Source organism: Vanessa cardui, chromosome 6 (assembly GCF_905220365.1).
Source record: "Vanessa cardui chromosome 6, ilVanCard2.1, whole genome shotgun sequence".
Taxonomy (NCBI): domain Eukaryota; kingdom Metazoa; phylum Arthropoda; class Insecta; order Lepidoptera; family Nymphalidae; genus Vanessa; species Vanessa cardui.
The window spans coordinates 1148939-1293117 of NC_061128.1; the positions used below are offsets into that span (position 1 = coordinate 1148939).

Genomic DNA, 144179 nt, shown 5'->3' on the forward strand with positions numbered 1-144179 from the left:
AAATATGCAGAACATTTTATTATTGTCAGGAGTTAAAACATTTCAGTGTAAGACGGTCCAATTATAGTCACATGGAAAATCTGTATTCCTAGTCGGATATGAAACCGCTATGGAGAGTTTTATCCAATAAGCTCTGTCAACTCGACCAAACCTTGTATGGCCTCAGCATTATAGAAAACAACAATAGCGATCTTTTCTGCATCTCATCATTTGTGTGATAAATCTTTTCTTATTTTTGAGTGTATGATACATAGTACATCTACATTTTTGTTTTGAGTTTGTTTTAACGTCTTTTATAACAACAATTAAAAATTAATTTGGTCAAAATTCATCCAATATAAATGAATACTCTACAATGATAGTACACTGAATTACATTCAGCAACCACGTTAACTTGGACCAATGTTTGATCCAATCAAAATTATTGATATTCAACAATTATGGTATAGATAGCAAAAAAAAGTTGTTTAAAAACATTTAGGATGATCATTGAATTATTTATTTATAAAAAACTCTAAAATCTTCTTTAAAACTTGTATTATTCATGGCGGAAATAATACAGAGTACTTTTTTATAATTATTCATGGAGTTATAAATTTAATAGGTGCTTAATTTTTAAACCAAAGAAAGTAAGGGTCAATTCGCCATGAGGTATTGAAAGTTATTGTAACAATTGCATTTATAAACCCGAGTTGAAGGAAACAAAAAATACCACAAAGTATTCCCATTAATATTTAGGAATGATTGGATCAAACATTGTCACCAACTATTGAATAAAACTTTTGCTCAAAATATTGTTTAAACATTTTCATACTTTCGGTACAGCGTCTCTGTTCTGTTTCTCCCACAATCTATAATACAATGAAGATTTATTGCTTATGAGGTCAGCGTGTTTTCCTCTCTCTGATATTGAACCATTTTCTAGAACAAATATTTCGTCAGCGTCTGCAACGGTCGACAGCCGGTGGGCGATACATATCGATGTTCTGCCGACTGTGGCCGCTTTCAGGGCTTGGAGAATTGCCTGAAATTTATAATATATTTTTTATTTAAAAATCGATGAGGTGATTCCAATTTGGAAATGACTTTAAAAGGCTACGAAGGTCTGTTTACAGAACACATGAAAATACCATTTAGATACGGTTTGATACTTTAGGCGATTGAAAATAAAATGAGACAACATCACAACATCACATACATTACTCTGATCCTAATGTAAGTAGCTAAAGCACTTGTTATGGAAAATCAGAAGTAACGACGGTACCACAAACACCCAGACCCAAGACAACATAGAAAACTAATGATAATCTACATCGACTCGGCCGGGAATCGAACCCGGGACCTCGGAGTGGCGTACCCATGAAAACCGGTGTACACACCATTCGACCACGGAGGTCGTCAAAATCATCTTTTACTTTGTTTTACACTACTTCGGTTGTTTCTGTGCCCGCGTTTTAAGAGTTAGTCGTCAGGTTCCACATAGAAAAGCCAGTGAAAACCTCACGTCGGACACGCTCAATACGACAGTGTACGCACGTGCTCGGTGAGCGAGTCGAGGCTGGAGGTGGCCTCGTCGAACACGACGACGGGCGCGTCCTTGAGGATGGCGCGCGCGATGGCCACGCGCTGCTTCCCGCCGCCCGACAGTACTGACAGACAGTGTACGCACGTGCTCGGTGAGCGAGTCGAGGCTGGAGGTGGCCTCGTCGAACACGACGACGGGCGCGTCCTTGAGGATGGCGCGCGCGATGGCCACGCGCTGCTTCCCGCCGCCCGACAGTACTGACAGACAGTGTACGCACGTGCTCGGTGAGCGAGTCGAGGCTGGAGGTGGCCTCGTCGAACACGACGACGGGCGCGTCCTTGAGGATGGCGCGCGCGATGGCCACGCGCTGCTTCCCGCCGCCCGACAGTACTGACAGACAGTGTACGCACGTGCTCGGTGAGCGAGTCGAGGCTGGAGGTGGCCTCGTCGAACACGACGACGGGCGCGTCCTTGAGGATGGCGCGCGCGATGGCCACGCGCTGCTTCCCGCCGCCCGACAGTACTGACAGACAGTGTACGCACGTGCTCGGTGAGCGAGTCGAGGCTGGAGGTGGCCTCGTCGAACACGACGACGGGCGCGTCCTTGAGGATGGCGCGCGCGATGGCCACGCGCTGCTTCCCGCCGCCCGACAGTACTGACAGACAGTGTACGCACGTGCTCGGTGAGCGAGTCGAGGCTGGAGGTGGCCTCGTCGAACACGACGACGGGCGCGTCCTTGAGGATGGCGCGCGCGATGGCCACGCGCTGCTTCCCGCCGCCCGACAGTACTGACAGACAGTGTACGCACGTGCTCGGTGAGCGAGTCGAGGCTGGAGGTGGCCTCGTCGAACACGACGACGGGCGCGTCCTTGAGGATGGCGCGCGCGATGGCCACGCGCTGCTTCCCGCCGCCCGACAGTACTGACAGACAGTGTACGCACGTGCTCGGTGAGCGAGTCGAGGCTGGAGGTGGCCTCGTCGAACACGACGACGGGCGCGTCCTTGAGGATGGCGCGCGCGATGGCCACGCGCTGCTTCCCGCCGCCCGACAGTACTGACAGACAGTGTACGCACGTGCTCGGTGAGCGAGTCGAGGCTGGAGGTGGCCTCGTCGAACACGACGACGGGCGCGTCCTTGAGGATGGCGCGCGCGATGGCCACGCGCTGCTTCCCGCCGCCCGACAGTACTGACAGACAGTGTACGCACGTGCTCGGTGAGCGAGTCGAGGCTGGAGGTGGCCTCGTCGAACACGACGACGGGCGCGTCCTTGAGGATGGCGCGCGCGATGGCCACGCGCTGCTTCCCGCCGCCCGACAGTACTGACAGACAGTGTACGCACGTGCTCGGTGAGCGAGTCGAGGCTGGAGGTGGCCTCGTCGAACACGACGACGGGCGCGTCCTTGAGGATGGCGCGCGCGATGGCCACGCGCTGCTTCCCGCCGCCCGACAGTACTGACAGACAGTGTACGCACGTGCTCGGTGAGCGAGTCGAGGCTGGAGGTGGCCTCGTCGAACACGACGACGGGCGCGTCCTTGAGGATGGCGCGCGCGATGGCCACGCGCTGCTTCCCGCCGCCCGACAGTACTGACAGACAGTGTACGCACGTGCTCGGTGAGCGAGTCGAGGCTGGAGGTGGCCTCGTCGAACACGACGACGGGCGCGTCCTTGAGGATGGCGCGCGCGATGGCCACGCGCTGCTTCCCGCCGCCCGACAGTACTGACAGACAGTGTACGCACGTGCTCGGTGAGCGAGTCGAGGCTGGAGGTGGCCTCGTCGAACACGACGACGGGCGCGTCCTTGAGGATGGCGCGCGCGATGGCCACGCGCTGCTTCCCGCCGCCCGACAGTACTGACAGACAGTGTACGCACGTGCTCGGTGAGCGAGTCGAGGCTGGAGGTGGCCTCGTCGAACACGACGACGGGCGCGTCCTTGAGGATGGCGCGCGCGATGGCCACGCGCTGCTTCCCGCCGCCCGACAGTACTGACAGACAGTGTACGCACGTGCTCGGTGAGCGAGTCGAGGCTGGAGGTGGCCTCGTCGAACACGACGACGGGCGCGTCCTTGAGGATGGCGCGCGCGATGGCCACGCGCTGCTTCTCGCCGCCCGACAGCTTGAGGCCGCGCTCGCCCACCTGCGTCGCGTAGCCCTGCGCACACACATGCACATATTTTATCATTATATCGTCGAAGTCGAATCTTAGGTGCAATAAAATCGATTAAACTCGTACCTTCGGCCATGTAACGACGGATTCGTGTAGTTCGGCCATCTTGCTCGCCTTGTACACCTCATCCTCGCTCTTGGAAAGGTCTCCGTAGTGCAGATTGTGGAGAATTGTGTCGTGGAATAAAACACAGTCCTGAAATTTTATAGCGATTAATTTTATAAATCGATAAATTAATAACGTCACTGCAATAGACTATCACAGGCATTACAACATCTCAGTATGACTCTGCCGTCACTCTATGTAGTAGTTGTGTGGCGTGTAGTAGAGTTTTACATAATATTAACGAAGGTCTACATACTTGTGGCACAATAGCGATGGCCTTTCTCAAACTAGCGAGATCTACATCTTTGATATCTTGTCCCCCGATCTTGATATATCCGGATTGAGGCTCGAAGAATCTGAAGAGAAGTCGGACCATCGTCGATTTGCTGAAAAATATATTATTTAAAGCGCCTCATATTGATCAACAGTATCATTCGTAAAGTTGATTAATTAGAAAGTGTTACATTTCAAAGAATGATTAACGACTGCTTCTTTATATATAGTATGTATATAATCTGTAATTTGGCCGCTCCCCATCGACAGATAACAACATAGCGAAAAATAATTCGTTAAATTGCAATCATGTTTCACATATATAATATATAAATATTTTATTGATTACAAAAATTTATATATGTCACAGTAACATTAAAGAATTCGTTAGATTACAATCTGACGAGACAGATTATAAACTGTCCAAATATTGTGAACTGTGAAACATGATTGCAATTTAACGAATTATTTTTCGCTATGTTGTTATCTGTCGATGGGGGGCGGCCAAATTATAATATATAATATAAATATATACATTTTTTAGTAATGAAAGACTTCCGTCTCGTCGGATTATGACATTATTTTAATTTCTCGAGTGATCACTAATAAGATTTTCAACTCACCCACTTCCCGATCCCCCAACGATCCCAATCTTCTTACCCGCTGGTATACTGAAAGTCAGATTGTTCAAAATCGGCTTCCCATTTATATATTTGAAGCTGACATCTTTGAACTCAATGGACGCAGTTTTCGTGTCCACGTTAAGCTTTGGTGCTCTCTCTTTTTCCTGCAAAGTAATTAAATAATTATATGATTTAGAAAAAAATAACTGATTAAATTATTTTATATTATAGTATGTCAAAACTGCATGTTCCATAAACCTATGTTCATACCTAGTATCTATTTTTTATAATGATAACAACAACACAACAAAACAACAGCCTGTAAATTTTCCCATTGCTGGACAAAAGACTCCTCTCCCTCAGAGAAGGATTGGAACATATTTCATCTTGCTGTTCTAATGTGGGTTGGGGTTATAATTAGATACAAGGCATATAAAATTAATAAAATACTGGAGGAGATGTCGATTCGATTTCAATTAGCATTTGAAGCATGGTATGTATCACAAACTTCATACAACAACAACAACAACAGCCTGTAAATTCCCACTGCTGGGCTAAAGGCCTCCTCATCCTTTGGAACACATTCCACCACGCTGTTTCAATGGGGGTTGGTGGAATACACATGTGGCAGAATTTCTATGAAATTTGTCACATACAGGTTTCCTCACGATGTTTTCCTTCACCGCTGAGCAAGAGATGAATTATAAAGACAAATTAAGCACATGAATCAGCGGTGCTTGCCTGGGTTTGAACCCGTAATCATCGGTTAAGATGCACGCGTTCTAACCACTGGGCCATCTCAACTCCCATACATACAAGGATACAAGGCATATAAAATTAATAAAATACTGGAGGAGATGTCGATTCGATTTCAATTAGCATTTGAAGCTTGGTATGTATCACAGACTTCATATGAATATTTTCTAATTTTAATATATTGAGAGCCCCCTCAGAGAAGGTTTGGAACATATTCCAACTCGCTGTTCCAATGCAGGTTGGGGTTATAATTAGATACTAGGCATATAAAATTTATAAAGTACTGGAGGGGATGTTGACTCATTTTCAATTAGCATTTCACGTAGACAAAAGGTATGTATGGCAAACTTCATATCGATATAATATTTTCTTATTTTAATATATTGTGAGCCGTACCGCGACGGAGGATGTGAGCGTCATGAGCGTGAACATGGTGTGCATGTCCTGCAGCGCCTGCCTGACCTCGCGGTACACGGAGCCCAGGAAGCCCAGAGGGACCGACAGCTGGAACACTAGCGCGTTGACCATCACCAGGTCGCCCACCGACATGCCGCCTGCCGACCCGACACATACTTACATTCAAAACTAATGTATGTACTTAAATAAAACTAATTATAACTGCTGTCGAAACGCTTGGCCCTTATTATAATAAATAAATAAATTTGAGACAACATCACATACATTACTCTGATCCCAATGTAAGTAGCTAAAGCACTTGTGTTATGGAAAATCAGAAGTAACGAAGGTACCACAAACACCCAGACCCAAGACAACATAGAAAACTAATGATAATCTATATCGACTCGGCCGGGAATCGAACCCGGGACCTCGGAGTGGCGTACCCTTGAAAACCGGTGTACACACCACTCGACCACGGAGGTCGTCGGACTTGGAGTAGTGGTGCAAAAAGCTTCATCAATAGTATAACACCTCGCCTCATTGCCTCCACTGGTGACAGGAGGGCTGGTTCGTTTTTTGCCCAGAGGATCGTAATTGCGATTCAACGGGGAAATGCTGCTAGCATTCTTGCCACCATTCCACGCGGTCAAGATTTATACAGTAACTAGTTTTAGTTCATATTTGTATATATATATTTAAGCATTTAATGTTGTTAATTCTTATGCTAATAAAGTTATAACATATTATAACGGATGAATCGCGTATATTAGTTATTTTTAAACATCCCGACGTTTCGAGCACTTTGCAGTGTTCGTGGTCACGGGTCTACCCGTTAACGTCTACCGTCTACCCGTAATTAATATACGCGATTCATCCGTTATAATTAGTTTTATTTAAATGTGTAATAATCGCGAAAATTTAAGACAACATTAATGTAGGTACTTGCTGGTAGGGCGCTGCTATGGGGTCGGTGACGTCACTTTGCTGTATTTTAATCTGTGGTACATATAGTAGAAAAGCAAGGTTAACAAGAAAGTGACTTCATCATAAGCCCGACCAATCAGGAGCGTTTTGTATCACGTGACAAACGTTTGAGAACATGCATTTTTATTTAGTGACTTTTGAATAAGTTAAGTATTATTTTTAAACTTCGTTATTAAATAACTATTTTTAAAATCATAATATACACTGATTACAATAATTCACAATTTATTTTTCGCATTGTCAAATAGCCTATTAAGTTAAAACGGTGTTTCTGTTACCTTGAGCTATTTTATTGGCCGCCATTATCATTATAAAGCTGAGCCCTGTGCTGAATATGGCGTGCTGGCCGAAGTTCAGCAGGGCCAAACTTGACGCCGTTTTCAAAGAAGCATCCTCGTACTTTTTCAAGCTCTCGTCGTATTTCTTTAGTTCGTAAGCTTCGTTATTAAAATACTGAAAATATATCACAGCTATAAAAAAAAATTAACTAACTTCAATTTACTAGGTGGTAGGGCTTTCTGGGCCGGTCTGGGTGGGTACCACCCACTTATCAGTTACTCTGTTCTACAGGCACAAGGAACACAACATCTTAGTTCTCAAGATTGGTGGCGCATTTACGATGTAAGGAATAGTTAATATTTCTTATAGCGTCATTGTCTACGGGTGATGGTGACCACTTACCATCAGATGGCCCTTATGCTCGTCCGCCTACCTATTCCATAAAAGACTTTAAAAAATTTTCAAGGTCATTTAAAATAGACCTACGAAGCCAACACACTCGAGCGAAATTAAATTTCCATGTACTCAATTTGCGTTTCTAATTAATCTTATGCTCATGAAAAGGCGAAAAATCCATTATGTAATGAAATTCTTTCACATGTGTTTTCACCAAGATTACATTGGGCCAGCGTGATGGAAAGCTCCAAGTCTTCTTCCCAAAGGTAGAGTACCTTGACGGTCTCGTAGTTGATGAGCGAGTCGACGGCCTTGTTGCCGGCCTCGTTCTCGGCGCGGTTCATGTGCACGCGGAACTGCGTGCGCCACTGCGTCACGGCCAGCGTGAACGCCGCGTACACGCCCACGCAGCCCACCGCCACGCCTGCCACACACACACATGCACATACATTACTTACTTACTTGGTGGTAGGGCTTTGTGCAAGCGCGTCTGGGTAGGTACCACCCACTCATCAGTTATTCTACCGCCAAATAACAGTAGTCAGTATTGTTGTGTTCCGGTTTGAAGGGTGAGTGAGCCAGTGTAACTTCAGGCACAAGGGACATAACATCTTAGTTCCCAAGGTTAGTGGCGCAGTGACGATGTAAGGAATAGTTAATATTTCTCACAGCGTCATTGTCTATGGGTGATGGTGACCACTTACCATCAGGTGGCCCATATGCTCGTCCGCCAACCTATACCATAAAAAAAAACAAAAAAATAATACACATATACACATACACATACCATACACACTCCACCCACTGGGTATTGGGTGATGTCCGATCGGACAGAAATCATGCCCAATTTTAAGTCATGAATTTGCATGGGTGACTGGCCTGTACTCATATTATGAAATCCCTAATACAGCAGTTACAGAGCAGGGTAGATACCACATGTTTATTAGATAGTATAAAAACCGAGTGTATGTATCATCTTTTTTTACACAGACACAGCAAACTAACATTCGTGATGATCAAGCAGCTGCCATATTTGTAAATATGCAGCCGTCCACCCCGTGGGTATGACCGATGGTGATCTCCGATCGGAAAAAATTTACCCAATTTGAAGGGATTAATTAGCATGGACATTGTAGCATCCAGCCTATACTCCTTATATATGAAATCCTTAACACGAGATACAGAGTAGGATAGATACCACAAGTTTATTAGACAGTATGAAAACTGATAGTATCATCTTTTATCTAAAATTTCGCCATTATATCCGTGACCATCATAATATACAATTTTAAATTTAATAACAAATATTGGAGCACAATTACTTACCAATGGTAGGTCATACCTTCAAATGTCTTCCAAAATACATATAGGTCATATAATACATCTAACGCACCTGCGAAAGCGAGTCCTCCCTTGAGACCCAGGATCATTGACACCAGAGTCAGTTCGAATATAGTAGGCACGATATTGAACACCATAGCTGATAACACGAAGTTTATGGCTCTAGAACCTCGGTCTATAGTCTGAAATATTATTTAAAAAAAAAACTGTCAAACTGATTAGGAACATTATGTTTTTTAAATAACATGTATCATTTATTACCCAGACCTATCAAATTATCGTTAATGATTTATTGCTGATAATGTTATACAAAATTTGTACACTAAACGAATTTTAGTGTACTGATCGACATGCTATCCTTTTCAACTTTACAGATACAAAAGAATGAACAAATATGTGACTTAAGTGTAAAAAAGTGTAAAAAAACATTTTTTTTATTGGTCATGTAACTCATTTCGTAGGTTTTGCTGGTTTCAAACAATCAGCATGCTTGTACATAAGATCAATTTGACACATTTGTGACAATAGTTGCCGTGTACTGGCCATCTATTATACGAAAAGGTTCTCAGCTTCTATTGTCAACGTGATTTTTTTGGAAGAAGGTATTTAACGCGGCTTAGGTCACCCGAAGTAGTAATATAAATGGTAACGAAAAGAAAAATCGTAATCGTTGTCAAAGAAACAACTTGGTAGTCGTACAACAACTATAGAATTACCTTAGATAAAGCACCAGTCTGCCTGCCTAAGTGAAAACTGAGATCCAAGTTGTGTAGATGTGTGAATACATTGCAAGCTAACTTCCTTATCGAATGTTGAGCGACTTTTGCAAACACTGCATTCCTCAATTCATTGAAACCTGCAGCTGAAGCTCGGGCTATACCATCTAAAAAAAAAAACAATTTTAATTAACAGTCGCTTTTTATTGTTAAAGTTTACTATTTATTTTTATTGTATTGATAAATTTGGACACAATTAACTATTAAACTACTATGGTAATTTTGATGTGGCAATATTCTTCAATTCTATTAAACAACCAATAAAAAAAAATTAATGGCAATATTCTATACTTACAGCCCACTAATAAGCTGAAGGCAGAGGTACCCAAAGCCTGAGGTACAGTTGCCATCCCTAATAAAGCATCACCAGTTGGTGTAGTTGTCAACAGATTTACTTCATCCACGGCATATTTGAATAAAAATGGAACTGTTACATTCATCACTTTTGCACCAAACAGGAGTGAAAGGGACAGCATGACTCTTTTTCTTATCATTTCATTGTCCTGAAATAACACAAATATTTGAATTACTAGTCTGTATGTGGTTCCCTGGGTTGCATTGCAATATATCACTGAGAAATTATTTCTTTAATTAATGAGGAAATACTTTGTCAAATGTGTTTTACATAAACAAAGCATTATTGCTCAATTACCCTATAAGCTATTTGAAGTGTCAACTCGGCAGATTCAACCTTTTTTTACTTTTTATGTTAAATATTTATTACCTTAGGCCAGACATAAGCCAGCATGCCCCTAATCATGTCCGTCCCAGTAACCGGCTTCGCACCACCCAGGCTAATATCTTCTCGATCCAAAACAGATGCGCCTGGATGAAAGCAGTCTCTCTTTTGGATCCCTAGGAGGGGAAACCATATCAGGATATTTTCAGGATAAGGGTTAATAAATGAATGGAAAAGGTGCAAGCGGATAAATCATTGCAGGAGAGACTGCATCAACCAGGCATAAATAAAAACAAAACAGGTAACAAATTAATTACAAATAATATGCAATTCACATTCACAGATTAAGGAGAAAATGGTTATTTATTTATTACTAAAAATATGCAAATAAAATATTACAGTGCACTTGTACAATATTAAAGTTTTTATTATTATAGATTACTTAACTGAGCATTCATTTAACTATGAATAATAATTATTACAATATAATGAACAAACTTGTCATCAAAAATACTATAAGTGAACTATTGAAACAAGATAATGATATAGATTTAAAGATAAGCATAATATGTACAATTTTCTTTTATGTATATTGTTAAGGGTGATTAAGTGGAAAAATGTGTCTTCTTTTCAATAGCAAATCATAAATGGCAGAAAGCAGAACAAAGTGTTTAACCAAACAACAATTAAACAATGTTTATAAACACAGACATAAGACTGCATGTCAATACAATGATTTTAATCAACAGGGAGTAAGAAATTATATTATTTTGACTACTAAAAAGATGAAGCAATAGTAGGATTTCAAAATTATGATGATATTAAGAAAACACACACTATACATGATTACATTGAAAATAAACGAGAGTTACACCAATTCATAACTTTAACGCTAAATCATCTATGTTTTTGGTTTAGTGATTTTATTTACATTTATTAGCATTCTTGAAATTTTAAATCTAATATTGATAAACAGTAATTCAAGGTCAAGAATTAATTACGCAACGCTATTTAAACGAATCATGGGTATTTTTTTTATAACTTACAAATTGATATACAAGGATCTTTTATATTTACTAAATTACTTACCAACTGGAATTTTTCCAGTCTTCGGCTTATTAGACAAAACTGCCGCTAAAACATTTTTTGCGGAATCTGGACCACCAGGGTTGCTTGGTGGGGAAGAAGAGTAACACTAGAGAAAAATAAATATTTAATATGATAATGAGAGAAAAATTGGTTCGATCATAAAAAATATCTTGGCTCCAGAACATTATCATACCCTGAAATAGCTCGTAGCCGCACATTGTTTACATGTTATATTAAAATGAGGCTTATTGAGAATCACTGATTTTTTATTCGAAAATGTTTTTCCAAATTTAACATGATTTTTTAATATTTGATTAAATTTACTATGAGTCAATAGCGCTGCGGCCATTGTCACTCAACCTCCGACGGATGACAAATGTCAAAATTTGTGTGTTTAAATTTTGACTGCACTGACTTCTGAGACAAAACAAATGTCAAAATAAAGCCAATGTTACCTGTTTTGTTCAACTTAATTATTGATTTCATCGCAATCGTTTCCAAAATATAAAATAAATATATTTCATTATTCTTATAAAATACTTTAAAGAAAACTTAAAATAAAAGCATGTTTTATTTTAAACTTGCTGGTACGATTTATAAATTGTTTTAAAATAACTTTAAGAATATTCGTAATTTAAAGGAACTAAACATTGTCTTTTTAAATAATTGTTTATATTTTAATATGTTTTCAAGAATATGTATTAGATAAAAAAAATCATAGTGAAACATAGTTACATGTTTTACTTCTCTAAGTAAAGCATATGGAATATGGATTATAGACTATGGATGGATACTTATAGGAACGCGTGTACCAACTATCTTAGTGGATAATACAGCAAGGGTAAAAAAAAACTAAACTGATTGTAAGAAATATTCTAACATTTAATAAACTTCTCTAATATTTTAACATACTGACACATAAGATTTGTACAATTTTCTAAAATAAAAGATTTACTAAAATTGCTTAATTTACTAAGAGCTGCTTGAATATTTACAAGTCTATCATTGACCATTGGCTTTATAAATTCTATTAGGACTCTATCATCAGAACAAATAGCAGCGGAATATATTAATCTACTTATATCTACATTTTTGTCATAATAATATTTAATCACCATTAATAATCCATAAAAATTAAAACTTAGGCCTCTTAAATCAATATACAATTCTTTATCCAGTCCATGGTTAATGATAAATGCTAATTGATCATTAGAAAGTTTTATACCTAATGCATTCAAAAATATATTAACTTTATCAAATTGAAATGATACAAAATCTATATCATTTGAAGGTAAATAAAATCCATACTCTGTGATCAATTTTAAGTTATGACTGTCTCCATAACATATAAAAACTTGTGTATATGGATCAAAATTATTTTTTGTGTATATAGAAAATCTTACATCAGAAAATATACTCTCATCTATTTTAGTAACGGGCATTACTCCTACCTCTTTGTTTATCAAGAGTTTTGTTTCGTTTCTTGCATTTGGACTATGGTTTATCATATCTAAATAAGGACATAAAGATATTTTAGTATTATCATTAATCAGAGATAAAATGGAATTATTGATATTTTGTAAGTCAATCACTTTTGTCAAATCCATATAGACACATCTTGTATTAACAGTAAAATAGGCCCATTCATAATGGGATATTGAATAATAAGATTTAAAATTTTGAACTGTATCACATAGGGTATTTTTTAAAATTTCATCGAAAATATGAAATGAATGTTCAATTACATTTGTTTGCTTTGTAATCACAGATAATATTTCATCATCAATATGTTCTTTTATTTCTATTGGCAGAAAGTATGGTACTGTGTACACTTTTGGCAAACTCTCTAAATAAATGTACCATTTACATTCATTTCCTTGAGATTTTAAATACACGAGATAAAATGCCATAAGTGATTGAAATGACACTTTAAAATTATATTTAAGTAAACAGGGAATTTTGTTTTCTAAAAAAATCCTACAAAATACAACATCCATTAATAAGCTAGTTACGTTAATAGTTAAATTAAGCGGCAGGTTCATTAGTTCTTCTCCCGCCATTACTTTCTTTTTGGTTAGAACTCCCCGCCCGGTGTCTGTGAAAACGGCCAATACAAGTTTCTTATTGTACCGAACTCCATGTTTCTTTAGCCAAGAATTCAATAATATTAAATCCTTTTCGTTATTGCAGGAGTAAAAGTTGAGCAAATTCTTGTTGCGTCTCTTCCTCTGTGTTCTTCCCATCTTGTTTTAAATAAGACGACTTTAATTGTATTCTAATTGACTTTTACTTGTTTTCGTAAATACTGCTGATTCAGTCATTATTAAACAATGAGCGTAAGATGCAGTTAAATATGTTATTTTCCATTTTACTTTGAATTATGCCTTGATGTGTAAAATTCAAAATATTAATAGTCTTATTCTAATAGTAACGAATTTTAAAAACGTTTAGGAAATATAATTCAAGTGACAGTGACAATAACAAACATGGTATTTGACACATGGCTATTAATCAATATTCAATAATAGATTATAAATAGTAATACAATACTATTAGGTCACGTGTACATTTTAGAAAAAAGTAAAATCAATTGATAAGTTAATTAGACGACAATGTGAATTCAAAAATCTTAACAAAAAAAACATTGGGTTATATCGTTAATAATTTTCATAAAGAAGTATAATATGTAATCATACGATTTAAAATAATTTGACTTACAACCAAATTTTTCCCGTTTAGTAGATTTCTTGTTTCACTTTTATTGCTCTCATAATGAGAGTAAGGAATAGGATGTGTGCATTATAATAATTTATTCTGCGCACGTAGCTAGTTCTCATTGATCATATGACTTAGAACCTTTATATTTTTTCCTCTACATGAATAATTATGTTTAACAAAGCGTTTTATACAAATATGTATAGAAACATATTAACTGGTTAACTTAATGTACAAATCTGTCTGATTAGGTACCACCCACTCATCACAACCACCACAAAGCAGTAATACTCAGTATTTTTATGTTTTGATTTGAAGAATGAGTAGGCCAGTCAAGACAGCGGCATGCGAGACATAACAACCCATCTCTAAAGGTTCTTATTTCTATTTCAACGTCTGTCTGTAATCGGTTGGCCAATTTGCTAGTAGTCTGTCTTTCTGTATCAATAAAAATGCATTGAAACGTTGATTTTAAATATTAAATGAAGTATGAAATTTTAACTACTTACTTTCTACTTTAATTCCCTCTTCCGAGTATTAGTTTGATCTTCAAATATTTTTTACCACCTGCAGCGCCATCTTAATTTAAAAAAAATTAGGGACATTTTTTTATACACAAGTACTTACTTAGTACTTCTTACACTCAATTTAAAGTTTTAACAGCTAACCTAACTGAACTGTCAATAGTGTCAGTTCAAAAGTTAACGGCTTTGTTTAGTTTTCGAAGCTTATTATTCAACTGTTTTTTTGTTTATTTAATCGAACTTAAGTGTTCTAAATTTAAAATATTATATAATCATTTGTTAAAAATAATGTCTCAACAGCAGACGAAAAATTGTATAACGCTTCGGGGTTCAGCACAAATATTGTGTGAATATTTAAGTACGTTATGTTTTGCATTATTTGAACAATAACTGAACAATCTGTGTGATTTGAAATTTGTTATTTAATTAATACGTAATTATTATGCATACATATTTTTACAGATTTTGCCATAAATTCAGTACTATTTCAACGAGGTTTATATCCACCGGAAACGTTTAAGGCGGCTCAACAGTATGGAATTACTTTACTCCTTTCTGAAGATCCACAAATCAAGAATTTCCTTACTAATCTATTAACTCAAAGTGAAGGTAAATTCTTTAATATTTTATTATGTATATTAGCAACTTATGTTAACCATTATTAATTGATACTTTAGATTATTATTTATTTATCGTATTTTTTTTAAATTGAAATACTCTACTTACAAATATTACACTAATTATACATTGCTTAAATGTTACTATCAACTAAATTTATTTTTAACATAATATATACCAAATATTGGTTTGGATAAAATTTATAAAATACCTATTTATAGTATTTTGAACTACTTTAGTAAATATTGAATTTTTATTGCTTCCAGAATGGATATTAAACAAAAAAGTAAGTAAACTCTCTCTAGTAATATTAAATGTAGCCAATAAAGAAATATTGGAATGTTGGGATTTCAACGTCCAATATGAAGAAGGTGATGTAGCATTATCTAAGGAAAAAAATGAGACCGTCGGTAGTAAAGATTTGAAGAAAATTCAACAGGAAATAAGAGATGTTATGTTGCAAGTTGCGGCTACAATATCTTATTTACCGTTTCTAGATTGTAGATGTTCATTTGATGTTCTAGTACATGCTAAGACAGACTGTGACATACCAGAGAAATGGGCAGAAGCCGAGCCCGTCGCTATAGTTAATGCTCAAAATGTACAATTAAAAACATTTTCAACGAGTCTACATAAAATGGAAACAGTTGTTAGTTATAAACTTGTTGATTAGAATGTAGTCTGTGTATAGTACATAAGGTTTTGTAATTTTATTTTGGTAGTTTTCTTTAATATGGTTTTAAATAAAGGTCAAAGATTGAAACTAACTTCTTTAAGTGTGGCATAATTCGTCCTTTGTGCGTGATGAATTTAATAATTCAACAAATAGCCAAAACAACAGTTGGAAACAGCTGTCATAAATATTGTAATTATGGATATATTTTGATTACTGTTTTAAATATTCCATTTCAACTTTCAGATAGTTGATATTGAAGTAAAGATTTTCACTTGTAATAGTTTGGATAGTGTTAAGGGAATATATTATAATGTATAATGTGCAGCTACCATTTTTGTAGAGGTCTGCATTCAGTAAACTAGAATGGTTCATTGAAAGATTTGTTAGTCTGTAAATAAAACTGCTTGCAATTGTTTAGCAACCTATAGATATGTATGTAATATTTTATAAATGTATGTTGAAAATAATTTTAATTATATACTTTTTTAGGATTGCATGTTAATGATGCAAATGTTGCCAATTTATGGCACATTTGATTTAAGGCACAGTTCAATAGTGTTCATTCTAGATAACTTTTTACATAGTTAGTTATTTTTTGTTGGTCTATATCTATAACAGTAAAATAAACATGGTAGTCTAAATAGATGAGGCAAACGCATGCAAAAATGTTTACAAACTTAAGTCTCACAGTCAATAGGACTCAAGAACTATAGGTTTGATTTAAAAATTATTATTATCATGTTTGAAAAAGATGGCTTCTTTTTCTTGATTGATCAAACTGCTCAAATAATTTCCTGTATGTTATAACATACTAAACTTCATATAAAATGATATATTATAAGGTAAGACTCTCGTCTAAATGGGCTAAAAGATATAAAACAGTATCTACGAGGTTACATTTTGGAAGCATAATATATGACAGAAATGTTAGTATTCTTCTCTTGTCTTGGTTCTTTGGGGGTATTTTTTTTATGTTCAAGTTTTGTACAAAAGGTTTTCAATTATTCGGTATTATTATTAATTGTGCCTTTGTTTTAAATGCTATATTATCTAAACGCATTTGCAAAGTAAAATTTGATATGGTTACCAATTTAATTTTTATTTTATTTTTTCAGTATTTTAATGAATCATGTTCTTAAATTTTAATCTTTAACAATGTAGTTTGTGTTCAATGCAATCATAGTTCTCCAACTGTTGGGGAACCGAATGCTTATAAATGTAAAATCCCTCTTACATTATTCAATATGATTCACGTTTTGGAAAGGGTTGCTTCGTCAATGGTTTTAAATAGAAACATAAGATTCTAGTTTAATTATTATTTATGAACTGTGATAGTACAATAAGCGTAGATTTTGTATTTCAATTTGTAGTAGTAATTTAATCTAACTTAGTATTGATTGCATGGTAATATCGATTGCAAATATAGTTTGGAATGAAAACATCTTATTATTTACAAATTACTGCCCTCTTCTATAATATAATTAACAGAATAGTAATGACATTAATTCTAAGTAATTTCTACCAGGAATTCTGGGATTAAAATGCAACTTTACACGAAGTTCTGTGGTGTAAGGTTGGTGTATGGTGTAAATTTGTATCTAACTCGTGAAATGTTTAAAACCGACTTATGTATATTAATACACTATTTTAATATTTATGTATTTTGAGTGCTATAATAGAGGATCGTTTTCCACGGTGAGTTAAAAGTTTATCCTTACAGAAAAGCTGACTGGGAGTGTGGCTAGAAGAAATTGTTACTTATGTTACATAAAAATTCATAACTTTCTATAGCTGTTGTTAGAACTGTATTTATACAGTACTTACATATTTTACTAGTATATATTTTACTATATAGTACTTACATGTTTTTTGATGTATCGACTTATTATTCTTTACTGAAATTCTGAATGCAAAAATTTGATCTGCTATTTAATAATACTATGCTGCGTCGTTGGTCTTTAAGGTATCTTACAAAGTCTCAGATCCCGTGTACTTTATTTCTAACCGATCAGGTTAATCAGTTAATAGGCATTTCTGTTGAGAGATTCTGCAGCAGCCCATGGTCTGGAAGAGAAGCAGTATTTACGTTCCTTTTGTCTCGTAAAGAATGCAAGGTCGTTGGTTCTGCGCCTGGATTCTCTACATGTCTCATCAGATTTTGAGAGGGGTATAATAAGCTCCGCTCAGTTATTATGGTATCCGTTCATGTCGGCTTGGGATAAGAATACAGAAAACTTTTATGCTTGTAGACGAAGGCAAAGTATCTCAAGAAGATGGCTACCCACTTTTTTTTGCTTAAAAGTGGAATCAAAAGTTGATATTATTTTTCATTCATATTTATTATAACAAAGCACTTACGAAATAGCCTTTAAGAGTACAATAAATAATGTTTATTCAGCAAATAATACTGTACAAAAATTGTTAATACAACTTAACATTTTAGTAATGTGATAAGCCTTAATTATAAAGGAGGTCTTACTTTACTGTTTTTGTTAATAAGCCTCTGTAAAAAAATAAATTATGAAAAACTACTTGTGAAAAATCATATATAATCATGATCACGTATATTTGAAAAATCACAATTTTCTTTTGTAGTGTACCAAAATGTTGCATAAAATATAGTGTTAAGAATTCTTTGCTAAACTGCCAAAGCGTTTTGCTTTATCAATAATGTCGTTACAGACTTCATTCCAAAAGACCTAACTCCGATATATGTAGGTTACACTTTATTACATTGTTATTATATTACACAAAGAGCTAGAGCTAGCTACTTAAAGTGTTAAGTAAAATAATACAACCTTTTTTCTACATGTTTTGTAACGATCTGATTATAAAAAATGCCCATAATTATTCACTATAACCATAATTTTGAGTTTAATTTCGACAGATATATTTTTCAGATACTGATCTGTTAGTATATAATTTTTCCTTCCATGTCAGAAATATATGTGATTACGATTTCATTTTAATTCATTTTGTATAATATAAGTTAGGATATAATTTAAAAAGCCGATTATGTAATATTATTTCCTGTACATACGCAACTACAAACTAAAGTATATTTATATACAGACATCTATTAAAGGTTTATTTCCAATTAATTTGTATAAAATTAAAATCATAGTTAAAAGAATTCCAAAAATAATATCTACTATTTTAATGAAAAAAATATTCGAAAATGTTAGACAAAAAAAAATTCAACTATGATTTTATTTATACAAATTAATTTTAAATGAAATAAATGTACTGTCTTTTGCAATATTTCCCTAAATAAAAAAAATAAGTTTAAGCAGATCTCCCGTCTTCACCTAAAGGCCACGATCAAGGCACTATCAGCCTAATTTTCTTTCATAGATTCTTTCACACATTATAAATTATTTTTTAAATTTATTTACTCCAAATATTTTTGTGTTATATTGAGTTTTGAATGAAATGAACTTGTATTTTCAGCCTCAAAAAGTTGTATGTATTGACAAAGACTCATTACCATATTAAAGTTATGTGTCAATTAAGAAAATCTATCTAAAACAAAATAAAATCACGTATAGAACAACAACTTAGATGTAACATCGGCAAATTCAATTAAATCGATTACTGTCGATTTACACAACCAATAGAAATAGCTTCCTATCGCGCGACGGTACTCGTCGCTATAGATTCTCCCGTCACTTCAATGTGTCAAATCGACGAATATACTAGGTCACATGATATTGCAAGTTATTACGTTTATTTAACGATCATACTGGCATTAGAAATAAATAAATATTATATATAATATTTTGCGATGCGTACTTAATTTTGATGTGATCCGTTTTATGAACTTTACCGATGCTACATCTAAGTTGTGTCGTACCGTAAGTACTTAATTACAAGATTTCATCGTGACACGCCACAGATGCACAATTTTGATAAATTTTATTGTATCGGGAGCAGTACATTGTAATATGTGCGAACTGGCTCGATATTGATTTCTTGTTTGGGAAAAAATATAATAACTTCTTGAGGCTTACTGTACTATAAAGATGACGTATCAAAATTCTAATCGTTTTTTGTTGTCAAAACATTCAATGTTACTTCAAATTATATATACAATAAGTTTAAGAATCGTATACATTTAACTTTTACTAATTTCTCTGAATATTAAGCTAAACATATTTTAAATGCGGGAATGCTTTACAGTATAACTACTATATATTATCAACCAGATCGTTCCATTTCATCGTTTCGCTTTCTGACATTTACCAAAGTCGCTCTCCTAAACCTGGAAATAATAAGAAAAATATTTATGTAAATGAACTAAAATAACATCAACAAAAACGTAATATGGCACCAGGATTCCAATTTGTATTTTGTTAATATGTACATTTAACCAAAAACGGACTTTAAAAGCCATTTTATTAAAAAAAATAAGATTTCAGTAGTCAAGTAACATTTACAATGAATTTAAAATCTAAAATCACGAGTGATATTGAAGTATGACAATACTTTCTTAAATATACATACTTTGTGGCCATCATTTAAAAATAAAAATATGAGAATTGGCGCCAAAAAATAATTTACCCACTAAAATCTTATCCTTGTTTTAAATGATGAAATGCATAAAAATAATATTTTTTCATGCATGGTTATTTGCTAGTTATCTCACAACAAATACTTAGTAAGTTTTATTGATTGCAAACCCATAGACAATCCAAGCATGCTTCCCAAAACATTAGTGAAAGTGATGAAGCATTAGTATTATGATGTTAGAGAAATGAAAAAATGTAACTTCAACAAAAATATGTAAAAATGGAAAAGTGGTTACATTTTTCCACGTGATGAAATGAGTGCGGACAGCGAAGATTTAGGTGAATAACAAGAATAAAATTTTGAATAAAAATACATACCATTTTCCGTTTATTCCACAGTATTTTCAATTTCTAAGGATTAAGGAGAGTGCAAATGAAAAAAAAAAAACAAAATAAATTATCGCCTCTCTGTTAATTCCAACACTCATTCTTTTATTGTGATTTTGGTATATTTATTACATTAAATAACACTGCGTCTTAGTATTTGTTGTGAGACTACAAATTCATTAGGAGAAATGACGTCAAACACTGCAATAATGCTCCTGTCGCAACTAGGCTTTGTTTTAAAATTTGATAGAATTTTCTAGAACAATATAACGTCACTTAACCTCAATGTAATGCCCTATAATCCTCAAACTGAATTAAAATAAATAGTCCCTTTTCTAGTTTAATAACATAATATAAATAATGAACTTAAACAAGAACTTTATACAAAAATGAATTATTTAACTATAAAAATCGTGTAATGAATAAATAGGTTCGGTCCCACATAGCGAGTTGATTTGACGTAAGTACATTTAATATCTGAAAGTTAACAGAAAATTACATTTCGCTATATCCACAACCATCCTTCCAACATTCCACACTCGTATTAAAATTATACATACATTTATTTATATAGTCCTATCTAGGTTTTATGTATTAAAACTGCTATTTGACTAGGTGGAGTATAACGATTTTCTGTGTGTTTTAAATGGCTCTACTTTTGTTTTTACCTCGCTATATCAAAAACATAAAATAAATAGTTTTTGATGAGGCCGATACGCTCTGAAAACTTTTTATCACGTTAATATTGAGGCAATTCTTTTCTTCATAGATATCTTGGCATTATTTTATTTTTCGGATATTAATACTGTGACAAAAAGGTAACAAGTTCGTAATCTGATTTACTAGTCTATGGTTTCAGTTAAATTTTAAATGATAAACGAGTGGATATTTTCTTCATTAAAGGGTAATTAAAAATCTTATCCTAATAGATATGTACAAAACTTGCAAGTCTCTTTATCAGAATAATATTACCTACTATAATGAGTTATCAAACCTTAGAGTTAATAACAATATAAAAATCGCAAAATTACAAATATGTGTAAAATATTTACAACTTTGAATATAAAACGAAACAGTTTTTTTTTATTAATATAATGGGGTCATTAATTATGTTTGCGAGTTTTTCCTTAATAAATAAAAATCATTATAAAGGCTATTTCAATTGCCTATTTTCATAGTGTTTAGTAATAATTTAGTATTTGTGCTAGTAAAAATACTTAAAAATATAATCTCACTGGGCCAGCTATTTATATACAACATTTAAAAATTTCTAATGTAATTTAAAGCTTTCGCTAAAAAGTTTATTAATCAGTGGCAAAATAATGTTGAACGCATTAGTAATGGAACCTGCATGTCTTCTCGTCATAGGTGCGAGACACATGAGCTTCTAAAAAAAAAAAAAACAAAAATGGCCATGCAAACAGCTGGCCCTATTAACAAACGTTGCAATTTTAAAAACGCTCTAATATATTGAAGCATTTCGCTATTTTAGCTACAAAAATCTGTGGACTAAGAAAATATTATACTAATGCAATAAATAAAATTACTTTTTAATAGAAATAGGAATAAACGTGACTGGAAATAATTGCGTGACAGGAATATATTCTAAGTCCAACAGTGAGCAGTCATAGACATATATCACGGAATGTACAATGCGTATACTATTTTCGGACCAAAAAGGAGTGAATCAATTAGTTGTCTAGGATCTCTCTTTCGCGCGATTTTCTAACATTATTTATCTATCACATGCTATATGTCTATGACGCGGCGTGTCCGAACGGTGCTAAAATTTAAAATTGGAACGAGGTGGGTAATGCGCCGGCGCTACGCTGGCTAACAGTAGTAGGACGTTGAGAGGCCCAGTTTGCATGTGTAGGAATGATACATACTGCTCCTGTTCGACACGTCCTTGTTTTCGCACCGTTGCCCATTGAAGCCTTCCGGACATCTGGAATTAAGAAATCATTTATTAATATATAAATTACTTCAAATTTAACTGAAATATGCGTGGGACCTATTTTATTTATAATAATGTTTTCTTTGAAAATGTATATCTGTACTTACTTGCAAGCTTGTTCCTGAACAACTTCAAAAAATAAACAAGTGCCTCCGTTGAGACAATATGAGGCTGGGTCGGGCATTGGACATGGGGCACCAGGTGCTGTAAATAAAATATTAATTTTATTCAAGGCATGAAACATTTAGGATATTTAAGCTTTACATATTTTATCTAAACGCAAAACATAATATTTATACAATTCGCAGAGCAACTACTCTGCAAAGTTTATTCGGAGTTAAATATTAATACTCTGCCATGAATCCTAGTGTGATAATAATACAGGCAATTACCTTGCTCAATAGTTGGGACTACTATTTTATTTTTATTAAAAATTTAAGATCAGACGAACGGACAATTGTAGCTGTAAAATATAAGTTTATATAAATATTGCTCTCTAACGTCACATTTTGTTACACTTCATCGATTGTTGGTGTAAAGTTCCATTGACAAAAAACGAATAATGCCGATATTTATTAGAATACTCATATAATGTATATTCATCATGGGTAAGTCATTCTATCGGCCTTTATATCATTGTTTATTAACATTCTTGGAATATTCTGTGAACTGTTCCCGTATGTCAGTAAACTGAACCGGTATTTAGAGTTGGTAACAATAGCACATGATACCTTCTGGTTTCCAGTTACTACTAAAAGCTGTTAATCGACAGCTACTTTAGTTTTTATAGTTCGTTAGCATTTTAATTAATTATTTTATTTTATGCTACCGAATAAATAATTTATGCTCGTCCAAGTAATACAATATGACATAAATTATGGTAGTTACAATTTTTTATTTTTCAAAATTTTATAATAAAATTTAAAGAACCTATTTCCCACGTATATTCTAGAACAATTGTCCGATTACAAACTAACTAATTTTTAACCTTATAAGAATAAATAAATTAAAATATTTTTGCTCATGATATATTACGACCTATAAATTTGACTTACGTGTATCTGGAGCTGCTGTGACTTGTGGTAAGACGCTAACATTAGCACTGGCTATCGCTGGCGGTCCTACTGCACCTTGGGCCCTACACTCGTACGTCGCGGCGTCATCACGACGCGCATGCCTTATCACTAGTACCGAGCGCCTCCTGAAACATAAATCTTTACATAAAATTGACTGTTTACTTATGAAGCCCCAAAAAGTTTTATTAGATATTTCCACATTTACTTCCAAATTATTTGGACAAGCTCTAGTAATATTATAATATCATTTTGATTTTCAAACCAAAACTAAGAAGCTAATGAGTAATTGTTACTTCATTCTGAAATGATTATCAAACAAACACAGTCTGTTATTTGTTTCTGTTAAATTACTAATCAGAAGTCAGACATCTGGTGATGTTGTTTAATATGCTTCATCAGCAAACGACCCGTGAAATAGCTGTTCGTATCACTTCATTATAATTATCCCATACAATTATCGTTTCGCTCTACCCCTTTATGAATAAGGACCATTTTGGATCCAGAAAGATCTATATCACCTTAGGTCAATGACAGTCTGTGTCTGCTATTAATGCAACGTAATCTGTTTGCTGTAATTGACCGTTGCACATTCCTAATATAAGCACCATGTGAACATTGTCTCATTGTTAGTATTGCACCACGACAATTTCGTTTTAGATCAAGATCAACGGCTTATTATAGACAAATGAATTAGGTCATTACAATAGATATGACGGAATTTTGTGCAGTTTTTCCTAGAAAACAGCTTGCTCTAGATTGTTTTATGAACTCAAAAAATAAAACGTGATTCATTCTCCGATGAGTAAACAGTTTTAGATGGAAATTCGATGATATTGGTAAATTAAGAGGATAACGATGTGTTTAGTAGTGAAAATTTTCTGGTAAGAATAATTGCTTGAAGGTCTAGTACTTTTAAACTACACATGTGTATATATATTATTTATGCATGTGGATCATTATAAGAGCTTTCGAATAAACTTATTATAAACAAAGTGAATGTAATCTACCACGGTAAGTAAAAGATTTTCTAATATCAGACTCCAGAATTAATTATATTTCCTCGATCATTTTAACGTCATCATCTTTTTTATAGCATACCGCTTCATTATTACATTTTGATACTTTATTATCTGAATTAAATTCTATTCATTTTGGATTCGGGTAGATTAAAACAGGACTTTGATATCGATGTATTCTATCGACTTAATTGTGTTGTTGAGTTAGTTGCGTACCTGTAATTTTGCACCCGGAATCTTCTTAAAGCGATATCGGCAACGGGCTTGCCATCCTTGTACCAAGATATATGCGGTGGTGGACGGGCGCTTGCTCGACACTCGAGCCGCACCCGTTTTCCCTGCATTGCCAGCACCGACTGCATTGGTTCTATTCTTGCTGGACTACCTGTTAAGAGTGAATTTTTACTTAGTTAATGACTTAGAAGATGTATCAATAATTTCTTAGATTTTTTTCTATTTAGACCAAAGGACGATGCATATCAAGTCTTGTACAATATTCAAGTTGGGTGTAACAGCATTTCTGTTTAAAATTATAAAAAAGTGTGAATTATTTGTTGTAATAGTATATGATCCGATTACGTCGACTTCATTTCATTAAATCTCAGTTTTAGGTGCTTTGTATATTTAGCCTTGTAAATTAGTTAGTCTTAAGCGTCACGTTTTATACGATTATTTATCCGAATTCTCAGAAAACATTTCAGAAGAAAAAGTACGTTTATTTATCACTTTCAGTATGTACCCATTGTTTACCTTCACTTGCCAAAACCAAAATGCCGTCACTAAATCTAAAGAAAATATACTACCGTGCGTAGTACGAGAAAATTTCCACTTTCGTTTCTCACCTCGCACTTAAAAGTCGCCTTCAAAAGCCCCGAACTAAAAATAATTCCCTGTCATTAGGCCAATGGCCTTATTATTTCATCTGACGAGTAACATATGTAAGAACCGAAATAACCTGTATTATCTAAGCAGGAGTCATTGGACATGCCATCCTGGGCGACAAAAATTTTGGCTTCGTTTCAGTGTATGAAAACGAAGAAAATTAAGGGTTTTATTTAATTGTCAATTTATTAAAAATTTTAATAGTGCCTAGGTGTCTAGTATTTTATATTAAATGTGTCATTTATTTCAATTTATATGCCATTTATTTTAATAATTTAATCATCGAATTTATAGTTCCATTAAGCACTGACGGCAATACTAGTTTTTATTTCGTTATATATTACTTTATCGTTATAAGGGTTTATCTCCTAGATAAACCCTTATAACGATTAAGTTCTTAATAAATGAAATTAATTCCCAGTACATAATATAAATACATAATATTTACAGTAAGCGAAATACATTTTGGCTATAATTTGTTTGAGTAGAGGTGCTTAAAAAAGCAATATAAATGTATATTTCAATTAAAAATAAAAAAGATTAAACGGAAAGTTTCCATTTCAATATTTTTTCTACAATATACCAAAATGCCTATTTTATATGGAATAAATGAAGCTTGGAATGATATTTCCCACACATTTCAATTCATGAAAAGTTTGCTAACTCATAGATAACGCCTACATAAAGAGAGTTAAAGGTCAAAATAGTTAGTTCAATGCCAATTATATGACGTAAGCCCATTGAGGCTGTACTACGATACGTCCATTCATAACTACCTCTAAAACAGAATTTCTTCCCTTGCCAATACTATCGCCTACGTATGACGTAGATAAAAATATGAATGAAATTCCGTAATCGTTTTGGTATACGAAATACTGAGGCGATGAAAGTTTGCGTGTTTTATGTGCTCCGGAAACAACGTATACAAATAATAATATATAGTATGTCGGTATATACGATTTCAGATAAGGTGTTTTAAAAAGTTTCTTCATCTTCAAATAACAATGTGAGGACAAAAGAATGAATATGTTGTATTGTAAGACAAAAAATGAAATCTTAAACATTCGAAAATCTCTAACATAAATTTGACTGAAATATTATCCAATTGTCCAATAAATTATGCCAGAAAAATAAGCTTATTAGTCAATCGAAGTTGACATTTTCATTTGTAACATTTAAGTACTCCTTCATTACGCATGGGCGATCTGTTTCATCATGCGGTGAAAAATTTACTCAAGATTTTTGGAAGCCAATTATCTCGCAGTTGTCATCAGGCAACTCGTCACGCCATTATAAATAGATGCTACATCCTGAGCGGAAACCAAATTGGTACGAGCAGGTAACCTGGACGACGTCCAAGATCATTCGTAACACGATTAAGGACTGGCGACTGTCATTCAGAGATTCGATATTTTCGGTGAAGTTTTAGAATAATTGCCGTGAGTACGTTCACTAATTACGTACATCAATTTATGTGGCGACGAACTCTTGGTAATGTATGATGTCACTTGAGTTGGCACATAAGATTTGTTTTCGTATATAACGAAATTCAAAAAACTTGACTTTCACGACTATCTAGCTATAATGACACAAATGTTAGATGGTCAAGAAAAATCCTATAACGGGTGTTTTCACAAATGTGTCTCCCCCAAACTGAATTGGAGCATCGTTTTAGAGTTATAATCCTCTCTAACAGCAATCCACATATCCCAAGTGTATAATAATTTTGAACAAATGGTTTTTTTCCTTTGAGTAGATTATCTACTACAAAGCATTCTAAAGTATTTGTTGTAACTGACTTCAAAGTCGGAATAAATATTCGTTTTAAATATAAAAAGGTGATTATTATTTTCAAGCAAAAACTTGGTATAATATATTAATTTAAATAATTATAATTCCCTACGTTTTCATGCTACTAGCCTAAATTACATTTACACCAGACGTAATCTTTATTGTTATGCAAATAACAGTGATAAAATTTACTCGAAATAACTTAATGTTTCTAAAGCAGTCAATGGATCTTGATTGCGCAGACGTTTTATATTAAAGAATCATAACTTTAATTCTAAAATGTATTATGTACAGAAGATATACCAAAATGAACAAAGTCCAAGACTTAATTCATTTTGGTTCTCTAACATCACGTGTTAGATATTTAAGTTTTAAGGAAAATAATGGGCAAGAAGTTAGTGTTTACTATTAGATACACATTATAGTATGAGATTATGCTTTCATGAAAAATTTAAATATCTGTGGAGTGTTAAATTCGAATACTTTTTAAGTATACAAAATCATATCAAATAAACTATTCTTAAAATTTAAAAATCTGATCAATTATGTCTACAACCTTAACTCATTGGAGTATTTGAATTACCAATATATTTGAAATACACTAGCCCAAAAAATACTTTATTGGAAATTGTTCTATCGCCAAAGTTTAACAGTCATGGACAGACAAGGAAATAGAGGCCTCCTAATTTTTTCACCTACACTCTTACTAAATGTCTGTAAGGCACTGCAAGAAGTACATTGAAAAACTCCTACTGGCTGTTCTTAAGTCGTCGATGCGCTAACCATTCGACTTAAGATCGAATACACTTGTGCTCGTAATTACATAATAACACTCAGTCACCCTTCAAACTGGACTACGGCAGTACAGAGCATTGATATTTGGCTGTTGATTAATTGAGTGGGTGGTACCCAATTCGACAGGCCTGCAAATGTATCGACATTTATTGTAAAAATTGTCAATTTTGAGTATTTTGAAAATTCCATGTGTTACATATACGACATGTTTCTATATTGTATTAATAGGAGATATATTATAAAATATATAAAGGGTAATCGTGGTTGAAAACGTAGATGGCGCTAGTGAGTTGAAATATAAATATCCCAGTAGCAATTAAAGACAGACGGTCGGGAAGATTGAAAATAAACTAACGTTACTCGGTTCGTTTGAACATTTGTTGCTATAAGAAGTGTCTATTGTTTACGATCTTTAAATGAAAATAAATTGTATCGAATAAGTGGATTTCTTTTTAGATCTTTTATACAATCTGTTTATAATGCTCTCTTAGCATAGACAAAGTCTTCTAAATATATGATTTAAGCCGCTATACTTCATTTTTAAAAGTGTTACATTGAAATGTCAAAATTATTTGAACTTATTTCGATAGCATGTCTGTTGATGGTCTTAAATGTTCCTTTTAAGCATTTCATACAGACGAAATAAATGAATGAAGGTACTGAAGATTATGGAATAGTGTAAAATTATTACATAATCAAATATGTAGACAAATCAACAACCAGATTTTTAACGAGTAACTTTATTTAAATCAACAGTCATTTGATTTTTAATTATTTTGGTGGTATTTAACATCTTGTACTATATTGTTCATATACAATATATTATACGATCTTCATATTATTACATAAATCCCCTAATTTATTACTCCGCGAATGATGATTCAGAGAATCTTGCAAGCAATATATTTTACAAATTAGTGTAACAGAATTTTCCTTCAGTTTTCTTGCGCTATGATTAAACCTCAGCTAAATCATTTATTAGTATCTTAGATTCCATATAAGTAATTTACCACAAGTTTAGACTTAAGTCATAATTGAAAATAGACATTTTTGATACTTTTTAAACTTGAAACAGCGGAATTAGCTTCAAGTTCTTATTAAATCACCATACACCGACCAATAAATCATTGCCAAAACCATAATAAAGACAGTCGGTCCGAAATCGCGGATCGCGTACAAAGACCGATTAAAAGCCGTACGCCGGTCGAGGCTGAGCGCTATACCAGTTTGTTTACGCTACGTAGTAGCGGGTCGCGGGGGCAGGGGGGAATTCTACTACTACGCCCGATGGTTTCGTTTTTTTACCGCATTCGGGTTACCTTTTGATTCGCTCACTTTTTTCGTTATCGCCCAGTTTGGTGCTGGCGACTCCATAAACAGTTATACTTGAGAGGCAACCCCGCTGAATTGTTTTTAAACGACGTTGGCTGCGCGGTGTGCGTGCACAGACGTGTATAATGCGTTCGGGGAAATCAGGTGCGGTTTACTTAATCCGATATTTGTGTCTGTATTGATACACAATTTTGGGATAACTTTTAGGGTACTGCATTCGGAAACCCATACACGTGCGGGTCTTTATGCAATTTAATTTTCTTTAATAAAGTAAAAAATATGACAATAAATATAGATGTCAATATCGCATTACCAAAAAAATTACAGTTAAGTTTGTAATTTTTTATCAAATTAAATCTTTTGAATATATTTTTATCTCGTAATTTTTTCCTATGTTATAAACATATTTTTGCTACAAAATCTTTTTTCATTTCCAAATTTTATATTTAAAACATTTGGTCGGTTCACACGAATACGTTACAAAAACAAAAACTCTTTTATATCAATACTAAAATTCTTTTACTCTTTTACCATTACACACATAATTTTTGCAACAATTATTATACTTAATACTAAATTAAATCCATAGTAAATGTAATTTTTAATTTTACTTTATAATAAATATAATGACTTCTAAGATTACCATTATATTATAAACACAATTAAAGAATGAAATAAATATTTAACGCGAGTCTTTTGAAGTCTACAGAACTACATAACAATATTCAATCAATCTAAAAGGAATTCGATTTTGAATTTCACCGCACGTTAATCATGCGAGCGGTCTGCAGTCGGCAAAATCAATACGATCTTTTGTTCGTCCCCACATGGCTCGCTACGATAAGCGCATCGCAATATCCCATTCCGTCTGAAGACAGTAAAAGTAACCATTTATTTGTTTTTCTCTTTTCTGTTATGTCTAAATTCAGACTTTCCTTATTCCACGTAGTCATGACGATAAAAACGTTCACGTTTGCTGGATTAACTCGACTTCGCAGGTATTCGTGAAAATTTTAGATTTATTTGACGTTTTGGTGCAATTTTAAAAACAAATGCACTAAAGCACCGTTTAAGTGACTTCATAGACTTATTATTTTAATTTTCGGAATAGGTTTTGTTTAAACATAATAATGAATTGATCTGTAATAATTTCAATCGTTACAAGTGTAATACATCCCTTTTTTAAGACAGTTACCTAAATTATATATAAAATAATTTCTTGAGCTAAGCGTCAAGAAATATTCGAGTGGACAGATGAATTTAAAATAAGCAGGTATAACACCAATAATAACTTATTTTCCGTTTGCAATTATTGTTACTACTCAAGTGCAATAAAGCTTCTAACTTTTTCATTAAATTAAAAACATATTTAAACGGCTTTTGCATGTAAATGTGAATTCTTCGCATGGTCTTGCGAATTCAAAGAGACAATTATGACCTATCAAATTTAGTATGAAACGTGAAACATTCAATGTTAACTACTCGCTTCGGGCTGTGTTTAAATATTTATAGGGCATGCGTGGTAGCGATGTTTGAAATAATTCGATTATTCGATGAAAAAAAATATATTAAAAAGTTCAAGCACCTAAATGCGAAAGAAGAATAAATTAGCTTCAAATACTCCTAGTCTTATTTATTTTTTATATTATAATTTCTTTGAAATGGTGGAGAAATAATTGTTTTACAAACCGAAAAATGTCTGGCAGATGTTAATACATATTTTTTTTATTTATACGGGATTAGATCGTGATTCAGGTGGCATTATGCACAGAAATTGGATTCCAGTAATTTTTCGCAAAAGTTGCGTGATAGACGGGACGTTAGCCGTTTTAGGAAATATTTTAAGAGTTCGATGACTTTTGTTTAGAGGTCGTGGCCGTTGCTATGCCCAATTTTGCAGGATGAAAGTTATTTAAAAAATTACATATAATACCATCGCTCAGTCGTTATGCCAAAAAAAATAAGTGTCAAAATTGGGCGGAGGTAACACGTGGTTTATTAACATAGGTGTTGATTACCAACTGTAATAAAATATTTCAATAAAATAGTAGGTACATATTCGATCATCCGTGGCGTTATTGAAAAGAAAGACATGTTGTCACCTGGACTTTTTTAATGAAATACAACCCACGACGCTGGTAAGTGTAATTAATGTTTATTTATATATGTGCAAAACGTACGAACAGATGTCAATGATTTTCGTCAGGGTTTACGGAAAGTCCCAGCAAATATAAGCAGTGTGTTTGAATCAGGTAAAATGTAATACTATTTTCCTCCCTAAAAGTAACTGTCTATCGTACAAAAGATTTGGAGAATTACAACCCTTGTAACACACATATCATTATTGTAAGTAACAATTGTATGTCGTATTAAAACAAATTTAAAATGGAGCTATTCAAATTATGTCATCTGTAAACAAACATAAGGCGGCGAAGAAATCAAAAGGACCGAAGTATTTTCAAAGCATACAGCAACAATTGTTACTGAAAGACAATTTTATACACAACTTACGCCTATTTGCACAGCGATTGATCACAAAACGAAAGCTACCGTTTGTTTAATTTCCCGATACTAAAATGGATTGGGCATATTATAATAAGCGAGATGATGATATAGATGAAGCAAAAGAAAGAGAGGGATAGAATATAGAAACACTTGAGACCACAGCGGTCCGTGATGAAAGAACGAGCGGAATACCAATGAGGTGGTGTGACAATGCTAAGGAATCCACACAACAAGTGGGTTAAAAGGTGACTCTTACATGTATTACTGTAATTAGAGGTATGTTGGCATAATGCAAATGGAGATGGCGATTCCATTATGCGGAGAGGAATTTTCGAATAAATATCGACAATGGAATGCAATCCAATTCATTGTACTGTTAGATGCACTCATGATCACTAGCCTGTGGCATTGTACTATTTTGTGATACTAGTATTTAGTAAACATCATAGGAGTAATAATGTTTTTAAATCATTTTAATTATATATTAAAACTATAAAAAATTTAAGTGTCCAAAATTATATTATATGTTAATTTTGAAGCCTATTTGAATAAATATGATTGTACTTAATAACAATTTTGAGAGTTAAAAGCAAGTGTTAATAAATAAATTATTAGAAAGAACAGTTGTTTTTTTTTTTTTTAAATAAAAAAGTCTACTGTAAATTCAAATGAAAGCATATCCCTTAATCACATTTAAATGTAGACGGTTCCTTTAAATTCGGCCCACATGCAGTGGCGGTATTTGTCGCTGGTCTTAAATCGATACGATCGCTTTAATTGTGGTCCGATTAACGTCGATTATGGTCATCGCAAAAACAAACGAAAACTGTGTAATTAGACCCCTCCGTCTGTTACCGTTCGGAAATATTTTAATTACTAAGTCAATGTGACTGCAAGAAGTATCTGATGGTAAAAGTTTAGCTGAATGTGCTATTTGCTGAATTGAAATGATGGTGATGGCTCGCAATTTGGTGTTTATTATATTTAAATACTAAAAGCAACATCCAAGTCACGCTTTTATAGTATGATTACTAAAACTTTAAGACTGCCTACTAATTAGTAGTTTCAGCATTCAAATTTTCTAGAGAGGGTTTTATGATTAGAAAATATTACTAGATTTAGGCAGGTCGTATAGCTTTTTTGCCGCAGATAGTACGTAAATCCGTTTGTTTTGCTCTTGATCACTTTCCGGTGATATTGTCCTATCTGATCAGGAAATGTAAGATCGGATTGCCGTAGCCAATATTTGACCAGGTAGATGATATAAATGAATTTGATAGATCCTTATGATTATATTTTTTTATAATTATTAATGTCTTCATAAACGAACTACTAAAACACAGTGTAAGATTCTTAATTACATTCGAGTCCAGCCAAATTTAATGTAATCGTTTTGATGGATGAAAACAAATGCATATTACAAAACGATCTTCAATTAATGGTAGTCGTTGTCTTCCCTCAACATTTTATCAAAGTTCGCGCCGACGGAATGACGTTGATGATCTTAGGTGCATAGCTTCATGCATACAAGGGAATTTATCCACGACACCGAGGCGTTGCGAATCGAATACAAAGTCTGATGAAAACGAAAGCCTAATACGAATTGCATACAAACATCGACTACTGTAATTTATGGTGTCAACTGCACCTGCTTGGTAATGACTGAGAAGGTCATTTATACGATTTAAATCTTAATTACTTCATTGTCATTTTAGACTTCTAGTGTAGTTGTTTCTGATGTTTGATTTGTGTGACTTTTTGTTATGTTAGTTCAATTTATATAGAATTTCATTTATTTTGATATGTTGTACAATATTTTATAACGTCATTATTTATCGTAAAATTATGTTATATTTACTTTTAAAATTTAACTCTATTGAACATTATTTTGTCATAAATCAGTCTTCAGTTCCGATTTCAAGTGGTTAAAAGGAGGTTAATCGTAATTTATATAACCTCTTTTACTTTCAGTGTCTAACCGATCTAGGTTGTTTTCTAAATTCAAATGATTGTGTTCTCATTATCTTAAAATCATTTTTCTTCTGTAAAATTACTGTGAGATATTTCGCGCTATAAGGCACTAAACAAAATAAGGATCATTGCGCATTTTAAATACGATCATATGCATGTATTAATGGTAGTTTTAACGTACCTACTAACACAAACAAAACGTTTTATCCTAAACATGTTATCTCCGAACTCTTAAATCAAAGATTAGGATCTTTGGGAGCAGACAAAACAAAACATGCAAAAAGCAATGGACAATAAAATTAAGATACTGTTAACGCAAAAAGAAATCAGCTAGCCTTGTCGGCAGCGCCGCCGTCCGAAAACTTGGGAATTCTTTGGGTTATAAATTATAGTTTTCATTAAAACTGTTTGTTTAATTAAGCGTATCACCATATACTAATTGACGTATTATCTCATTAAAATAAATATTAAGAATATTAAAATTTTTAATACATTTCACAATTTTTGATCTTACTTATTATTATATTATATAGAAATATTTGAAATGATTATTTAAAACAGTTTTAATGAGCAAAGAATAAACTTTCAGTGTGGGTGTGTAATTTAATAAAAATAATAGGGTCGCGCAAATCGACCGAATGCAAATTTTTCCAACCCGAAAAATTTAAACTTTCGCCGGCTTTTTTCGACATCTCATTGTTTTTGCGGAGCATTTACGGAATTCAACCATTTACATAAATACCGAGGTCTTTGTACAGCGTCGCAGGCGCCGACGACCGATGGGTCGCATTCACACGGTGCCTTGGAAATGGTGATCACGTTTACTTTTAGGGTTCTCTCAGGCATCCCATCTTGTCACTCGTTAACTTAGTCAACGAGGGCCTACCGGAACATTAGTTGAACTCGTTCTTATCTAAGTTATAGCATTTAATATTTATTTATAATTGATAATCTCCTAATGGTCATTCCAAGTAGAAAAATAATCGAAAGTATACAAAATGTATACGCACTTTTAAATCGCAATATAAATATAGGATTAAATTAATGAAAAGCTTAAATCAGGGTCAAAATTGATACCAAGCAGTATTAATAATAAAATCAGTAAGATAACCCTGTTTTACTCATTACATTATAAATGTTAGTATGACAATTGATTTCAGTGAAATCATTATTTATACTACATGATCAAAGAACTATAACTTCAGCTTTTTATCAGATATAATATATAATTTTATTGTTTTATAATTGTCAGCTCTTAATACAGAAGCAAAGAAGAGTAGGTTCGCTATAATAGTTATTGGTATTTTTTTTGTATCAAATCAGAAAATCGAAGGTGCAAATTACGTGCTAGGGTTTATTAAACTCTTTATGTGTATTTGCATAGATTAGAAATTATATAAATAAATGTAATTTGTATATTTATAACTTTTATAGCTACTCTAAACAAAAATCTAATTGGATGTGTTTCTGTAATCTCAATACAATCGATACCGATCTCTGGAAGGAGCCCGTATGGGTCATTAATCTTGCCAGCCATGGCGCCATTTTTTCACTGACCCTAACACCCCGATCTCTAATACAAAAATGATACATTAATTCTGTCTGTTCATAAACCGTCGCAAATCGGACAATATTTTTTCCGTGTGATAAAATAATTACAAAATTACTTTTTATTTTAGTCATTAGTTTTTAATTTTGTTCTCTTATTCACGAGTATATATTAACACCACTTATAACACTATGGCTAAGTAATTAACTTGTAATCATCGGTATCTAATACCTGTACTATTTAAATATTCAGAAGAGCTTTAACAGTTAAGTCGTATTGCGAGTGCCTTCCCTCGACCCAATTGTAACTATTATTAGCTGTTTGTTAGTTTTGTTTCGTTACTATTTTTCGGAAATTTAATTGCATTGCAATGTTAATTCAATTCAATTTTATCTAAAATAGCTTTTAAATGATACAAAATTTTAAAGAATATTTAATAATAATTCTCTAAGCAAACGCCACGAAACAAGCAAATGTCTTAGACGTAAAAAATAAATGCCTCCAGAAAGCGATGCTACTATAAAGAATGAGCCGCAAAAACCATTGCAAATTCCTTAATAAATCTGAACACGTAAACTATGCCTTCGGTCCTTGCGTTAAAGGCTTTAGTGCCAGAAAATAGGATTTTAAATTTGGTAATTAGATTCTGACAGGTTGAAAACTGTAAAGGAGCCGACTGTCAAAAACTCGGCGCCAGAGCAAACGCGTCGTAAATAAAACATAACGTATAACAATAAAAATGTGATATTTTTGATTTAGCACAGTTTGGCTTATACCCTTTCTAGACTTTGAAATGTTTTGAAGTTCGAAAGGAACATGGGTGTCGGAGATAAAGGGATTATTTGAACCTCTCAAGTAATAAACTAGCGATCCTCCCCGGCTTCGCATGGGTACAATGCTAATACCAAATATACTACAGAATTTACGACATTACATTACAAACTTCGAATAACATTAAAAAAAAACCGCAACAAAATCTATTGCGTAATTTTAAAGATCTTCTATAAGATCTTCTTTAAGATTCTTTTATACTATGCAATGAAAATTGATAATTCTTGTTGACAATATTATTATCAAATAAACAATGTTGCATCATAATATCGTTAACAGAAAGTCCCAATGCGAGAAAAGCCTTCGTTCTCTTTAAGAGGCACTTTTCTAAGTGTTGATCGCCTGTGTATTTCAACTTTTTCAAATCCGTAACCTTAGCTAAGTCATATATCGTATCAAATATTCCGACTCGTATCGTTTTATTTTTTGTTTTTATAAACATTTTTACGTATTTTATTTTTAAAAGATTTACACATTCTGGCGCGTCTAGACGGCTGTTAATTCTCTAGTATTTTTTTATACTATGGATTATATTTCCTACTACTTTGACATAATTTTAGTGCTCCTGTTTAAGAACTCATAAATATTAGAAAACATGAAATGTTAAGACGGTCACATATAAGATGTGATTATTGTTGGTTATTCGGATTTTATTTATAATTTTATCTATCAGTATCATCGCGTTAATGACATTCAAACACACTTTTCTAAGAGCTATGTAATGTATGAAACAATTAAAAACAGGTGTGACCGTTAAACCTAATAAATTTATTAGTTTTCTGCTCGTCGTATAAATTTCAGATTTTACACTCGTAATAATTATTTAAAATTAGTATAGAGTACGTCGCTTATTATTTAAATGCCTGTGTTTTTTCGTTTGTCTGTCTGAGTCAGCGTTATGTATTTAAAGGCTAGAATATCAGTAAAAAGCCAAAAACCAGTGGTGTTACGAAACCTATTATCCAATTCACACTTCCCTTTTTTTGTTGTGACCTAAACCTATTTTTTTAAATACTTCGATGTTTGCAATTAAAAATCCGAAATCAATTTAGTTGCTTACAAAATCTGATCTGAACATTTCGACTTTTATTCTAATCTTTTTTTTTAATGAACACTTATTCCTAATATACGAGAGTATGCACTCACTCTTACGTTTGGCACAGTTGCAGCTTCATATCGTTTTATTGAAGCGTAAATTTTGAATACGTTTTATCATTACGTGCAGTATGATTCACGTAAATGAAAGATTTAAACTGAACGCCGGCGATTATTGAAAACTTTCGTCATGTTTACATACGAAGGAAAGAATGCAACCATTGGATTAAAATAATTCATAAGAATTGCGAATTTTTATGTCAAGTCAGTGATATAATAATTTTGAATATTCCACATGCTAGGTATTGGTAATTAGCAGAGGACATCTTTGTAGCCATAATAGCGAATTGAGCTATGCTACTTGAGCTATAAATCTGTTGAGTTTGAAAACTATTAACGTAGGTATACCATATCTATTGCACGTGCAAGACTCGACTATGACACATAGGAGCTCAGTCTGACAATATTTTGGCTAAGAAATATGTCTGCAATATAATCCTGGACATTTTATCCTAAAAAATATTATTACACGCAGAGTTTCATGAGTAATATCATATATAATAAGAAAATATGACGTTCACATGTGTCCTAATATATTAATATTAGGACACATGTATTATAATAAATTACTAATCTTCCAAAAATTATATTTTTACGTAAAAATGTAAACAGTCATAATTAAGCATTAAACTAATCTTACTCGAGAAGATATAAAATTTCAATATCACTGCAAGGAGAGAAAAGGTGTTAATTACATTTAATTCGTGTTACGCATATATTCTTTTTAAAATAAAACTATTTCGGCGGAGTCAATGCGTCATGGTATGACAATATCAATTTAAATGTTCCAAACCCTCCTTAATGGATGAGGTGGCCTTAGCTCAGCAGTGGGAAATTTACAGGCTGTTACTGTTGCTAATATCCTTTATTTCATAGAGAGGACCTTTTAGACGTTGAACTAGGTATGATCTATTCCTCAGGTATTATATTTCAAAGCAGCACTATGTATTGTGGAACGATTAAACCAGTGTACTAATAGCACAAGAGTTTCCTAGTTTCCATGTACAACACACAACATGAACCATTTACCTGATTGTCTCATAAAAAAATAAATTACCTTTAAGAAAAATAAAGCGCAAATTTTTATTTTTCAGTAACGTTTTGCTTATTCCTTCAATCTTCAAAACTAAAAACGGATTAAACTAAGAGAAAAATTGCAGTGAGCCTTTGCAATCGTTAATGGCTTGGCTTGGTTCAATAGTGGCTGAAAATTTTACTGAATAATTACCTATTCAAATGTATATTATGATCAACGTTCGGTACGACGGGGAACTATAACAATAATAAATATCTTTAACAAGAACTATTTTATTTTTATTTGTTATTAGTCAAACAATTTGGCCCAATGTTGGGAAGTGGTGAACTCCTTGGCAACGTTAGAGAAATTAATCACTAAAAACGTTGGCAATGCGTTGCCAATTCTTACATTTAAGTTGCTATGGCTCTGAAGGAATTACATCTATTAGACAAAATGTGATCACCATTCAGTGTTCACCTTTCATATCCAAACTAAACATTTTTGCGGATTAGTTTTCGTGGAACTGGTGATTGGATATATATATTTATATAACTGACGGGGTTGCACTTCAGTCTTACCAAGAGTGAATACCTATAATGATCGATCGATCGTGCTACAACTAAATAAAGGTTCCTTTAGCTTTAATAATCTATACATATAATAAAATTGGAATGTCTGTTTCTAATATTAAAATAGCCCTTTTTGACTCAATGCATATGTATGTACACACGGCACATATACTAAAATAACATTTTTTAATTTTTGTGTGTCTGTCTATCTGTCTGTTTGTTCCAGGTAATATCTGGAACAGCTGGACCGATTTTGACGGGACTTCACTGGCGGATAACTGATATAATATATATGAGGAGTAACTTAGGCTACAGTAATATATTTTTTTGTTAAATTTAAACGCGTAAAAAATCGCGGCCACAGCTAATAACAAATAAATCAATGGCAATAGTTGTGATAAGAACTATGTACAACTTGAGATTTCAAAACTAATTTCTCATTTCTCAAAATATTGATTATATGATATATTTTTACAAGCATTACCATTAATACACTGTGTGTTTTCAAATCTCATTCACAATTTTCTGTTCCGAGTCACTCATATCCGTCGAATAGCTTAAGTCGCGTAGAAAATATATTTTTAGACATTGCTTCTTTTTACGTCTCGACGAGGTATTTTCGTTGCAAAGTTTCGAGACAAATGGAGAAAATACGGAATTCAGCGGTGCGTTCTCAGATTAATTTCTATATTGTTCAAATAATAAAATCCAACGGTATTTAATTTTATTTTGTGTTCCTAATTTGAACATAACTATATAAAATAGATCGTGTAATACATGATATGATATCAAATTTCAAGTTATGAGGGAATAATTGCTTTTGACTTGCAATATTATCGAACATTTGTGTAATTGATATTAATTTAAGCGCCTAAAAAATTGCTTAAAATATTCCTTCAATTTAAATTTATCGCAAAATTACTATAGCTAGGATTTTTTTTTAATTTTTTGGTACAACAATTTTTTCTGCTAAAATTATCGTTTACAACTTGTATTGCTAATGTTACATACATAAATAATTTTATTCATTATTTTGTTAGCTAGCCTAATGTACAAATTCAAGTAATCACTAATCAAAGTAGTAAAATTCTAACCAGTACTCATCAGGACGATAATATAATACAAATGGGAAACAGCGTGTTGTTACTGTACTTTTTTTCTATGCCTATAAAATATGATTATATAGGTACATATGTATTATATTAAAAACAATTGTTGACAAAGTTCAGTTTTAATAGCATCTATTTAATAGCGTCACATATTATCCTCATTTCGATTCCGCTGAGAGTATTTATTTTTACGCAATCCGAGAAATTGGGATAAATGTGCCGACAACGTAAAAAGCTTATAATTTGTCGTGTAAGTTGTATAACCGTGACATATACAGCTGGCAAGAGCCTCTTGACCCGAAATTTTATACGATTCGAAGAATCACTACTGAAAAAGATTAAAATTTTTATTCGAAAAGACTAAAATGGGATGATTTGATAGTGCATTAAATGTGCATACATGTCGCATACTTAATTATGTAGTTTAATTATATTTAATGTTGAATTACGAGTGTTGACTCGTTCAATTAATTTTGATCTTACGACTTGTCAATGAAATTAAGATGAATTTGCGTGTAAATGTAAATTCTTTTTGACCGATGCTGACATTTAAATGAAAGAGTATTTTAATATTTTGTTACGTTAAAAAATTAATTTGTATGATAACAATTCATCTCAAATATCGTCTAAGGGTTAACATAAATTGGTTAATATACTCAAAGGTTTCCGGCGTAATAAAATTTGAATTCATAAAACATAGCACAGATTAACATAGATTCGTGTGTGTCGTAAGAGCTGGTTATAATATTTTCCTTACGATCTTGGTTAAAGTCAACCAAACAGTTTATTGCAGTGATTCTAATAAGAGTTTTTACGGCAATAAGACTTTCTAATCAAGTTGAATTATAATTACAAGAACATTGGCATATATTGTACAATTCGTAAAATATTCTAGAAAGTGCTTATCATTTCGAATGAATAAATAAAGCAATTTCTGCTCAAAAAAAGTCCTATGTCACAAAATAAATTTCAAATTAAATTAAGAAAACAATTACTGTCACACATATGTATTAAACTATTAACCGTAGTATTAACTATATGCATAGATCTGAAGATCAGGTCTTCAATCAATGGAATAAGATAAGTATATAATATAACTAAAAGCAGAATTACGTGAAATAAAATAACTGTATATACAAAATGCGAGCATATAACACCTGAATCCGGCTCTGAAATCTAGACAGATGTTAATGTCTGACGCATTATCGAACAAACACGTAATACTTAAGTGGTGTTCCTGAAAAGCGTCTGTAAGAGGACACCCACTCGTCCCCATTTGTATGAAAGCATGTAATGTCTCAATCCGAATACGTGCTATGGGAAAAAAGAAAGAAATGAGGTACAGTCGACACAACAATTGATTATCGATTTTTATTTTGCTATTTGCTTATTCAAATTCATGACAACTGTGATTATAGAACTGGCTCAAATTTAGATGTATTTTTCCTTTGTCAACGGTGAAATTGTCAATAAAATAAAGGTGCAAAAAATATTTTTTTATACATAATTCTTTAGCTAAAGTAATTGATTGTTAAGAATTTTTTGAAAGTTTCATTATAGTTGTGTGGGAATCGTTTGAAATATTCACTAATTGTGTAAAAATATGCTAGGAATCTGCCAAAAGTATTTATATTGATAATAAACTAAATATACTTTAAAGAATTGTTTAGTTTAGTTTTTAATAATGAACGAGATCATTATAATACTAGATTAAAAAAGCTTTACAAACACATTTTTGTTAATTACATGAACTAAAAATGCTAAACAAAAACTATTCAATAAATATTTAACTACTACAAATTGATTTATGAAATTATATAGTACCGTCAAAAGTTTTACTTACGACGAGTTTTCTTTTCAAAATCTTTTATATTTTAAAACCTAGCGTTGTAACAGTTATATCGTTTGTGGTCAACTGTTGTTCAAATGAAAATATAGCAAAGGAAACATCGTTAACGTTACGAAATGATGTTACACATCCTCTTTGATATAATGTGGTGTCGAAACGTTCAAATCTTGAAAGATAAAAATATAAATCCTTCGGTTTTGTTTATCGCCTTATTAACGCGTTAATGTAACGACCTGACATTATATTGTATTAATGTATTGATAACGAATTTTCATAAATATATAATACTAGTAGTGGCCAGTGGCTTTGTTCACGTTTTAGAGTGTTAGTTGTCATGTGTCTTTCGCCGGCGGTTTTTCCGAACCGATACGACTTGGGAACCTTCAAGAAAAGAGCGTACTCCTTTTTGAAAGGCCGGCAACGCACCTACAAGTCCCCTGGTGTTGCAGATGTCCATGGGCGGTGGTAGTCACTTTCCATCAGGTGAGCCTCCTGCTCGTTTGCCACCTATGCCATAAAAAAAAGGCAAACAAAATAGCTTATGTCCATTCTTGGAGTTCAAGTTTGCTACATACCAAATTTCATCAAATTCGGTTCAGTGGTTTGGTCGTGAAACAGCGACAGACAGACAAACAGAGTTACTTTCACATTTAATATAGATTGTCTATTAACTTAAGCGAATTAATAGTCAACTTGGGGGAGATTCTATAGAACACTTAGTTGCCAAATTTAAGATTGTACATGTTGTTTTTGTTGCAATACAAATATCTCTATCCGTGTGTTCAACGGGATTAACTGTCTGAAACATATTTAAAACGTTAATTTATTCTTTATAAAGATGGATTTTCTTAGTATTAGTACTTGTAATAGCAGACAATTATATATTGAGATCATAAAAAAGCATATTTTGTTAGTGATGTAATGTTAGTATCGAATTAAATGTTGCTTAGAGTTAGTAAAACTTTTTTAATCGAGAAGAGAGTATATTGTCCTTTTGTCATCATAATTTATGCATTAAATATTATACAAGAATATTAATTATAATAGTTGTTTATTAGCAACATCGCTATCGAGTTAGGAATATGAAAACACTATGATGACAATTCTAACATTAAATCTAGTTCAGCTGCTGACGGTACACGGCGCGCCGTCTCGCCTCGCTATTTCTAGCGCGCCCGCCCAACCAAGTTTATTGACTCGAGTCGACTCCTCTACCCGGATTTACCACATACTTCAGTTTCATATCGATACTTTGAATGAAAAGCGATGATGAATGATTCTTTGCCGACCGTCATGTGTCAAAATCGTTTGTATTTCAATTGTATACCATTACCCGGGTAAAGATTGTAAAACTGTGAGACACGTGTTTCGTTTGTTAATTTTGACATTTACGTTCATCTGATATGACTGTGGTTAGTTAAATTGGTGTTGTGTCGATGTTGAATTGAAATGTTGATATATGTTTTTTATAGATGCAATTACTTTTTAATTTCAAGACTTACGAGAATATCACATTAGCTATATTTTCCTTTACTACTTGGAACTTAATGTTGAAATTTTTAAGGATAATAATAATTACTTCAGGCACATGTTATCTTATTGATAATGATTAGAATCTTTTTCATAACGAGGGAGTTTATATGTGCGATGATGATCTATTGCTATTAAGTAGCTCATTTCAAAGTACAGCGAACTTTTTCATATATTATGAAAAAGTTATATATGTGTTATGTATATATTATATAGTTTATAAGTAAGCTTTTGTTTTTGACTAAAATTTCAGATTCAATTACAATTTCTACTGAAGAACAATCGCGTTAGTTGCAAACTTTCACTTTTGACGTTGAAATATTAGATTATTCACTAAATCTAGTGTCTTAGTGTCATTGTGGAAATAATATACATTCGATTTTTGAATAAGCAACACGTAAATTGTTTTATTTGTGGTCCTGGTCAGTTGAGTTACAACTTTAACTTCGTAGAAAAAGAGTTGCTTTTGTTATATAAAGTTTCATATACTCTTCATTAGTATAGTAGCTTATGCGTCGATGATTGAGACAGCTACTTATTAGGAGAACAAACTATAGACACTGAAACGTCATCATGAGTATATACAAAATCGGTAAGGATTTTTAACGAAGTATTTTCAAGAAATAGTAAAGTACATATTGTTAGGTTTTATTTTTTTTCTTAGTCAATATAGTATTTCTTGATGCAATTCCTATTATATAAAAAATATGAAAATGAATGATCATCATCATTAGCCTGATCTTGCCCACTGCTGGACATATGCCTCTCCAAGTGCACGCCACTGTGGTCTTTCTCCGGCCAAATGATATTTGTTATTATTTTTTAAAATTATATTTGACTGTCAACATAATTTTAACTAGCTCTTGTGAATCGCTAAGTTACAAATAATTTCAAATGAGATATTAGGTGTTAACATCAACAAGTGATTGCGGAATGTGGTTCCTGATTAGAAAAAAAACAGCCAAGAAAGAGGCTACTCTTTCAAAATCGATTTACTTCAAATGACGTTGATGTTAAGTTTTATTATCCCGCCAGCGAAATTAACTGCTAACTTCACAATTTCTCAGTATCCCTATATACCTATATAGCTAATATTCTAAACTCGATACTATAACCCATAATAATATTCAATAATATATATCAGATATATAAGGGATTATATCGTAACTATCAATAAAATAAACAAAGCTAGGCCGGTCTAAAAGTCCAATTAAGTACCGTTTACACCGCGTCGGTTGCGCACGCGCCGGCAGATGCGCGCGCCATCTGCCGCGGCCCGCGAGATCCCGTTTTTACCTTTAATTCGTTTGTTTTGCCCTTGGAAATAATTATGTACGGACAGCGGGTTTGACTGTGAACTTTATAAATGAAATGTACAAGATTAAATTGTATTTTCATTTGTTAAATACAAAACTATTATTTATATCCTTTAGCCCTAGTATTTTGTATATAAATTTATGATCATTTTCGATAAGTAATAGATTTCTCGCGACTCCATTTTTAATTTGTTTCTATAAATCATTTATTATTCAAATAACATAGCCACAAAGTTATTTTTGCAGTTTTGTTTATTACTCTTGTAAATTACCTCTAAAATGTTACTTTTACAATATATTACATTTATTATTATTATTATAAATAAATTCAATACAAAATAAATATAATAACACAACGTTCGTTGGTTATGCCGTTGTCTGTACGTACAGCAAGGTGTCTGCCGGCGCGTCTAGCAATGGATGAAATTATAGTCTGAACTACTCACATACAGAGCTGATATTATACAAAGTAAATTATAATTGTCATTGAAGTTTTATTGGGTTATTAATATCATTATTACTTTTTAATTTTTTTGTTACGTTACATAATATTTCGCTACTATTCTGCCTAAAAATAATGCTTATGAATTTACGTATTGGGAATTTTTATGGTGGCATTAAACGTGACAAATGAAGAGTGTTTTTAGTACCTTATATAGAGTATATACTTTCTGCTATGTATTACTTCTTGCTTTTATTACATTTTAGCGAATACACAATGTTCCGTCAAAAGTTTGTTGGTAGGTTAAAATTTAATAAGGTGGTACAATTACGACCCCAAGAAGTTCTAACAGGCTATAAAAAAGTTAAAAATGTGATTGTTTTACAAATTCACCGCAATTTATTACATTTTATAGCTAACTATTAGTAGCGAAGAAATATTTATTTTTTATCAATTATATACAGACATTGAGTATAAGGTACATTAAAGTTCTAATTAAGAGAATATCTTTAAATAGTTTATATCGACGTTATTAAATACGAGCGAATGTTACAGTTCGCTATCAGTAGCGATATCTGTACGCGCAGAGCAAGGTGTCTCCGCCGCGTCTAGTTCAAAGAAATAATGTTAACTAGATTAAAATCATTAACACGGATACTTGCGTCTTTTATATCTGCGGTTTTTAATTAATGTTTATATTGAGTCGTATTCACGCGATTTATAAAGGCCATGATATACAAGGCAAAATACCTACTGGGTAGCTACTTTAAACAATTGTTATGGATATTTAAAAAACCTTATAAATAGATAAATTAAACCCTTTAATTTTTCTAACATTGAAACATCACTATGCTATTTTAACTCGTTTTTGTTTCGGGATAAATCGTGTTAGCATATAAATTCTATGTTATATAATTTTGTTTTTTAAATGCGTTATCGCTGAGAAATTTATATCAGATTTTATCAGGGAGAGGCGATAGATAGGGCTGTGTTTGCATATCTCCTGCGCAGTTCGCTAATTTTCTTTAGCGGCTAACTTTCGAATCTTTTCCAAATTTCTGACAATATGATCGATAAATATTGAGTAATAATAACAGCAAACATTATTTTCAATTTAACTAAATATGTCTCATAATTGTCCAAAATTATAATTCTCTTATAGTGTTTTGATATTTCTGACAATTGTTATGAATTGGAAAAACAATACCACTGTTATTAAGATGAGAAAATTATCAATCATTACATGTAACTCAATGTTCAATCCAAAAAGTGATTTCGCGTAAAATATATTGGACTTTACAGAGTAAAAATTAAGCTTCACAATAACATTTAAAAGCTATTTATTAGTAAGTTATTTATTTCTTCATTAATAATTGAGTATTTTATCCAAAGCCAATATCTTTTATATATTATGTTATTTGAAGAGCAATAAAAACATATAAGTAAATAAATAAAGTCCCTTCAGAAGAGCTTAACTGGCGTAATAGTATAAACTTATAAATAATATTAAAAGTGCTGTTAAAACTTGAGTGTGCTCATGAGTTTATACTTTAGGTAAGTTTATATTATACATGCGAGCGATTGCGGAAGCGTTTTATATTTAAAATATTATAAATCGTTATAATGAAGTTATAGCAAACAGGATTTCCAATAGTCAAAAAATATTAAATAAATACTGCTCAAATAAAGGAAAGGCTTTACAAGGCAATGAGAGGGTATGGCAATTAATAATATAAAGATAAATTAAGTCTAGTCTGGCGAATATATAAGTAGTATATTGAAAACATATAAGTTTAAAAATATAATGATAAATGGAACATACTTATTAATTGCTTTTTTTTTTGCAAAGATAAGAAATATGTTTTGAGACAGTCAGAATGTTCTACAGGCCTCCTTGGTGTTGTTAGGTCTATCCATATGACACGTCTAGTTACATCTTATTCGAGATTCACTAACACATAAACAATGGTCGGTTTGTGAGCACTTTTAGGATCTTTAGTATTATATTTCTGTCAGCCAGGCCAAGGCCCGCCAACGCCGTCACCATGAAAAGGCATTAACTGAGTTAATTAGTGTTAACAACCGGTGCAAGCGGTTTTTGTCCGCCATTGTTTCAGCCTGTCTCGCTCGGTTCCCACGTCCCGTGCGACGTTACACATTAAATATTTTTTATGTTAATCTCATTTTTTGTTTATCTATTTTTTTTCTCGTTTGAGAAGGCCGCGAGGAAAATGCGATGCTGATGATGTATCGACTTGTACGACATTTTCATTTGAAGTAGCAATTCCATTATATTTCTAACTTGTATTTGCCCGCGGTTAAACTCGCGTTTTAGGGTGTTGCTTGTCATGTGTCAAGCAAAAAAGTATCATATATCCTTTCTTGGAGTATCAAGTTTGCTTCACACCAAATTTCATGAAATTCGGTTCAGAGGTTTGGTCGTGAAAGAACGACAGATAGACACATTTATAATATTAATATAGATAAACAATTTTATTTATTTATCATCAAAACTTGTATTCAGTTGTTTCATTCTATATTTCAAATATGTCATTTAGTGTGTCCTTGTAACTAATAATTTTATTACTTAATTCCACAGTATTCTATTATACATTTTATGATTCAATTTATTAAACGGCCATCACTAAACTTCACTTCCAAAGAAAAATATAGATCGTATAGCGATGAAATACAAAAACCTGGGTTCTTATTGATAAAAATTATTGCATCACCATTAATTATTATCACTAACTTATTCATATTAGTCTCCTTTTTTTCCTAAAAGTATCACCTTGCAGAATAACAAAATTTGAATTATCAGATCTTTTGCACAAGCGAGATGATCCGTCTCGTTCTTTTTGCCTATTTCCCTTCTCACTCTTGAGGTGTAGAATTATTTTCTAGTTCGCGTATTTAGGTGCGGACGCCACTAGATTAGCTTGGAGGTAGGTCAAGGGCGAAGCTTGTATGTTGTTGCCAACAAATACTTATCACTATGATGTGTTCGGCTGTTACAAAATATTAATATTTTAAGATATGATTTTTTTTAATTGAGTAAAAGAATTTCCTGTGTTCAATTTGTTCCAAATAGTTTATGTCGAAAAAGTATTTACTTCTTTGAAAGCACGACACACACAAGCTTTAATTACTTTAATTTAATTAGAGATAATCTGTGTAGATCAACACATGATAGTATATTAAATTTGAGAAAGTTTAAAAAAAGAACAATCACACAAATATTATAAAAGCGACAGATTATATGGATATTTCATTCAATGATGCCAGAAGGTCTGAACAGCTATTTCGATGAAATTTGGCACATATATTACAGGCTGAAACAATCTTAAAATTGCTTCAGTTCAATTAAAAAAAATCGTGGATAAAATATAAATCATCATCATCGATCATAAAAAAATGGTTATTTTTTAATGGAACTTATATAATATGTCATAATCTTTAATAAGAGTGGACAATTCAAATCTTTCTGTTTCTCAAGTAATATTATCTCGACTAATGTTCGGTTATTATCAGTAACAAATCGGAATGAGTTATTTGTGATTTATGAATGTACGATGCATGTACGACTATTTTTTACACCGTGTCTTAGACTTGGAAACATTTATTCCACAATTAATTTGACTTTATTTTATTTTGTTTATCAAACGAGAAACAGTATTGATTAGTATCAGTAGTTTTTTTAGACTTTTTTCTTGGGACTGTTCGATTCAATGTATAGCATTCTTAGTGTACTTTAATATGTAATTTATATAAAATATTAAATAGATCATTATATTCCTATATTACTGTTCGACATAAACTGTAATAAAATGGTCGTTTAGAGACTATGCAAATTTTATTCGAATGAAGTAATCATACTCATACAGCTAAATTACTCGGAATAGTTTTTTTGCAATTAAAAAGTAATTGAATTTGTTTTATTGTTACAACATAATATCGACTTAAGTACTACGATACCATTAACGACCAATGCGTATCGTTTAATATTAAATATTTATGTATCTGATGTTTATTTCCAAGTAAGTATAAGTTAAAGTACCAGACCGTTGATAGCGTTCTATGTACCAAGGCTGTTTATAAGAAACAGGCTTCAACATGCTTCTCCTAGGGTTAATAGTTTTGAAGGTTGCGTTTGATTACCAAGTTTGGGTAGGTAAATTTTAAATGTTGAAAAAGAGTATCTACTGAGTTTCTCGCCGGTTCTTCTCGGTAGAATCTACCTTCTGAACCGGTGGTGGCTTAACTTAATTGTAAAATGACAATTCAAAAGTGCTTGTGCCTACTTGAATAAAGTTTATTTTGATTTTGATTTCTGCCAGTATAACTGCAGACGTAATGGACATAACATCTTACAACACCAACGTCTAAGGGCGGTGATGAATACCATGAGGTGGCTTATTCGCCAGTTCGCCTACCTACTATTTAAAAAGTGACATAATATTTTTCGACGCATAGACATCTAAATAAAGAATATAAAGTCCATGAAAATTCAGTGGTTCCACATTTTAACTCGGAAGTCTCCGTTCATAATCCACTGGGCCATATTAACTCTCTTATATCATATTATCTATCATATCAAGTTTCCGAGTCACAGATGCTAATGAAGTAATTAGTGCATACTTATATCTTTGTCTCTGTAACTTAATTCTTATTGTTTCATGTTACGGGTACTCTGTATCTGGCTTAGCTTGATTTTAAATTGTATGTACAAAGTATATGTGTTATGTAAGTGTTATGTAAATTTATAAGGATTTCAGAAAACAGAAAGTGAATATGGATTTACAAATTGGTTAAAGATCGTAGTCTTCAGTCGTAGTACTCCAGTCAATACTTCACGTACGTTTTACGTATACATGGATTTACTGTCTGATTCATGTACAAAACTCCTGTCTTCTAGCGACGCAAACTGAAGAATGATCTAATTCAAGTAGAGATTACTCCGGATTACTCATTCTGTCACCAAATAGTAATACGAAACAGCAATAGACCGTATCAAAAAGTGATAGCGTTCTGACTACACCCTGGTCCACAGAAGATAGGATTACTAATAATCGAAACATCTAAATATATAATATCGGATTAAACTGATAATATATGACTTGAACTGTAATTTCAATTCGACGTAGCATAGTGGAAAAGTATAATTAATTTGGTTTTCCATCAAAGTTCAGCGACCTACCGCTTACAATTTTAATGCCTATCATAAAACGTCCTCGGCGAGACTGATTAAAGACGCAATACGCGTTTAACGGCCTCAGTGGAGACGACCGATATATTTTCGTTTATTTTGCCTCACTTGCGTAAATTTCAACACAAATCCGTCTATAATGGCCTGCCCGTTTGATGGTTAAATGAACACACCCCAAAATAAAACTTCATGGCGCTATTATAGAACGATCGTTTTGGACTTTGGATATATAGTTCCCTCCGTGTAAACATAATCTATGCCTCAGTCATTGTCATACAAAAAAACGCTGTGTTTGTCCCAAGTTTATTCGGAGTTATCTTAAGTTATGTCCTCATACGAAATCATAATGTTATCCAAATCAGCAACAATGGGCTTACTCCTGTTAAATCGAACTTTCAGAATGTACTATAATTCTATACTGTTATACTATTATCTGGATATTATCAAAACAAGTGTAAAAAGATATGTAGGCAAGTGAGCCTCAATCTAAACTTCATCAATACTTCAGTCTAATCATCACTTACCAGGTCAGGGAATTGATTGATCACTGACCTAATATACTTTCCACCGACCTTTAAATTTTTGGTAGTTGTTTTCTATTATACAAGAAAAAAATTGAGGTTATAATTAATATCCATTGTTGACAATCTACTAAATTAAAGATCTACAAAAAATTTGATCAGATTTTATGTGAAGAAGTTTCATTAATAAAATAATTGGATAAATTTGAAGTATATAAATGTGACTGACATTAAAAATATTTAAGGCATCATTATATACAAGGATCTAGCTAATGCCTGATACATGTAATAAATGATAATTAACATATATATGTTGCAATGTATCTTGTATTGTGAAATAGGATTTCGTCTAAAAAGATATCTGTAGATAGATGTAGACTTTGTTGTTTATCCAATTGCGAGCATTAGTGTTAATAGTAGAAAAAAATTCTATCCAATACATATTATACTTGCCGACATCGACGAAGTCTATTAATCTCAAAAATATATATATACAAACATCCATATATAAGATAGTAAAGTAACATATTCTCTAGGGGAAAATTTTCTGACATTCTAAATATACTCAAGCTCATAATGAAAATCAAAATTATTACAGACATTAAAGTAACATAAATTATGTAATATTCCTTTAAGAACGTTCTTAAATAAAGACGCCTGGTCCCAAATGGGGTTTTAAAGATGGTTTGATTGATCGTAATATTTTATTATGTAATGAAAGTAATAATATTTTAATATGTTACTCGTATATGGTCGTGTTGATTTATAGTTTATCGATATGACAGCATTTGGTTGGTATTGAAATCTCAAATTTATAATAAAAGTTATAAATTTACTAGAAAATTTTATATACTAATTTTGATACTGTCAAATAATTGAATGACAAAACGTTGCAATCATTATTTTGAATATCATTATTCGCAATATCCTTTTAATTTCACATATTTTGGGCATTTTTAGACGGTAAAATCACCATCACCATATAATCACCATAGAATATAGGTGTTATTCTAGGTGATCCCGTCTTCGACACACATAGCATTATGGTTTATGAACCTGAGGGTTTGATATAAGAGTCTAACGTATGCATACAATTACCTAATAAATTCTTTTTCGGAAAATTTATGATTCGATTCGTATGATTAAGAATCATATGCATTAAAATATTCTTAACAACAACGATGAATGAAAATTTACACAATATATTATTGATAAGTCCGTAATAATTGAGTCCTAAGTGCGCCTGTTTCAGCCGCCTCTTAAATGTAATCGGTTCGTTAGTGATGTGCGTAAACACTCGATAATTTCAAGTGGAGCTACGAATTGATGACAGTTATCGATAACTTTTAACGATGTACTTGAAAGCGTTTCGAATGAAGGTCAATATTATTTAGTGGGTACTGCTTTTAATGTCGATGTTAAGTCTGAAAGTTACTGTAAGATATATGTTTTAGTTTAATTTGGATTTTTTACATTACTACGAAAATAAAGACATATTCAGGACACTTAATTGGTTTGTAGTTATAATAAGGGTATTTTTAAACAATATCAGGCAATTATTTACATTTTAATAAGCATTTAAATCTTGATCAAAGTCGTTAAAACATTCGCACGAAAGGAAATTATAAATAAACCGAAATCTTTTCCGCTTCAACGTATAAATATATTGACACGTGATTTTGTGAAAATATACATTTTATCAACAGTATCATATTGTCACATATTAATTTATGAAAAACGATTAGGTTTTTGACCTATATCAAGACAGTTTGTCGTGCGATTCTGCTAGAACCTTAAAATGTTAATAATATTACTATTATTATTGATACACTCGTGTTAGGTATGAATGATGGTAGTACGGGGCGAGTTCCCATTTTATTCTTGAAGATTGTTCTGCTGTATATTTTTCTCCTCCGCTTGTTTTCTTTTTTTTTGGTTTGCAATAGTGATGAACTTTAGTGAAAGGAAATGAAAAATGGAAATAATCAAATTCAAATGCGGACGAGCATATGAGCCACCTGATGGGAAGTGGTCACCATCATAGACAATAACTCTATAAGAAATATTAACTATTCGTTACATCGTCAATGCGCCACCAACCTTGGGAACTAAGATGCTATGTCCCTTGTGCATGTAGTTACACTGGATCAGTCACCCTTCAAACCGGAACACAACAATACTGCGTACTGTTGTTTAGCGGTAGAATATCTGATGAGTGGGTGGTACATACACAGGCGGGCATGCACAAAGCCCTACCACCAAGTAAATAACAAATTTTAATAACAATAATAATGGTCGAATTGTATCTTTTTAATGAATATACAATTTTTTTTTGTATCAACAATAAACTTAACAATGAAAATAATTAGTATTACGTACATCGCTTGGTAGCCCTAAAGCATTCCGATAATTGTAGCCGTTTTATGTAATCGACAAATAAACAAGCTGAACGCTATTAATTTTAATCATCCCACACAGATGGGTTCCTGCGTTGGTCTTCGAGTAATCCCATAAAATGTGGACCAAAGCCACAAACGAGAAACAATAATTAACCTATATTTAGCAAATCAATTTACCTTTCATTCTGGAAATAGTAAAGATGGGGTTTGAGGTAATTTTTATACTCGAGTAAATGTACACAAAAGCTATCGGAATATGAATGAGGGAATAGAGATTTCACCTGTTTCACTCTTATACTTGTTTATTGTAAATTTTCCTGCTCGTTTAACGCTGAGAATATCCGTTGTGTTCAATATCGGTCAGGAGATATCATGTCATTGTAAATAAATCTTTTCTTTGTCATTATTTAAAATGTAATTAATACTTTTAATAATAGCGAAATTAAATTATAACAATAAGTTAAATCAAGAGAAAGGCTCATTGAAGCTAGACGGAGTTTAATTCGTCAAAAATAAAAAGAATTATTTGACTTTTAGTATTTTGCAATACAATTCTGATACCCAAGGTAATGATATATTTTCGTCATAATCTTATAGCATATTAATATACCATTAACGATAAAACTTAGTACAAGCCTATCAGGGTACCACCCTCTTATCGTATATTCTAATGAATATATTTCTACTACCACAAAGAAATACTTAATGTTGTTGTGCTTATAATTTACTTCGTGCTCGTCAGTGAAGGAAAAAATCGTGAGAAACCTGCATGTGTCTAATTCAATTGAAATTCTACCTCATGTGCATCCCACCAACCCGCGTTGGAACAGTGGATTATGTTCCAAAACCTCTCTTTAATGAGAGAGGAGGCCTTATCCCAGCAGTGGAAGATTTATATGCTTTTATTGTACTGTAAATAAGTACAAGGAAAACGAAACATATTAACTTAGTTTCGAAGGTTTGTGAAACATTTTATTCGCGAAGAAGACCATGATCATGATCACGACCACGATTACGATGACGGCAACTTTACGAAGCTATTAAATAACCTGTCTACCGATTTTAAATACACTATAAAAGTAATTTAAACTCTATATAAAGAACTATGTTTATGAATTCTCTAAGACGATATATTTAGAACATATTAACAATCTTGTATTACGTATAAAATGTATATTTAGGATCTAAGGTAAATATTAATTCTAACCATACTTTTATTGCAGTGCAAATTGATTTCCACTTCTTTATCGGAAACGTATAAATTTAAATCCGCAATCAAGCGATATTTTGCAACTGGAAAACTTTGGAAACTTTCCAATACTATCCGATAAAAAGATTGTCCGTTCTTTCAAAAACATACTTTTTGTTTCAACTGTGATATATCAAATACTTATTTTTCTATTTAATCTAATATATGAGCATACAAAACTAAACTTTGATTTTTTTAAATATAAACATTTAATATGAATTATATTCCATAGGTATTTAAATTTTAGGTGTAACACAACTTACACAGGTGTTTGTTTGGTAAACTTTAATGTTGTTATAATTAATAAATGCGGTTTATTTAAGTCGTAAAATTAATCGATTTATCGATAGCGTTTTGACATCTCTAGCAGGTGCCATGTAACTGCGATATCTGTAGCGCCGTTTTATTAAAGGCGCAGTAGGCAGATGGTCGACGGATGATCACGTTTGCATGTAAACATTGTAATTGGTAAAAACGTATCAAGCGATCGAGAAACGGACGTTACTATTTTAATAATTGACATATTTGGTCATTCGACTTTTAATGTAAGATATCTTTCGTGAAATTCGTTATTACAAGCAACGTAGCATATCTGATATTTCACGATCGTATTCTGAGGTGAGTTCGAGTTTCTTATCACAGAATAGTTCTATTGGATTTTCAAACACAAAATCAAGTAAAATTAAAGTGTTTTTTTTTTGTTTTTTTTTTGAAGCGTAAGTACTCTTCCTTATTGATAATCAACACTTGAAGTTGCTCGCTAATCTGCTAATTAAGTGTTAAAACACTCGAAATAAACAACTTCACACCTTATCTTAATTTACAAATGTTTATATTTTTACAGATTTAAATTTTAGTTTTTAGTTAGAAGGAGTTTTATAGTAGTAAAAAATATGAAATTTCTTTTATCCTAACAATAATAATTGTAATTATTACTAAGTGATTATTTCATTGTAAGTATTTGCATGCGATTAAAAACTATTTTTAACTATGACGAAAAAGCAGCCTTTTTGACGCCGGTTAATAAGCACACGCAACTTTCCTCAAATCTTTAATTATGAGGTTTATTTCTATAACGTATCCTTAACACTTAAGATGCCCAGATACGTTATCAGTATAGACGTAGAGCCCTACACGTATTAGCGTCATGTTGTGACTGCTTGCTTGTTTGTGTGTTTTTTTTAATTTTTTACTACAGACCGGAAATGTGGCGAGTCAGTCGGCCGTTACTAATGACTATGGCGCTTGCCGTCGATTCGTTAACGCCTTGTATTATTATTCAAGTTTAAATTAAGTGTATCGTTTTGCTATGACTATTATTTATTTATTTTATATTTATTTCATAATCAATGCTTGAGTCATATCGTCCCAATTATATTATTTATTAGAAGTATAAAATCGATTCGAAAATGTATAAAACTTAAAATACTTTATTTATTTAGCTTAATTTTCTTGAATTTTCTAGATGTTTTAGTTTTATAGCGCCACTGAATCTATTCAAACGACTTATTGACTATTACAAACGGTTTCAAAGGGTGTTATTATTTTATTATCGATTGCAGGCGGTTAAAAATTACATAATTTTGAAAATATTTTTAAATATATATTTATGTCTAAAGACAATTCATAGATTATTTTATAGGCATATAATACTTTATATTCGCATTTATTTATCTCATAAATAAGTCTCACATCTTTTTCGATATACAATTGTCTCAGGTCACACTTGAGTTCTCAAGATGTCGGCGGGTCGATTAATTAATTTCTAATCCTATCCACAGTCGGCAGTAACGAAATCGATAGTCGATGCGGTGGACCGTGGCGCATCACTTTTTGTAAGCTATGAAATAGCAATAGAGCTAGCTTTCGCCTTTCGTTGTAAGTTATTACATTACATGAAATTTTATTAACTTATTGCAGAAAAGAGGTTTTATTTCATTCGGAGACAGTGAATTATTGTTATATAAAATTTATTATACGACAAAAATTGATGCACCACTCAAGATGGTCTCTATCCTACTAAAATCATTAGTCCTATGTCTCATCTCATTCCGGTAGTATTATGTGCGTGAGGAAATAGAGAATGAAGGAATTTTGGCAGCTGCACCGTGACTGGGTAAGGACCATATGTATTATCTTTCAATCCAATTGATTTCTAATACAAATATTTTATCAACTGGAAAGCATCTTTTTCCCGGAAGAATCATCCGTATATGAAGACAACTGAGTTGATAAATTCCTTTTTTAATAGCCAGCCAGTTATAGTATTAAATAATACGTTTGTGTACTTGGGAAGTTCTTGGAAATCTATTAAGGAAAATATATTTAAATAATTTGTAGAAGACGGCTTTATGTACAAGTTTTATATCTAGTTCACGATCTATTTTATTTATTTCAATAAATTTTATTGACTTATCTTAAAGTAACGTGTTATTTTATTCAAGTTTTAATTGATTTAAAAAAATTAACTTTACAACTAACATGTTTATAACAGTTAATGTACAGCACTGTATATATAATAATGTAGAAGTTGCTTTGAGAGAAATCAAAACGTAAGAAATACTATGGAAAATACTTAATTAGTTATAATTTTTTATAAAATGTGAAGGTGCAAATTTAACCCTCCTATAAAGAAAATTAATAAAAATAAATATTGAACAACATAACATACATTACTCTGATCAATTCAAGTAGCTAAAGCACTTGTGTTATGGAAAATCAGAAGTAACGACGGCACTACAATGCATCTCAGACCCAAAACAATATAGAAAACTAATGAACTTTCTCTATATCGACTCAGACGGGAATCGAACCTAGGAGCTCGGAGTGGCGTATCCATGAAAACCGGTGTACACATTATTCAACCACGGAGGTCGTCCTATAAATTAAAACGTATAATAATTTATTTTGTGAATTAGTAGATTGAAAATCAATTCTAATAGTCGGTGAAGCAAAATTGACGATTCGAGTAGAATTTATATTCTTCTCGAAAACGCGAAGTAAATTTCAAATAATCGTACCATAAAGTATCACCTCATTATCCTTGTAACCCTATACACTGGTACAAAGTAAACAACAACCTCTCCAAATCTCCAAGGCGACTTCAACTAGCCCTGAGTACGTAGGTGATGAGTTACGCCTGTCTATAAATACAGACATACACGTATCCAGTCTATAATTAACCCTCACTCATTGGAATGAGTAACCGAGCTATTGTTAACTCACTTGTCAAATGAAATCGCCAAGAGTTTTTGTTAGCTTTGAACAATTATATGAAGTTGCTTACTTTCAACTAAATTTTGGTAAAGAAATATATCATATCGGTAAAGTTTTCATGGTCACGTGAACCCATATGGTGAAAAATATAGTTACATATGCTTATTAAAGTTCTTTATGCTGGATTTGAGGAACTATAACAGAGAGTTGGAATTCTTCTATATACATCATGTTATATTAGTATATATTTGGCAGTTCCTTCTCCCTAGATTTTTGGTCGATCAGAGGAATATCTACAGACTTTACTTGGTGGTAGGGCTTTTTGCAAGCCGGTCTGGGTAGGTACCACCCACTTATCAGTTATTCTACTGCCCAACAACATTACTCAATATTGTTGTGTTCCGATTTGAAGGGTGAGTGAGTCAGTGTAATTACTATCTACTAGCATCTTAGTTCCCAAGGTTGATGGCATATTGACGATGTAAGGAGTAGTTAATATTTCTTTCAGCGTCATTGTCTATGGGTGATGGTGACCACTTACCATCAGGTGCTCACCCGCCAATCTATTCCATAAAAAAGACTTTTAATATTTCAGAATCAATACCTTACATTTAATAATCTCGGCTACATAAAACAAAACTGATGATACAAATTTAAGAGAACCTTATGAAAGTATGTATTATCATATGAAATGGTTAGGCGCTATACTAATTGTATAATAAATTCGCTTGTGTTATTAAAAATACTCTGTGATATACTTATTCCTACTGTATGATAGAGTTTACCAATTGACTTGAACAATAAGTTAAAAAAAGAGTTCTTAAAATAATTAGCAAAAAATATTCTTTTATTTATAAGATGTGTAAAACAGGATTTTTATTGTTCTGCTATTGATCGGCGAGCTAGTTATCATTAAACGTCATCGTCAGCGAAATATTATTTATCTCGAACTCGTAAAACCCGAAGCGGTAGTCAATCGGTAAGAAATGGGTGCACCAATAACCAATCAACAATTACACGATATCTATACAGAAAATTATTGACACAGAGCGAATAGTCTGTACGTTTAACTTGTGAAAACTTTTATTAGTTTATTATGGGAATAAAATAATCGTAATTTATTTTCTCTTTATCTTTTTTCAATTATACCCTGTATGCGTTTTTCTGATCCTCATCTATACATATTAATAAAATAGGAGTGTCTGTTTGTAATATTCAGTACATATGTCAAAATATTTGTTTTTTACAATTTTTGTCTCTCTGTTCGTCTGTTTGTTCCGGCTTATCTCTGGAACGTCTGGACCGATTTTGACGGAGCTTTCACTGGTAGGTAACTGATATGACGAGGAGTAACTTAGGCTACATTTTTTTTTGGTTAACTCAAACGCGTACAAGGTCGCTGGCACAGCTACGAGTAGTAGTCAATAATTTTGCAGCATAGAAAGTCACTTGTACATCGCCATATATTGTGACTTAGGGTTCAATTCTCCTAAGAATCTACAAATAATCGAATTTTAAGTCGTTCAGCTATTTGCGAATACTTACAGATGCAAAGATTCAGTTGCGCTTCTGTCATCGGAATCGAATCTTAATCTATATAAAAGATCCTCTATAATGATAAAGCTAAGGTTAATCTTAACAATGTTCGAATTTTGGTCACAATAAAATCGGGAATATATCATTACTGCTATGAGTTAATAGAATCGCTTAAAACCCCTTCTATAAGATGGACTTTGATATCCTAAATATACAAGCGATCCGTTAAATTAAATAATTGGCCTGACCGAACGGTATCACAAAGTACATAGATTCAATTCGAGACTAACAATTTCATTAGATGACCCACCACGTAACATTTGAAATCTTTTTTTTTTATGGTGTAAGTTGGCGGACGAGCATATGGGCCACCTGATTGTAAGGGGTCACCATCACCCATAGACAATGACGCTGTAAGAAATATTAACTATTGCTTACATCATCAATGTACCACCAACTTTGGGAACTAAGATGTTATCTCGTTTGTTATTATATGTCGCTTGTGCCTGTAGTTACACTGGCTCACTCACCCTTCAAACCGGAACACAACAATACTAAGTACTGTTATTTGGCGGTAGAATAACTGATGAGTGGGTGGTACCTACCTTGCACAAAGCCCGGTGGTAGCACCAAGAAAAAAAAATTATTTGAGTTTCGGATAGACGATACTGCGTGTTAAACTAAGTCCATAAAATATAGGATAATAAACCGTTTAACACGAAAGGTGTTGAAAACGGCTAGGTTAACAAGGTAATGGGGTAATTTACAAATTGATGTATTTTATCGGTCGTCGAATAGTTCAAGGATATTTAAGTTGAGTGGCTTAGAAGGGCCTTTGAGTGGACTGGTCAATTTTTTCGTGCTGAATTTAAGAATGACATATTTACCTCCTAATTCTACTGGTTTGATCGATTCATAATACATTTTCCTGTAACGTTAATGATATTAGTCAAATAAAGTAAACGTAACTGGATAATACAAAAGAAATCTCTCAACCAAATTTTTATATTGATCTAAAAAAATGCCTAAATGCGATATTGGTGTTTCACTATCCTATTTAAATGATGTTTTCATTGAAACGACAGAAGCGCAATAAGACGTCATTATTTATTCTATGCGGCTTCTTTGTTATGATTGCAATAACTATTATAATTGATATGTTCTTATGATGTATACTTGTAACAAAAATAATATAAATTCAATTCAATTTTATATTAGAAGTAGTTGTTGTTGTAGTTGGTTATCATATTTTAGGCAAAAAATGTCCTTTCTTGGAGCTCAAGTTTGCTTCACACCAAATGTCATTAAATTCAGTTCATTGGTTGGGTCGTGAAACAGCGACAGACAGACAGAAATACTTTCGCATTTATAATATTAATATAGATAACGTAACATAATTATCAGATTTAGTTAGTAAATTATTATTTTTTAAGCTTTATCTCAAAATACTCTCAATCAAATATGCTTTCAATGTTATAACTTTTGAGTCGTCATAAAACTACTAGTGTAAATTCTATCGATAGAAATCAGCAAGAATTTCAGTATTTAGTATATATATTTAATTTCTCTAATGGACAACAAAAATTTCATGTCAATTGTTTTTATTTGAAAATAAATATATAAAGATGATTGGCGTTCATGGAAATTAATTTAACTTCATAATGTAAATGTATGTTAATTGTAAGAAAAATAATTATGAATGGAGTCGATTATTGAGTATAAAAAAAAAACAAATACCAATTTCAAATTTTGAATATATTCTTATATTGATTCCCATAATATAATACTTTCAATGAATGACTAACTAAAACTAACCAAGGACAAAGTGTTCATTATAAATCTAAGAATTCCTCATACTATTACTTCAAGTATTTAGTATTTCAAAAGGAAAAATGTAATTTTCGAATATTTTTCGAAATATTTTTTTAAGTCATACGCAGTCGTGAGATTATATTAGTATCGAGTGAACGAGGCTGTGCAGGTCTGTCGCAAATGGCTATCAGTGATCGTTCTCACGTTGCTGAATCATAAAGTGATCAGCTCATATTGAGTATGACTGTCTTCTGATTTATCGTTATGTTGTATGATTTGAATGCCGTTTATATTCAGATGATCTAGAGTAAGTTCGTATATTTAGAATTAGAATATTCTTGCAGTTACTGCGCATGCTCATTGGCGTTTTGTTAGAGAATATACTGTTTTTGAATGTTGATTACGAACACATATAGATGTTTTTTCTGTTAAGATACTCTTGATATTTTGATTTATTATGATATTTTATCGTCACAAGTAATTGAATTAAAGAAACGACATACTGTTTTTGTACACTAGCTGTACCCGCGACTTCGTAGGCCTTAAAACGTTGTGTTGTCTTAAAACGTTATTATTGTAGCCTATGTTACTCTTTGTAACATCAGCCTTCTGCCGGTGAAAGTCAGTCCTATTCTAGAGATTAGACGGAACAAACAAAAAACTATATATCTTTATTTTGGTATATGAGCCGTATACACATACATATGCATTTGGTAAAAAGCAGCTATTTTAAAATTACAAACAGACACTCCTATATTATTAAATGTAAAGATGTATTTTAAAATTGATATTTTTTTATTTAATTCGTATTCAAGTTCAATTAAGAGTTTCTCAGGCGTTAAAACTTTGAAGGGAGGTTATGAAATATATTACAGTTTTCGTTGTGAAATGGTAAGCGGACATATACAGCCTTCAAACTTCTATATCAAAATCAGTACTTGTTTTTCTTTCGTATACTATAAGCTAGCGTACAGCTCGAGTTAGTTGAAAGTAACAGTTGTTTTTGGCACTGGCGTGAAGGTATTTGCAATGTTATTATTACTAAATATATATCGATCATAACGTCAAACAAGAAGAAAAGTTAAAGCGTCAAAATTGTTCATTTGGAAAATGAGGTTGATGAGTCAAGTCAGTACTTGACTTTAAATCTCATTTACCGTTTACAATTTTGGTACTTCAGCTTTTTTTCTACTAACGATTTGATATTCTTTTGGTAATTCTCAAGGGAGATTGCCCATCTCCTCATATACATACATATACCTATTGCGCAAATGTTTTTGCCATCTAAAGTGCACTCTCTACTTCCTCTGGTTTGAAACCGGGATATCCAGCTCTTCTTTTACAGATTAGCCTCTATATACTGGATATTATAAAAGTAAAGTAAAGTAACAGCCTGTAAATTTCCCACTGCTGGGCTAATGGCCTCCTCTCCCATTAAGGAGAGGACTTGGAACATATTCCACGACGCTCCAATGCGGGTTGGCGGAATGCACTTGTGGCCGAATTTCAATGAAATAAGACACATGCAGGTTTACTCACGATGTTTTCCTTCACCGCCGAGCACGATATGAATTAACACAAATTAAGCACATATTTATAGTGGTGGTTGCCTGGTTTGAACCCGAAATCATCGGTTAAGAAGCACGTGTTCTGACCACTGGGCCATTTCGGCTATATAATTATGGGTAAATAGATCACTCAACTACAATCATCACCAAAAACTTGGCGCTGTAAGAAATATTAACCGTCCTTTACATCTCCAATGAGCCAGTGAGTTAGGAAACTAAAATGTTTCTCCTTGTGCTTGCTCATTTACCCTTTAAACTGGAATCTTAATCTAGAAAATCTGCTGATTGGGTGGTACCAGGTATCAAGTCATATTTTTAACAAAAGCAATTGATTTTGTCATACATCACTTTTAATGATACGTGTCACAAATCTGTAATCAGTATGAAATACATCATTTCTATGTACTTAGTATACTTATATGATTTTGAATTCTCAGAATACGGCGCACGGCGTCGTGGCGCCAACATTCCGAGTATTAGTCAAATAAACAAATGACAGAACTATTATCTACGATATCATAGTATAGAAGTTCCATTAGTGGGACAACCTATGACGTCATCATCGCATCTAGTTTGTAATCATTTAAAATAACATAACAAGGTGACTATCATCAACCACTACGACTTTTGATTCAGCATAAAAAACAACGATTTGTTTTAAAATAGCTTATGATTTAAAATATTATGTAACATCCTGTATGTGTATCCTTGTACTGTTCTAAGACCTCTTATTTTGGGGGTTAGGATCGGAGCTCATTCCCTCAGTCATTGCACATGTGTGCATAGTATGTATGCAAGTGTACATATATATGTGTTAGTGCATTTACGTCCAAATAGTACGTCTCAATATTTTCCTTCAATTTGCAGCGTAATGGAGAACAAGCCTTATTCTAGTTGTGTGACATTTGCAGACTGTTAATTAACTGCCAGTTTAGATACTAGTATTAATTAAGATGCGTGAGAAGAAACGTGTTAGGTGTAAACGTAACACCGTCTTGACCTTGGTTGACTCGAAAACAAATCTGAAATGTATAGATTTACGTGAGCTTCGTGGAATCCACCCGCTCACAATACGTTGACCTACGTTGTTTACATTATGTAAATAAAAATTGCATATAAACTAAATTTTTCACAGCTCTCTAGAAAATTTACAACCGTCTACATAGATTTACATGTCTATTTTATTTTTCTAGGTGTTTTCTTTGTAGACGGAAAACTTCTTTGATAATTAATACGTTGCTCAGGAAATTACTATTTAGTTTTATTAAACATCTAGGATTATTTTCTTCTATTTTTAAAGTAATAAACAAAATCTTATGAAACTCTTCAAACTTTTATATTTATATCTGGTAAGTGCTTTTAGAAACATCGTAACTAATTTCACTAACGTAAAATTATGTAGCCTTGTAATAAGAAGTGGTTTTCGTTATGTTTTTTTTTGTATATTAGCAACACAGAAGACAGCGTTATTATCATAATTATTAACTTTTTTATGGTATAGGTTGGTGGACGAGCATATGGGCCACTGGATGGTAAGTGGTCACCATCACCCAAAGACAATGACGCTGTAAGAAATATTAACGATTCTTTACATCGTTAATGTGCCACCAACCTTGGGAACTAAGATGTTATGTCCCTTGTGCCTGTAGTTACACTGGCTCACTCACCCTTCAAACCGGAACACAACAATACTGAGTACCGTTATTTGGCGGAAGAATAACTGATGAGTGGGTCCCAAAGCCCTACCACCAAGTAACTTTTAGACTAATGGAAAGCTTGATATTGAGGGTGTGTTGTTGTTGCAAAAATACATTTCTAGATTAACATAATTTATTTACTTTCTAAATTAAAAAAAAAAAATTAGATAACTAGCAACAGTGATTTTAATCGAAGATTGGCAGTACAAAATTAAGTTCAGTAAAATGCTCACTTTCATTATTTTGTTCATTAGAAGAAATACGCGAGTTTTATATATAACGTTTAATTTTTTTTTTGGCAGTGGCTGATCCACGTAGGATAGAAAAGAAATGAAGGAGGTCGATTGGTGTTCAAACTTTTTAGTAGCCCTTTATCGATGACATTGACATTGGACGTTTATGTACGAATAACTCGGAACTAATTAATTCGTATTGAGTTATCTATGTAAAGTAACCATAAACCTTAATTAAAGTCATAAAATAGCCATTAGTAGCTTAATGTGTGACATGCTTTGATTGAAATTGTGAAAAAAATGAATGATTTATGAATATAAAGTCATTTTAAGTTTTAAATGAACAAATGCTAGCAAAATACTATATCGGTTTTTGGTTGTAGTTCAAAATGGCTAATCCTAGTATTACAGAGTTTATTTTAACAAACTTCAAAAAAAGGTAATCGATTATATTATAAAATATAAGTAGAAATTAATTATATTTGAGTATGATGATTCAAGGTCTTGTTGAGACGATTATTTTATATGAACATAAATTTAGTATATTATTGTTGAAAGTCGTCGAAATTAAATGAAAATTATTTCTGAAAATTTTGGAACGGTACGGAACATAGTCCTCCTAATATTATATCAAGGATAAACATTTTTCATCTCAAAACGGAAATCCGTCTAGATTTACGTGCAAAAGTCTTTTTGCACATAGTTCTCGGTATGGATGAAAGGTTGTCAGTTTGTTTACTACACCGGAGTCTAGACAAGGGCGTTGTTTAGTCTAGACTCGAAAGATACACAGGAAGCGATGAAATTAAATATCAACGCTGGCCATCTCACATGACAAAGGTATCAAAATTAGTGCATCCGGTACGACTTAATTATTTTTTTTAACGCTATCAAAGAGGTTTTATATATAGTACATGTGTTTTATATATTCTATTAAATAATTATCCACTTGGAAGTCATTTTAATGGCTTTTTAAACTCAGTATAGTATTGCTGTGTTCTGATATAAAGATCGAGTAAATTTACAAGGGACATAATATCTCCCAAGGAAGGTGGCTTACGGTGACAATGTCTATAGGTAGTGGTGATTGCTTACCACCAGTATTGCCAGACTGCCTACAAATGCTATAAAAATATATTGTAGTATTTTAAATTCCCTTTATTTGATTTCCGTATTTACGACTCAATCTGTTTTGGAGTTACACTCTTTTTTTTAATCATCTATGAAATAATGAATTGTTGTAATTGATTTTGACTACAGTAAAAGAAAAGTTTGAGTCGGATCTTGCCATGAAACATTTTTAAAGATTTCTTTAAAATTTGTCACTTACTAAATGATGAAAACGCTAAAAAGGTTAATGCGTTTTCCTTACTTTTATATTTGTGCGTAGGAAGCATTAAATTCGTAGAAGTGAAATCGAATCTCTGTGTTATAGAATACACTCACTCAGTATATGATGTGATAAATAAAATTTGATATCTGCTTGATTTTTATATAAATTGAATATTGACTTAAATTGTTAAGAAAAATATGTTGTAAAATATATTTTTTTAGAACCATATTTAGCAGTGTTATGAAAGTAAATGTTATAAAATGTATATTTGAACTTTGATAAAGCTTTTGGTTTATAGATAATTTATAAGCAAATTAACAAAAAAAGTATATACCCTTTCATATATTTCGTAACGTCCTATAGTTGTATATATTTAATAGTTATGATGTTACAATTTATAATTATTTTAATAACATGTTCCTTATCTTAAGTTAAAGACTATAGCGGTGGATATCGTAAACAAAAAACATTAATATATTGTGATTTATCTGTGGGCACTAGTAGTACTTGTAGCCTATAAAGTAGCAAAGCTTTGAAATTATTCCTTCTGGATTTTAAGACTTTGCGTACGTTTGTTAGGACGTTGTCTGTCAATCTATAACAATTATTCAGTGTGGCTTTTAATGATTATATTCGCATCATTAGCTAAATTGAATTATTGCTTTCATAACCTGGTATAATATTAATATAATTAGTCAATTTTGTAATTATGTGAGAAATTGATTTTTATTAATTGATATTTCACGTTTGAAAAATTATATGGGTACATATACATGTAAATGACATATGTATTTAAATTACTAGATCGAGCAACACCAAAAATAATCGAACTTTTAAGTATGTTCGATTGTTGATTGTTGTTTAGTTGTATAGATATATATCTTTGTATGACAGTCTTGATACTTGCCAAATGTCATACTATTTGTTAGTGTGCGTGTACTAAGTGGACAATTGGTCACATTTTTTTTGATGTGTTCTTCATTTTGACATATAAATAATAATCAAAGTATGAAGTGTATCTTTATTTAAATGTCTCATTGATTTATTATTAAGAAATTCACGGTAGCAGTTCTGAGTATCATAATTGGTAGAGCGTACACTTTCTTGCTTTGGCAAGTAAGTAGTGCTGCTACTGATCCTACTCTCGGTTATATCAGATTATGACATTTATAGAATCGAAAATTACACTTTATCTCACTGAATTTTCCATGCATACGATTTGTGTTTACCATACTTGATCGACGATTAAGGAAAATGTTAGGAGGTCACAGTATTCAGTCAAAGGATTTACGTGCTTTCTATAGCAAATGTAACGTTGCTAATTTTTAAGATTGTTTGAACTCCAGACTTAGTGCTTATAAACTAGCCACTACACCAAGACGGTCATTGAAATAAAAATAGACCAATCAAAATAAAACCCTAGTTTTTCCTTAACACTCGATACGACTAGCAGGCACAAGGCGGGCAAATCAACAAGAAATATAGTTACAAATACAAAGTTGTAAATATATAAATATTAACGAGGTATTGAGAAACCACGATTTTTTACCCAAGTGTCAGTTTCTTATTGCATGGGCCATACTCTACGTGGCATGGCCGAGGTCAAGACATATTAGGTTATGACCAGGCTATGTGACGCGCCTGCGCAATGAAGCTCACATCTAGGCTAAGGGGAAGTCTTTGTATTTACTACTTATCGAGTATAATTTTAACGTCTTTACAATATTGATTTAAATATTATTGTAAAATTTATACACTCTTTTTATTTATTATTATATATTTATTAATTTACATTGGAGTATGTTTTTTTTGGACATATTGTTTTTTGTTTGCCTCTGTACTTGGTGTAGTTCATTGTAACATTCTATAACGTAATCAAATTAAATAAACATTTATTAGGATTTAATTTAAAAAATTGCATATACTTAGTAAATAAATGACAATTATTACTATAGTTACCTTTTAATTTAGTATGGAAAGATTACGTTATACAATCCACAAATGCCGAATTAACTTATCTGTGTTTTAGCCGAGTTTCGATCCACGACTTCACATATTTTTCGATGTACTTGAGTGCACAAACTTCCGTCTTTCAGACTCCAGACTATTATTGTGATTTTTTCGATCAAATAACCCAATAACTTTTTTCGACCCGACCTCGGTTTGAATCCGAGACTTCGGAATCAGCGGCATTATATCTCGGCACTAGACCAACGAGGCGGACAGCATTTTATATGGAACAACGTTACGTACAAACAAAAAAATGACGTTAAACAATTAAGCTATGATAAATTGTTCATATTTTAATAAAATATCAATATTAATCCTTATATGAATAGTACAAAGAAGGTACGCTATGCAGAATTGTTACTACGTATTCTATGTATAAGGCAAGGCATTTGTACTTTAGTCATATCTTTCCCGAGTTCTCAACGATATTTTCTCACACAACATGACATAACGAACTAAACATCTCATTTATAAACGGTCATTTAAATTATACGGTTCGTGAAAATGTGTTTTATCATTACACAGTATAAAACAAAGGCGCTTATCGCTGTCTATGCCTATGTATGCTTAGATCTTTAAAGTAACGCAACGGATTTTGATACGGTTTTTTTCAATAGATAGAGTGATGCAAGTGGATTGTTTTGTATCTAATACATGGACATTATAGTAAAGAAACACTTATAATTTCAGATGTTTCTAATGTGATGTCGAAAATAAAGAAATTTAGCATTGCACCCGTGTGAAGCCGGGATGGGTTCCAGCCAACTAGTATATTTTAAATCACACAAAAATACTATTTTCTTTAATTACATTGACTGTATTTAACAAGATTACTTAGGTAGATTATTATTTATATAAACTATATAATTATAGACTATAAATATAATAAATATATAACAGTATATCAAAGTCTCAATTATGTTTAATTTTTACTCAAATTAGTTTTTATTTGTATGAAAATTAAAATTAAATTTAATATGACATCCTCTCAAATGTGTTATAACCAACAACATTGGAACGGTTCGGTCGAAAAAGCTCCAATCCTGCTCTTCAAAGGGAGAGGATGCTTTAGCCCAGCGGTGGGGAATTTACAAACTATTACTTATTTGACTACTAATTTAAATATAAGTATTATACATTACTTAAATATCTGCGTATTCGTAAGAAAATTACAATCGATTATTTAATCTGAATTCAGTGCTATTCTGTTCTGAGTTCGCAATGAAGGCGCTTGCATCTCATTGGAGATGTAAGGGTTATTTCTTACGGTATAATAATCTGTGAACAGTGACCCATTCGCGAGTCTGCCTAACAATTTATAATTAAAAGATCAGTTATATATTTCTAAGATACGTCACACTTATTTATTACTAAGTTTGTAATTGGCTGAGGACGATATGTCACCAATTAATCTACTAGCGTTAATTTAATATGCATTTTTAACAAGGCTCAAGCTTAACTTGGATTAGGTGAGTGTGACTGGTGACTCGATATGTTTTGTAGGTCAAACGGAATATTCCTAAGCGATTTAGTTGCTGCATTGGTTTAGTGGACAGCTTACATGCAGATGCTGATCAATAATAATTCATTGCCAAAAAAAATCCTTTGTATAGGCCCGTCTGTACCTACTACCCATTCATCAGCAGTCTGCCACTAAACAGCAATTTAAACTAGTGGTGAGTTCTATTAGGGGGTCTAAGGTTAGTGGTGCATTGACGATGAAAATTTACTAAATCTCACAGCGCCCATGCCTATGGATGGTGACCACTTACCATCAGTTGACCAATTTGTCCATCCACCCACCTTGTAGCATATTGAAAATACTCTTCATGTAGATTTCATCTGTGCGTTTTAAACCAAATGTAATAAGTAGTTATTAATATGCCTTTGTGTTTATATAATGTTGTGCAATAAACTAATTTTCTTAATTAAGGTTATAACTTTGAAATTGCCCTTTATTCCGACCTTGGCTTTAAACCCCGGACCTTTCTAAGCACCACTAGACCTCTCCACATACGGCTCAATAATCGTTATCATCTAATATGGCTATAGCATCTTTTTATACCGACTAGTGTTCTGCCATACATTCGATCCCAGCCCGTTACAGGCCGACAAAGTTACGAATACATATGAAATTATTAAATTTCAACCTTAAGTGAATTAATATAAGGTTCAAATTTATAAAATATTAGAATTGTAGTAATTGTGCTGCAAGAACGGTTTGTTTTTAGGTTGTACGAAGCATCGAAGCCTGCCTCTGATTATATGGCGAAGAAATAGTATATGAATATCTATGCTGTGACTGCCATATAGGGCTATAAATTTCAAATCTTAGAGTCTATACAAAAAAAAAAAAACAATTATCCTTTCGTAAAATTGTCAATAGAAACCTATTGAACATTTGGAATCGTTTCACTATCGCGCCTCGGAAAGTTCGAAACGTAAGAAAAGTATTGAAAGTTTACATATGTTTGTGCACACACATCTGCTCTGTAATATCCCGAGCGCAGGTGCCAAGTCTTTGAGATCGGCCCGCCGTGGCTCGGATTCGCTCAGAAGGACAACATTATTTGTTTAACATGAAGATATGTTATACTAATAATCTCGCTGTCCCAGTTAGTGTTCCGGAAGGTCTGAATAGTATAACAGATAACAATACTGCGATAGAGCACTCCGATCTTTAGTTATTTGCAATAACGTCAATTACATTTTGAAGAAAAAATTCCACACATTTAAGTATTGACATTGATTATAAATGTATTTACCCTACTATGTCTTGAAAAATTTATATATGTATATAAGTACCATTGTATAATCACAAAATCTCATAGACTGTAACACCTACAAAAATGAAATTTGCCAGTGTGTTCCTTTATTAGGTGGAGACATCCGCTAAGAACGAATGATATGAAACTCCACCCCCAAAGGAGTGAAACTAGGGGTGAAGGTTTGTGTTTTATAAATTTCACGCTTGTAATGCCGCAAGTTTATATTATGTATTTTATAAGTCTATGACAGTGTAAACTAGTACAGTTTATAGAATTAAAATTGTCAATAAATTCAGAAATTTCTAGTTATTGTCTTTTTACTTTTTTAGCTTCTTTTTTTTATATCAATTAAAAACTCAGCTTTCATCAATTAAAAATTGAGCTTTAGCAAACACCAATCCGCATTGGAGCTGTGTTGCGGAATAAGATCTGAAAATTAGCACTCCAAAAAGAAATATAAATATTCTTATTATTATTCCATTTAATATTGACATCTATATTTGTTATTATATATTGATTTCTAACTTTATGTTACCTATATAATTTTACAAGGCTATTGAAATAAAATATATATTTATACCGTTAAATTAAAACACATTAATGATTCAATTTGTATGTTAGGCGCTTCAGAAATGTCTGATAAGTATAAAAAATTAGGTTAACTTTTAAAAAACTTGTAAAGTATCAACTTTAAAACTGTCAATCGTATCTCTTAAATTGACGTAAATGATTTCTTATCTGGCTTGAATTTAAATGACTTCTAATTAAAATAGACACATTCGCTTAAAATAGTATTATATAATAAAAAGTAAGGAAGTCAGTTCTTTCTTAGCCCTGACGTATTTATAATCAATTCTTCGTAAAAGCCGTTCAGTTTTTCAAATGAATTAAAGAGGTGGATCGTCGACGTATTTTATATTACGCATTAAAACCGTCTGAATACGAGGCGCGCTACTAAACTTTTTTCTTTAATATTGTCCAAAAGGAACCGTCGTGTCGAGTGATATGCGACACGTGGTACGCCCACAGCGAAACGTCACAAACGCCACGTTAATACACATCGCAAAATAAACTCTAACAGGTGAATTACAAGGTCGATATACGTTTGCCAGCAACACCGGTCTCTGAACTCTGAAAATAATATTTCAGTTTGGGCCACTGGCGTTACGTAACCAATGTTATAATTATAAAGTTAGGACGCGGTTGTAAGGAAGATGGCGATTCCAACTTTGGGGAATTGACTTGTTAAGTGGCCGCCTTGCAGTTTCCAATACATTTTTGCAACAATTTATATTAACATAGATATAAATATAAATAAATATAAATATGAGACAACATCACATACATTACTCTGATCCCAATGTAAGTAGCTGGAGCACTTGTGTTATGAAAATCAGAAGTAACGACGGTACCACAAACACCCAGACCAAAGACAACATAGAAAACTAATGGTAATCTACATCGACTCGGCCGGGAAACGAACCTCAGAGTGGCGTACCCATGAAAACCGGTGTACACACCACTCGACCATGGAGGTCGTCTAAATAATAACTAACTAAATAACTGTTCCCAATTTTAGTTTTTGTTGATCAGTCAATCGCTACAAACGTTTTCATAGGTATTAGATATACCCATATATGTGAAATATAAAATTCTGTGCGACATTGTTAGGTTCATGCAGGTTCAGGAGGGTTGATTTATAGAAGTCAGAAGATATTGACAAGAATATGTTCTAAATTTAAAATAAATATATGTAGTAGTAATAATTACTAAATATTTAAAATCTAGAAACGAAAGGAACTAAATGTCAGTAAGAATATATGACTTTAAGCATCTAAGTTATTCAAGTACTGTGTATCGCTCAAACATTACATCAACATCTCTAAAGGTTACAAAGTATATTGCGTGAATTAATTTAAGGTATTTATGTCAAAATCGTATGTAATCAAAGAATAGTTTTTTTGCATATGACTTATTTAACTGAAGCACATAAAAACATGTAACTTGATTTGAATGATGGCATCAAATATAATAGGTTGAGATCAAGTATCGCTCTTAACTCGTTTACGAAGCTTGGCTTCATCGCGGAACTCAGGACGAGTTAAATATTTAATTATCGTAATCGCACTGTTCAAAGACTGGATGATCTATGATAGCGCCATACATACAGACGTAATGACATTAATTTTCGAATCAATAGAAAAACATCGAGTCCTGTTATGGTGATGGCGCCATTCCGCCCGATCTGGCGGTGTCGATCTATGTGCTACGTGCGCTGGCTGTTATATGTACAGTCAGAGTAAGAAAACCTTCGTCACTTTTCAAATTCGTGTCTCTTATTACCTTTTGAATCTAAAACACTAAACTGACAACTGCATATAAAATTAAACTTACGTAGTATGATAACTTAGTTCAAAATAGTGTATCTTTGGACTACGTATAATTTTATATCAATATGAAATCTTTTTAATGGCGTAATTAGACATTCCAATTTTAAATTAGGTATGATATCTTCTACTGAATTGTCAAAATATGTCTGTCAGTATCATATATACTCGATCGAGAAAGCAGTATTATCGTTCATACTGAGCACACGATAATAGATCTTAAGGTGACGAACCTTTTCTTACCCCGACTGTACATTTATACATATGTATTGTGTATTTAATTTGGTTTCGAATTGTATATATCATTTAAAGCGTAACATGAACGAGACTTCGTATTATTTAATATTTATTTCAATACTAAAAGCAACTCATTACTGAGTAGGTTTTATTCGACGGGTTTTTTTATTTAGTTATTAAGACTACTGCTACTAGGCTATAATAACGTCATACTGGTTAGAACTTACTCCACCATGCCGCTCCATTGTTTTTGGTACTAACTAATGAAGATTTACAAATTTCGCGATGGTCGTCTTAACTGCCGAGCACGTGATGAATTATGAGCGTAATTTTAGGTTATGAAAAAGTCTTAATATTCTATATATATTTTAATCAGTAAGGAATATAAATTCAACAGAGAACAATCGACATTGAAGTAAACACTTACCCTTTATTGCTGATTAAAATATATTCCTTATTTGCAGTTAATTTAATATTAATGTATTACAATTAATTACATACGATTAATGGTATTTCTCAAGTACAAAAGGTCCTAAGGTGGATTCGATGTATAAATGATAGACAATATGGTTAATACAACTTTTATTCTGATTTCGATAAAGTCTCACTGAGTTTTTGTGTCCATACGCGAAGTTTTCTGAATTAGATAAGGTGATGCGCAGTGCGTTTCGACTAATTTTAAATGCTAACGATATCACGGGTAGGAATTATTTAAATAATCAAATCAAAATACTCTTTATTGTACACCAGTAAATAAATCACATATACAAGGTTAGATGAAAGATGTACAAGAGGCGTCCTTATCGCTGACACAGCGATCTCTTCCAGGCAACCTTAAGGTAGAGGAAAACAGATATAGAAAGAGGTAGGGGTGCACAGAGCAGATATAAACATAATAAATAAATACAGTGTAATATTAATATATTTAAAAAATATATATAATGTACAGTACCTGATATCTAATATGCATACATATATGTATCTACCTAATTAAATTAAAATTATAATATACAAAAATTAAATTAATGTGTCTGAAAATAATCTGTATTAATATTATAAAAATGAAAATAACTTTGTCTGTGAGTCGCTCTTTCACGAGCAAACCGCTGAACCAAATTTGATGAAATTTGGTATGAAGCAAACTTGAATTCCAAGAACGGACATAACACGCATAACAAATGACAATCAACACCTTATAATACGAGCGAAGCCGCGGGCGTCTACTAGTTGTATACATAAATAATGTTAATAGAGATTAAAAATTGTGCAAAAACTTTACAAATATGTTTCCGATGAAAATATATACTTTTGCCAATGTTCATATTTAGTATATACATTTTTCTTTTAATGATAAATTAAAATACAGTGAAATTAAAAAGTCAGTTCGTACGTCGGTTAGTTTTAATATTAAATAAAAAATACTTTACAAGTTCATAAAACATTTCTCGTATCTTTTAAATTTATCAGTGACATATCGAAGCGAAGTTAATATCGACCTTTAATCAAATTGGAAGTGATCCCGCCGTTTTGCGGTACTTTCTTTTAACATTATATTCGGTAGACATTTTCACTTATTCGACCGCACCTACCAATTAATTCTAAATGTCATATGAATTGGGTTTTTTTACGCTTGGCGCAATTTAAAGGAGCACGGCGGTTAGTAGGATGATTAACTCTTAACCCGACACGAAGAAAGTTCTTGCAGGACAAAATAGCTTAGGGCAATTTTCGATACACGTAATATCATTGTAAACTTTGAAAATCCGACCTATTATGAAGAACTATGGCTTATATTTTTCATGGGATTAACGTGGCGCTTAAATCATGATTTTGTGCCAACCAGTAGTAGCCATCCACAAAGTCATTCATAATCGTCATCAAATTATAAATAAATGGATATTGTTTGTTTCAACTTTAATTTCTATCGTCGATAATTAAATAAAGCTTTTCTTAAAACACTTGCTTAACCTGTAAGAAGCTTTCTGTTCTCAAAAGGGAGACTATTTGCCCAGTTATGGGACTTTACAAGGCTATTACAAATCATCTAGAAATAAACCACAACTCATTTTTTAAAACGTATCAAATCAACTACAAATCTACAGCTGTGCAGATCTAGACTACGGAAGCTAATTGTTTATTATCAACGCTTACAGTTACCTTATCTTAGCGTGCCACGCAATCGCCTATGACTTGTAATCATGCCCTCGACATTTGCAATGTGGTAAATTTTACCGAAATCGTCATCAGGCGGTCACAAGTTACACAATATCTCGTCCGTAGGTTATCATTTTCGTTCATTAAATTTATGAACGAGAATTAGAGCGATAAAGACATTTCCTTACCGATATTTTTGTATCCAGAATTAACATTTGATTGATTAACAGTAGGTATTAACGTGGGACGGATCGACCTGACTGTTTATGTTTAATTAGGTTAAGCGATGTTTTTATTCAAAGGTGTGTTTGAAGCTCGAGGAATTAATTATAGTTTTAATCAATTTAAGTACATTACATATTAAAAACGCTGGTCTTTCGTACGTTGGCTAGTGTTCATCTGATTATAATAATAGTAATAAATACATTGTTGACATAGAACAATATACCTAGATCAGGTACTGGCTAATCTAGCTAAACTTATTCAATAACCTGTATTTAGGATAATCAGTCTTCTTCCGAAAGAAGAGATAATCAAAATTTATTAGAAATATCACCTACATACGATGATGTAGTTTATATGCTGATACACCCCGTATCATAATAATAACTATCAACAGAAGTAGGTTTTAGAAGTATTGGTAGTTTAATAAATAAATTTTAAAAATATATTATTAATATTTACAATTTTTAATTACCACATTATTTTAAATTAATACTATTAAAATAAAAAAAAAATCCAAAGTAAGTTTATATTTTATACAAGGAAAATTGTATGAAAACTAACATCGATAAGAAAATACTCGACACCGTTCGCCTTGCAAGCCTTACCGTGTGAAAGGCCCTTACAGCCTCATTACGTATGGGTGGCCGCTAATGTCAGTCTACCTACCGCAGGATAACGGCTGATGATTGTACATATATCTCGATTATTATCAATTTATTGATATTTATCACGTTTTCTTAATTATAGTACCGGGGATTGAAAGAACTTCTCGACTTCGAAATTGACATACTTTTATATGAGATTTTGGAAAAAGATTTTTTTTTGCTTACAGTACTTAATTTTGTAAGTGTGTTGACAACCGTATTGTGATAAAATTCTTTACGCTGACATTTTAAGTAAGATACACTTTTCTTAACGACACGGTAATAAGTTGTAGTAAGGTCAAAAAATGTGTTTTAATTTTTTAACTTGGAAGCAAATAGACTACTTAGCGGTAATTCACTAATATCTCCGTCACACAATTACACTCATAAAGTTTTAGAAACAAACCAAGAATTTATATGAGATAGAATTGCTTTGAAAAGCACGTAAATCTATTTGTCTCACTCTCACTAATTCATTTCGGGCATGCAGGATAGCCGTCCTATTGTCTAAGAGTGAAAGAATACAGAGTGTACCTATATTTGTCTTATATGGAATAACTGAGTCCGAATGAGAAAGGGGGGATCTACAGGTCATAACAGTCTATTTAGCTACGGTCTGAAATTAATCATATTTCCCTCACGATCCTGTAAGTAACTATTTCTTGTTACACATCAAATTCGTTCAACTTACGTCTGTTTCCAATAAGACTTGCCTAGAGGAAATGGCTAATTAGCCGTAAGATTTCATGTACACACTAATTAGTTCATAGCATTATAGATTCACACAGTATTATTGCGTATAATTTTCGAAGATCATAAATACAATTATAAATTAACTAACAACTTTTAAGTCGAGTAATTATTCAGAAGTGTATGATATTATTGAACATGGTATGTTTTTCAATAGGAAAAACAAAGATCTACTTAAACTTTGGAATTACTTATCTATATTTCGTATGGGTGAAATAATAAGAAAACCTGGAACCCGATCGCAATGATATCTACTGAGTTCGGTCTACCAGATACCCAATCTAAAACAGCCAAAAAATTGTTCCAGCTTTTTTGGAAGAGTTTAGTTAAATGCACGTATAAAATAATTCAATATGTAAAGGTAGGTAATAGTAGTAGTAAGTTGAGAATACGTTACAGTGTAATAAAAAAAAATCTGAAGCGACATAATGGTACTACTGAGAATTTAAGTTTAAGCTTTAACCTGAAGTCTCATTTTCCAAAAAATATTGGCGTTTCCCAATTGATCTCTAAATATCAAAATTAATTATATTCTCAAACTTATTATAGTTGCGCAAATTAGTTATTAACTATTAAAACTCCTCAAAATCGAGTTACATAATTATAAAATAATTATATGTAAAGGTTATGTAAGTTTTGCAAATATCACGATTTTTGACATTAACGATTTCAGCATAATTGCCACTTGCCACAATTCAACGCGGTCGTAATTTACTTTGATCCTTATTCATATGGATATTAACATATTAAATAAAAAAAAGAATTATTTTAACAAGATCGATATTAAAAGGAATACATTCAAATTCATTTTGTTAAAAGGGGTGTACCTATTTTTGTAATATTTTAAAAATACAGACGATCTAATTGTGAATTGGGAGGTGGTACGTGGTAAGTGGTCCCCTACGCCCATGTATATTTGCACTGCATGGAATATAAACCACTCCTTCTAATACCAAATAATCGTGATAAAAAATTAGCAATTAAGTTAATCAAGGCCACGCTTAGTCCTTGGAGATTGACTAAAATATAAACAGACCACACCTGACAACGTCAATACTTCGACAATCTTGTGAAAAAAAGTTACATTGTCTCATTGCTGTAGTGATATTTGGTGGTAGATTAATTCATGGGGGATATAATTGTTTTGAATATATATAAAGATGGACGACCTCCGTGGTCGAGAAGTGTGTACACTAGTTTTCATGGGTACGTCACTCCATTCCCGGCCGATTCGATGCAGAAAAGTTCATAACGTTGAGATGTTAAAAATAATTAATATACGCGATTAAAATCCGTTTAAACTAGTTTTATTTCAATGTGTAATAATCGCGAAAATTTAAGACAACATTAAAAGTTCATAAGTTTTCTATGTTGTCTTGGGGCTGGGTGCTTGTGGTAGCGTCGTAATTTCTGATTTTCCATTACACATGTGCTTTAGCTACTTACATTGGAATCAGAGTAATGTATGTGATATTGTCCGATATTCATATTTATTTATTTATAAATCGCAATAAATCAACGCTGGTTAAAAGACGAGGCACTGTTATTTTTGCTGTGCTCTGAGAGATGGCATATAAAATTTAGTATTTAACATTCGTATAATGTAATTAATCAGCCTATATAGAGTGCCTTATTCCCGTTCGTCTCCGGCGGTTGGCACGGCAACGAGATCTTAATTTAAAGAATTGCATTTTACCGGAACATTATTTACTTGACGTGACTCAAATGTTTATTCATAGCACCGGGCTAGACGTAGGAAATTTCTAGTCGACTAATAAGAAAATTCACGCCATCTTGTCTGGGTGGTTACGTTTATTTTCGTTATTTAAATCATTTTGATACCTCGTCCACACAATGCGTTTGTACTGTATCGTCTGGGAACATTAACATTTTGTATAGCTTTATTTCAGATTGAAGGTTGAGTTAGTGTAATTACAGGACGAAATAAATTATATTGTAGTTAAGATATGTTTTGGCGAAGTTTTGGCGAAGTATTGACAATTGCATGGAAAGCCAGCTATGCAGGATATATTCTCAAGTTAGTGAGCAAACATAGGTTCATGATAAACTGAAACTGATCTCATACTCATAATAACATGGAAACAGTTTAGATGCAAGACTAATGGATTTAAATGGTCTCCGAGGCACAGGAGTATTTGCTTTCAAGTTGTTGAAGTCAAACTGTTACTGAGAATTTTTAGAAAAAAACAGAAAAGTCCAATTATTTTTATCAGCCTGACCTAGTATGAAGAAATAATCTATCGTCTTACTGGCCTTTATATTTGATCGTTATATATTTCTTCAAAATATGTATAAGTTTTTTTGGTAAGTAAGCACGTACGTAAATATTACATTTTACCTGTTGTTAACTAGCTTGCTTGTTCAGCTTCAAACGGGTACATCAAGAACAATTAAGGTCTCAGAAGCTTTCAGATGGCATATTTTTCCTACATCTTCAACAGTAGTGATTGTTTGTGATAACAAATAAATCAAAGTAGTGGATGCTTCTCTTAGAATCTTAGATATTTATCTCATCCACATCGGGCGAATATACACGTTTATTAATGTTTTCTGTTAAGAAATTCGCACTAGCTTCTCTAACAGCGTTAGTTACTAGGTACCATTATGCACCCAAAAGCTCATTTAGCCAACGTGCTAAATGAGCTATACGTTGGTATTGCGTCTGATCGATAGATATAATGGATTGCCGAAGAAAGACTACCCATTTGCTTCTGTCCAGTTTGCTAGTTTGAGATTTTACTCTGTTTCCGCATACGTTATATAATAGATAGTTCTATTATATTATTTCTGGTCCTCCTTGTTATTAGACAGTTGTAATTTTTCATCATGGCTAAGTAAAATCTTTCCGCAAAATAGTAATGGTAAATTTTGATTACCTAAAAATTTTCATGTCAGACCTTTAAAATATAAGCAAAGCAACTTCCAAGTTGGTCACAAATTTTTATATCTCATTGTTGTAAATGATATTTAATAACAAGCAAAGCGGTGAAACTATTACTGATAAATAACTTTAGGTATAAGAGTTGATGTAGTCCAGATCTGGTCATTTTTGTAGGAAGATATTTGAGAATGAGTGTATTTACATAAAAGTAACTACTGAGTTTTAATTTTGTGTATATTGATTTTGTAATTGATATCTTGATCCGTGATAAAGGTGAAATGCAATGAAATGCGCATGCGTTGGATGTTGTGCTGTCAAAAGTAGCAATTCTGCGATGAAGCAACGTATAGTAACAAGGTACAAAATCTCGGGAAAAGACAATAATTCATACTTTCTTTAGCAGTTTATTTTAGTAGTATTTATTGACCAACTGTATATAAAATGTTTTGTTCATGATTTTCCTAAACGCAAAGACATTTGCGTAGGTTAGTGCATTAATTTAATATACGTAGATATACGGTAAGTTTTAATTTGGATTGTTCAGCAGAGGTAATGAATATACATTACTGTATGCCTCAAATCTTTGTAATTACATCAATTAAATTAGCCGCAATTTGTATTTATGCGAGTCAACTTTTAGCCGTTTACACGCACGCGTTTATCTGTGCAAACGGGTTATAAGCTCGACGTGATACTCGAGCATGTAGCAGAGCTTTAATCGTAACACAAAAATACCAATCCGACGTTAGTGTCGGCCGGGAATTCCACGCGGCGAATATATGAGAATTCATAAATTAATGACCCATTCAAAAAACTATTTTAACTAAATTTCATCGCTGTTATATAATTTCAACATCCCAAACGTAGGGGATAGCGTTGTGAAATCGGTTTGTTTAATTATAAATCTAATGTTATTTATTGTGATGTTTTGGTTTTTAAAAATATTCATTCCATTTTAGTAAAATATACAAGGTATAAATAAATTGATCAATAGTATCTATATGACAAATAATAGGAAAGTGCAATTTTAAGTAATATCTGACTCTCAAATCGACAAGTGCTCGATTTTTGAATTGCGTGTTTAAAATCATTTAGCTTTTTGGTTATGGAACTTTACTAAATTTTCATACTTACAGAGGAATTTTGTTGTTTGTCCAAATTACCGATAATGGATATTCTTCGATTGATTAAATTGATATACATCTATTGATATTGTTTATTATATTTATAACGATATTAATAATGAAAAATGACGTGATTATTTTAAAACAATCTATATTAATATTATAAATGTGAAAAAACCTCTGTCTGTCAGTCTGTTTGTCGATCTTTCATGACCAAACCGCTGAACCGAATTTAATGAAATTTGATATGAATAAAACTTGAACTCCAAGATAGAACATAGGCATATTACAAACATACTTTTTGCCTAACATATGACAACCATCATTCTTAATCGGGAGCAAAGCCGCGGGCGACGACTAGTATAAAATAAAGAAGTATAAATTGAACGCATAAAATACTTTGTCGTTAGCAAGAATTATATTCGAAATTCTTTCTAAAACCATCATCAATACAAAACGTCAATTAAGAAAGATAGTTTAATAAAAAATGATTTATTTTATACTTCATCTAATTTTCTCTCCGATTCGATTTCAACCACTCGTACAAAACACATAATTAACCAGGAGGCAATGAATCGAGACTGTTATGTAGTGCGGATGCACGCGTTAATCACAAGGACGATCCAATACTCAACTCCAGCCATTGTTCGACGCCAACCATCGATGTCGAGTCGAATGGACATAGGTTAGACGATGAATAAAACCTACAATACATTATAAAATCGAAGGATTGGTATCGATTCGAATAAACAATATCTCAAATCCAAAATTGATGATTATACGATGATTATAAGACATGTAGCAAACAACTAATGAGAAGCTGCTGACTTAAATATTTGTCATGAGCATATAAAAATTTACTTAAGCTTAGTATTATGAAATAGAGTAAAGTTTCATTACCAAAGACACAACTTTCATTATCAAAGACTAAAGAAATAATTGTGTAAGCTGATGCTATATAAAATATTATAACAACGTACGTTAATATTTCTAATAGGACAGTAAAGTCGGCAGAGCGCGTCGAGTATAATGGTGAGCCGGCAACCCGTAACGCCGCCATTATGAAATAAAAGCTTTTAATAAGACGCCGTGTGACTTCTCGAATGAAGGTCGACCGCACCCATGGAGATAATGTTTGTATTGTCGCAATAATTAGTGATAGAATCACTATCAGAGCAAATATTACAGTTTTGTTCTTAGTTAACTTCATATGAAAATAATTCATTAATTTGTTATTGAAAAGGTAAGAGTACAGGTGTTCATCATACTGATCTTAATCAATTTATATTGTGCTGCTTTTTTTAACATACATTTGAGATATACTTAAAATTGTCTTTACTTAAAAACTGAAACTCTTTATTTTTAGTTTTAGTCAATATAAAAAATCCGACCAAATGGTAATTGATTAAGTTGAAAAGTGACATAGAAATGATTAAAATTCAAATCAGTAATGTTTTTTCTATCGCCTATTATCAAGTCAGTGATGACTAATCCGCAAATTAGTAATACCAAAGTTTGTTGACTCGCGTATTAAATGCCACCAGACGACTTGACGGTGTATTCTATTATTCGATAGACAACAATGCTAAAAATTCAAACATCGTAAACACATCCGATAATGTTTATGAAGAAGCCGAAAAAAACACAAACAAAGTTGAAATCGAAAGGAATCTTTGATGAGTACTCGATGCGTAAAAATTTGATAAACCGTGTAACCGGCCTGTGGATTGTACTGAGAAAGATTTAGAAGGCAATAATGAGAGAAAGAACATTAACAAAGGAAAAATGACGGATAACATCCAGATAGATAAACATTTTGAACAACCGAACGCCGAACGTAAACATCGCGGCAAGCGCCACTCTCCTACCGAAAACAGTTCGCTTATGAGTAATTAAACTTTAAAGAACTTTACAGGTTAGAAAAATATAACTAACCAGGATGACCCTGGAACATACTTTGAAAACGCATAAGTATATATAGTTGCAGTGTGTACTTACGGAGTTAGTAACATATTTGTTTTTTGTGTAGTTATAATTGTAACTTTGAATGTAAATGATAGTTAATCAATAGGGAAAAAGTTTTTGCTCGATTTGATCTAACGCATCTATCACATTGGATTCGCGGATTGCGGAGGCGTTTGATGGGATCGGATCCGTAGTTGGTGACGTCATGACACGCTCCAGTTCATACCTGTCGGTGCCTGTCTGTCAAATGTAGCGTAACGTCTCTTACGTGAACCCTGCGCTCAGTTTTTTTTTACACTTGTTCCGATATTTCCGGATCGTCTTAATTTTCTACGTCTGGTAATTCGTCACGATTAAATTTGTCTAACTTCTCGGTCTAAAGTAACTTATGTAAATTTTATAACTTAAATATTTTTCTTTATAATATTGTAAAATCTAGTTAAAAATGATCTATCTTGAGATATTTGTACTCGAAACTCAGTGTTTATAAATAAAATTTAAGGCCGACAATTATAAACACGTTAATAACTCAACAGTTAATTTTTTGCTTACGTATTACAATTTTGGTACGAGTAATTTTCTTAATTTATTCTTGATATCTCTTCTCAATTAATTTCTTTGAAATTTGCGACCTTACGGTATAATTGTTTTTTTTCTTTTGCAAAATTACAATTACAGTTTATTTCTTAATAGTCGTGAATCCATTTATGTTTCGTGAAGAATAATTATTTTCACGAGTTCAAAGCTCTTGACGTTGCGACGACTTTAATCTGTTTGCCCAAAACATTAACAAATATTGTATCAATTTCAGTAGCTTAGAATGTACCGTCAATAACTTTTGTAACATCATTATGTAACAATTATCTCATAATTAGCGTTATTGTTACAATTATCGTACTCCTAATGATTTAACGAAAGACACGCATAGTAACGTTACGATCTCATTTGAAAGGAATTATATGTTTCCTTATGCTTCTGACCGCGTATGAAGGGTGCATAAATGAGATCGAGCGAAATGCACACATTTAGTGGCTATGTTTTGCTACAGTGGCCACGCTCGACTATTTACACTGCACCTAAAATGGATTCCTAATGGCTACTTGTTCGTACGATACACCTGCCATAGCATATTTGTTAGCAGTTAAATTTATTGGTGTCTTTAACCATAGTGATATGTTACGCATTGTGCGGCCTCCTTTAGTTACAAATCTTAAATTTAAACCTAAATATCATATTCATCGAGCAGAGCTTTTCTATTTTAATATAAATGAAAATAATTTTGTTATCAATGTCTATGATCGCGAAACCGAATAATTGCGCGAGTTAAAATTAATATCTTCACAGACTCAAATCATATAAATATCTAATGTTAATGAGATAATCAAAGTAATCATGCAACAGCATAGAAGTTGATGTACAATCGAAGCTCGAGGAACCCAGTGACAAACGATACCTTCACGTGTTCGCATTCGAAGAGCTCAACTTCCATGCACTTAGAAAACACAAAGCACTCACTGTAACCAGCCTTGTAGACCGCGCGGATCCTCCTAATCAATTTGCCAGTCCTTCTGAGAGGGGGTCCGAGCGCCACCGCGGCGTGGCCTCTCCTCTCCGCGAACACGATATAGTTCTTTCGATTCTGTAGGGGCACTTCGAAACGTCCTGCACATTCGAGGGCCTCCTGCGGCAGCTTGAGGCGGATAATGGCATCCTCGCGGGGCCAGCGGCCCTGGCGGTGGAAGACACGGCGCACCTGCACGGTGGCGGCGTCCCTGGCGAGCGACTGCACGCGCACCTCGAAGGCGGCGGGGGCTCGGTAGGCGCGCCAGGCGACGTCCGCCCGCTCGCAGTAGAGGCGGCGCGGCGCCGCCAGGCTGCCAGCGAGGCACAGCAGGGCCCAGCAAAACGCCGCGCGCCCGCACGTCTTCATCGCGCCATCGCAGCGCTCGCGCGTCGCTCACTCGTGCGACCCTCGCACGTCGGCAGCCGGGGCGCGACTGGACCCGCCGCTGATTCACGCCCCGCCTACACCGAAATAGTCGCGACTCGCGGTACTGTGCAGTGTGCGGGCAGCGGGCACGCGCCGATTTATCTCGTGAGATGATTAATTTGCGAGCTCTCGATTGTAATTAGCGGTGGGTTAGCGCCTGATCGGGGTGCGCTCTGCGGGTGCCGGTGCCTTTATCCGTTACGAGTTACGAGACGTGTAACGATAGTTGATATCGTACTAGGTGTTTTTATTCGCGCGTCGTTATGTTTAATTTATGGCGTACTTATATTTATACCATTCAAGTGGGGCTTATCTTACGATATATTTTTTTTATTTACATTGTTTCATGATTGAGAGCAGTGTATAAATATAAATTTAAAATAAAAATTTTAAACTACAAAATATTTAATAAATGTTATTTCAAAATTCTTATGTACGAAGATTTTAAATTGTAGACTTATGTGCACAATATTATATTCATAAATATAATCGACATTATTAGTATGTTATTAGAAATAAAATAATAACGTATTTAGTCGCTGTTTGCTAATATTATATGAGTATGAGTATGAGCCATGAATCTGTGTAATCCAGATCCGGGTTGGCAGTTCTAAGAAGGAATATTTAGAAGCTATCTATTTTAAGTGAGATTGATGAGCTTCAAACTTTTAAAAATAACTTGGAAAAACTTTAAGTACTTTGATGAATTGAAATAGCATCGAAGATTTAATTTAAAAAATATATAAGTATATGAACACACAGATTTTTGACCTAAGAATATTTTTTTCTTTTATTTAAAAGTTTTTGGTTTTTAAATAATTTTATGTTTTTTCTACAGTTTTTATATGTTCACCGATCACAGAATAATTATATTATATGATAGGATGTTTATGTCTCGTTAGGGATGCTATCGATCAACTTAAGATAGCTCTTATTGTAATAATATTAAAGTAAATTTTCATTGTTACGGCATAAAACTCAGACGTCGTAGCGAAGGTTTTCGTGTAACTTTCTCGCGTAGCCGCGTCTACGGTACGTAGCGCGTAGAGTCGTAGCCTTATAAGTATTTATCGTAATTTTTGTACTAATTCAAAAATTGACATAAATGTAATATAAATAATATTATTAATAATTTTACAATTAATTGTTGTAAACTAATAACAATATTTTATAGTAACACTTGTTTCAGCGCTGTGAAACTTTCATTTCAAGGTCAACCAAATGCACTTTTTAAAACAAAATATTTTAACCATAAACATGCGTAATTACACTTTTTGTATTTGACAATTGCAAATGTTGGTAGTATTATATTGTTGCAGTATTATATTAAAATCTATCTGTTTTTATCCAAAGGGTCATCTCATTAATTAGTAAAACATATGAAATCTGATAAATTAAATATTAAAAAGTATTGAAAATGCAAATCAAAAAAATTTAAAAAACCCACTGAGTTTTTTTCGCCGATTTTGCTTATATCCGAGGTGATAATTTCCGAACCGGTTGTAGATGTTTGTCTATCCATTAGCTAGCGCAATACTTCCATATCGAATTTTGACTTTCTTTAATTAATAACATCTTATGTTTTCAACCCTACAGATTAAAAACATAATTGGTGTTGTTAGGTTTAGTGGTTAGTTTAGTTTAATACCACAAGTGATCAGTAATAACTATTGAGGTTTTCAGACAAAAAATTCTCAGTAGCAATCCGGAGTCCTGAGGTTGAATGTCGTCACGAAAATCAGTTGGTCCTGCGCCTTAACTCCCTTAATTCATGTCGATTGCGGTCCTACTGGATTAAGAGTATTAATTATAAGAGTAACCTGCAGTTATGACGTGGACACACTCCTATACATATAATATTTCTTGCGAAGTTTGCAATCTTAAACATTGAAAGACGAGTATGAAAATAAATATTATCTGATCTTCATAATATGCAAAATTCGAGAGGAATGTTTCAGTATATACTACATGGACAATGTAGTAAAGAAACACTGATAATTTAAGAAGGTTCAATAGAACAGAATAGCAATGCTGTCGTATTGCACTTTCAAAGCCGGGGCGGGTCGCTAGTTATGTATTTCTAATAAAAACTATTATACCTTAAATGACCCTTTAAAATCAGTGTCATTCGGGATGACGTAAGAATTCTAACGATACCTTATACATGCAAACCTGATCAGGTGGAGTAAATACACATATAAACCAGGCCAGTCGTGTAAAAACAATGTTTTCCCAGCAGTGATATTTAAGGAGTCAGTTTACTGTTTAGAAAGTAAAAATAAAACCGGCCAAGTGCGAGTCGGACTCGCGCACCGAGGGTTCCGTACAACCCTGCAAGGTTTACAAAGTTCGTTCATTACGACAATGCGGTATCAATGGTTGTACTTTTGCGTTTTGCGTTTTTGCGTTGACTTAGATTTTTTTTTCACGGGTTAAAGGCAATTAGATCTAAGTATTTGATATGAATTTCAACTTGATAGCTCTACGCGTTCATGAGGAAAAAAGTAATAAGTTTATATTTATTAAAAAATATATATTTTGTAATGTAACTAAAAATTTAAGGTTTTCGGAATTTTTCCTTTATGTGTGCTATAAAACGTTGCTTCATGCCAAATTTCAAGATTCTAGGTCGACTGGAAGTACCCTTTAGATTTTGAGTCCCTTGCGAGTACTTGCGAGTTTCAAAATATGCAGCTTGAATTGCTGTTTCTTTTGATTGCGTTGACATAGAAGTTTGATTTTGTTACAGCTTAAAGGTATTATAGACCTGAGTATTTGGTATGAATTTCAATTTAATACCTCTACGCGTTTATGAGGAAATAGGTAGTAAGTTTAAAATTATTAAAAAAATATATATTATGTGATGTAACTAAAAATTTATGGTTTTCGTAATTTTTCCTTTATCTATGCTATAACACGTTGCTTCGTACCAAATTTCAAGATTCTGAGTTCACGGGAAGCACCCTGTAGGTTTTGATTCCCTTGCAAGTGTCGAAAATTTGCGGCCTAAACGGCTGTATCTTTTGATTGCGTTGTCTTAGAAGTTTGATTTTTTCACAGCTTCAAGGGACTTGAGTAATTGATATAAATTTCAGCTTCATACCTCCACGCGTTCCTGAGAAAAAGGGTCTTGACAGACGGACGGACGGACGGACAGACGGACAACAAAGTGATCCTATAAGGGTTCCGTTTTTTCCTTTTGAGGTACGGAACCCTAACAATTATAGTATACAAGTTTTGGCAAATACAAATATGCAAAGATTCTAAAATTTCAATTTGTTTACGAGTAATCCTTCCTAAAATAGACAGGTATATCAAGAATATCCCACAGTATCCGCTGTTAAGTACGAAAATATTTAACTTTGAAATGGTTCCGTCCATATATTTAATAGATAACTTTTATATTGGTAAAATAACATAATTTCAATTTCATAGAAATAAATATATTTTTATTCGAAGTTATTTTATAATGCTTAATGAAAAGTCCCATTGTCATTAGTAAAAAAGGCACAATTTAATAGAAGACAAACTAAACTTATGTGAGCTGAGATGGCCCAGTGGTTAGAACGCGTCAATCCCAGGCAAGCACCGCTGGTTCATGTGCTTAATTTGTCTTTGTAATTCATCTCATGCTCAGCGGTGAAGGAAAAAATCGTGAGAAAACCTGCACGTGCCAAATTTTATAGAAATTCTGCCACATGTGTATATGTGTATATGAATAGCGTGGTGGAATATGTTCCAAACCTTCTCCTCAAAGGGAGAGGAGGCCTTTAGCCCAGCAGTGGGAATTTTACAGGCTGTTGTTGTAAACTTATGTAATTTTGTAAGCATTTCGAATGTCTACTACAGGTCGAAACCAGTGAATGGATTTTCATAGAAGATTATATATTTGAAACTCGTGTTCAATCTAGAAAACGTTGGCTCTTAATCGACAACAGCTGGTCCAAACATTTGGGTTGGACGGTGCAGATATTGATATGCGCTTTGAAATAGTCTGGAATAACATTAAAACCTTATTTTCATAAGAATTGGAGGACTTTGCTGCGCGATATATTTACAGATCGTTACTTCACTTACGGCTCATACTCAAGTATTATTATGTTAATATTATTAACAAAGAATATTAAAATGTATTTCAATAATATAATAGGTTGGGGAAAAAGTTTCTTCGTATTTTATATGAAAATTCAAAAAGTTTTTTTATAGTTTATTTACATTTGACTAAAGTATGTAGGTGCCATTTTGTTCCATAACTTTTTGCCATCTTGTTGGTAGTGACATGATCCCATTGCTGTAAAAATTTTGGGGCTTCTGATCGAAAAACTGCGACAAGTGGTTTTGGCAGTCCTCTCGTGATGTTAACCTGACACTGCCTAAGGAATTCTGCAGAGACCGAAACAGATGAAAATCTGAAGGTGCAAGGTCAGGACTATACGGCGAATGCATTAATACCTCCCAGCCAAACTCTCGTAATTTTTGTTGAGTGGCTAAAGATGTGTGAGGTCTAGCGTTGTCATGGTAAAAAACCACACCCCTTCTGTTGATCAATTCTGGCAGCTTTCTCTCAATTTCTTGCTTCAATCTCATCAATTGTTCGCAATACAGTTCTGAATCGATGGTCCTGCCGGGCGGTAACAGCTCATAATGAATGATGCCCTTCCAATCCCACCATACACACAGCATTACCTTGTTGCGAGTTAATCTGGGTTTTGCCACAGTCTGTGAAGCTTGACCGGCCTTTGACCACGATCTTTTTCGCACGTTCTTGTCGTATGTGATCCACTTTTCATCACCAGCTATCAGCTTCTTCAAAAATGGTTCGGTTTCATTACGTCGTAATAAAGAATCATAAATGAGTACACGGTTCAATAGGTTTCTTTCAGTGAGTTCATGAGGCACCCATATATCGAGCTTTTTTGTGTACCCAGCTTTATTCAAATGAGTCAAAACCGTTTTGTGGTCAATTGCCAGTTCTTCAGCTACATCGTAACTACTAATATGCCGATCTTGCTCCACTTTTTCAAAAATGGCAACAATTTTGTCCGTAACAGGGCGACCAGAGCGAGATGCATCTTTGATATCAAAATTTCCGGCTTGAAAACGCTTAAACCATACTTTGCGCTACTCTCACAGATACTGCATTAGGTCCATAAACATCACAATTTTTTTCGCGGCTTGAGTTGCATTTTTACCTTTTTTATAGTAAAATTTTAAAATGTATCGAATTTCTTCTTTAGATTCACTCATTTTAACAACAACAAAAACAAATGAAAATCACACAAATTCCTAATTTGAATTTGGAAGTGCCTTCTTTAAAATTAAAACTTTTTAATGATACCAAAACCAGCCAGATACAAATGGTATAGCCAAAGAGATTTTATTACAAGTTCATACATACTATATGCGAAAAGACTTTTTCCCCAACCTAACGCTATGTGCGTTCCCTAAAACACATAAGATAATTTAATCATCGTTCATCAATATCATACCATGTATTTATACGTCAGAAGAATTTACCTTTAAAATTTTACGGAACTCTAATGAGCGTACGACCTAACGGTCAACGCCAATTTGCTGCACATCCGGACAGCAAGTAGAAAAAAGCAAACAAAAATATAAGCGGAAAGGCAACCCACACCGACACCCTTAAATACGTTACTTAGTGCAGGTAGCGCCCATTCATACTTCGCTATGAATGAACAGTGTGAGAAACATTTTTTTACACGAAACTGAACAACAGATTTATTTAAAGATAAGTAATAATCCAAGCAATATTCAACCGTAATACATATAAGATTTAAGGTATAAATAGCTTCAAGTTTTTTAGACGTTCGGCTAAATTGTGTCATCAGGTGTAAATCATCGGACGCACGTGCATTCAGGCGGGCGGTCACACCGACACGTAATACAAATTGAATGATTTTTTTTTAATGTATTAGTCATAGATCTCGTAATATTTGGTGAAAATATTTGTATTTGTACATTTTAGACTTTAAATAAATAGTTATTTGTAGTAAAGTAAACGCAATGTTAAGTTTAATTTTATTAAAAGGATAATTTTGTTGGAATATCATTGACTTAAAATATCATAATATACGCAATGATGTATTTTATTACTATTTAATAACACTTGATTGCAAGTTTGACCTCTTTCATTCCTAATACTATCACAGCAAAAAGTATCTGTAGCTCCTTAAATATCCAAAAATGGTATTGGATTTCTAAGGTGATGACATTTTCAATCGTCAATTTCCTTTTCCTATTTTCCTCGGTGGTAAAGCTGCAAGTCTGTTCGGGTAGGCACCACACACACTTTTCAAATATTCTACGGCAAATATACCCGATACTTAGTATTGTTTTATTCCAGATTAAAGATAAGCCAGTGTAACTACAGACTATAGGGACTCTGTAGAAATGTTCTGTTAGAAGAAACTTGAATCTCACCGATGAACACGAGGGTGAATATCAGAACGAAGAGTGGAACAATAACAATAATAAAATTAACAAACGAATCACGTGTGAATACTGTAAATCGGTTGTTAATATTTCACAAGTGAGAAGTGAATTCTTACACTCACACTGCTAGATACAACCTTATTTATAAGAGAGTGGAGTAAACATAGTAACTAACAAAATCACAGAAGTGAATACATCTATAATATTTATAAAATAATCAAATTTACTGACGATTTTAAAGTATACATTCGTCAGTGTGTCTAACAAAATAAATAACACCTATACCTGTTTAAAAAAAACAACGATTATTTAAAAAAAAATATTATCTAAGCAACAAAAGATACCTACGCTTAAGGTTTTGTAGTAATAAGTCGGTGAGTTAATACCTTTTGTTGTTAACACGTGAAAGTAATTAGTAAAAATGTTCAGATATTACATTTATTTTCTCGTTGGTAGGTCTTCTTAAGGGTTCTTTAGGTAAAACTCAACACGTTTTCTATCGCTAAGTAGCTCTATCTCGTATCATTGTGTTCTATTTGAAGGGAAATGAGGTATGGATGTAGGATGTTCCTCACGCCTCATAAATATAAATAAATATTGGACAACATCACATATGTACATTACTCTGATCCCAATGTAAGAAGCTAAAGCACTTATGTTATGGAAAATCAGAAGTAACGACGGTACCACAAACACCCAGACCCAAGACAACATAGAAAACTAATGATAATTTACATTGACTCAACCGGGAATCAAACCCGGGATCTCGAAGTAGCGTACCCATGAAAACCGGTGTACACACCACTCGACCACGGAGATCGTCAGATGTCCCTTCGTTGGCGACTATTTCGTTGGTGTACGTCATTGGGAAATAAGGGGTGATTGATATTAATCAGGAATATTCCCGATGTCTACATGCGCTCTTAGCTTTTATATCACATTAAAAAAAAGTATTTTAAATTAAAAGAAAATAAATTTCGCGGTTTCTTCCTATTCACTTAGGAATGATAAATAAAACACGTTTCCATATTAGATATTTGTTTCATAATTTATAACCAGTGAAAATATTTTTATGGTACAAGTATGGTGAACGGTCAAATGTGTTATCTAATGGTCAAAATATGGCTTACTCAAGAAGGCTTTTTCAAGCACTTTTGAATCATAATTTAACAAACTATATTAAGTGAAGCAACCACCGGTTCGGAATGCAGATTTTACCGAGAAGAACCGGCAAGAAATTGAGTAATTGCTCTTTTTTACATTAAAAAATACCAAGTCATGTTAGTTAAATACAATTATTTACATTATAATTTACTAAAATATTGTGTTGTGCCAGCTATAACACTGGCTTCCCTAACATCTACTTTCCACCTTCCTTAGCATTCAAACAGGAATACAACAGTACTACTTGGCGGTAGAATATATGACGAGTGAGTCGTACTTACCTAGACAGGGTATAAGTCCTACCACTAAGTAAAAATATTCACACTTTTTCCATATATCATGTGTTTGTATAGATATCCGAAAACACTTGTTACATGCGACAACTGTACTAAATGCTGATGCTGCGGGTCACATGCGAGTCTTCATCAGCAGAAATTAATTATAAATTAAAGTAATAATCATTCAATATCTGAACTTAGAAATGTTCAGTACTGTCTCAAATAAGGTAAGTTTATTTTAATTAAGGTAATTATGAAATTTTTGGTTTTTTTAAATCCATTGGTGACGTATCTGAAATTTAATAATAAATTTATAGAAACATATTCATAATAAGTACAGTACTTCATATGCTTATAAAAACTAAAAACAACATCAATGGTTATAACAAAATAAATATAAACTTAAAGAGTTCTATTAAAATATATATAAACTTTAACTAAAAACCTTTTTGGTTAATTATTGTATATGTTTAAATTTTCAACGTCTTAAATTGTAGGTAAGTACTAAAAGTTCAAATACAAAAGATACGCTTATCGGTGTAACAGATGTTTCGGATTGTTAATGATTTTAAACTATTGTTTTATTTTGTAGTCATTGTTGTAGGCCCTCCAGGTGTTTCGGATTAAACCCTAATAAAGTTACCTTTATAATTTTGTACCTTTAAATAAAGGAATATAAATTCTGCACCTAGTTTACTCCGACCAAGGAAACGATGGATAGATTGTGTGTAAGAGGATATGGTTAGAAAGAATGTTACTTGTGAGATGACGTCTGACAGAGAAATATGGAAGGAGAAGACATGCTGCGCCGACTCCAAATAATACTGGGATAAGGGCAAGAGGATGATGATCACCTAGTTTTCTCCGACCTACCTACTTGACTCAGCATAGTTATTGAATTCGGTACATCAATAAAATACCATAGACATTTTAACTCGAATTAATTTGTTTAAATCTAAATATATACATATGTATATATTTTTGAAGAAAAACATTGACAAATAAGATATATTTACTAGATAATATGGATTTAAAAAAGCGGTGAATAATTATTAAGTGATTTTCAGACATGTATTCTATTAAATAATCGAGGTCTGTAATTGAGCAAAGAGTGGGCGTTGCCGGTAGGTTCCCTGTGTTTTTCGATTACAACCTACAATCAGAAATTGTTGTATCAGTACGTTTACAGATAATAGCAGTACGTATTCAAATAAATGTGTATAATAGCATTTTATATTAATTAAAAATGCTCTTAATACATTTAAATTAATATTTTAAAAGGTATCACAGCTTCCAAATTATGTGCAAAGATTTATAGTACTGGTATTGTTCCTTATGTACGACATAGTAACTAATAAATAAATATAAGTTATATAATAAATACCTACATAATTTATTTTTTGCTAAGAGCTCTGTTTTATTTATTAACAAATATTTTATTAGTCAATTATAAATTGGGTTAGATAATAATTTATTTATAACTTGGATGAGCTGAGATGGCCCCGTGGTTAGAACGCGTGCATCTTAACCGATGATTGCGGGTTCAAACCCAGGCAAGCACCACTATATATATGTGCTTAATTGTGTTTATAATTCATCTCGTGCTCGGCGGTGAAGGAAAACATCGTGAGGAAACCTGCATGTGTCTAATTTCATCGAAATTCTGCCACATGTGCATTCCACCAACCCGCATTGGAACAGCGTGGTGGAATATGTTCCAAACAATCTCCTTAATGGAAGAGGAGGCCTTATCTCAGCAGTGGGAAATTTACAGGCTGTTACTTTACTTTACTTTACTTTATAACTTGGATAACAATAGCTTAGTATAACGTCATGATATAATAACAACTATGTTACGCATTCGCATACATTAAAAAAAGCACTAAAAATTTAAAATTAAATTTATTAAATTTTATTTCAAAGGGTATTTTAATTCTGCACAATAATGTCTTCATTGCATTTCTGCGCAATTATACGATGTTAAGTCACTAGGTGAATGTTGCTCTACTTTATTTATTTTTTAATTTTATAAGAAAAATATACCATTTTTAATTTCATAGACACTTTTTCACAGTTATGAATTCATTATAAAAACGACAATTTATTTTAATGCTTGTGAGGAATATTCTTTACAGATTTTTTACATCAATACTAAAATATTTTACTTTTTAATTATTAACTTGGTGGTAGGGCTTTGTACAAACCCGCCTGGGTAGGTACCACCATTTCATCAGATATTCTACCGCTAAACAACAGTACGCAGTATTGTTGCGTTCCGGTTTGAAGGGTGAGTGAGCCAGTGTAACTACAGGCACAAGGGACATAGCATCTTAGTTTCCAAGATTGGAGGCGCATTGACGATGTAAGGAAAGTTAATATTTGTTACAGCGTCATTGTCTATGGGTGATGGTGTCCACTTACCATTAGGTGACCATTAAACATTCCATAAAAAAATATAATTCTACATATAGAATTGTTCGAATATAAATTTAGGATACAAAAACATTTTTATATAATAATAATATAATTAAAGGAATTATTAAATAATTCACAAGGACGAATGATACTTAGGTTATTGTACAAAACAATTCGCTGTACATATTATAAGAAGCGGGAATTAATCGTGAAGTAGACTACACTCCCGTCGGGAGTCTTCGCCCACCCTCGTTGACTGGTTTCTCTTTAAGTATGTAATTGTCAAAATTGTCATAATTTCAGCTCGACGTACGACACCGATATTTATCTGCTCGATAATGATTATTATTGATGTATTCGATTTATAAGTGATGTTTGCGAGTCGCTCGGACATTCGAATATTGGGTGAATAATCTTTTAACGGTATTGATTTATAAAGAATCGAGAAGTCACATTCGATGCGGGATTTTGTATATTCATTAACATATAAGAATTAAGACAGTTTGGGGTGTTAGTCGATGGTCGGATTAGAATCATTGTTAAAATTAGAAGGCAGTCGAAGTAATGGGTCAAGTGTTGACCAGTTATTAACACTGCTTATAGCGTTCAGAACTATAATGCTCCTCTAAGAAAAGGCAAGCTCAAACTAAAATTCCTTCATTCAATATGGAAGCATTTAAATTACTTATTAATGTTAAATTGAACATCACCAGTTCGGAAAAGAAAACATCCTGATCTAAAAGGAGTATCCCACTCAGTATGAAAAAAGTTAGGCCGTCGTCCTCCAGTGTTGAGCTGAGATGGCCCAGTGGTTAGAACGTGTGCATCTTACTCGATGATTTCGGATTCAAGCCCAGGCAAGCACCATTATATATATGTGTTTAATTTGTGTTTATAATTCATCGTGTGCTCGGCGATGAGGGAAAATATCGTGAGGAAACCTATGCAGGTTCAGGTATCTAATTTAATCGAAATTCTGCCACACGTGCATTCTACCAACCCGCATTGGAACAGCGTGGTGTAATATGTTCCAAACCCTCTCCTTAGTGGAAGAGGAGGCCTTAGCCCTGCAGTGGGTAATTTATAGGTTGTTACTTTACTTTTTACTTTACCTCCTGTGTTAGAAGATAGTAGAAGTTCGCCTATCAAACGTACAAGATTTATCATAATTAATAAATGCGAACGTAACAACGAAATATCAGAAGGATGCGCACTGCGAGATTGAACTTGGCCAACAACACGTTGCAGTAGAACCCTGTCCACACGAGACTAGGTTCTGCTTTCTAATTGTTTAAATGTATACTGATATAATAAAATGCGTAGTAATTATATGTATAATAAAAAAGTAAAATATGAAAAGAACCTTTTATTCAATAATTTAATAAAATGAAATAAATTAATCTTTCTATTGTTAAATTATTATATTATTTTTACATTAAGTTAAATAAATTTTATTAATTGTAATAATATAATTAATTTAAAATTACATAATTTCTATATATTTTTTAGGCGAAGACCTCTACCAGAGATTGCCATACATTTTTATCTCTTGCTTCTGTTACCCAGTCTGGTTCAGTTATTTTGTAATTATACGTAACTCTGTTTAAATATGTGTCTATGCCTGTGCAGAGCTAGTGTGAATTTGAGGAGATGTAACTACTTTTTTATGCTTAACTCCTGACAACCTCGAACACGCAAGCATCCTCGTGCATCGACAACTATATATATATATTATATTATTTTAAAAATATTCTATCTATACATTATATCTATTCTTTTTTTTCTATCGTTTTTTGCCCAGAGAATCGGAATTGCGATTCAACGGGGAAATTCTGCTAGCATTCTTGCCATCATTCCACGCGGTCAAGATTTTTACAGTAACTAGTTTTAGTTTATATTGATATATATTAAAGCATTTATTGTTATTAATTCTTATGTTAATAATATCTTCAATAAAGTTATTTTTTGTATGAATCTATTCTTTGAAATGACTTAATCTGACATTGATTTTTTTTTGTTTTAATTTAATATAAATATTTTTTGACTTTGTGTACTAAACTTTATTTTGTGTATTTTTAATTTTTCATTATAATATTATTTGGACATTGAATTATTGATATTAATTTTTAATTAGTTATTAGATTTTATAAATTGATGAGTATTGTTAAATTAAATGTAAACTCAGAAATAATTTATAATGTTTTCGTAGTAAACTTAACTAACGTATTGGGTAACTGTAATGTTTGATATAATATTGTTATTTGTAAATAAACAAATAATTGAATCCGTAATCATTTCAATCCGTCATTATAAAAACAGCTGAACGAGGATTAAAATCACAAGCCGACATGATTTGTAAAACGGGAAATACAAATGACGTATTAATATAATTTGTATTCTACTGACGATATTTTCCCTGTCTATTAATAGTGTTTTGTTATAATAGTCACATTGATAATAAGTAATAATATATTTATATTACGGACATAAATAAAATAAACTAACTGAGCCCTGCTTTTATTAAATAACTAGAGAATTTGTTTATTTTTCGACATCACATTAGAAACTTCTAAAATTGTCAGCATTTCTTTACCACACTGTCAATGTATTATACACAAAAACCCTCCTCTGGAATCACTCTATCTGTTAACAAAACCGCATCAAAATCCGTTGCGTAATTTCATACATAGGGACAGACAGCTCTGAGCGACTTTGATTTATACTATGTATAGATTTAAATTAATTATTGATTTAATTATACGTATTTCTAAATCCTAATAAACATTAAGGAGTTATCATTATTATTCACAGTTTTTACAGTTCTTCTTGTTTTATATGTGTGATTGTAATAAATATCACGACGAATGAGATGTTATATGCAATAAACGGCGTGCGGAAAAATCTCCAATCGCTTTCTTCAACAAGATACATATGTATTGATATATCGTATTTGGTTGAGATAAACATTTATAAAGTCAAATAATATTTATAACAATTATTAGGCGACATAAATAAATTGACACATTTTAATTAAGTAAATAGAGAACAGATAATACACGTTATATCCTATAGGACTATGATTTAAATAATATGTTTAATTTGGCCTTGACTTTACTATATAATATATTACGTAGATAATTATATTGTCAAATACCATTATTTTTGAATTTGTTACAGATGACAGAAAAATAACAGATACACGCGCTTTTTATAATGTATAGATTAGACATTCCTAATTTTTATATTTATATAAAATCAAGGAAATATACAGGGTGTAAAAAATATTCTTATGAAGAGGTTGTTGTTGCTGTTCTGATCTGACCAATTTCGGCATCAGGGGACAAATTTAAGGAAGATAGGTATATATATATATAGAGGACATATTATAATACAAGCTTTTGCGTAAACACAGGTGTGCTCCCTATTTTCTCATTCTTATAATCCGATGGATCAGCAAATCCTACACAAATGGAAAGTTCAGGTTTAGGACCAAAGGCTATCCGATCTTGCCAAAGTACGGAAGTATGCACACTTATACTGTTACTAAGAATTTTGCGAAAGAAACTTTGATAACTTTTTGACGCTCCGATTTGGATTTTGGCAGATAAAGAAGATATTGAAAAAGAAAAGGACCGTCATATTAAAGTATAATAACGTGGAATATTCCAAGTCAATAATTGGTTATTCTTAAGCGCTTGGATTGTAAATATACATACACTATTTCGAAGCGGGTTAGCAGTTATTAAATTACCTCGTTGATCTAATTACTAACTCATAACCGTGTAGTTCAAATCGTGGGTCCGACTTTGGAAAGTTTTTCTCACAAAAAAATATAAAAACTTTTTTATGGTATAGGCTGGCGGCCGAGCATATGGCCGTCTAATGATACTGCACCAACCCTGGGAACTAAGATGTTATGTCCCTTGTGTCTGTAGTTACACTGGCTGACTCACCTTTCAAACCGGAACACAACAATGCTGAGTCCTGTTGTTTAGCGGTGGAATAGCTGATGAGTGGGTGGAACTTATCCAGACGGGCTTCCACAAAGCCCTACCACCCAGTAATACTGCCCCGAATTTGGTAGTTGGTCTTTTTTAAAGATTTTCATTCCATGTGACTATAGGGGAAAATTAAAGAGAAGCTGTATTTCACTCACTAGTCAGCCTTAGCACTCTGTAGCTGAAATTGCAGATACCTTTTCCATATTATATTTTAAACCGTTAATGTAATACATATTATATAATACACTGTTAAGGGTAAGGTTGTTTCGTATTAAAGACAGTCAGAATTACATCAAAAACAAGATAGGTTCTAGTTCAATCTCAAAAAGCAATATAATTAGTGTTAATAAGAAGTGTTCCGTTTCCTAATGACTTTAAATTGTATTGAAATCAACCGATACCAGAAAGTTTTCCTTTATAATACGTTAAAACTTTTCATAGTCATCGCGATTCAAGACGTACTCAAAAGAAATGTTCATTCTAAAATTTCACACTACACCTACGTGCGGTGTCGGGTGGGTAGGTCGAGTGTGGTTAATCTCTTTCACGCCTGCTAGTAAATATAACTCCGACGATGCCAGCACTACCACTGAAACTCGTAACACTAGTACTGTTCGATTCGACTTTAGTTCGAGTCCACTGATACAAAATCGATAACGATATTGTGATTTGTTAAAACTTTTCGTAATTATGACATTTATAAAAAAATTCAATCTAATCTTTCTTCAAAAATATTACTGTCTTCTTCTTCACAAGGTCTAATAAATTGAGTTGTGATCACAATAATTCTCAAGACGTCCAATAAAGAAATTCTTTTAAAGAACACACATATATCTGCATCACTGTTGGACGTTACAGTTTTTAAGAAAAACTGTGTACAAAAAACAAAAAAACACTTCTTATTTATATGTATGTATAATTTATTTCAATTACAAAATTTGACGCGGACTTTAAACTTACGGAAGCTGACAATCGCAGATGTTATACAGCTTAGTTACAAGTGTTTTAAGTGACAATTTGATGAGAATTCGGCACTAGTGTTAGGGGCTTAGTATAATATGAGTACTCTCACCTTTATCTCGTGACACTGACGCATCGCAACAACGCAACGTGTTTAACTGCTATTTAGAACAATTTCGATTTAAACAGACAATAACATTAACAATTTCCGATCAATATTGACTTATATACCGACTAATAACATCGGAATTAGTTCGTTTGTAGCCTAAATAGAACGTTAGACTATTAGTCTTAAGTGCTATATTTGTGTTTACATTATAAATTATATTATGTGCTGAAGGAAAGCGTAATTATGCAGCTCCCAAGTGTCGGAAGAAATTCTGAACGTTGTATATTCGATCGCATTAGGATTTATATGAATTTAATGGAATTCAACTGCCTTTACACAGTTTACAAATATTTTATTATAGTCGAACACTATCACCAATCTGGAAAAAATGAACTGCGAATCGGGGAAAGAAACTCAGGGATTCTTCTGTCATATGATTGTAATTGTGTACAATTTTCAATTTAATAGAGAATATTCTAATTAAATCAATTCAAAAAACTCTTTATTGTGAACCAGTACATACTTTACTCAAGTTTAGGAAAGATGTCGTCATTTAATTTCCAATTTACAAAATGTAAACATTAATGAACTCACCAAAATATTACCAATTTATATACGAAAAGTAAAAATCGCCATTAGATTACATATTCGTTTTGTAAACTAACGTCTACACATAACATTTGACACTTTATGGCTTTTCAATTATCATTAATGTAATTGTTAATACTTTACGATAGCATCAGTGTTTAAAGAATCTGGGGAAAAATTCAGCTAATACATTGTTAGTTTATCGTAATCGAAGCGGAAAGTTTTTGTTCCGATTTTATAATCTACACAACGGTTGCAAATCCGTCGAAGCTAGAATTATAATATATAGATATTAAGCATTGGAAAGGTATCGTAATCTTTATAAATTATTAGTATTGGTCCCTTGGACGTTTGATCCAGATCTATCCAGATATATATGCGGTCTATTTTCGAATTAAAAGAACCTTATCTCCATTGATCGGTATTTTGCAGAGGTGTCACCTCTAATCCAGAGCCACCAACGTTGCCGTCCGACGAAAAAAAAGTATCAAAAGATACTATAAATTCTTGATAATTTATTTGAAAGCAACCAAGAAGAATTTTAATTAACAACGAAGTCGGTTTAATTTGAATTTTATACATTTGTTTGAAATTTAGATGCGGAGAATATATAAAAGTGTATGTACTTCTATTCATGTCTGTTCTTTTACGAAATCGCGGCCATTTATGTTAAATTATTGGCATGTAATGAGAGCTCATTGGTGTAGTAGCTTGTTTATGAAGCTGCAAGTTCATAGTGTATGCCCTGTGTCATAAAAAGTAAAAGTTGTCGAGGGTTTCACCAAATTGGAAATAGACTGAAGTTTAGTAATGGACAGTATTTATGTCACAGCAAGTACGTAAATCCGTTGATCCCAAGACTTGAGAAGTAAAAGAGACTGCACCAGTTACTTAATTTTCACGTGCTTGATTTATGCAAATAAGTCTTCTCGTGCTCGCCGGTCAAGAAAATCATCGGTAAAAAATCTTGCACATGACATTGCAATTCTACCTATGTTGTATCTACGAAATCTGTATTGGAGCATCGTGATGGAATGGGGCATCCATTGCCTGCTCAAAATAGAGAGAAGGACTGTGTTCAGATACAACAAACAGATATGTATAGGCTGTTACTACTTACGATTGACGTGAAAATAGAATTTCATGTCATTTTATATGTCTTAATTAATAAAACTCTTAAGATATCAAAGAGAACTAAAGTATTCTGGGAAGAACGTCTTATCTCACTAGAAAAATTGTAACAACAACTTACCTTATTCGATCCAAGTATAAATGTATGCATAGTAATAAAATGTACATTTTGTTTTTGACATTACAGACCATGCTCGTTCCTACAAAACATATCTACAAGTCTACTCGATCCATTGTTTTTAACAATATTAAGCTACATAAATTTCACAACCAAACAAAATTATAAAAGTAGGTTAAATACATTCACGGTAATCTTAACGTATTAGTTAAAGTTAACTCTCAGTGATCCTGTTTTAATTCTAAGAAAATCATACTAAGGCACGTTGTTCGGTAATAAACAACATAATATGTTTAATTTTGTATGCACCAGTAGCCTTTATAAACAGCCGTATTAATTATACTTGAGTTATGAAATAAAATAAACAAGTATTAAGATCAACATAAAAGTAAAAATCAATCAAGATATTTTCTTTGTACCGGTCATGTTCGTTGCGGTCAATGCTTTCAACCGATTTTTTATTATTGTATTGTTTTAATATAATATTATAAAATACACGTAATATATTGTGTTAAATCGTAGCGCCCTGATGTCAATGTGTTTGACTTTTTAATAATACGTTAAAAATATTGATTGATATATTTTAACTATTTTTAAGTTATAATCATCTACTTTTTGACGTATAGTTTATGTAATATGTTTTAAGACTAGTGTTGTCCAAATTCAGTCTTGGTCTTGCAGTCTTGGTCTTGTTCTTGCGTTTTTGCAAGACCAAGACCAAGAACAAGACCGCGTATTTTTAGCAAGACCAAGACCAAGACTGACCATGCAAGACTTGCGCAAGAACAAGACATAGCCTGCAAGACTCTTGCGTCTTGCAGCTAGGACTTAGCGCTATTTCACGGAGTAGTTAGGTGTAACAGTTCGGTGTATAGGTACGCTTAGGAAATCTATGAGACGCAAAAAACTGTATCAAAGAATATGAAAAACTGGACCTATGCACATTACGACTAATACCATAAATATTTGTAGGACATAGCGAATGAAAAAATATCCATTAAAATCAAACTGAGTGCATGCATAGTTATGTTTTAATCATCGGCACTTTGATAATACAGCATCAAAGGTTTTGTAGTTACATCTCAAAGAAATTTGCCGTTTTTCGGAAGTACATGGTTATGATACACGCGCCGGCGGCTTATTTTGAAATCATATACAACAATCGTTGCCGCCGCACCGAAATCACAACATTTGACACTATTTTATGGCCGCCACAGGGCGTAGGTATACTCATACAAAATAATTTCGAATTTTAAGAGTACCTACAGGTGTTCCAAAGAATAAATAAGTTTCAGAGAGCTTAGAATGAAAATGAATACATTATAATGATCACGCAAGTAGTATTATGATTACGATAAAATAGTAAGAATAGGTAGTAGATGTCATAATAATTTATTCTAGTAAGTATATATTATAATATTGATTATATGGTTTTAAACTAATTACTTAGGTTTACTATTATTGTACATTCAGTCATTATATTTCTTAAGTTTTTACAAGACAAAATAGCAAAAAAGTGTTCAAATATCACCCGTTTGAAAAATATTGTAGCCACTTTTAAATATACCTGAAACGTGTAAAACAATCCTACAATACTAATAAAATAATATAAAAAGCGTAGATACTTACCTTCTAATAAAACAAAAAGCCTGCGATAAGAGTTTTGTATTGCTTACCAGCCCGAATATCTCTGAGAGAGATAGAGAGTAAGTATTTACTAGCAGTGCCCGCGACTTCCATCCACGAGGAATAGTAACTTTGGAGGTATAGTGACGTTCAGGATTTATTTATTTATTTTAAAACTTCTTTCATCAAACATACAAACAAACTCTTCAGCTTTATAATATTAGTATAGATGTACGCCAAAACAATCACTTATATGTGAAGGATAGTGATTGGCACTAATTCTTTTCTTATATTTTATTCACGCGTAGACTCTGAACCCTATACCAATACCTACTTGAGGTAATAAATAATCTGTATTTGTCTGTTGATTTTTCAAATTTCTTATCAAATCTTCAGCAATTTATTAATCTGCTTGATCTTTACTATGGCTAAGTTAATTCAAGCTCACAATGTTCCAATTCTAATACATTTTTCTGAGATTTAAAATAAACTTTAATAAATAGTAATAGACTACTAGGTAATTGCAAGACTTGCAAGACTCTTGCTGCAAGACCAAGACCAAGACCAAGACTGGGAGCGCAAGACCAAGACCAAGACCAAGACCAGGTGTATTGGCGCAAGACCAAGACCAAGACTGGCTAAGTCTCGTCTTGGTCTTGCATTTGGGCAACACTATTTAAGACATAATATTAAGAAGTTTCAACTTCTTTTTTATTGCCATTAATATGGAATTTTTACTTGTTTACTTGTTTACTTAAATGTTAAATATTAAATATGACCTGAATAAGAAGGGCGGTATGACCCTTAAATTTTATACAAGAAAGTTCAAAATCGACTACTGAATCATAAAAGATAGTACAATTTTTTTTTAATTTATATAGTATTTCAAATATAATTTTAAATATTATGTACAATTTTTATTTACTACATATAATTACTATTATTTGGAATTATTTATCTAATTTAATAAATACAAAACAAAAATTTTCTACTATACATCATATTTCATCTAGTAGTTACTAGAAGCTAAACTTTATACGTATGGAAAATTTCATTCAAAACTAAAACTTGTTTCATTTTGCGATGTAATTTGTATGCAAATAAATATATAAATGAGTTAGTATATTATTGTAACGAAAGTATTTCCCACTATAAATCATAGTCGAGTCTCAAAGGTCACAGACGAAGTTTGAGACGTGTCCACTTGGGCGCGACCTCGTCACGCATCGCGGAGCATCAGACACGAGCAAAATTATTTTATTCAAAATGTTATAAATGAAGTGCCTTAGTATTTAGAGGCTTCTCTATAGTTCTCATTAGCTTCGATCGAGTGTAAAGCTGATATTGAAAAAACTACAGAATTTGTTTATTTACGACATCACATTAGAAACATCTAAAATTATCAGTGTTTCTTTGCCATATTGTCCATGTATTATATACAAAAACCTTCCTCTCGAATCACTATATCTATTAAAAAAACTGCATCAAAATCCGTTGCGTAGTTTTAAAGATTTAAGCATACATAGGGATATAGGGCCAAAGAAAGCGACTTTATTTTTTAAATAAAACTAATTATAACGGATGAATCGCGTATATTAATTATTTTTTATTTTCAGTCTTATATTTATATATTTCAGTCTACCCGTGACCACGAACACTGCAAAGTGCTCGAAACGTCGGGATGTTTAAAAATAAAAAATAATTAATATACGCGATTCATCCGTTATAATTAGTTTTATTTAAATGTGTAATAATCGCGAAAATTTAAGACGACTTTATTTTATAGTATAGTGATGACGCTTGAATGTATTTACCATTACAAATCTCATGTTTTTATAGGACTAAGTTATGCAACGTGGTAGTTGTTGGTGGTAGGGCTGACTGGGTAGGAACCATTCACACGCTATGTATTATATCGCCAAGCAGCAATACTTTGTATGGTTTTATTTCGATGTAATGGGTGAGTTAGCCAGTTTAACTGCAGGAAACAAGAAAGAAAAAAACAAGAAACTTAATAATTTAGTTTCCAAGGTTGATGGCGTATTGAAGATGTACTGAATGATTAGATTTTTTACCACTTCTATATATATGGGCGGTGGTGACTATTGAACAGCAGCTGACACATTTGTACCTATTTCATAAAAAAGCTTAAAACTAGTTAGTCATAATGTCATAGTATTCATTGTTATGGAAAAGTTAAGTAATAAAATACTTCTTGTCTCCACAAAATTATAATTTTTTACTTATTTTAAGATCACATAGCAAAAGGTAGATAGATTGCTAGCTTCTGACGATTTTCTGGCCGAGCACGAGATATAATATAAGTAATAATAAAGCACATGGAAACTTAAAGGCGCTAACCCGGATTTAAGCGTTACGAATCACTTGTTCCAATGACAGGGTCTCGACTATTATATTATATAAGACTGATTATTATTCGCATAAAATGAAAATAGTAAATAATTTCTGAACATTAAGCGTCTCTAGTAATAAATTAATTAAAGTTCCCTAGACAGTATCATCGCTTCGTAAGCGTCTGGTTACGCGTTTGTAAGCAGACTGCTTTCGTTTTTTGAATCGCCATTTATCTTAAATATAATATTATTTTCATCACTTGAATAAATAGACATCAGATGACGTCATAAATAGACACAGACTTCATTGTAGTTTATAGATTTGACAATGATATTTTGCTTGGAAACTTTGAAAATTTGTACTGGAATGTAATTTTCATTTTTTTTTTATGTAATCGTGTAATTTCTTAGTCGTTATATACAATTCGACGTCGAATTGTACGAAGTGTAAATGAAAGTCATTTTGACAGGTCTCGTTGAGGTCTTAGCGCAGACAGCTCGAGACGCCTCCAGTTGAACGCGACCTCGACACGCATCGTAGCGCTCCCGGCGAACTGATTATATCCGATAACATTCAGAGCGAATGCGCCGACCGTAACGGGAATCTTGATCGAAGAAAGTACTGATAAGCGAATAAAGATGATAAAAATGTTGGTATAATTTACTTAGTTGCATATTTAAATTGTTACTTATAATTCCAATCAGAGAGGATACTTTTTAATATGTGTGTTTATTAATCGTAATTTTCATCACTATCAGAAGAGTGAGTAAGGGTTTTAAATACGTTGAGGTCGTTGTTTTGCATATATAACTGTAATATGTAAATTAATGATGAAACGATTAATTTCAATTAAGAGAATAAGTTATATAAAGATCTATTATGTTACGATCAGTTCGATTTTCGATTCGATCTGATCAGACTCAGAATTTGGCTCTTTTAATTAGCACGTGTATTGTATGCATTAGACTTTATAACTAATCATTTAAAAAAAATCATTAAATATTATGGATATGTCTGAAATAATTTATAAAAGTAATTTTCACCAGTTACGGAGTTCTTGTCATTGAGTCATAATTAATAAGTAAACCGATCAAGTGGGAGTCGGCTTCGCGTACTAAGGATTTAACAACGGATACATATTTATATCGAGAAGAAATAGGAAAAAAATGCGTTTTTTGTATGAGAACCTTCTCCAATGTTTATTTTAGCATTTGTTGTTGCAATAGAATACACATAATTTGTGAAATATTTAACTGTTTAGCTAGAGCGGTTCTCGAGATACAACCTGGTGACAGATAGACGGTACGAAACCCTTAAAATAATTCAAAGATTTGAAAATAAGAAATAAATAAAATTGATTGTTACATTAATATTTATTCATACATGTATTTACATAAGTATATTTTTGTCAGTGGAGTATCCAGGAATACCCACGGCTAGCTGACGTCCTTCTATTTGATATACATTTTCTGTTACTTAATAAATGTTAAGTTGTCACCACCGACCATAGACAGTAGCGCCATCTATATAATTATTGTAAATATGAAAGTAATGGTCTGTCTGCCTGTCGCTTTTTCACAACCGAATTTGATGAGATTTGGTGTCAAGCAAACTTGAACGCCAAAAAAGAACAATGACTTTTTGCCTAAAATATGACACCAACATCTCAAAAACGCAAACGAATTCGCGGGCGACTACTAAGAATCAATAATTATTCCTTACATCTCCAATTACTTTTCAAACTAAGAACTTACCAAAAAAATCCGAAAGTATCTATACTAAGTAGTGTTGCTCAGCGGTAGTATAAGTTAAGAGTAAGTAGTAGATGAGATGTTTCAGTTCCATTCGAAATCTCAATATCTGTAGATGATAAAAAGCGTGGAATTAATACCTGTTGCCTTCCAGACAGGACCTATTAATTTAAATAATTGTATCAACTAACATGACTTTGCATTTTTTTGAATGTGGAAAAAAGTAACTACTGAGTTTCTTGCCGGTTATTCTCGGTAGAATCTACTTTCCGAAACGGTGGTAGCTTCACTTCATTAAATGACGATTCAAAAGTGCTTGTAAAAGGCCACTTGAATAAAGTTTATTTTGATTTTGATCAATGTATCATAATCATTGTGGTCATCGCAAACTTATGAAACATTTTAACTTAAACCTTACATTGTCCAGCTTCAAGGTTGAGAGAGTATTGCGAATTCGTGACGTCACGCTTGGCTCGTTGGGGAGATGACGAGATAGGTAAATAAGGGGTTGTTCATTCTCTCTCAGATAAGAGAATTGGTTTGTGGGCTTGGGAAGGATGTGTGGGTCTCTGTTCTCAGCCAGCTATTAAGCAGAGCGTTACCGAAGAAATCTATATTTATTTTCTTGAGATACATCGTAAGACATATACCTACTTAATCTTATTGGTTATCCTATATCCGGCTGTATATTATCCTTCAAAATCTTCAGCTAATGTTCTCATATTTCTGACAATTTAACGAAAATATTGACCAATTATGAACGCCTCGAGAAATGTTCTGTGTTTGTAAAGACCATAAAATATATTCGGTTGTTTTTGAGTTTATCGTATCAGACAGACAGACGCAGCAAGGACACTTCGTTCTATAATAGTGCTTATTTTATTATATGATTTATGAAATATTTATTTACCTTACATTATATCTTATACAAAAACATACCTTAACTTTATTGGTGCTAGCCTTGTGCAGCCTGTGTAGCTTCCGCCCACTTAATAATTAGTATTATTATGTTTCGGTTTTCTTGGTGGTAGGGCTTTGTGCAAGCCCGCATGGGTAGGTACCACCAACTCATCACATATTCTACCGCTAAACAACAGTACGCAGTATTGTTTTGTTCCGGTTTGAAGGGTGAGTGAGCCAGTGTAACTACAGGCACAAGGGACATAGCATCTTAGTTTCCAAGGTTGGCGGCGCATTGACGATGTAAGGAATAGTTAATATTTTTACAGCGTCATTGTCTGATGTGTGATGGTGACCACTTACCATCCGACCACTGCTCGTCCGTAAACCTATTCCTGAAAAAAAATAACAGCGAGTCAGAAAGTGTAACTACATACATAAGGGACAATCTCGGAGTTGACGCTTTAGCGATGTGAGCAATGGTTAATACTTCTTAGAAAATGAATGCCTATAGGTGGTGATGGATACTCTTCATCAGGAGGCCCTTGTTCCTGCCTACCTATGTTATATAATAAAAAACAACTAACAAAATTTTAGGAAAACAAATTCATTTGTATTCAATGATGTTCTAGTAAACAGATATGTCATTAACGCGCAAAAAGTGAAGACTAGAAAACGTCCTAATTGGGACATTTGCCTTAGTCGTTTTCATAATAATTATGCCAGTAATACGTTATAATACATCATAATTATGTAGTAATACGTTTTTCGTAATTAAAACATCTAGTTATCCCTTTTACTTATTGTTTTTATCAAGCTATCCCTTTTTCTTGTAACGAAATTTAAAATAAACGGTCCCCGACGCGGCACAATTTTTTCTGTTGTTTAGTATGGGTATAACATATCTGTTTATTAGAATATCATTGTTTGTATTATATATATACTAATCAACATCTAAAAACATCAACAGTAAATAAATTAACTTAATAGCTTACTTTTCATATTAAATCCTTCAGGAAATGAATCAATATAAATAACATTATTAAGACAATGTCTTTAAGTGGCAATAAGCAACTGAACTTATTATTAAAAATAGAGCAGCCTACCTATAAATATAAGTCTTACTTTAACGATAAGCATACTTATTATTCTGTAAAAAAAGTATAAGTTAATGTTTCATACAGCCGACGTTTTCAATCTATCAAGCTATCAAGACGCTGATTCACACAATTTGAAACGTACGCGAGCGTAAACCGTTTTATTGCTGAGGTTACATAAAATACGCAACATTAGAGAGGTCCGGCGTAGACGCGAGTCTCGGCGGCGCCAGCGGACGCAGGCGACTCGGCGCCGGCGAGAACGCCCGCACTCGTTCGGACGTAAACCGAGACTGGAAGGAGCAAGCTTTATGGCAAAAAACGCTCATGTGTTATACGCCTAAAATTGTATTTGGGCCAATACATGCATTAAACGAGGACGAGATGGCCCAGTGGTTAAAAGGCGTGCATCTAAACCGATGATTGCGGGTTCAAACCCAGGCAAGCCCCGCTGATTCATGTGCTTAATTTGTATCTATAATTCATCTCGTGCTCGGCGGTGAAGGAGAACATCGTGAGGAAACCTGCATGTAACAAAATTTCATAGAAATTCTGCCACATGTGTATTCCACCAACCCGCATTGGAACAGCGTGGTGGAATATGTTCCAAACCCTCTCCTTAATGGAAGAGGAGGCCTTAGCCCAGCAGTGGGAAATTTACAGGCTGTTGTTGTTGTTGTAAGCATTAAACTGGAGTCAGTTGTGGACACAGTGGTGTTGGTGTGTTACTGGCAACTATGATCCGCGTGGTATTCTTGACGCTTGCTTTAACTCACTCTTATTATGAGGCAAAAGTAGATCGGTGAATATAAATATCAACAACACAACAAGAACGGCCTGTAAATTTCTCACTGCTGGGATAAGGCCTCCTCTCCCTTTGAGGAGAAGGTGTTAGAACATATTCCACTACGCTGTTCCAATGCGGGTTGTTAGAATACACATGTGGCAGAATTTCTATGAAATTAGACACATGCAGGTTTCCTCACGATGTATTCCTTCACCCCCGAGCACGAGATGAATTATAAACATAAATTAAGTACATATATATATTGGTGCTTGCCTGGATTTGAACCCGAACTCATCGGTTAAGATGCACGCGTTCTAACCACTGGACCATCTCAGCTCTAAGAACGAAAACATCATAGAAAAATAGAAATACAAATCATGTCAGTTAAATAGAAATAAATAAAATACAATGCCACATTCAGATCCTCTATATCTATTATATCTTCATAACTTTACATATTCAAAATAAACGAGTGATTTTATATCCATTACCGCGGTACTACTCACATATTAATATGTTCACAGACCTGTCCGAGCCGCAGTGATAACATCGGGTGACTCATACTATTGTATTAGATTCAGTTTTATTTGATATAATAACATTAGTGTTCCGCTTAAATCCACGAGATTTTCTGCACTTTTATTTTTATTTAGACAAATTAGTTATATATGTATATTAGTAGCTGCGTCTGCGACGTTTGCATTTAACAAAAAATCACCATTCATAAAAAAAAATGTTCTTTATTTATATAAAATTCTAAAATAAACGTATATAAGCCTATGTTATACCTTATTATTTGAGCTATCTACCCGTAACAGTCCCGTCAAAATCGGTCCAGCTGTTCCAGAAATTAGACTGATTATTTATTTTGGTTAATTTATACACATACATATTTAGTATTTATTAAAAATGGTTATTGGTGTATTATAAACAGACAACTTTAAAACCTGTATAGATTAAGTAGTCACAGTATCGATACCAACTTTAGGATTTAAGATGTTACGCCCTTTGGGCCCTATACAGTGTATTCATTCTTCCATCAAACCAGAACAGAGACCAACTGTATGTTAATTTTTAAGGTATAATTAGGAAGAGTAGTCGTGCTGTCAGTAATATCCAGCCATGGGTATATATGTGTTCTATATATAATCCACTAAACAATTAATTTAACGCGAAACAGTATTACTTTCTGATGCTACATTATTGTTTGAAAAACCCTTCATTAGACGTAACTCGTAAGGATTATTAATATTCCTTATAGAGCTAACGTATATAGAGGGTGGTGACCACTTATGATCAGGTGGTCTGGTTATCGTACCGAATTTAAAATGATAAAGTCTAGAACAAGGGACATAATCAGACATCTTAGATCTTACGGTTGACGGCGTATGGATTTCGTAATTAGTAACGTATTATCTCATGCAATGTTAGTGTGTATGCAAAATCGCTACTTATAACCCTACTAGTTCTTACCCATGGCTTAAAATATTATACTAATGAAATACCTCTTTGTTAACAAAACTTTTTCCAATTAAAAAGAAGCCTATGTTCTTTATCAGGCTCTAGACTATTAGTGATATATTTTGTTTAAATCGTTCCAATAGTTTTGGCGCGAAGGTGAGACAGAGTTACTTTCGCATTTATAATATTGGTATGGATACAATAAGTAACATATTTGATCGTCGATTGTTTATAAAAAGCAACAGAGCAAAGGAAATCGCCGGCGATGAATCACCGCGGGTGATCGGACGGAGAAAAATCTGGACACGAGTCGGATTATGTCATAATATGTAATCATGTCATGTGACGTCATAAAATATTTTTGGATAAGACTTCTTTCAACCAATGCGATGTCAGTATTTAATATACTGTATCATACTCATATGTAGCATCAGCAATTACAATAAAACCGATTACTGCTGATTTACACAACCAATAGAGCAGCTCTCTATCGCGCCATTCGACGCTATTCGTCGCTATAGATTCTTGCGTAGTAAATCGACGAGTCAAATTGACGAATATATTAGGTCATATGATACGAGTTATTACGTTTGTGTAAAGATCATATTCACAATAAATAAACATTGATAATTTGGGATAGCGTATTTAATTCGGTTGTGATTTTGCCAATGCTATATCTAAGTTGTGTCGTACTATACGAGAGTATATTGACGTCAATTTGCATTTGACAGAAGTCATTGCACTTGAGATTTGAAAATCGAAGACCTATTATTTTCTTTAATTATTATGTTAGTACTAATAATCAGGAGCATTTGCAAATAGGACACAGCTCAGTTTCCAATCGTTGACAACATGCCTCTGTCTGTCAGTTTGCATGTTCGCTGGTCACTGAACCATGAAGTCATAAATTTTGAAAATAAGGTCAATAAATTACCAAGAAAAGTGAACTGAGAAATATGAAGGAAAAATAACATTAATAAATCTATATAAAGCGATAACGGGAATAATGTCCCTGCAAAAAAATTCCATGATTACAAGCGTTTCCCACGTACGCGAATGCGCTCGTAAAATCGTCAATTTGGGCAAACCCTGAAATGACCGGTAGGACCACCCAGAGTCATTGTGCGGTGTCGCTCGGCCGAGCCCCGCGTGTGTGTGCGCCCAGATAACGTACACAGTAGCGCTCATACGCGATTTTGAATTATAATTTTTTTTTTAATTTATTTCAAGTTAAACTTTTAATGGTCATGTTTTTTATCGATATTTAATTATTATAGTGATGTACGTTGCTCATATTTTAATACTATAATCGATTTAAATTTAACTGTCTACTAATTAAAATTTAATTGACACTGTAACAATTACATCCTTAATGTTTTTCATCTGTAATAACGTAAATAGTTTTTATTGCTAGTATAAATATAAATGTATTTATATTACATAACGGAGAAGGCATGTCCGAGCGCGTTTTTAAAAATACATGACGTCAGCATAGCTGACGTCACGAGTGTCAGAGTTTCGATCTTTAACCATCTTCGGTGGTATGAAATAAAACTCAGGAAATAATCCTCTCTGATTTATTCCAATATGAGACGGTCCGTTCGCTCCGACGGCTCGACCAAGTCTGTCGAAACCGGCGGTCGCTTGATCTTTTATAACAAAAATAGGTGGGTAGACTTATTCACTCAAGATAACAGTTGTTTACAAACATTAAATTTTTCAGAGTAATTTAACATTTCAAAATTCACTAGAAATTATTCATTTAACAATGAAACAGTTTTAAATTAATAAAATAATCATTTCTGGACACGTGTTTTTCTTAAATTCGTGGTTCCGCGCCGACACGGCCATTCTGACAGGCGGTGCGCGCTCTGCACCTGCCTAAGTTGTGCGATTGGAAATCTGCGAATCAAAAAACATTTTTGAAGCAGGTATCTGTAAGCAACACATCATGTTGACCTTTGATAATTGTTTTGTAAAACAGTACACAAAGAAATCTCTCATGCACCTTTATTATAATAAATATGGGCAGATTTTACGCATACTATGCTCATAACTGTGTCATAATAACTGTTAAAGGTTCTCGTAGATCTGTGGTGTATACATGTCTATACCACGGTCCACAAGGTCTCCCTACGGTATCTCATGGTTCTCTGTGGATACATCAAGGATCCGTGGGTAGCTCGAGGGTAACACGTGGTTAGCTCAGAGGTATCACTCTCCAGACTATGGTATATACATGGCTACTAAAGGTTCTCGTAGATCTGTGGTGTATACATGTCTAACCACGGTCCACAAGGTCTCCCTACGGTATCTCATGGTTCTCTGTGGATACATCAAGGATCCGCGGGTAGCTCAAGGGTAACACGTGGTTAGCTCAGAGGTATCACTCTCCAGATTACGGTATATAAATGGCTACCACGGCTCCACAACGCCTCCCAACGGTATCTCATGGTTCACTTTTGGATACATCAAGGATCCGTGAGTAGTACGAGGGTAACACGTGGTTAGCTCAGAGGTATCACTCTCAAACCAGAGTGTACGTGTGTAGTTATGGATGCATGAGGAATCTCAATGGTAATTAATATTCAAAAATTTTTTTTTCTTTTTTGTTATTGCTCTTTTTTATTTCTTTAGATTTTAAGAGGTAAGATAAGTAAATTTTGCCTCACAGTTTTATGCGATGATTAGTTCTCGTCGATGCTGACCACTCGCACTGACTGACCAGCTCGTGATATGGACGACAACTCCCACTGTCACGGCCATTCTGCGGGACGGTGCGCGCTCTGCACCAGTCGCATTTCTTGGTCGCCCGGCGACGAAGCTGATCACGAGCGCCCTCTGCCGACCACCTCCTCCACTGTCGTTATTCTTATGAAACCTGCAAATCTCGAAAGACACAATTAATTAATCACATCAATTAATGGTGGTTACGTGGACTCTTTATTAATGTCGATCAGGTTTAAGAGGTTCAGGTGGTGTGCAATGTTTTCTTTGTGTAAAAAGTGGGTGGTGCAACTCCATATACCAGATGCACTGTTCGGTCTCGCAGTTCTTCATTTTTATTAACTCGTTTTTGAGGGTAGTAATAATTCTTTCCACTTGGCCATTTGCTCGGCTGGTTCCTGACGTGTTGTTTATCTTAGTGTGTCTCCATTTCCCCGTGTTATCCATGATCTCCGTGATCCACATGGTCTCTTGTTGATTTTTCAATTAAGATGTTCCACACATATGAACAGCATGGCAAATGAGGATGCCCTTGAAGCGTATTGTTCTTAATTGTAGGAAGTAGCCGCCTCAAGTGTTGACGAAGTGGGTACTCCCGCACTAGTCGGCCTTGGAGCTGATGAATGATTTATTGGATCCGTGGCTTGCGGTCCTGCCATATAGATGGGCCCCCTTACACCGAAGTTGCAGTCAGTTAGTGTGAAGTGCTTAGAGATCTTCTTATCACTTCGCAATATGGTTCTGTCTTGTAGCGATCCTTATGTGACAGGTGGAACCGAAGCTGATGAGGACGTAGCAGAGATCGGAGCTTTTTCCAATCCCACTTCTGATAACGGAGAAGGCATGTCCGAGCGCGTTTTTAAAAATACATGACGTCAGCATAGCTGACGTCACGAGTGTCAGAGTTTCGATCTTTAACCATCTTCGGTGGTATGAAATAAAACTCAGGAAATAATCCTCTCTGATTTATTCCAATATGAGACGGTCCGTTCGCTCCGACGGCTCGACCAAGTCTGTCGAAACCGGCGGTCGCTTGATCTTTTATAACAAAAATAGGTGGGTAGACTTATTCACTCAAGATAACAGTTGTTTACAAACATTAAATTTTTCAGAGTAATTTAACATTTCAAAATTCACTAGAAATTATTCATTTAACAATGAAACAGTTTTAAATTAATAAAATAATCATTTCTGGACACGTGTTTTTCTTAAATTCGTGGTTCCGCGCCGACATACATATTAATAATTAAATGTGATAATTAAAACAATTTTATCGATAAATAGTTTTAATACAGCGTCGCTCGTGTATTAGGAGCGCGGCTGCCTCACGGAACCGTGGGAACCGGCGTTCTGCGGGCTTAATCCATCGGGCGACGCTTCTCCTGTTTTGCATAGTTTATTTGTGTCGCCAGCCCGCGTTGTTCATACACAAAGGTAACTTTAATGCAAGATATAAAGGTATTATAACACCCAACTCGATTAGGTGTTAGTTCAAATAAATATAAAAGTTATTATTACCTTTTTTAAATATCGAAGCTTAACACTTATCGATCGATTATTTAGTAGCTTTGCACCAAACAAAAATTAATCAAAAATAATATTATTTCAGAAATTTTTTTTCAAACGTGAAAAGGATTGGTAAAAGTATTTTGTCAGAATTGATTATCTGTTAATACAGGTCTAGGTATGATACCACAGCTCCGGAAAAACAGGTTGATCGCAAATTGTTTTCATAATTTACTTTGTAATTTATATTGTAACAAGGCGTCTTTCGTTAGTCCACTTTCTTTATACGCGTGGTCATTATCATTATCTGAGCAACAGTTTCATAGATGTAATACTATTTACTTGAGTATTTTTTTCTGTACTGTTTTCAAATTGCTCCGAGGGTTGGTCAGTAGCAAGTTGTAGAAGACGCTTAAGAAGATCGAGCAATAGTCGTCAGCTGTAGTAGTGGTGTTATTTGTGCTCCTGGAACCACTCTGCTTGGAGGAATGTATAGATGGGCCGTTTAGGTTATAAGGTACTGACGTCTACGTTCCGTATACGTTACCGATCCAATGGTACCGAAGTAGAGACTAAATGGTACCGCTAGTCTTTTTGTGGTAAGGATTTATGCTCATCGGTGAGCCATATACCTTTATGAGGTGTAACGTTTTTGCCTGATTTTCATCCAACACGTGCTTACTTACTTACAAACACACGAAGATTTAGTGGTGTTGGCGTATTTCAACCCGTTATTTTTAAATACCCTTGTTTTGACTACTGTACCATCTAGGATACTATTTTATGAAGATAATGATTTTAGATAAAACTATATTATTCAGAATCAGAAGATCAGTGAATACATTCAACTGATAATACATTAGTATTCTCTTCTCAATAACAAACAACATTGTAATGTGCAAATGTCGCTTGTTCTAAATGTAATGTACGTACTCGTTGGAACTTTGGAACCTCCCTTCATTAATTTAAATTTTTGTAAGAAAACACAAACATCAAACAAGTATATGATATATGAAATAAAGAAAATACAATTTTAATCAGTCATTATTCAAATTTATTACGATATACTATTTCGAAAAGTTTTCGTACTGATATATCTCTACAGTATTTAAATTCAATCGCCAAGAAGATATAAGAAATAGAAAGATTTAAATCTAACCCAGTTTCCACACGAGCATTGATATGTGTGGTACGATATATATGTATCAGAACCTCAGAAACAATTGCCAATCGATCGCATAATCCTTCACTGGCTAACATCGCTATTTAAAGTCGACTCTTACACCATAGAAGCGAATATTGCGTTCCATGCATACCTCGCACGGTGGTGTAATTTAAAGGTTACTACGAAATCAACATAAAAAAATTATCTGGCGTTTTTTTATGGTATAGGTAGGCGGACGAGCATATGGGCCACCTGATGGTAAGTGGTCACCCTTATCCATAGACAAAGACGCTGTAAGAAATATTAACTGTATCCTTAAATCGTCAATGCGCCACTAACATTGGGAACTAGGATATTATGTCCTTTGTGTCTGTAGTTACACTGGCTCACTCACCCTTTAAATTGTAACACAACAATACTGAGTACTGTTGTTTGGCGGTAGAATAACTATGGTTGACATTGTGTATTGTAATCGATTTTATACAAAAATAAATAGAACTGGTGCGTCATTCATAGTTTCGGTTAACTAAAGCATAATTATATTTATTCAGGGTACATTACGATGAATTTTTCATGGGTTTCATTACAATGCTTAGAAAATTAAGAATAGGGGCAAAGCCTGTGTAGGAGGAAAGATAAGAAACATTACGCAAATTAAAAAAAAAAGTCTTACAAACAATAAAAAAATCCTTTACTCTTTAAGTAATTCAAGTATGTTCATCAATGAAATCTGTTTAAAACAATCAATTAATACTTTTTATTAAAATCGGTAAAATAAATAAAAACAGTAAGTAGTTATAATTCATATTTGTTCTTTCAAAAAAAAAAATTAAAGCTTTAAACAAAGAATATTTTAAAAAACAATTGCAGACATAAAATTAACTTAATCTTATCAATAAATAACACAGCGTGTTGTGATAACTGAATTCAATCTTGGTTGTTTTTTAAAGTAGAGGGATTTTTTTATAATTATCTATGAAACACTGTATTGAAAGATCAAAGATCATATATAACATATTTGATTCTTATTCCAATCGAATGTTATAATCGTAAAAATGCATTTGAAAATGACGTATCTTATGACTTAAACCACGTGCAAATACGGTCGATGTGAGAATTTGCATCGAATGGAGTTGGGAAGATCGTCCGCAACCTCCAGCGGGACACGGAATATATCTTATAAGCTATTATATACGCGTATAAGGATACACGCTTTGTATTCATGAACATTTCGGACTTGAAATTTCAATTTAATTTATAACTATTTTACGCACGCCCTGAGGGCTGCCGTTTGAATGCCTTCATATAAATACATTAAATCGTAATGTTTTATGACTTTAGGGAACGAGTTTAACGAATGACTTCAATTTTGCTGTATTTTTATTTCTATACTTTAAATAGGCATTGTACGAGGTTATTTTCAATTAAATCTTAATTTTCTTCTTTTTTTATTTTAAATTATTGTTATACTTATTATAAAAAAAATACGATATTGTTTATAGTAAGTATTAAGCTACAACTCGGTACTTAAAATATTATTAAACTATTATTTCTTAATAATAGACACATATATTCGACGACCTCCGTGGTCGAGTGGTGTGTACACCGGTTTTCATGGGTACGCCACTCCGTGATCCTGGGTTCGATTCCCGGCCGAATCAATGTAGATTATCATTAGTTTTCTATGTTGTCTTGGGTCTGGGTGTTTGAGGTACCGTCGCTTCTGATTTTCCATAACACAAGTGATTTAGCTACTTACATTGGGATCAGAGCAATGTATGTGATGTTGTCTCATATTTATTTATTATTATTATTTATTTATTATATATGTATTTTTGTACTAATTAGAAACATTTGTTACAAGTAGTAAGTTTATTTAATTATTAACTAATGTGTTATGGAGTGTCAGCCTTCAAATTAAAAGTCCGTGAGTTCGATTTCCATTCGGATCAGGCAGCGTCCTTGTAAATTCCACAAGTTAAAAGTCGGGGCCGTTTTCGGAGGTCACTCGGCAACCGATACAACCTGGCCGTATGCTTAATATTAAGCTAGAACGATATTATAATTTATTATACAATATTTACGCACTGGAACGTGACTGCCGACGCCTGCGGCGGATTAAACAGTAAAATGTTCATTGCGAGGGACGCTTTGTCCAATAAAAGGTAAACTATTCGATAAAAGACACGTCTGGACGTCCCGAGGTGTCTTTGAATGTTTTTTGGACGTTTCTCCGTTTGTCGGAAGTCACGATTCGACTGCAGCTTTGTGGGAAACGGCGAAAGTGTTTTTGAATATATTTTTTTTGTTACAATTGACAAGTATATTCATAGTATCGTGCGAAATTGATTAAGCGTTTGTAGATATTTTTCTTTGTTTAAATATTAAGTAGCAAAATAATCACGAAAGGTTCATTTGGCTTATTTATATCAAACAAATGGTAATCGAAAAAAAGGTTTTAAATCAATACTTGAATACGGTACAAATGTTAAGTAATAGCGACTTAGCGTTAACTTACAGCAAATATCCCTTGAGGGAAGGTTTAAAAATGCATGTTCAATCATGTGACAAAATTGGATGTGATGTGACGGATTTCCTTACGATGTTTTCCTTCACGACATATTTTTTTGCCACCTATTGATATCACTTCTTTGAGTGGGTTAGAAGTGTTTGGTACGTCTTTGCAGATTAATAATTAACCTATTTAGGTACTATTCCATATAATAATCTCATTCTGCGAAGCATTCAGATCCGTTCAGCTGATATCGTGATTAACTATCCATATAAACTTTTGAATTTATAAAATTAGTAAGATTGAGTTCCTTGGTTTAATGGCTAAAATACAAGGCCAAAATCCAGAAGTAGGTGTGATCATTTGGGCTTCAATTCCAAGTTGGGCCGATAAAAAGCCATTGCGTTTTTGGGTGCAAAAATTCTTTGGAAATCCCCGAATCTGCAAGTTGAAAATTGGAAGTGGGTACAGTCCTCATGCTCAGGACGCACGTAAATCTGTTGTATCGCACGTAATCTTAAACTTTTTGTGGTCGAGTCGGATTAATCGTCCCATTGGTTTTCGAGAGTGAAGACAATGTTTGCGCAAAACATATTATAGAGCACATATATTTATATGTGCTCTATAATATGTTTTGCGTATAAGTCAGGTCTCTTTTGAGATTGACCGGTTTGATTGATCAAGACAACATCAAGATGACGTTATTATTTTAAGTAAATGCTTTTATGCCTTTTCTAACACGCGCTTCACTAATTCTGCCACACTATATTTATAAAGAATAGCAGAAAACTGCTTGAAATGTATAAAAACCACACTTCCAATTCCCCTTTTACCCCCTTAGTTTGGAGTTTCTTACGTGCCTGTCAAATCTTAGGTACCCTGAAATAACTCCAAAAGCGAAAATGCTGAGTTCTTTCTGACTCGTCTCACTATATATCATCGTTGGTGGCTTGGCTGTGTATGGAATGACTTATTGGACAACAAGCATTCAAAAGCACTCATAAATACCTACATACGTCATTCTCTGTCTACGCGAAGAGAGTGAGATATCAATACAAACAACATAATTTTTATTTGAAACTAAAAGGTCACAAAAATAATCAGTCAATTGTTTTTTTGTTGCTATAAAGCAGTTGCGGTTCGGAATACTTTCGAGTTTCTTACCAATCGAATCAAAAACTCATACAGTGTAGTACATGCCCTTAACGCGGCCTGCAAATTAATCGTCCCTTCGTTAGGTGGGGGACCACCGTCGCGCGCCGCTTTGTAATACTCTGAGTCTTTGTTACTGTGTTTTTGATATTTTTTATAACTTTATTATAACATATGATTGTGTACGCATAAAAAGTATACGTGAATGAAATGTTGAAAATCTGTCACTTAAACTTACTTAAGTTTTTGTTGAATGATGTATTTGTATCATATCACCTTACAAATTCAACCCAAAAACTATTAAGAATACTATATTCGTGCTAGGCTAGAAATTATTTTATACAAACGTATATTTCATTAATGTCATTGATTAATTCAAATCATAAGAAGTCCACCTATTATAAAACGTTTTTTTCTGATCTCAATAATATATTCATCGATATAAAACGATAAGTGTCAAAATAAAACTAGGTAAATAATGTACAAAATTAAACCTTTATTGATATGAAAAGGATTACGACGTAACTTGGTATTATTTTTCTCATTAACTTTTAACATTATGCAACTTTAATATAAAAGAAAAAAAAAATCATGAATATGACAATACACAAATTACTTGTGACTTTCGACAAAAAATGAAATAATTAAATAAAAAAAAAACAAATGAAATAGCGGTATTGCGGCGCACACTAACAAAGACTGGTATATTTTTTCATCTTATTTCCACAGCGCTGCGTCTCCAAAATTGAGTTGTACGGCTTTCGCGTATTTTTTACACTTTTTGCAGTTCGCCGGCGGTCCCCGTAATCACTTGCATGTTTATTTATTTATTAACCGACCGAGTTGAGGGGAGTTATGTTTTTTATTGTTAAATTAACTTTGACGTGTGTATTTGCTTCTGAAACATTTTATCACTTAATAATATAAAATATTTGAGAATTGAACTACTTGACTTAAAAATATATTTTAGTTAAAATTGACATAGTAATAATATTAATAGCACTGTATGAATAAATTATCAACAGATTGACGTACGTTTGGATTTTATATATAATAATATCTAAACACGTGATAATTATGGTTATCATTTCGTCGCAGGTGGTACCATCGCGACGGCAATCAATCATTACTTTATTACTTTGATTAAGACTGCGCGTTGGACACATTCCAAGCTGTTTTTAAGGTCAAGTTTTTTCCTATCGATATTTTATTAAATAAAATAACTTACATACTGATTAAATGATTTCAAAAATCAATTTGAAGATTGATACTACACCTTAAATGGTATTTCCTAGGTAAGTTTGGTGTGAGCTCTTCTGGGTAATTCATATATGAAGAATATGAAACCAATGAGATATGTCTCTTGTGCCTGTAGTTACACCGGCTGAGATGAGTGATCTCAAAGTATTGCAGTTTGTTAGTAGAATACATGAGTGAGTGCAACTCATCCAGATTGCAGAGCGCCTTACCAAGTACCACTAATATAAATGTTTTGACACATCACTTGAAAAAATTGAGGATTTATCGGTATCGCAAAATTGATTAACCATTAATAATGTTGACTTACACATACGTACTGATTACATTAATTACAGTTGTAGGTACGTAAATGTATTATTTTAAAATTTTCTTTCGAAACCGTTTTTCTCTAGTAAATTAAGGGAGTTAGATTTTGTGATACTACATTATAGACTGACTACGTTGTATTGTTGACTATTATATTGATGGATATTACAACAGGAATCGATAGAAGTTGGACTTTTTATTGTAATTTAAATAAAGTCTGACAATATTGAGGGTCTTTTCGTAAATACAAATCGTCTATAAAATACATTGGTAAAAAAGGCATATTATTCGATACAAGATTTTATAGATGATAAAAAAAAAAGCGCGGAGTTAATACCTGTTGACTTCCAAGCAGGATATATTAATTTAAATAATTAACTAGCTTTTTTAAATGTTGAAAAAGAGTAACTACTGAGTTTCTTGCCGGTTCTTTTCGGTAGAATCTAATTTTCGAACCGGTGGTAGCTTCACTTAATTGTAAAATGACGATTCATAAGTGCTTGTATAAAGAATAAAGTTTAAAAATTAAAAACTTGAATAAAGTTTATTTTGATTTTGGTCTTGACTTAGCAAAGCTGTATCAACCATGGAATTATAAAAGTGTGTATTTATTTGAATTTAGAACAAAATAACGTTTGATAATTATCTATGAATTTCATGATATTAACTGTAGAATAATAATATATTTTGGACAAAACGAATTGAAAAACAAAAGACTGACAAATACAAGAAAACAAAGATTTCAAACACTTCTATCTCAAATAGAGTCGATACAGAACAATAAGGCGTCAAATAATTAGTGCTCAGAAAAAAATTATTTATAAATAATTTGTATTCATGTTATGAAAAGCTTGTGCTCTGCAATAAAGGAAAACTTTGTGAGGAAACCGGCATGTGTCGAATTAAATGAAGCAACAAATAGGTGCATATCATATATATATATCATACATATCCATCTAACTGATCTATACTGTTTGCCTTGCAGTTACATTTCTTATATTTTTTTTTATCAAGGAAGGGTGATAATTGTTTTAGTTTAACAGATGCTAAGTATGTCCTACTTTATTATATAGCTGGCACTTTAGTAAAATCTCTTCCTTCAACCTTATTGTATTTACTCTCTATTATAGGTTCTAAGGCGTTACGTCATTTGAAGTAAAAACACTGGATTATTCACCCCTACAATATTAAATATAGACGTTCACTTCAATCTTAATACTGCACTCGAAAAAAAATCCGACGATTATTGGATAATTCAAAGTTCAAGCCACGGTTACAATTATTAATTAATTAATAATACATACGGAACCACCTCATCGTCGACCCAACTTGCACTTGGCCTCTTAAAATATCTCGAGTAAAATGGCACGTATAAAAACCTGAATAAGTATTACAAGTCGCTCGCGCACAGAAATCTAGAACGCGCAAACTAATTTTAGACTAACGATCAAAGGTATACGTGAATAAGGAAGTGTTACATTAGATATTTTATCGAGTCCAAGTGAATAGGGCCTGTCCACATGTGTACGATCTTTTCTATATCTAATATAATAAATGTGAGAGTAACTCTGTATGTTGCTCATTCACGACCAAACCAAATTTGATGAAACTTTTTTTTTTATGGTATAGGTGGGCGGACGAGCATATGGGCCACCTGATGGTAAGTGGTCACCATCACCCATAGACAATGACGCTGTAAGAAATATTAACTATTCCTTGCATCGTCAATGTGCCACCAACCTTGGGAACTAAGATGTTACGTCCCTTGTGCCTGTAGTTACACTGGCTCTGTCATCCTTCAAACCGGAACACAACAATACTGAGTACTGTTATTTGGCGGTAGAATAACTGATGAGTGGGTGGTACCTACCCAGACGGGCTTGCACAAAGGCCTACCACCAACTAAAATTTAAACTCCAAGAAAGGACATTGGCTACTTTATTTCCTAACACATGACAACAAACATCCTAAAACACGAGCGAACCCGCTCGTACTACTAGTATTTAATACATTAAAGCTGAAGAGCTCCTACAGCTCATTGAAGTGTGGTGGGGTAAGTCTACCCTCTATTTCCCAGAACAGTTCTACATATCATGCGTTCAAGCGATTCCGTTGTCCTTTCCAACGCAATTATATAAGTTGGAATATTTCAGCACATAGCATCCGGGTATTTTACGAAGACTTGCCTGTCTCACAAAAGAACTTCACCGAGGAAGAAGAACTTTGTCAAGCCACAAAGGAGACCAAACATGGCACTAAATGGCGAAGCGTAGTATGGGAACTCATGAAACGCCTTAGATTGAACTTAGGCGGTTATGGGAAGGTCTTAAATAAGCGCAGGTCCCTCTCTAGTGTTCCTTTGATTAAAAAGTAGCAAGATGATATGATACCAAATTCTTTTTTTTTAATATTTTATATGATGTATAAATAATAACAGTGTGATCTGCTCGTACCCTTATTCCATTAGTGTAATCCTTAACACCGCATTGAATAAATATTGTTTTAACTTGATCAATAAACCATTCGTTTAAAACACTATTTGTATCACTAATTAAATCGTAATTAAATTCGTCAATGAATAATATAACCGACAATTTATTTGTTGTAACTATAATTCTATGGAATATGGGGTTTATTATTAAATAATAATACATAAATGGTATTAATTATTAAATTCATGGGCACATCTTTTGGTCTTCTGGAATTGAAACTAAATAGAAAACTAAAAATTACTATATTTTAATTACAATATAAGGTATACAATTTCTACAGATGGTTTTACCTGTATGAAAAAAGATTATACTGTAACAGCGCCATCTAGCGTCGTTACGTATAACTGCATCGAACCGTGGTAAATTTTGATTAAACTTAATAGTTCATTTATATTTGAGTAGATGGCGCTGTAAGAACTCCTTTAGAGCTTATTAATTTATAATCTAGATGGCGATAGACCCATCCTTGTCTAACAATATAAAGTTTTTTTTTTTTTTGATAATGATGAGCAAGCGAAGTATTAACACGAGAGTGGTCTCACTATAAGACTATCATAATAAATATAAACTTTAGCTTTAATTGCCAAAACATAGAAAAACAATTAAACGATCAGCTAGTTTAAGCGGTTTTGGTTAGCGTACTGTTTTACCCCTACTTAGTAAGTGGTAACGCTGAGCCACTGGGTTGCAGCTGCAATGTCAGCAGTATAGGCAGGAGAGACAGTGGTAGGGCTCATCATCAGATCAGTTCCCTTCCAACTTACATCCGCGGCGGCTGCCTAAAGATCATTCTATTTCTTATTTAATTCGGTATCTTATTTTAATTCTAAATCCAATAAATGTTTAATTCTGTTTTAATTCTTTTTTTTAAATTACTGATTGAAGAGGGCCGATATAACAGTACGCAGTTTTACGCTGCTTCTAGTTACTGGCATGAATAACTAAATTTATAAGCAAGTAATGTTATTTTAGTAACCAGTAGACAAACGTTACTTTGACTTTTAATTATTATCATAAGCTAATAATTGTGTAGATGAAATAATATAATTTATGTATTACGAACATATAATTCGCAAAGATACATATCAAACTCAACAATCTACTAAATAATATAAAATACATTTTATATTATTTAGTAGATGTTAAGGAACCCAGTAAAAGTTGATTTTTTTAATTTTAGTACATATTTGCCGAAAAACATCATATTAAAAATTCCATATTTAAATAACGCTCGAAAACGCTACTTGGACAATATGGCTCTGTAATGGGGTAGGTGACGTCACTTTGCTGTATTTTAATCTGTGGTACATATAGTAGAAAAGCAAGGTTTACAAGAAAGTGACTTCATCATAAGCCCGGCCAATCAGGAGCGTTTTGTGTCACGTGACAAAAGTTTGAAACTTTCCATTTTTATTTCTTGATTTTTGAATAAACCAAGTATTATTTTTAAGTTTCGTTCGTAAATAACCATTTTTAAACTCATACACTGATTACAATAATTCACAATTTATTTTTCGCATTGTCAAATAGCCTAATATCTAATTATTTTATGAACATCCGTTATTATTGAATTTCATTGAATTTTTATAAGTCCGAAAAAAAATATTATGACATTACTTTTGATGAGCCTTTCGTCCTGCCTATATATTTATAAAAAAAAATATTTTTGATATATAACAATAAATTATTTGCTATATTTTTTTAGTGTGATTATTACTTTTATTATCATTGCTTATTTTTGTCGCAGATGTCGCTGCCGTACCAAAGTTTGAACATTGTATGACACGTTACTTAACCGTAATAGGTTCTAAGTGAAAGGTGTAAACTCATTATAATTCTAAATATAAAATATAATATGAAAAACAAAACTAAAGCAATACAAACGTACAACTGAGAACAAGTGTCACAAATAATGAGAATGGCAACACTTTCCGCGCCGGCGAGTTGTCGAACTAAACACATTTTACGAGAATGTATTCAGCTTTAAGACACAGTACCGTTTATGCCTTACGACACGACATACGATTCGATATTTTTTTATTCCAAATAAATAAAACGACTTTAAATAAGCTTGATGATAACTAGTGATCACATCCCGTAGGAAATAAAATTAATGTTATAAAAAAGTAACAGCCCGTAAATTTCCCACTGTTGGGCTAAGGCCTCCTCTCCCATTAAGGAGAGGATTTGGAACATATTCTACCACGCTGTTCCAATGCGGGTTGGTGGAATGCACATGTGGATAATTTCGATTAAATTAGACATGCAGGTTTCCTCACGATGTTGTCCTTCATCGCCTAGCACGAGATGAATTATAAACACAATATAGCACAAACATATAGTGGTGCTTGCCTGAGTTTGAACCCGAAGTCATCGGTTAAGATGCACGAGTTCTTACCACTGGGCCGTCTGAGCTCAAAATAATAATAATATTGGAATTGCATCATTCAAAAAACAATAATAAGTATTGTAAATTGTAATATATTAGATATATTATAATGAGCGATTGATTCCTACTCATAAACTTAAATATAAAACATACCTACCATCAGGTAAATATATGTAGAAATAAAAATTGGGATCGATTTTTAATAGCTTTTTTAATATAATACAGCCGAGATTCTAGGACCACTTGTATGTTTTGGTTTAAAACTCAGGCGAGAATCACTGAATTTTCATGTTTTTCATGCCTAATTTGCGTTTATAATTCATCTCGTATCGGCAGTGAAGGGAATCTCGTTTTCAGGAACTATTCATGAAATGATATAACCGTGACCGTTTGCCGTTGGTTACACGTCAGTAAAAAACGATCGTTTCATAAAAACCGACATCAAACACGCCGCAGTTTTTTTTATGATTTAAATTAATATTAGGCAAGCTATCCAAAAAATAAGCACATATTTTACATTCATACTTAGAATTGTTGTGCTTTAGTCCTGAAACATAATTACAGGTAAGTATATATATATATTTTTAATAAAAACTTGTTTTAAGGATGTTGTGAATCGTTAATATTTTTTACAGCGCCAATGTGTGTGGACCAATGATGTTGTAGTAAACAGATATGTTATTAACGCGCAAAAAGTGAAGACTAGAAAACGTCCTAATTGAGACGTTTGCCTTTAGTCGTTTTTTAGTAATACGTTATAATACATTATAATTACGTAGTAATACGTTTTGCGTAATTAAAACATCTAGTCATCCCCTTTACTTATTGTTTTTATCAAGCTATCCTTTTTACTTTTAACGAAATGTGAAAATAAACTAAAATAAACAATCTCCGGCGCGGCACACTTTTTTCTGTTGTTTCGTATGGATATGACATATCTGTTTATTAGAATATCATTGGTGTGGACAGTCAAATATTTCTCGTCAACTTACTGCATAAAAAGTACTTATGTATTTAATTTTGTCCGTATAATTACGACCTTGCTATATTTAAATCTTACGCATTAAAAAGATCTCAACTCAGATTGTTGTTTGCAAAATTTTTAATCTAGTGATGTCAAGTTTCGATGAGAATTATTTTTTTGTTTAAACCACTTAATTTTTTTTATTACAGCTAACTGATTAGGGCAATATTAAGCAAATTGTTTTTAATTTAAACATGTACAATGCATAAACATTTAAATGTTTACGTTTTTTTTTTAAATAAATTTATATGCGAAGCTTAAATATAAGTCTTAGTCGTCTTTAAAAAATGTTGAAAGTGATATGTTTATGGATAATAGGATTCACTTGCTTGTTTGTTTATTACTAAGAAGGATGTTAATAGCAATCCAAGCAACAATAAATACGTGCATTTACCAAAGCAATACGTATAACATATTATATCACGGAAAACAACTAATGTGACACGCAATTATCATTTAGTTATTTTGATTAATCATATATTTTTTAATTAAATTAAATTTTAAAATCGACGTTAAACAGGAACATCACTCAGCGACAGTCGTTGTGGATTGGTTTACGAGGAGCCCAATGAAGCGGCGACGCCTCGGCTAACTGCCGCTCTCCAGAGTGCCCCAAACCACTCGCACCAAGACTTTGAACGAGGTTTAATGTCTGGTCTAAATTATATTGACAAGTCGATAAACTGAAAAACTTAATTTTTAAATTAAAAAAAATATATATTTAAATTTTGTTACTAATTATTAGTATACTTTATTTCATACAATAAATATAAGATATGTTAGAAATAAAATAAACAATGCAAAAATTGCTAGTTTAGCATTTCTCGTAGAAAATAAACTCTGAGATTTAAAAAAAAAACGAAATTGGCCAGGTTATGCAGCCATTACAAACAAATGTATATTATATATACTTGATATAATATGTGTGCTCTTTTTTTACAATGGGTATATACTCCAATGGGTAAAAGATAGTAATCGTAGATTCAAAAATATTAATTCAACTTTATTATAAATTTTAACAAATTAACGTCACAGCGATTTTTAAGAGAGTTTAGCGAATCAAGCAAGAAGATTAACAAGATAGATTAACTTTGGGCACGTATTTAATAGCAATTCGAACACAACTTAAAAGAGTACAAGAGCAGGACTTTCCGTGCTTTGACAGGTATGAAAGAGTAAACAGTGCTTAGAAGTTGACAGTCCTTACCCTTACTCTACCATGTTCTTAATACCTACGATTCTTTTTTTCAGTAAAGTTTAATGAAAGTATGTATTGACAAGATATATAGACAAGTTGTTAATTATAATAATCTTATTTTTTATTATAGTTTATTATTAAATTTTGATCACGAAAAACTTAACCAGGACTGTTTACTGTGCACGTTTTTAACATAATATTATTTACCTATTACTATTTATTCGTAAATTTTCAATATTTTTCATTACAGTTTTGAGCACTATTTAAACTGTTTTGTTTAAAAATTGTTTCTTTGATAGATTCATTGTTCTTAAAGTATCTAAATTATATAATGTGCTATAAATATTTATCATTGAGCTGGTCATGGGTATCACTGTAAAAAAATGACTTGATCTACGCATAAAATATTTATAACAATATTAATAAAAATTAAGTAATAATTTCATGATTGATATAAAATGGCACATCTACAATGACTTCTAACTTATATGAAGTTAAATTACCAGATCATAAACCGTAGTTTCATAACAACAGTACGATGTCACTCGCCCCCGTTATAGTAAAACCACTCAATATTGGTTAATAAAGCAATAATCATCAAAACTTGGCGACGAATACACCATAGTGTTTGTTTTTCAAACGCCACACGAAATTGAACTGTGTCAATTACACGAGTCCAATTTGAAATTTGCCCAATAAAACTAGACACTGTGTTTTAACACGGTTCGGTTGGAAAGCATTGTTTTGCGAATGTAATAAAAATATGAAATGCTCCGTCTTAATCTTGTTTTGTTTCGGAGAACGTTTTCGGTTTATAGTTAAGCGTTTATATCTGACTTATTGTATCGTTTTATTAAGTAGTTTTGTTTTGGACCGTTTTATATTACGCTGAGATTGTTTATGTTTTTATTATATTTATTGTAATTAATTGGGAGGCTTGAATGTTTTTCTAGAGGGATTTTTGTATATAAGTCGTTCACGTCAGTGGTAGGGCGGGTATACCACTTATCACTTAATCTACCACTAAATTTAGTACTGTTGTGTTCCAGTTTGGAGGGTGAGTGAGCTAGTGTAGTTACACAAGGGACAAAACTCTTTCTTTAATAACTATGGACTATGGCCAGTCCGCTTCTTATAAGAAATAAAAGTGTTCCCTTAAGTAACCTTTTAGGGTAATTTTACTACAATATTATTCAATTTTCGATATTATAATCGCAAGAAAATAATGCATACATTAATATATAATAAGAACACAATAAAATTATACTATTACCTCCTTATAAATTTGCACATGTTTAATGTTTGTTGTTTTTTATATACATATTTACAAATATGTGCAACTCTTTATTATCAGGTACTTCTAGATATGTTACTTTTCTCCTATACTAAAAATAAGCAACATGAGCTATTTTGTTACTATCAAAAACAAAATTTTAGTAATTAGTGAAACACAATTAAAGATAAAAATAAATAGCAAATTACGTCATATGAAATATTAGTTGTGGGCCGTCAGGTGCTAGGTATGAAAAGGGCTCAAACTTTTTTAATATCAAATATCGTGAAAGCTTGACAGATGGACAAACAGACTATTATATATATATTACATTAATTACATTTGCAATATAAATATATACTTTTTGACAATATAAACACAATTAATATTATTGTTACCACAAATGGTCGGTTTACATGTTTGCTGAACAATATATTATTATTAATGAAGGTATTTTTCCCCGCACAGCCTATTCCCGGGTGATATAGTGTATGTTTTCATGCGTTGACCATATATCATAGTGTTTTCTAGGAATACCTAATAAACCAAAGCGCGTTGTTTGCAGATATTATTATATTATTCGAATATGGTGAGACATATATTGTTTGCTTTGATCGCAATGATATTCTAATAAACAGATATGTTAAACCCATACTAAACAACAGAAAAAAGTGTGCCGCGCCGGGGACCGTTTATTTTACATTTCGTTACAAGTAAAAAGGATAGTTTGATAAAAAATAATAAGTTAAAGGGATAAATAGATGTTTTAATTACGCAAAACGCATTACTACATAATTATGATGTATTGTAACGTATTACTGGCATAATTATGATGAAAATGACTGAAGGCAAACGTCACAATTAGGACGTTTTCTAGTCTTCACTTTTTGCGCGTTAATGACATATCTGTTTACTAGAATATCATTGTTTGATCGTAATAAAACCGGGTTTCATTTCACTTGATGTATTTTTATTCACTGATTTCGAAACAACACACGTTATTGCATATAACGTGTATATATTAATAAAATTCCGCAGACATTTTTAACTTTTCCGTTTCGTAAATTGAAATCGTTTATAAAAAATACATTGGTAAAAAAGGCGTATTATTCGATACGAGATTTTTTAGATGATAAAAAAGCGTTGAATTAATACCCGTTGACTTCCACGCAGGATTTATTAATTTAAATAATTGTCTTTAACTAACATGACTTTGTATATTTTAAATGTTGAAATAGAGTAACTACTGAGTTTCTTGCCGGTCCTTCTCGGTAGAATCTACTTTCCGAACCGGTGGTAGCTTCACATAATTGTTAATTGACGATTCAAAAGTGCTTGTAAAAGTCCACTTGAATAAAGTTTATTTTGATTTTGATTGAAATTTAATTAAATTTGTAGTAATGATTATTGGTCAAAATTAAAACTCTTGCAAAAAAAATTAATAAACGCCCGCGGCTTCCTTTTTTTGACATTGAAATCCTGAGTATACATAGTATAGTTCGCTATATCAATTGAGTATGTAATCCAGTAAAACCCAGGTGTTCCATCAAACACAATTGAGTACTTGATTGGTTATTTTAGTATGTATCTTGAATGAATGAACAAGTTTCTGTCTAACAGCTAGGCTATTTTATTTGAAAAAAAAACAACAATAATTATTATAAATATTCTATACCTTGTATATTTTTTGTAGATATACATTGTAATGGTATTCCTAACGTTTATGTAAATTTTCAGCTTGGGAAGTGATCAATGGTACTGATTTTCAACCGACTTCCAAAAGGAGGAGGTTATCAATTCGTCTGTATTTTTTTTTTTTTTTTATGTTTGTTACCTCATAACTTTTCACTGGGTGGACCGATTTTGATAATTTTTTTTTTGTTTGAAAGGTAGTGCTTCCCGTGGGGTCCCATTTTTTTATTTTCTTTTCCGATGATGGTATCCATGTGAAAACGACATAAGTCTTAAATTTGCATTATGCATATGCGCGACAAATAGGTGAATAACTGAAAATCACGTTAACCAATTTTGATAATTCTTTTTTTATTATAAAATATATACTTTAAGGGTAATTTGGTGAAAGTTTGGTAAGGTTCTGAGCACAGGATCCATGACATAGTAACGGAACGGAAGGGAACGGAACAATTCTGAGGAGCACGTTAGCGATACTCGGTCGAATCTTTTATTTATAGGTTATTTAGATATTTGAGTCACCTTCCGTAATGTGGTTATATTTATGTAATTATCATAGTCGAATATTATAATCAACTAGCTGCCCACCCCAGCTTCGCACGGGTGCAATACTGATACTAAATATACTACAGAATTTGTTTATATACGACATCACGTCGCAAACTTCTAAAATTATCAGTGTTTCTTTACTATATTGTTCATGTATTATATACACAAACCTTTCCCTTGAATCACACTATCTTTTAAAAAAAACCGCATCGAAATCCGTTGCGTAGATTTAAAGATATAGGGACAGAGAAAGCGACTTTGTTTTATATTATGTAGTGATGGAACTCCTATACGGCTCGCAGTTAGGGTGCGATATGGGGCAGAATTTCTTACTATCTTTAATTAAATTTTGTGTATGTGATGTGATGTCATATGATGTACGAAATATAGTTGGTCTTTTTCAAAGATTTTTGCTGAGTTCGATTACAGCTCTTTCGAGGGATCCTTGTAGTTTACGCCGTGTGACGTATTAAATCCGCATTTTCGAAAGTCTATTTTTGCTTTATTCGCAAGTTTCCTTTGAAATTGTCCTCGAAGTAGTTTCTGACTCATATAAACGGAACGCTTAATCTATCCATATTAAAAAAAAATAGTTAGTCAACATCAGCTTCACTTAAAATCAAAAAATAAATAAAATTTTAACAAAAAGAAAAACCGACTTCAAACAAAACACTATTTTAAAACAAATGAATATGCACGAAAAAGTAATAAAAATAATTGCGTATTCAACATATTTTTTACAGTCTTCCTAAGTTAAATGAAATGAAAAATATTAGACTACTTAAAAGTCGATTAACGATTATATCATGTAGTTATAATTATTGTTATATTTGGAGTCGGTGTCAGCCAATAAAACCCTACAGTATATCTATCAAAAAACAATACGAGAATACTTTAACAAATATGTTTTTTACAAATTACCTTTTACACAATAATATACTGGATCAATCAAGGGGCTCGTATCGCTTCTTTCTTTTGATTGTTGGGGCAAGGGCACCGTGGCTGACACCGGCTCCAAATATACCAATAACTATAACTACATGATATAATCGTTAATCGACTTTTAAGTAGTCTAATATTTTTCATTTCATTTAACTTAGGAAGACTCTAAAAAATATGTTGAATACGCAATTATTTTTATTACTTTTTCGTGCATATTCATTTGTTTTAAAATAGTGTTTTGTTTGAAGTCGGTTTTTCTTTTTGTTAAAATTTTATTTATGTGGGATAACTTAAATAGACTATAAATGCTTGATAAAAAACTGTAAAGTGTAGGGACTGTAACTTTACTTTTTATAGTTAACGAAATCAATAATGTTTTAGACTTTTATACTTTAATACAAGTTAATTAATACATCGAGAGATATTTAAACTTAACTGTTTTTTGTGTAATAAAAAAATAAAAGTTTTATTTTTATCTTACGAGCCGTAATAATCACTAGCCATCGTAAATCGCCATCAATCAAAATGAAATCATACTTACGAGCCGATCTTCCCATTACTAAGGACGGTGACTCCATAGATTTTATCTGTCAATGGAAAAAACACCATATCTCCTGATTGACCATATAAAAAACGGTGATTTATCATTTTTATTGCGAGAAAAACATGTTTATGAGCATCTTAAGAGGGGTGAAGGGTGGGGACTATTCCGTAGGTAGTCGAGAATTCGTTATGATCAGGGCATGCGATAAAAATACCGAAATTAATACTAATTAATCTACTACTTCTCCAGACTGTTGTTGTTTTAATAACAAATATGATCTAAAACTAGTCACTGTATAAATCTCGACCGCGTGTTGTTGTTTTTAAAAAAAAATTTTAAGGGTATTTTAATATACAATTATATAGTTTTATAAACAGGATAACTATTTATAATATTGTAAATAATTGTAATGTTATTTTAGTGTACATATAAGATTATTTAAATTGAAGTTTATTATTTCTATAACAAAACTGCGTAGAGATTAAAAAAGAACATTTGCAATATATACACTTTTGCATAAAAAATTGTGCAACAAAAGATTTTAAGATTTTTAGATTTGTCACTAACATATTGTTGCTAATATCGCATTCGATATACGTGTAAATTCGAATCCCGCTTACGTTAAAGATAGACCCCAGTAGGAAATAATCATTGGCCACTTATAGCGTCCTCAGGGGGATTGTTTCATAACTATAAACGAGATATTGTTGATACCACCCTAAAATAGATGAAAAGTTTCATCGTTTTTTGTATATTATTATTATATGGACGAATTTGTCTTAACTTTCTCTATAATGGCATCCGCGTCGAAGTTTAAATCAAAATCAAAAATCAAAATCAAAATAAACTTTATTCAAGTAGGCTTTTTTAAGCACTTTTGAATCGTCATTTTACAATTAAGTGAAGCTACCACCGGTTCGGAAAGTAGATTCTACCGAGAAGAACCGGCAAGAAACTCAGTAGTTACTCTTTTTTAACATTTAAAAAATACAACGTCATGTTAATTAAATACAATTATTTCAATTAATGTATCCTGCTTGGAAGTCAACAGGTATTAACTCCACGCTTTTTTGTCATCTACAAAATCTTGTATCGAATAGTATGCTTTTTCTACCAATGTATTTTTAACAAACGATTTGAATTTACTAAACGGCAAAGTTAAAAATTTCTGCGGAATTTTATTATAGAAACGGATACCTTGCCCCAAGAAGGATCCATTGACTTTGCGGAGTCGGAAACTTGGCGTTATAAGTTTATCCTTACTTCTAGTGCATATACAATGATTATCACTGATTTTATCAAAGTGATCAATGTTACTGTGAATATACATGATATTGTTGTAAATATATTGCGACGCAACAGTAAGTATTCCTACTCTGTTAAAAACATCCCGAAGAGAGTCTCTAGCTCCAAGATTATAAATAAACCGAATTGCTCTCTTTTGTAAAATAAAGACAGATTCAATATCTGCAGCGTTACCCCAAAGTAATATGCCATATGACATAATACTGTGAAAATAACCAAAATAAACTAAACGAGCGGTATCAATATCAGTTAGTTGTCTAACTTTTCTAACCGCGTATGTTGCGGAGCTGAGTCTTCCTGTTAGGGATGATAAATGAGAAGTCCACTGAAGTCTGGAATCCAATTCTATTCCTAAAAACACAGTAGTATCAGCTACTTCAAGACGGTCACCATTTAAAGATATATTATAATTTGGCTTGCTAACATTAGGTAGGGTAAAAACTACACATTTTGTTTTTTGAGCATTCAAAACTAAATTATTTACTGTAAACCAATTGTGTATCTGTGATAATGCACCGTTCACATCGTCATAGTCATTTTTTTTCCTGTCAACCTTAAAAATCAGCGAAGTATCGTCAGCAAACAACACTATATCACAAATACCCTTAACATAGAAAGGAAGATCATTTATATATACTAGGAATAGAAAGGGACCCAAAATTGAACCTTGTGGAACTCCCATTTTTAACGTAGATCCAGAAGACTTTATTCCATTAATGAAAACTTGCTGGATTCTTTGACTTAAATATGAAGCGATGAGATCAAGAGCTTTACCTTTAACACCGTAATATTTGAGCTTATAAAGAAGCGTTTCGTGTTCTACACAATCGAATGCTTTAGATAAATCACAGAATACTCCAATAGCGTTCTGTGATTTCTCCCAAGCATCGTAAATATGTTTGAGAAGCGCAATTCCCGCATCAGTTGTCGAGCGACCTCTTCTAAAACCGAATTGCTCACCATGAAAAATAGCATTTGTACCGAAATGGACGAGAAGTTGATTTAAAATAATTTTTTCGAAAATTTTACTTAAGGATGGGAGTATTGAAATAGGCCTGTAATTACCGGGATCGCTTCTGTTTCCAGTTTTAAAAAGTGGTAAAACTTTACTACATTTTAACAAGTTAGGAAATGAACCCGTGTCCAAACTCTTGTTAAAAATTGCTGCTATATACGGAGCAATATCGTATATGATGTTATTAAAAAATTTTACCGAAATGCCCCATATGTCGTTAGTTTTTTTAATATTTATAGTTTTAAATACTTTTATGACATCTATTGCAGAAACCGTTTCAAATGAAAAATCAATAACGCATTTAGAAACACTATTATTTAATAACCTAGCTGCATTTGATGTAGATGATTTTAAATGAAATGTTATTTTATGGGGTACTTTATCAAAAAATGATTCAAATAAATTAGCAACCTCTAATTCAGAACTCGTGTATCTACTACCTGTGTTCAATTCTATTGGTATCATTTCCTTTTTGGGTTTTCCACTAACACTACTAATAACATCCCATGTGGCTTTAATTCTATTATCAGAATTCAGGATTTTTTTCTTTAAATATAAGGACTTAGCAGAAATGCATACTGTTTTAAAAATTTTGGAATATTTAATGACGTATTCTAAAAAGGCTACGCTTCGATTCCACCGCCTCATATCATATAAGTCGTATAATTTATTTCTACTTTTATAAATACCAACAGTAGCCCAGTCACTAAACCTTAACTTTGTGTTACTATAATATGATTTCATTTTAAATATATTGTTAAATTCTTTTAGTATTACTTCAAAAAATGAATTATAAAGCTCATTTGGATCCTGTGTCGTAAGATCCAGATTAGACAATTTATACGCCACAATATCTTTAAAACAATGTAATTTGTTAGCCGTTATTGGCCTGTATGTTATTTTTTTTAAATGATTTATTTCTTTGTGTTTTAATGAAAACTTCTGACCACAATGGTCAGAAGTTAAATTATTTATAATTGATACTTCATATATTTCACAGTCACAGAACACATTATCAATACACGTAGAAGTGCCGTCGGTTATTCGCGTCGGTTCATTAACTCTATGAGTTAAATTAAATGACATAAACAAGGCGACCAACCGAACACTTAACGTAGTTTCTTTAAGTAAGTCGACGTTAAAGTCCCCACATACAATTATATATTTATTAGTTTTACATAGCTTTTTAAGAATGTCCTCCATAGTGGTTTCAAACAAATAATAATCTCCCGATGGGGGCCGGTACACGCAGACTATAATGTACTGTGGAAATTCCACGCAGGATAGTTCGATAGTACGTTCGATAGAGAGGGCCACAATATCTTTTCGAGATTTACAAACGATATCATTCCGTACTAATATTAATGAGCCACCACGAATAGCACTCCCTCTTACGAACGCACTTGACAGTTTAAAGTTTGAAATATTAAATATGTCAAATTTTTTAACCCAATGTTCTGTGAAACAAAATACATGTATTTTATAACACTCCGAAAATAATTCTATTTCATGATCTTTGCCACCTATGCCCTGTATATTTTGATGTATAATATTTAAGTAAGAGGGCGCAGATGTTGTCGTTTTATTTAGTTTAAACTATTAATTTGAGTATTTTTAATTTTGTCGGTGTTAATATAAATTAAATTATTATTTTTATTATACATATGATCCTTGGTAACATTACTTGTAAAATAATTTTTGATAGTGTAGGCAATTAGGTTACCAATTTGTCTTTTCGATTTCATTGGTAGGTACATAGTATCCTCTGTCCACTTAAATCTATGAATGAATTTATTAATGTCAAATAACATTAAATCATTACTGCAATGTCGAGTCAAATTATATAGACATAGGTTTAAGTCATAAATATGTAAATTCTGTGCATCTGTCAAGGTATGTGAATATGGAAATAAACTAATTATAAATTTGCATTTCTTTTGATTTTGGATTTCAATTAATAATTTAATATCCTTAATTAAACTCTTTTTGTTTAGAGACAAACTGTCACCATGCATTAATACTACTACATTATTAGAACCCAGATGCATAGAATTTATTTTATTTATTTGGTATTGATAGGTTGCCCCGGGTGAGCATGTGTTAAATACATTTTTTATTTCACTTTTAATTATTGAGCCAAAGCCCTGTCCTAACTTATCCGATACTACAATAACATCTTTATTTACTTCTAACCCCAGTTTATTATGGTTATGGATCCCTGGTGCACATTGACTCAATTTGATAGGTGATACTTTGGTATTATTACTATTAGGAGGAACCAACTCATTTTCCTGAGTATGCATACAGTTACATTTATTCGATAAGGATTCAAATTTTTCTAAGTTGGAGGTGCATAGCTCAAGAAGATTGTTGGCTGTGTGTATGTGTTCCTCTATCTGTTTTTGAGCCAATTCATATTTTTTATTAACAAAATCTAAAGATCTTTGTAGGCTAGAAATTTCTAATTGCAGTTGTTCAATGTCATTTTCATATATTATTTTATTATTCTGCAATTTATTATTTGATGATTTTACTTTATTAATTAAATGTGACCGGTCTTTTCTCATTTTGCATATGTATTGATAGTTATTAATTATTAATTAAAATTATTAATTAAAATTATAAATTAATTATTGATAGTTATTAATTATTTATTGGGGACACTTAGAAATTGGTATAAGATTTTATATTTCTATAATTTTTGTACTATTGTAATGAACTAGACGAACCAGCAACAATATCCGCGTGAAATTTAACGAAAAATATTTAGGAAGAAGAGTGATTGTTTTAGCGGTTCTTCTCGTTAGAACCTACATTCGGAACCAGTGGTAGCTTTACCTGAGTTTCGTAAGTGATGATGCTGTTAAATGCAGTTTGATTAAAGTTTCGTTTGTATATTTGAATATGAAGTAGAATATGATTGTTTGATTTCTCCAGTTTATGAGAAATGTGAGCTCGAGACGAGATGGTCCAGTAGGAACGCGTGCGTCTTAACCAATGACTACGGGTTTAAAACCAGGCAAGGACCATTGAATATTCATGTGCTTGGCGGTGAAGGAAAACATCGTGAGGATACCTGCATGTTTAATTTAATAAGAAGCTTTGCCACATGTTTCTACTAACCCACATTGAAACAGCGTCGTGGAATACGTTTTAAACCTCCCCCTTAAAAGGGAGAGGTCAATTAGCCCAGCTGTGGGAAATTTACAGGCTGTTGTTTTTGTTGGGAGCTTTCATTTAATAGAGAAATAACTACAGTGACATTATTGTGCTCCGTCTTGTAAGATCGCAGTGTTCTCCGCGCCATACAATGCGGTTTAAAATAACAATTCTTAATATTTCAATTAAGATACAAGTAAAGCTCTGTTGGCGGTAATTAATTAATATAAAACGATAAGGTTTAAGGCGAGGCGGGCGCGAGGCGGGCGCGAGGCGCGAGCGCTACGTGACCGTGATACCGCGACAGGGCTGCCGTGCGACCCCTTGCTTGGTTACCCCTTTACTGCAATGGCGCTATAACGCCTAGGTAGCTTACCTAGAGTCTAGGGATAACCGATACATTATTATGTAATATTTTGATGAGTTATTTTGGAATATAAATTACATAACAGTGTTCTTGCATCTTGTTTACTGATATCATTTTCGTAAAATGTTGATGAAAAATGTAAACCAAAAAAAGTTATTCGAAAAAAAATAATGAAAAAATTTAAAACTAAAATGAAGTCATCATGACGTTACAATACTAAAGAAAAAAATATAAAGAAAGATTTATAAAACAATGACTGTTATCGTCATATTATACATTTCATTATATACATACCTATGTTTGTATATAATGAAATGTCTTATCGACATATATGTATAATAAAGAAGATAACAACACTCTTACACTCCCTGATTAATCATTATCTATTAGTTTGAACATCTCGAGGTGCTCTGTTTAAATCCTATTTAGAGTCAGTTACATATCAAGCATGTTTCGAGAAAATCTCAATATCTTTCTGGTTCTTGAAAGTTAGTATCTAGGCCCTAAAGCCCTTGATTCTTTGGTCTGATTCCTTATGATATGGATTTAAAAATAATATATGTAGTGAATTTTTTTCATTAAAATAGTATTACATAATATTGCACTCGTAACAACCCTGGCGTATTTCCGCGGAATCTTGCTCTAATAAAATATTAAGTGCTCACTTAAGCATCTATGCTCGCGAGTAACGACTGGGAACACCTTCTGAATACAGAGCAGAGATAAACCGAGCAAAGTAACTGCGCTGATAAGGGAGCACGCGGTGAGGGAAATCTAAACACGAAGAAATACTTTTGATGTTAATTGGGACCTTTTATTTTTGCACACTGAATAGTCAGAGGAACGAGAAGGTCACTCGCGATACTTTGAGTTTATTTGAAAGATTTTTTTGGAATTTCGAAATCTATGACAGATTTTTATATTGATTTCATTTTAATTTCATTGATTGATTCAAAAAATTGATTTCATTATAAACTGCAATTCTTATCTAAAATTTGGGCCAAAATAATAAAACATTATTTAAGTGTTTTTTTTTTTTAATATTTATATTTACTTTATTTTTTTAAGGTTTTTATTTCTTTCTATGCAACCGTAGGACCGATCTCTGACTGACCAGTAACTTTTTTCCGCTCTGTAAAATTAATTATTTGTTAGAATACAATACACTGCAAGGATCATTTTTAATTTTCTGCACAACACGGTTTTTATGATCATTTACAATCGACTTACTCTATTAATATAAAAAAGAGAAGAATAGATTAAGTTAAGAGATATATGTCAAATAAAATAGATACTTATTCAATAAAGATTTCTTTTACATAAATGACCAGACAGATTCAAAAATTTTCAAACATTTGTACGAATCGTTATAAAAAATATTAGGGTATATTAGTTTAAATAAAACTAGTTATTAATAATCGCGAAATATTTGACAACATTAGGGTATATTAGGTTTCCAATCAGGAAATGTTAAAAAGTGGTATAAAACTGGTTTAAACTGAATCGCAAGACTTGTTACACACACATGCAAAACACACTACAGGTAAAGTAATATAATAATAGAGCACATACGCGTACATAAAGAAGAACATAGCCTCCCAAAGGCACGAATCAACGACATCGATAAATACAAAAAAACGTATAGCGAACGACATCACAATTTATATCGTCAATAAATCTCGGAGATCGCAAACGGAATCAGATTCGTCGCGTCGCCTCCTATCTGCTGAAGTTTCACGATAAATACAAGAAATCTGCATAACTCCCATACACGTCGAGTTATGTTCTCTTCGGTATGTGCCGCGGAAACCGACGATTCGGGAATATCTTAAATGCGGATGCGGTATCTTTATATTGTGGAGTTTGATTTAAAAATAGAACTCAAGTAAATCAAAATCAAAATAAATTTTATTCAAATGGGTATTTACAAGCACTTTTGTGTCGTCATTTAACAATTAAGTGAAGCTACCACCGGTTCGGAAAGTAGATTCTACCGAGAAGAACCGTCAAGAAACTCAGTAGTTAATCTTTTTCAACATTTTAAAATACAAAGTCATGTTAGTTAATACAATTATTTAAATTAATACATTGACACATACAATATTATAGGTTATTTTAGCAAGACAGAGAGATAGGTCTAGTTGATGTGAAATTGTCGTGTTCTATATTATCAAAATCAAAACTATAGTATTCTTAATTCAACTAGGCTCATAAACACACCTTTAGATCGTGTTATAGTACTAAACTGAATGTAAAATGGGATATTGTCAAAATCAAAATATGCTTTGTTTACAAATTCTTACTCTTACTCAGTTTATATATCAATAAATTAAATTATGTTAGGTTTTTAAATGCAATTTAATTAATTTTTAAAGCACCTTTCGGTGTTGCAGATGTGTAGTGGAGCTGGTCACTTTCTATCAGATGAAGGCTCATCTCCTGCCCATTGTATATGTGCCCAATAATCATACACACGTATCATTGTTAGTAAGATTTCAGCACATAATGTTGTCTTAAATTTTCGCGATTATTACACATTGAAATAAAACTGGTTATAACGGATTTGAATCGCGTATATTAATTATTTTTAACATCCCGACGTTTCGAGCACTTTACAGCGTTCGTGATCGTGACTTAATATACGCGATTCAAATCCGTTATAACTAGTTTTATTTCAACTTCAGCACATCTCGAATAAAATACGAACTGTCTTTACAATGTTTAATAAAATTTGTCAACAAAATATACCACATCCAATAATCGGGGTTCAGTAAATAAAATCTAGATGGTTGAACATAAGAGAGCTAGTACGGGACCCTCTTCCGGCGTTACTCTCGCTAGAACAACTGTTTGTTTGTCTGTGTCTCATAACGGGAACTCGTATACATAAGACACGTATAATCTTATATGCATGTATGTTATTCGGTTACTGATAAAATAAAGTTATGCTCAGTGTCTATTACGT

The 144179-nt window shown here is 32.8% G+C and overlaps 4 protein-coding genes across 9 annotated transcripts; 1 reads left to right on the forward strand and 3 right to left on the reverse strand.

Moving 5' to 3' along the window:
* Positions 1-232: 232 nt before the first annotated feature.
* LOC124530194 (iron-sulfur clusters transporter ABCB7, mitochondrial-like) lies at positions 233-11797 on the reverse strand. 5 transcript variants are annotated; one of them, XM_047104206.1, is made up of 15 exons: positions 11587-11797; positions 11394-11499; positions 10350-10426; positions 9921-10128; positions 9566-9732; positions 8902-9031; positions 7784-7932; positions 7112-7286; positions 5847-6004; positions 4695-4858; positions 4055-4184; positions 3760-3888; positions 3592-3678; positions 1537-3458; positions 233-1024 (listed from the first exon to the last, which is right to left on the reverse strand). In XM_047104206.1, exons 1-15 carry the CDS (start codon positions 11740-11742, stop codon positions 1006-1008), a joined length of 3777 nt encoding a protein of 1258 aa, XP_046960162.1. In that variant the 5' UTR covers positions 11743-11797; the 3' UTR covers positions 233-1005. The 5 variants fall into 5 exon arrangements, with proteins under 5 accessions (XP_046960162.1, XP_046960161.1, XP_046960160.1 ...); XM_047104205.1 differs by having other exon boundaries at positions 10350-10450; XM_047104204.1 differs by having other exon boundaries at positions 10350-10480.
* A 471-nt stretch (positions 11798-12268) lies between these two features.
* LOC124530682 (SET domain-containing protein 4) lies at positions 12269-13883 on the reverse strand. The gene has a single exon (XM_047104935.1). It carries the CDS (start codon positions 13634-13636, stop codon positions 12269-12271), a length of 1368 nt encoding a protein of 455 aa, XP_046960891.1. The 5' UTR covers positions 13637-13883.
* Positions 13884-14801: 918 nt separating this feature from the next.
* On the forward strand, positions 14802-16075 carry LOC124530368 (mitotic spindle assembly checkpoint protein MAD2A). The gene is made up of 3 exons (XM_047104515.1): positions 14802-14990; positions 15095-15241; positions 15517-16075. The coding sequence occupies exons 1-3, from the start codon at positions 14921-14923 to the stop codon at positions 15921-15923; spliced, it is 624 nt and encodes a 207-aa protein (XP_046960471.1). The 5' UTR covers positions 14802-14920; the 3' UTR covers positions 15924-16075.
* Positions 16076-18257: 2182 nt separating this feature from the next.
* Positions 18258-85463, reverse strand: LOC124530526 (protein vein). 2 transcript variants are annotated; one of them, XM_047104715.1, is made up of 6 exons: positions 84966-85463; positions 25087-25255; positions 23834-23979; positions 22886-22982; positions 22711-22769; positions 18258-20187 (listed from the first exon to the last, which is right to left on the reverse strand). In XM_047104715.1, the coding sequence occupies exons 1-6, from the start codon at positions 85378-85380 to the stop codon at positions 20165-20167; spliced, it is 909 nt and encodes a 302-aa protein (XP_046960671.1). In that variant the 5' UTR covers positions 85381-85463; the 3' UTR covers positions 18258-20164. The 2 variants fall into 2 exon arrangements, with proteins under 2 accessions (XP_046960671.1, XP_046960670.1); XM_047104714.1 differs by lacking the exon at positions 18258-20187 and having other exon boundaries at positions 20888-22769.
* Positions 85464-144179: the final 58716 nt, after the last annotated feature.

Bases quoted from the DNA above. Each gene is read 5' to 3' on its own strand.
- LOC124530194 (XM_047104204.1), bottom strand. From the start codon at position 11,742: ATGGCCGCAGCGCTATTGACTCATAGTAAATTTAATCAAATATTAAAA. The intron at 9,032-9,565 runs GTAATTCTATAG...ATAATATTTCAG, and splicing joins AGACTGGTGCTTTATCTAAG to ACTATAGACCGAGGTTCTAG. The intron at 4,859-5,846 runs GTACGGCTCACA...ATTACTTTGCAG, and splicing joins CGCTCACATCCTCCGTCGCG to GAAAAAGAGAGAGCACCAAA.
- LOC124530682 (XM_047104935.1), bottom strand. From the start codon at position 13,636: ATGGGAAGAACACAGAGGAAGAGACGCAACAAGAATTTGCTCAACTTT.
- LOC124530368 (XM_047104515.1), top strand. From the start codon at position 14,921: ATGTCTCAACAGCAGACGAAAAATTGTATAACGCTTCGGGGTTCAGCA. The intron at 14,991-15,094 runs GTACGTTATGTT...ATATTTTTACAG, and splicing joins AATATTGTGTGAATATTTAA to ATTTTGCCATAAATTCAGTA. The intron at 15,242-15,516 runs GTAAATTCTTTA...TATTGCTTCCAG, and splicing joins TCTATTAACTCAAAGTGAAG to AATGGATATTAAACAAAAAA.
- LOC124530526 (XM_047104714.1), bottom strand. From the start codon at position 85,380: ATGAAGACGTGCGGGCGCGCGGCGTTTTGCTGGGCCCTGCTGTGCCTC. The intron at 25,256-84,965 runs GTGAGTGCTTTG...CACTCTTAACAG, and splicing joins GGTCTACAAGGCTGGTTACA to GTAGTCCAGCAAGAATAGAA. The intron at 22,770-22,885 runs GTAAGTACAGAT...TCTTAATTCCAG, and splicing joins GTTCAGGAACAAGCTTGCAA to ATGTCCGGAAGGCTTCAATG.